The sequence below is a fragment of the Myripristis murdjan genome, chromosome 21 (assembly GCF_902150065.1).
Source record: "Myripristis murdjan chromosome 21, fMyrMur1.1, whole genome shotgun sequence".
Lineage (NCBI taxonomy): Eukaryota > Metazoa > Chordata > Actinopteri > Holocentriformes > Holocentridae > Myripristis > Myripristis murdjan.
Window position 1 is genome coordinate 13,545,019 of NC_044000.1, and position 132,482 is coordinate 13,677,500.

General features: G+C 40.4%; 8 protein-coding genes across 10 annotated transcripts in view; 4 read left to right on the plus strand and 4 right to left on the minus strand.

Annotated features, from left to right (window-relative positions):
- Positions 1-2,122: 2,122 nt before the first annotated feature.
- Positions 2,123-5,391, minus strand: mnx2a (motor neuron and pancreas homeobox 2a). Its single transcript, XM_030081295.1, has 3 exons — positions 4,938-5,391; positions 2,759-2,919; positions 2,123-2,467 (listed from the first exon to the last, which is right to left on the minus strand). Exons 1-3 carry the CDS (start codon positions 5,389-5,391, stop codon positions 2,123-2,125), a joined length of 960 nt encoding a protein of 319 aa, XP_029937155.1.
- A 14,048-nt stretch (positions 5,392-19,439) lies between these two features.
- LOC115379779 (tubulin alpha chain-like) lies at positions 19,440-26,816 on the minus strand. The gene is made up of 4 exons (XM_030080680.1): positions 26,654-26,816; positions 21,695-21,917; positions 20,954-21,102; positions 19,440-20,687 (listed from the first exon to the last, which is right to left on the minus strand). The coding sequence occupies exons 1-4, from the start codon at positions 26,654-26,656 to the stop codon at positions 19,713-19,715; spliced, it is 1,350 nt and encodes a 449-aa protein (XP_029936540.1). The 5' UTR covers positions 26,657-26,816; the 3' UTR covers positions 19,440-19,712.
- Positions 26,817-34,300: 7,484 nt separating this feature from the next.
- LOC115379776 (tubulin alpha chain-like) lies at positions 34,301-36,151 on the plus strand. The gene is made up of 3 exons (XM_030080674.1): positions 34,301-34,520; positions 34,861-35,009; positions 35,113-36,151. The coding sequence occupies exons 1-3, from the start codon at positions 34,340-34,342 to the stop codon at positions 36,085-36,087; spliced, it is 1,305 nt and encodes a 434-aa protein (XP_029936534.1). The 5' UTR covers positions 34,301-34,339; the 3' UTR covers positions 36,088-36,151.
- Positions 36,152-37,793: 1,642 nt separating this feature from the next.
- LOC115379774 (tubulin alpha chain) lies at positions 37,794-41,822 on the plus strand. Its single transcript, XM_030080671.1, has 4 exons — positions 37,794-37,864; positions 39,464-39,686; positions 40,084-40,232; positions 40,699-41,822. Exons 1-4 carry the CDS (start codon positions 37,862-37,864, stop codon positions 41,674-41,676), a joined length of 1,353 nt encoding a protein of 450 aa, XP_029936531.1. The 5' UTR covers positions 37,794-37,861; the 3' UTR covers positions 41,677-41,822.
- A 2,877-nt stretch (positions 41,823-44,699) lies between these two features.
- dnajb2 (DnaJ heat shock protein family (Hsp40) member B2) lies at positions 44,700-58,331 on the plus strand. Of its 2 annotated transcripts, none has more exons than XM_030080672.1 (11): positions 44,700-45,052; positions 46,398-46,494; positions 46,735-46,844; positions 47,184-47,237; positions 47,592-47,714; positions 48,654-48,761; positions 49,476-49,608; positions 49,757-49,827; positions 51,324-51,635; positions 57,357-57,430; positions 57,987-58,331. In XM_030080672.1, exons 2-10 carry the CDS (start codon positions 46,430-46,432, stop codon positions 57,383-57,385), a joined length of 1,005 nt encoding a protein of 334 aa, XP_029936532.1. In that variant the 5' UTR covers positions 44,700-45,052; positions 46,398-46,429; the 3' UTR covers positions 57,386-57,430; positions 57,987-58,331. The 2 variants fall into 2 exon arrangements, with proteins under 2 accessions (XP_029936532.1, XP_029936533.1); XM_030080673.1 differs by having other exon boundaries at positions 44,725-44,765.
- Positions 58,332-58,805: 474 nt separating this feature from the next.
- Positions 58,806-85,109, minus strand: ptprna (protein tyrosine phosphatase receptor type Na). Its single transcript, XM_030080670.1, has 24 exons — positions 84,825-85,109; positions 81,843-81,893; positions 76,603-76,713; positions 75,453-75,567; positions 75,067-75,211; positions 74,765-74,972; positions 74,314-74,466; positions 73,589-73,714; positions 71,900-71,934; positions 71,556-71,812; positions 71,013-71,099; positions 70,632-70,711; positions 70,288-70,352; positions 66,736-66,945; positions 65,742-66,005; positions 65,416-65,563; positions 64,982-65,055; positions 64,176-64,253; positions 63,807-63,926; positions 63,193-63,359; positions 61,941-61,994; positions 61,612-61,676; positions 60,559-60,632; positions 58,806-60,246 (listed from the first exon to the last, which is right to left on the minus strand). Exons 1-24 carry the CDS (start codon positions 84,898-84,900, stop codon positions 60,175-60,177), a joined length of 2,835 nt encoding a protein of 944 aa, XP_029936530.1. The 5' UTR covers positions 84,901-85,109; the 3' UTR covers positions 58,806-60,174.
- A 6,573-nt stretch (positions 85,110-91,682) lies between these two features.
- desma (desmin a) lies at positions 91,683-100,942 on the plus strand. Its single transcript, XM_030081517.1, has 10 exons — positions 91,683-92,328; positions 94,968-95,028; positions 95,417-95,512; positions 96,870-97,031; positions 97,258-97,383; positions 97,629-97,739; positions 98,250-98,359; positions 98,542-98,594; positions 99,274-99,365; positions 100,452-100,942. The coding sequence occupies exons 1-10, from the start codon at positions 91,748-91,750 to the stop codon at positions 100,491-100,493; spliced, it is 1,434 nt and encodes a 477-aa protein (XP_029937377.1). The 5' UTR covers positions 91,683-91,747; the 3' UTR covers positions 100,494-100,942.
- Positions 100,943-105,797: 4,855 nt separating this feature from the next.
- Positions 105,798-132,482, minus strand: part of tmem198aa (transmembrane protein 198aa) — a 37,021-nt gene continuing 10,336 nt past the window's right edge. Inside the window, exons 2-7 of one of the 2 annotated variants that reach the window (XM_030080392.1) lie at positions 120,070-120,350; positions 115,926-116,164; positions 114,789-115,001; positions 112,973-113,096; positions 108,859-109,160; positions 105,798-107,504 (exon numbers count right to left, since the gene is read on the minus strand). In XM_030080392.1, coding sequence (XP_029936252.1) covers positions 107,352-107,504; positions 108,859-109,160; positions 112,973-113,096; positions 114,789-115,001; positions 115,926-116,164; positions 120,070-120,241 — 1,203 coding nt within the window. In that variant the 5' untranslated portion in view covers positions 120,242-120,350 and the 3' untranslated portion in view covers positions 105,798-107,351. The remainder of the gene's footprint in view (positions 107,505-108,858; positions 109,161-112,972; positions 113,097-114,788; positions 115,002-115,925; positions 116,165-120,069; positions 120,351-132,482) is intronic. The other variant, XM_030080393.1, reaches the window with a different exon arrangement.

A 132,482-nucleotide genomic window follows, 5' to 3' on the forward strand; every position in this document is an offset into this window, starting at 1 on the left:
GAGCTTTTCACTGGAGAGTTTGGTTTGTGTAAGCTAGCAACATTATAGACTGACCGGAAGTCAGATGACAGGCAAAGTAACGAACTTCAACATAAAACTGGAGTCGAGCAGCTTTTTCGTACCTGAGGTAATACGTTAACGATGTGTGTGCCCAAATATCAGTATATCATGATACAATTTTGCATTTATATTCTCAAATAGATGTAGCATAATTAACCATTACTAACCTTGTAACCGTGACCGCTGAAAATGAAATTACAAAAACGACCGAAAGCTGCCAGAGCGTCCGTTTGGCCGGAATTAGGTACCGCTACCGCTCAGCTGTGTGATAAGCTAATGTTAACTATTGGTAGTAGAGTCTGAGCAAGTTAACTAAAGATAAATGGTTAGTATTTCAGTGTATGGAAAGTGGAAGTTCTCGTCCATGCCGTTTCCATGGCAGCGCAGAATTGTTTGTTTCCTTAGCAATGATGGCAACCGAAGAGGGACATTTTTTTCACAAAAGCACGTAAGTACTGAAGCTACTTTGTCCAGCCTACTCTAAAAACGTATTAACACAGATAACAAGTAAATCTCATAGTAAACGTGGGATTACTTGAGAATGATGTCAGGCAGCATTTTTTTTCTCATTTCTGGATTCATACACTGTCACCACCTGCTCTGACTAAAGAGTTAAACATGCAGAGGTCCAACTCCACATGTTTTCTCCTGTAGGCCTAGTGTAAAAATAATAGTTGAGGAATGTGCAAAAAATGACACCAAACAAATGCAAAGATAACCCTGGAGCTAAACCATATTACAATAGAGTTTGCAATCCACAGTCATGCATTCAACTTTATTTTTCAAGCATTTCCTTTCCACAAATAACAGTATTGACAAACCAAAAAGAAACACAAAAGTCACCTTAGAAGTGAAATATATTAACATCTAAAAGTCTTTAAATTAAACGAATCTGACAACAATACATATAATATGAGGATACACAACACAGGGGAATGTCATGTTCATTGTAATGTTACACCATAAGTGCAGTCAGTCTTAACTAAGCTTTTTTCTGTGGCCATAACTAATTAGAACATGAGTTGGTTTATGACAAAAACCAGTCGCTCACAGGATATCTGAAAAACATAGAGTAGATGACTGTATAGTAAAAATGCTACCACTTAATATGTTTCTCTGTTTTAACACTTATTTGGATAAGTTACAGTGCACACAAAGGTGGCACTTTGGGCCAAACCATTATAAGGTCTTCAAACTTTGGATAAATGTGTATGAAACAAAATGTTCCATGTTTGTGTTTCTGTGCATTTTGAGGATTTTCTTTTTTTGTTTGGATTTGTAAAAATCTCAATATTGTCAAAATCTGAATCTATGAACCAACTAAACATGAAGTGTTACATGTGAAAAATAATGTAATGAGCCACATTAGTGGTGGGACATTTTTCAAGTATTTGTAACAGATCTGGAAGCACTGGTAACAATGTAATACTGGCATTATATTGCCACACCTGAACTGGGGCATATCATATCATGTGAGAAAGTGTCAGCCTTTATCTTATGCATGATGGAAAAACGACCACAGCCAGTCTCCAAGTTCATTTTCTCTCTGTCTCCATCATCCACCAGCTTCCCTGCAAGTGCTATTACCCACAATCATAAAGTTTAAGTACATGTGGATTCATGGACAAATTAGTTTATGGCAGATGACAAGGACATAGTAATGCTCTTATACTCTAGAACAATCCATTGGTGTAAATCACCAATAAACCATGTGCATAAATGTCCATTATCAGTCAGTGTTATGTGTGGACTCAAAAGACACAATTCACATGGGGTAGCTGTCATTTAACCAAGGAATGGTTGAGGCTCATAAAGATGGCATTCACCTAGCTTGTTGTAATTCCATTTTGATGCCAAACCCAAAATGCATTGTGTCCAAATGTTAATATCCTCTCTTGATATTTTGGGAGAACCAGAGATGCACATATATCACTATGGGATGGTCTGCAACAACTAAATGATCTCACTCTTAATGCCACCATGTTTGTGCACCTGATTGTGCATTCTTGTATAGGGTAATGCACTTACAAAGAAATACAATAAAAGCATGCTGAACTTTCCCCTATAGATAAACCCCAGTCTGTTTTCTCGGGCCTCCCTCCTCCAGCTCCTCCTCAGAGTAGGAAGTGTAGCTCTCTGCTCCTCCTGTGTGCCTCAGGAAGCCCACCGAGGCTAAAGACCCTGCTCTCAACCCCCTGATCTCCTCTTCTTCTTCCTCATCATCTTCTCCTTCTAGCTCCTCTTCATCCTCCAGGCTTGAGCTGTGTGTGTCTCTCTGAGGTTTGGCACCGTGCACCCCAGGTCCGGGGCTCTCTGTGTCTCGCAGCGGGGAAGCTGAGGCCGCTTGCTCCTTGGCTTTGCGACTCCGCTTCCACTTCATACGTCTGTTCTGGAACCAGATCTTAACCTGGTGTAAAACAACAGGATTCATGACTGTGTGGGGTTCAGGCATAATTAAGGGGACTGTTTTGCTCAGAGCCCCCCTGAGCAAAACTCTAAAGCTGCCCTGTTTTAGGTAAAGACAATGGTAAGCAAAATGAACACATTAGCACAAAATTAGCAAGGACTTGCCATCTTTTGTACAAATAAGGTGAATTGGAATAATGTGAATTGGAAAAGAGAAGACTTACACACTGAAATAATATACTATTGGCTATTGATTGCCACACCAGAGCTTCCTCTGACCTCTGTGTCTCACCTGAGTCTCAGTCAGCATGAGTGAGGTGGCCACCTCAAAGCGTTTGGGCCTGGACAGGTACTTGTTGAGTTTGAACTGGTTTTCTAATTCCAGCAGCTGCTGGCTGGTGAAGGCTGTCCTGGGCCTCCGACACTTCCCCAACATACCTGGCTGGGCCGGTACTGAGGAGAGAGAGAGAGAGAGAGAGGGAGAGAGAGACAGAGAGAGTGTGTGTGTGTGTGTGTGTGTGTGCGAGAGAGAGAGAGAGAGAGAGAGAGAGAGAGAGAGAGAGATTATTCTGTGCAGTGTCTAAATTTATTTTTCACAATTAATGTTTTTATTTTATTATTCTTGTGAATGCATGCTGTGTTACTATAGCACAAGGAGCCTATAATGTAATAATAATAAATAATATAATAATAGTATACAGTAATAATACTATTAAGAAGAATATTGATAAGAGGGAGAGAAAGATTATTCCGTGGATTTTACTTAGTTTACTATTCACATTTTTATTCTTGTAACGTACTTCTTAACTCTACTTTGATAAATGCTCTATAAAGCAATAATAAGGATATGAAGAAGAAAAAAGAATGAGTAAGGCGAGAAAGCAAGCACGCACGCAAGAATGAATGAATGAATGAATGAAAGAAATTTCTTTTTTCAAAAAAGAAAGAAAGAAAGACAGAACTGGAGATGAATCTTTAAATAATCTTGGAACACAGCATAAAGTTTGGCTTCTAATGACATATTGTTTGTTGGGATACCATAACTCTGCACGTCTCTCACTCCCTGCCCGTATATTAGCGGTCTCCCTGTCTGGTGACATCAGGTTTATTGCTGTGAGTGGTTGAAGTGAGGACATGGTGATAGGATATTGCTTTAGCGGGGCAATAAAAATCGCAGAGGTCCATTACCTTAATGAAAACACTATAAATGTTATCTATTGATGAAGTAGTATGTCTATTTCAGGTGTTAATGTTGCGCGTTATTTTTAATAGACAAACTGTCTCTAAGCGGTGGCGGACCAGTTCGATGCCATTAAGGGTCTTTTCAAAACCAATATCAACACAGAAGTCTTTAGTCGACTATTACAGCAATATAGGCTCCTAAAAAAGGCACAATGGCCTGAACAATACCGTCTTGCGCTGTTTGAACTTATTGGCTTAGCATAATTTACAAGTTGGTTTACGTAAATAAAAGGGATTTGCTGAATGTAAATGTGAGCTACATAAAAGTAAAAAAGGATCAACTTTAAAAAAAAAAAAATCTATCCAATATGAATATTTTCAGTAGGCCTACAACACAATATCCTGACAAAGCGTTTTGTTTTGTTGTTTGCTGCTAAAACCTATTTTTTATGTAGGCCTAATATATAACAAAATATCATGGCATCAAAATAACTATGCATTCCTACTGTTTTTTTTTTTGTTTGTTTTTTTTTTTCAGTCAAAGCTTATAGGTCTATAAGTCTTATATGTTCAACAACATGCATTTCTGATTTCTAGACGTCGAAATTCGTATAATAACAATAATAATAATAATAACAACAGCATTGTTGTTCATAATAATTATTATTGTTGTTATTGTTATTATTATTATTATTATTATTATTGTTGTTGTTGTTGTTGTTGTTGTCGTTGCTGTTGCTGTTGTTGTTGTTGTTGTTGTTGTTGTTAATAATAGGAATATTATCAGTGTTGTTATTTTTATTGTTTCTCGATATAATCAAACCTGGTCAGTTTTACTTATTTTTTATTTATCAAACCCAACAAACTCTAATGCTGTGTTTTTATTTTATTTTATTTTATGTTAGGCCTATTGGCGTGGGTGGGGGATCTAGAAAACACTGAGGGAAAAAAAAATTTTTAAAAACTGAGAAACTGAGAGTCAAGACCAATGATATTTATAAAATATTAACTACAACTTCCTCTCGGTTATTAGGAGGCAAATAGCCACCATGCAATTGAGCAAGAATTAATTACATTTTAAGAATATCAGTATTTCGTGTTTTTCCTCTTAAACTAAGTGTAATATTTTCATTTGAATTGTATGAGTTTGATGCCACTTGCCTTAATATAGGCTAGTCGGCTGACATGAATTAAGGTCATAAAAATCTGTCAGCATAAAAGGTGTTTAAATTCTTATTCCTAACCAGAGCAAGTGTGATAAATTGAAGGACAGTGGACAAGTCGCTCACCACCGTACTCCCCGAGTCTGGGTATCATCATCCCGGCACGGATCCAGGGCTCCAGTGGCAGGGCTCCGGCCATGGCCGCCCCCTTCAGCTGCTCCGGGTACGGCTGTGCCAGCTGCGTGAAGCCAGGGTAAATGAAGGCGGGGTGCTGGCCCGCCAGGGCGGCAAGAGGGTACACAGTGCTCGGGTACATTCCTGAGAGACCCCCTTGGTGCAGAGCCGTGACTCCCGACTGGGAGAAGTTGAACAGCGGGGCTTTAGGAAGGACTCCTAGCTGGGCTTGAGAGCTGTTTTGGGGGGACGGCCGAGGGGAGGGGGTTTCTGAGCCGCGGCAAGACACCGGACTGTCGCAGGCGCTCCTGCTGTAGGACCCCGGGGACGCATCACCCTTGTCCGTCCGGTGCGCGACTTCGTGCGCTAGGAGTGCATCAATGCGAAAATTGTTGGATTTCTCCATAGTGGCGGTCATTTCCTCCAAAAATTTCCAATGAAGGTGTGAAAAATGGCTTGATGGTCTTGCTAAAATCTTGCACACCTTTCCTGTGACCCAGTTTAAACTACAGTTGCAGAGTAAAACAGTCCATGTCAAACAACCTGTGAATACGCGGGAAGTGTAGTCTACGCTATTTAGGTTGATAAAAATGTTTCGATAAAGAAATGTAACCTTCTTTCCGCCAACGCAATTTCTTCTGAGTCCGTCCTTCACTTCTGCGGTGTGCCTAAAAACTGCTTCTCCCACTCCAACAGCGAGTTGAAAACTTCCCCGCACCCAGCCACTGCTCTGCGTCCTGTGTACTGATTGGCCAGAGCCGGACAGCGTAAGGGCAGGGCGCTCCGATACTTTGCTAAATAGATCATAAAGCCCCAAAACCCGTTCACTCCTTCCTGTATCAGTATTAGGCTAGTTAAATCGCAGAGGATTAAAAAAGCTGACTGTAAACTCACTGTTGAATGCCATAGACACATTATAAGAAGATAGGAATATTTCAGTGATGTTTCATTGGAGATCATTCCTGGCTCCTCATGTGTCGAAGAAACAAAGGAGTTGTCTGTTGGTCTGTCTGCATTTGTGTTTGTTTATCAGTCTGGCAGTTTGACCTTTAGGTGCTGTTCACTTTCAGGTGAGACTGAGGTACAGCTTTCCCACACACTGTCTTACACATCTATATGCACACACACACACACACACACACACACACACACACACACACACATTTTCAAAGAACCTTATGTGAATTAATCTCACTTTACCGTGATGACGATATTCATCATCATTTTACAACTAACTCTTCATTAAATCTTTATTGCCACTGGGTCTGACAGAAACCCAGCAGGTCTTATCAACAATTGCTGGCATGATTGTTGGTCATCACCACACTATGAAGCAGATAAGGGGGCAGTAAACTGACAGCCTGCAAACTCATTTTCTCTCCCTGAAGCCAGAGGCATCCATAGACAAAGTATGACAAGGTTACACAAAGTTCAGAGATGGTTATCTGTGCAGTGCTTTCGGTTGTACCATGCATGGCAAGTTGTTTCCCCTTTTACTGGCACACTTGCCATTTTTAGCATAATAAGCAACTGACTCTTTAGCTTGCTTTAATGTGTCAGTTATCTCATATTGGTGATGTTATTGGGGACGTTAAAGGCTGCAGCAAAGACTTCTTACATATAGCTAGCTATATGTAAGAAGTCTATATATAGCTATATGTAAGCTAGCAGTTGCCAATATAAAATTTAGCCAGAGAGTATGTGGCTCTTATATTGGAATATATGCAGCAATATACCCCAAATCATCAAACTGAGATACAGACACATAGATTTAGGCCAGGATTCTGAACATCATTTGTCATGAAATCTTATTTTTTGAGCAATGATTGCATATAGGCCTATGCTGTAAACCTGTACCTGGATCTACATTTTTGTAAAGCATTCCTGTCAGATGTAGAGGAGTTCTGTCAAGCTCACAGTGGCCAAACTGAGGCCATCTATGGCTCTGCCAGTCTTAACTAGTGCTGATTTCCGGGAGTTTATTCAGAGCTGATAAGAGACTGTCAGAGGCCTGGGAAAGAACTGCTCTTACTTAAAAGACAAACACATCAACACCTGCTGAACTACCCAGCATATAAACTAAATGGCCCGTGTGTGTGTGTGTGTGTGTGACACACACACAGAGAGAGAGAGAGAGAGAGAGAGAGAGAGAGAGAGAGAGAGAGGGAGAGAGAGAGAGATCACCAAGGCCAATGACTAAGTATCAGAATGTGAATGTTTTCAGAAATTAGGGCTCTCCAAAATGTAGAGGCTTTTTTTTCTAACAGTTATGACATTATTGACATTAATCTAATGACCATATGATCAACGACTGTAGTATAGACTCCAGTCGGTATAATGAACTGATATCTGCTGATAAAGTCTGCTGTTCAATTGCACTGTCCCTCGCTCTCTCTCTCTCTCTCTCTCTCTCTCTCTCTCTCTCTCTCTCTCTCTCTCTCACACACACACACACACACACCACACCAATCAGTGGGTTCTGATGTGATTAAAATGATCTTGTTGAGGAGATAGAGGTTATTAATTTACAAGTTACACCATTCATCAATCATTACTAAGAATTGCAATAACCATCAACCTACAAGACATGACATGAAGTATGCAGTTTATAACTGTAGGAATATCAAAAAAATATATACAGAGTATATGCATATGTATTTGTTACATCATTAAGGCAATGTATTCTAAAGATATGTGCACATATCATATATACACACATATCACATATAAATATATATTTTTAAATTGAACATGAATCTCATGTTTATCCCGAAGGCCACAAAACAACTTACCAAACAGAGGATGAAGGCATTTTTTACTCTTTTTTTCTTTTCAGGATGCAGAAATCAAACAAATTTATGCATAGATTCCAGACTCAACTTTTTTGTTGGCTAAACATCTTAATATATTTTCTTTTCCTCTCAGTTTTGAGATCTTTATGTCTTCTTTATTTTTGATTATTGCCCTTGATAAATGGTGAGGCCACTGATGTGCAAAGTATCAGGATGGAACAGGAGGCTGTAAAAGCTGGCTATAAAATAATTAATACCATCTGATCTCTTTCCCAAAAGATTGAAATGAGAAAGGGCACATCACACCATTTAATAAAACCGATACTATATTTACTTTAATGTCAATATCTGAACACTAATATAACCTCATTTGAGATAAGGTCCACTTTGTAGATATGTTTTGTATCAGCGGTTTATGTAGTATCAATATTAAAGAGCAAATTTCACACCACTAAGGGATATTATCTTCAGCAACATAATGGTGGTGTGATTTATGATGACCAGATAATAACCCTTAACAAAGGAGTCATTGTTTTTAATTGCTCTACTCATACTCTGACATGCTGTACACACATACAGATTAGCTATCCACTGATAGATAAGTTGATACTTTGCACAGTAATATAGTGGGGTCTGACGATGTAATGATAAGGTCTATCTGATCCAGACCGGCTTTTTCTTGTCTGGAGTGGGGACATCACCAGGGCTCGACTGCATTCCTTCATCTTCAGCAGCAACGCAGGAGTCAGACCTGAAGTTGGACAAAAGGTCTGCTTTTAAGACCTAAACAGAAGGCTAAATTTTCTTGGTTCAGGCACAGGATGAAGGATTAATAGTAAATGAAAGGCACTTAACCCTCCTATTATCTATTATCTTGAGGTCAATTTGAGCAGGAGCATTTTTTAGCTGTATAAATCATATAAGACATATCACAAAACTTCCCTCTGCTTTAGGGACCTCACCTAACATAACCACACCTATAATAGCGCAACAAACATAAAGTTCTCGAGACATAAACTTGGGTAACAGTTTTTATTATTATCAATCTGGGGTCAAATTGACCACAACTGATAAAAAAAAAAATGTTAGTAAATTTGAAAGTTACAGGAGGGTTAATATCATTCACCAAACTGAACTGATAACATGGCCATAATATGTAATTGATCCATTGTTTATCCATCTATTTTTTGTTACTTTCTTATTCTATACACTTACAAACAAAAACATAGTATTGAAAATAATAATGTGTGATTTGATCTTTCTTTTGTTGCTTCTAGACAGTTACAAAAACCATGGAGAACAATTTTCAGCAGTAAATATATTTAAAATAGTCAGTAAATAACTTAGCATACACTTTAATAATTAGTAAATTGACAACAAATTTTCCTAGTGTTAATAAATGTTGACTTTTCAGTGATTATGATTTTGTGATGACAAGTGTTGACTGGAGAGCATTTGCTTACTTAAAGCTGATACAGAATGGCTCTGGGGCAAGTGTTCAAAACAATCCAAAAGTATTCAGCTAAGATAATATTCATATTTAAATTCATATGGAAAAGCTAAATCAACAGTGACAATTTGCTCTTTCATTTCTTCAGATATGAATTTTAATTTCCTTTAAAAGTTGGCCAAAGAGGTATTTTATCCTTACTTTTTTTCTTTGCATTTCTTGTCTCTTTCGCGGGTCTTATTTACTGTGAAGATGCACTTTGAACAGCAGAAGGCACAGATGCCTCTCCAATCACCATGACTTGGCTTAAGGATTATTGTGTTATGGATGGGAGTGTTTTTCAATTACCACTTTTGGATTAGAGCCACCTTAGATGCATATAGAGGAAAGCAGACACACACATATTTGCATTCATGCACAAGTGCACATACACACACACACACACACACACACACACACACACACACACACAGGTCCATATACATAGGAGCCACAATGTAGGCAGCAGAAATAAAATACACAAGAGCGAGCCTAGGAGACACAGAACAACTACTCAGCCCATCAGCTCTCCTCTGCCCCGGCTATAAAAGAGCCATTCACTTTAGTTCCATTCATACACAAATGAGACAGAGGTTAACCCGGTGGGCGAATCTGTCCAACCCCTAGTTAACAGGCAAGAGGTTACACCATACCAGCATGTCACACATATCGGGTACAGACTAAATAAAACAGGGCTTTTTTAAAACAGGGAAATTTTTGAAAAATTTGGGAATTAAAATAACTGTTTTTCAAAGACATTATTAATTAAGCAACAATAAAAAAATAATAACTGATTTTATTATCTTTGAAGTAAAGTGGCAAGGGAAAAAATGCCTTCACATGCTGCCTTCATGGTCATGGTTCAAACTTTGTCTTTTGATGCTAAATAGTAAAATTTTCATTGAAAACACAATTTGTTGTGCTAACACAAACCAGAAACATGACAAGGGCCAGAGGGAAATCTTGTCTACACTCCAAAAATGGACAATAACTATTACAAGACATTAACTGACACAGCTCTAAGATTTTTTTTTCAAGATTTATGCTGATGAATATTCACAAACCGACTTTCATACTAAAGTGAGAGATCTTCATGTTTTGATCCAGGTGGCATCTTTAGTGCTAAGCGCTCGTTGCTTCGGTGTTTTCACATTGCACTTACCAGATTTCACCTGTCAATCAAACAGTGCGTCCAGTAATGTCAGGTCGATTTCTTTATATTTCCTTAAGCTGACATTTTTTGAGCTGTTTTCTTTGTCTATTTCCTGTCGCAGCAGTTTTATTCATCCCACTTCATGTGCATATTTCTTTAAAAAAGACCCATCTTACATTAGATGTTTAGAACAGTATATGTAAACACTTTTATGAACTGACTATAGTTTGCCAATTGACAATAAAGTCGCAAAATGAAAATGTTGTTGAGTATTACATTATTTTTACTAGATACTGGATGGTTCACAAATGAGGAAGACTAGTTGACCCTCTTCAGCAAATGCAAGTCCTTGATTTTAAGAATAAGAGGGCTGGTGTGTCAGCCAAGTTAAATTTGACCGTGTATCCCTGGAGACATTAGGGTAAGTATAAAATCCCCCCAAATCCCCAACAGATACGGTATAATAAAGCCTGTTGTTCTCCTTATGTCTGCATCCTATTGTTAGATCTATTCTAATATCTGTTTTTTGGGTTCTATTGTTGTACCTATTGTAATGTCCTGGTCTTGCCCTGACTGGCCTAATGGACCGCAGGGGAATAGAATACTTCCTGGTTGAGCAGGGGTGGGTGTTCAGGGTTGCAAGGTTCAACCTCGTTCAAAATGAGTTGATTAATGACAGCCGTCACAACTGAGACGTCGACATAATAAGGAGGACAGGAGGGAGGAGAGGAGGAGGGAAAGGAGTGCAGGCAGGAGGAGGGGCACAGAGATTGGGCGATTATTATTTAGCACAGTAAACAGTGAGATGGCAGCACAATAAGACGAGGCTTCAGGGTAGAAGTGGAAGAGGGGAGGAGGAGAACAGGAGGGAGTGAGGAGAGGCGGCACATAGCTAATTAGGCCTAAGCGGAGGTCTGTGAATAAGAGGAGGAGGCAGACACACGTAGGGCTGGTGGAGACACAAAGGCAGGGGCAGGGACGGGACAGGAGAGGGGCGGCGGGAGAGGAGAGTTAAACATCTGTTGCTCTGTGGGAGACCAAGACTGGTCTTCAGGGTCGGGTTCCCAAAATGCTTATGGCCCAAAGTGAAGTTCTTCATCTAATCCAAAAATCTCATATTCGAGTCTGAAAAGGTTAACTCTTACAAAATTAAACTCTGATTTTGTCTTGCATTTCCCCCCTGGAAAAGTGAGAAAAACTTTTTTTTTTTTTTTTTCATATTATATGATAATGTCACATATATATTCTTTATCTGCTGGTCACAAGACTTCACTGAAGATACATCATGGTTAAATTGAGTGAAATATTCAAACCCAAGATGCTGCTGTTTTATTGCTGCAACATTAGATTAAACAGAAAATATCAAATGTCTTGTGCATCATTTTACATTTTTATTTTTACACAATTCCCTGTAATTCAGTAGGACAAAGTGTGCACAAAGCATGGCTACGCTAAACAGATTTTAATCATTTCTCTGTGTGAGAAGATTTGGATGAATGGGAAAACACTGATCCAAAACTGAAAACTTGACATTTACAAGGTTGCACGGTTGTTGCAGCAACCAATGGCAGCAACAAATTCAAAGCTTAAAAGCAGCATTGAAATATGGCAACTATTCATAGAAAGGCTTTAAAAATGAATGATTTGTACGCAGTATGGACAGGTATGGCAACATGAATATATATCTGATTTATTACATATCTACATATCTTCATCCCTTTTGTTTTAGATTCAGACACAAAGGTAAACCTGTGTTTTAGGACAGACAGCTGAGTGATAACAACTCCTCTCCTAATCAACTCCTCTCCCCCTCCTCCTCTTTATTCCCTTTCTATGACTTTTTTTAATCTAGTTCTCATCAGTCTCTCCGTATCCCTCCACCCTTCCCCAGTGGAGAGCGAAAAAGACATTAAATCTGACAGTTCAATTAGCCTTGTGGTGCACTGACACTCCCACCAATTCATGTTTGCAGGTTTTAATCAGGGCCTTGTGTGTGTCTGTTTGTGTGTGTGTGTGTGTGTGTGTAAAGGAAACACATAATTCTTTATCGCCGCCTCACCTGACCAGGACACTTCACCTCCCCTCTCCTCTTCTTGTGTGTGTTTTATTGCTCTAACACCTGACAATGCCAATTTGCAACACAACTCATATAAAACAGTGAGAAATGGTTGAGTCACATAAAATGGCTGGAAGGAGAACTTTGTAAAAGCTTATTGGTTGCAGTTCTCACTGCAAAAACAATCTCCATCTTAAGAAGTCATTTAGTCTCATATTCAGTGTTAAAATCTTGTTTTTCTTAGAGCAAGTAAAAATATCGTCCAGCAAGATGAGATAATCCCACTTTTTTTTTCAATGCAGCTTCACTTGTTTCAGGAATTTTTCTGGGAACAAGAATAAATATGTTGAAACAGGGCAGAGTAAGGTAGATCCATCTGCTAGTATCAAGAAAATGACACTTGACACCTGGTTCAAGAAAATTCTGGAAACAAGATGAAACATATTTTTTCCATTGATTTTCTCTTTGAGTTTCTGGATTGTTTTGTTTTTGTTTTTTGTTTTTTTCTGTTCAGTGTCTACTTCTGCTACTGCACATCTCTTTTTATATTTATCAAAAACATGCCACTGTTGCTGCCTCTGGTGATGTAAAGCGTTGCTTCTATGTACCGAGGGATTTTTCCCTGGAAAGAACCTACCTTACCCATGATGTTTGGGACGGAAATGTGAAAGTTTCATGAACTGGATATAGTTTGAAGCACTATTGTGTTCACTCAGTCAGTGATTAAGCGGAATGGAAATGTACTGATATGAAAAAATCTGAGCCCAGCACCCAATGTCTCACAAGGGTGGCCTTTTTGTTTTTAACCTGATAATAACATGCACATGAAGTACACAAATTGGGAGGACAAAAATAGCTTTTGCTATTTACCCTTGAGGTGTGGATTTTCCATACAGATTAGTGACTCCCACATTTAATGTGCACACTTGTGACTGTTTAATGAGTATTCTGTTAAGAGGCACAGTTTAAGGTAAAGAAAACAAATGCAAATAAATCAGTGCATTCTAATGTCCAACCTGTATGCTGAATATATATGACTGAATGTCATACGTATGTGTAATGCTTGTGTGTATGGTATGTGTATGTGTTCTTGCAATACACAAGAAAGAGTGAGTTTGACAGGTTATCTAGGGGTTAACAGGGGAATTAGCTTTTCTTTAATTGGTCGTTTTGACAGGGGAGGGGCTGACAGGCTGAGAGGAGGGGCTGTCACTGCTTGATTTATACATCGTCCCACGTCGAACATGAGGTTTCATTTCCCTAATTAGAATCTCCCCTGGCCTCATTTTCTTTTCTCTTCCCCTCTTCCTTTGCTCCACCTTCTGCCTCCACCTCCTCCCTCTCAACCCTGCCTCCACTTCTGTCTTTGCCTACCCTTGGATGTCTTCACTCTAATGTGAGTCATGACAAATTAAGTCTAGTGGTAGTCATAACAAATTAGTTAGTTACATCAATACATAGTGAATAACCAGCTGCCGTAGAGGTTAATGAGCTGCATTAGCAGTTATTTATTCATTGAAGAGAAACTGTTATCCTCATTGTCTCACTCTGAACTGTCTCAGGGGTTTCAGAAATAAGACATCATATTCACACCACTCTCAGCCTCTAAGGTAACTAAGGTTTCACTCACTGAAGAATTGAGGGTTGTTAGATCTGTTCTGAGTAAAGATTAACGCTGATTTTGCTGAGTTGGAACAGGAATTCTCAGGCTTTCTGGACTACTGTAGAAATCTCTGATGATTTAGTCTCTAGTCAGCTCAGGAGAAATGAAAAACATGACTCAAGAACAGTGTGAAAATCTATTATATCGTTCTAATATATTATCTATAATATATTGTTCTTGCCGTGGAACAGGTCTGAGCCTAGCGCACTAAAATGGTATGAGGAGGAGGAGCAGGGAGTGGCGAGTAGGTGTTAAGGAGGATAATTTATGGAAAAAAAGAAAACAGTCTGTCCAATATGGGATTGCAATCTCCCAAGGTCACAAGTCTGGGGTGTCACACAAATGCATGAACATGCATGCATATATGCACAAACATACATACACACACACACACACACACACACACACATACACACATGCCTGGTACGTTACTGAGCTGCTTATACACCTGCCCTAATATGTCTGTAAATGAGCACCTAATGATGTGTGTGCAGCTATTTGCTTATCTCTACCAGCCCTACAGCTGTTTATGTTCCCACACGCTTCATGTACACAGACACATGGAAACACACACCTCTGTTGACCTGATGTGGCATGAGCAACAAGATAGCATGGGATCAACCTTTTCCTTGTTCCAACTTACTAACTCAAATTATTACACAAAGTGGGAAGTCCACTTACCGTGAGTGTTTCTATTGGTTATTAGACAGGGAGACAGAGTGGGGGAGACACAGGAGGGAGAGCTTTGTCAGGATTTGATCTCAGGACAGTGAGGACACTTGTGATGATGGAGGTGCAGTTCACGTCTCATCAGCTTTACGTGTGGATATGAACAAGTAACATTAATTTCTCCCTCAATGTCCTGTCAGTGTTGCGACCCATCAGAGAAAGTCCTGGAACCCAAATTTGTAGGGTCCATTCATAAGCTGCTTTCCATCATTTTTCCATATTTACATGTATTCATAATCTTTGCATTATATTGGAAGGTATCGGTTCAGTACTGATTACTTCCAGTCAGTAATGTTGCGATGTCTGACAAGATAAACAAGTGTAATTGAAATCGTCCAAATATTTGAAATTATATTTTTTTTATGATGATGAGACTTTTTTCATGGCTTGTTCAATGGCTTGTTCAATGTGAACACTGTGGTAAAATTGACCTAAAATGGATTTCTGGACTTAAAACAGTAAAAAGGATTCATGTAAAATTATCTACAGGACAGGTCACCCTTGAAAAAGATTTTTTTTTTTAATTCAGTGGGATTTTTACATCATAAAATAAAGATTAAATAAAATAAATAAATTACTCGAACCATTACTAAGTCCAACAATAACAATAGCAACAACAACAACAACAACAACAACAACAATAATAATAATAATAATGATAAATAAAGACACCCCTGCCATGAAAAATGTATATTTTCAAAAATAATAAAACCGATAAAAGACATATGTTGGTAAGTTTTACATTTTAGTCACAAAGAACACAGTGCGCTTTTCAAAAGTATCAGGACACATCTCTTAATCACTGAATTCTGGTGTTTCATTCAGTCCCATTGCCACAGGTGTATAAAATCTAGCCATGCATTCTGCCTTTACAAACATTTGTGAAAGAATAGGATAATAGGATGCCACCATTGCAACGAATCAGTTTGAGAAATTTATTCCCTCCTAGATGCTCCATGATCAGCTGTGTAAGTGGTTTTATTGCAAAGTGAGAGTGTTTAGGAACCACAGCAACTCAGCCACCAAGTGGCCACGTAAAGTTACAGAGTGGGGTTGCCAAGTGCTGGGGTGCAGAGAATGTAAAAGTGGCCAGTGCTCTGCTGATGGCATGTGTTTACATGGCCAAACAGCTGCATGCAAGCCTTATATCATCAAGCACAATGCCAAGCATCAGCTGAGGCAGTGTAACGCACACCACCACTGGACTCTGGAGCGGTGGAAACATGTTCTGTGGAGTGACCAAGCACGCTTCTCTATCTGGCGGTCTGACAGACGAGTCTGGGTTTGGTGAATACCAGGAGAATGTTCCCTGCCTGACTGCATTGTGCCAACTGTAAAGTTTGGTGGAGGAGGGATAATGCTATGGGCTTGTTTTTCTGGGGTTGGCCTCGGCCTCTTAGTTCTAGTGAAGGGAAATCTTAATTCTTCAGCTGACCAAGACATTTTGGACAATTCTCTGCTTCCAAATTTATGGGAACAGTTTGGGGAAGGCCCTTTTCTGTCCCATGACTGTGCCCTAGTACACAAAGCAGCTCCATAAAGGCATGGTTGAGTGAGTTTGGTGTGGAAGAGCTTGACTGGCCTGCACAGAGCCCTGACCTCAACCCCATCCAACACCTTTGGGATGAACTAAAACAGAGATTGTGAGCCAGACCCTCTCATCCAACATCAGTGTCTGACCTCACAAATGCTCTTCTGGATGAATGTACAAAAATTCCCCAAAATCTTGTAGAAAGAGTGGAAGCTGTTATAGCTGCAAAGGGGGGACCTACTCCATATTAATGCTATGGATTTAGAATGGGATGTCATGAAAGCTCTTGTATGTATAATGGGTAGGTGGCCCAATACTTTTGTCCATAGTGTGCATCTTGGGTTATGTTAAGTGTCCACAGTCATCCACAGATGGTGCAGCAGAAGCCCATTTTCTCTTCTCTCCTTGTTTCCCCTCCTCCCTCCATCCTTGCCTATTGACGTGATAATGGCTACAAATTGATGAAGCCATTGAGTGTGCTGGTGACACGAGGGTAAGTGGGGACACAAACTCTCCGCCACCCAGTAACACTCATTAATCAGACCTCTTCAAACCCTTCAAACCCTTATCCTACCCTCCAGACTGCCTGACATGCTGCCAGGGGCAATAAGTTAATACTCTCTGTCTATCCCTGTCTGTCTCTGTCTCTGCTTCTGTCTTTTTCTTTTTCTGTCTTTCTGTTCATTGTTGTCAGTCACTGTCTTTTTGAGGAAAAACTGTGTCAGTCACCTTAGTGTATATTTGTCATATACAGCATGCACATGGAAATTAGTGACTGATGCATTCAGGAAAAATATACGCAGGTTAAAATTACATTATCATCCCTGTGAAAACTACAGTTTCAAAACTAAACTAAAACATGCTAACAAGACAGTGAGACTGCCCTGTGACATCTAAAATAAAAACAGATCTTTATAAATCCTAGGAGGATTCCAAATATTGATCCGACTAATGTGAAAGTGATACTGCTAATCAACTAATCAACTTACAGAATTTCTCATGACAAAACCTGCAAAATGAAGCATTTATCATTATCAGTGCTATGTTGGCTTTAAAAAAAAAAAGATTAAAATAAAGGTGAAAATAATATTGAAATACATGCTTATTGCAGAGGCCAGTTTAAAAACTTAATTTGCAGGGTTTAACATTATCTGGAAAAACAAAACAAAACTGTGAAGTAAAGAAAAGAGTGACCTTCAAAATGGGACATTCACCCCTATTAATCCAATATGGAAGTTTAAAAAAATTGATCTCCTCCAAATGACAGATTGTCTGTTTCCAGTCTGGAGGTATGCTTTCATTTAAATCACAGCACAGATTTATGCCGAAGTAAATCACCGGGCCCGTGGCCAATGTGTTGACATGCACGTCCTGAACTCCCCCACTCAATAATGAAATCAGCCTTGACACTGTGACAGCTCAATACAGTCAATGCAATCAGCTAACCGCTATAGCTCACACAGGACTTATGTGTAACATATTGCTGCTGGCTTGTGAAAATGTCATGATCATAATTTTGGTGGTTTTTACTTTTTTCTACATTGGAAAGCTACAAATGTTTAGTTGCCAAGTGAGAAAAATAGCACCAGAACCTGCGTAAACCTCTTTAGACTTTACAATGTTGCTAAAAAAAAAAAGCATAAATGAAAATACAAAAAAGGACAAATTTGGATTTACGCCACAGCTGTGGTACCAGCTCATTCTGTCACTCCTGTAGAGCTGGGTGATAGCAATCACTGCCATGCCAAGTGCTGACAAAACCAATATACCGGATGTTTGTCACTGACTACAAATGGCATCAGAGTGGCTTAGATGAGTATATGCGGAGAAACTGTTTTTGTTGTCATGTGTCCCTGGGGAATTATTTCCAAGAAGCAGACAATAGTGTTAATTAAATTGCGACAATAAGGCAAGGATATGACAATTGGCTCGTGGTCCACTTCCTCATGAGGAGAACAGGTCACTTAAAAAGATTTGGTCTTGATAATGTGCTACATTAAATCAAACGAGAGAGCGAGGGAGAGGGAGAGAGAGAGAGAGTGTGAGAGAGAGAGAGGGAGAGAGAGATGGGAGGGTATCTGCATATTGAATTTAAAGATTCATAAGTTCACACTGAACTTTGATCTTATTGACTTTAGATGGCAGTAAATCTGGGAACTAGAACAAGCTTTGGTGAAGCTCCAGGTGCATAAAGATGGCAGCCTCCTTTGATGTTTTTTGGTTTATTTTGTCCTCCTGGGTGATTTTACAGGGCAAAATGCAGACAGCGTCTCCTTCCGCTGACACATTTGTACAGGATCTTGAGGTTTTACACTATGATAGGCAATGATGTCCAGCCAGCAGTCATATTTAAATGCTGGTCCTTTGCTTTTGATTTGTTCTTCCAACTCAGTGAAAGAAAAAGTGAAGGAGCTTGCTGATTTCTCTTTCTTTTATCTCATGATACTAAGACTTGCAATTGACTAATAATTTCTCAGTATTTTCTCTTCCCCCTTGACTAGATATCATCTCTGAAACAGCTTTCAGTGAACTAGATCTTAAGAGTTTAATACACTACTTTGTCAGTTGAATGATAGTCAATGGATTTTTGAACTGAGAATTTCTTCACTTGGTAATAATCTCAGAAATCTGGTGTCCTTCTGAGGAGTTAGTAATTTCTGGCTCCATAAACTAGTTTTCACTGACCCCTAGTGGATATGCTGTAAAACTACACAGCAACTGCACTTGCCGAGCAGTTTAACATTCAAAAATCATAGTAGTAAAGATGTTTACTCAAGGGTGATCCAACTGTGATGGCACTTGCTGAATACTGTATGCAAATTGAAAGACTAGTAAGACTGGAGCTGGGCAGGTGTCAAGTGTTACCATACAAATATACTGATCTTGATTCATGACATACCTGCCACTTGTGAGCATGACATATGCAATACAGAAGAAATTAAAAGTCAAATTGCTATAGTAGACATAGAGAGATTGGGAAACAGAGAAAAAAGCTTCAGGTTGTGAGACATAAATAAAGAACCTAGAGAATGTGATAAATTTGAGTTTTTTTTTATTTAGCAACAACACAGAGGGGCTCAACATTTAAAAAAAAAAAATGTTTCAGCTTTTTGATAAAAACGGAAATTAGTTAGGTAAGGACACAAATGACAGTACTGTCAAAAATAAGATTTCAGTCATCAGTTACAAGCCTCTCCTTTCAGATGAAATTTAAAAATATAATGAAAAAGACAGTTTTTCTTAATGTGGAGCTAACAACTGAAACACTTTGCTATGAAACAAATCAAAATTTTCCAAATGAATGCTCAGCATATCTAATATTCTTCTCCTTCCTCATCCTCCTCAAATGAGTCGATGCCCACTTCTTCATAATCCTTCTCCAGGGCAGCCATGTCTTCCCTGGCCTCAGAGAACTCTCCTTCCTCCATGCCCTCCCCTACATACCAGTGGACAAAGGCCCTCTTGGCATACATGAGGTCAAACTTGTGGTCCAGACGGGCCCAGGCCTCAGCGATGGCTGTGGTGTTGCTCAGCATGCACACAGCCCTCTGCACCTTGGCCAGGTCTCCTCCAGGAACCACCGTAGGAGGCTGGTAGTTGATGCCCACCTTGAAGCCTGTGGGGCACCAGTCCACAAACTGGATGGTGCGCTTGGTCTTGATGGCAGCAATAGCCACATTGACGTCTTTGGGCACCACGTCACCACGGTACAGCAGACAGCAGGCCATGTATTTACCATGACGAGGATCACACTTCACCATCTGGTTTGCTGGTTCAAAACAGGCATTGGTGATCTCAGCCACTGACAGCTGCTCATGATAGGCTTTCTCAGCAGAGATGACCGGGGCATAGGTGGCCAGAGGGAAGTGGATACGGGGGTATGGCACCAAGTTGGTCTGGAACTCTGTCAGATCAACATTCAGGGCTCCATCAAAGCGAAGTGAGGCAGTGATAGAGGAGACAATCTGGCTGATGAGCCTGTTGAGGTTGGTGTAGGACGGACGCTCAATGTCAAGGTTCCTGCGGCAGATGTCATAGATGGCCTCGTTGTCCACCATGAAGGCACAGTCAGAGTGCTCCAGGGTGGTGTGGGTGGTCAGGATGGAGTTGTAGGGCTCCACTACAGCTGTGGATACCTGGGGAGCTGGGTAGATGGCAAACTCCAGCTTGGACTTCTTGCCAAAGTCGACAGAGAGTCTCTCCATCAGCAGAGATGTGAAACCAGAGCCAGTGCCACCACCGAAGGAGTGGAAGACCAGGAATCCTTGGAGACCAGTGCACTGGTCAGCCTATGAATACAGAGATACAAAAACTGTCAAAAAACACTATGTAGAAAGCAAAAGCATGGTGTTGTTTTATGTGACTCCAAACCAAAATCCAAATTTTGTTTCACTAATGTCTATTGATTATGACACAAAAGTAAAAAGGTGACAAATGACAGTGTTCAGTCACAATACGATCATGTTACAAACAAAAGTAGAACAATATTGGAGTATTGTGAAGATATTATATTGGTAAACCTTGGAACATTACCAGCCCTAGTAAGCTATCTCACCAGTTTGCGGATTCTGTCGAGGACAGAGTCAATGATCTCTTTGCCAATGGTGTAGTGTCCACGGGCATAGTTGTTGGCTGCATCCTCCTTCCCTGAGATCAGCTGTTCAGGATGGAAGAGCTGGCGGTAAGTTCCTGTACGCACCTCATCTAGGAAATTGAAAGACAAAAGGTTGAGGAAAGTCATTTGACTGTATTCAGTCATACATCTTGCCTCCTGTTTCCAAATACATTACTGTATTTACCATGTGCTATTTGCTTTCCTGTGTTTTAGCTTTATTGTGTAAAATAATCAATAAATCTACAATTAAGCACAAAATGAAACAAATTTCATCAACAGTAGGCCTAAAACAAGCCTTAAACAGTTATCATGCTAGTTATCAGGGCTAGTCAAATTCATGCAAAACCCAGCATAATTCTTCAAAAGTATTCTGGTGCATATCCAAATCAAGGACTTTCTTATAACAGTTCTTAGTTTCTTATAACAAGGATCAAGAATCTAATTTCCTGAAAAGGGTACAATACAAACTTTTCACCTCAAAATAGTTTAAAGTGTGAAATCTATTCTAAAGTCTTTAAGCTATTGACTGGTGGGCTGCTTCATTTGACAAAAGAGGATAACTGTGATATATTCTGTGTGGATATTCTGTGCCACTGAGGAAGATAGCATCACCTCCTTCAACTGATTTCTGATGAGACCTACAAACACTACAAGCTCCACTTATAGGGTACAACTACTGACCAATGACAGTGGGCTCCAGGTCAACGAAGATTGCTCTTGGGACATACTTCCCAGCTCCAGTCTCACTGAAGAAGGTGGTGAAGGAGTCATCGTGGCCTCCCACAGGCGTGTGGCAGGGCATCTGGCCATCCGGCTGAATGCCGTGCTCCAGACAGTACAGTTCCCAGCAGGTATTACCCATCTGGACGCCAGCCTGGCCCACATGGACGGAGATACATTCACGCTAGAAGAGAGGAGGGATAAAATTTAATGAAGAGAGGGGATGTGAAGAAAAGGATGTATGTCAAAAGGTCAAAGGGAGCTAAAGGAGAGAGGAAATGGGAGAAGTAATAGAAATGCAAAAGAATAGCACCAAGGCGAAAGTATTGAATTACCACATTAATGACAACATTCTAGTGTTGGCTTTTGTTTGTGTTGGATTTTGCTTTCCAGGCTGGTGAACAAATGGCAAAACCTCCTCAAAATGGATTCACTGACGAATTAGAAATTTATACATTCTGGCTTCAGTGGCATAATGGCACCCAAAAGCATAATTTATATAATTTAACATCCCTACCACTAGGTGGAAGCAGAGCCTTAGAAAGATGGGGAGAGAGAAAAATTTGCAGCAGCTGTCATCAGTTCTCATGTGACAGTGTGGTATGAAAACAGACTACAAAAACTAAAATGGAGGGGGAGTCCAGAGGGAGAAGTGCATTTCAAACTATAAAGATTACCAGTTATGTGCACTAACAGTGGTGTTCCCTGGCACTTAACACAACATTTTTTCAAGTTTGACAACTTTTGAAAGAAGGCTGTACTTATTATGATCATATGGTAAGGTTACAAACAAAGAAACAAAAAAATAAATGCATAACAGGCCTGGGGGACTGGAAGATTCAGGTTTTTGAAAGCTCAATGTTGTAAGAATATTTTACAAAATGAAAACCAATTACAAGAAAGGAAATATTTGGGTGAGGACATGAGTGAAAGGCCCTAAAAAAGATAATTGAATAGACGGGTTTAGAGAGATGGTGGCAGTGTAACATTGTCACAGTGCTTCAGTTTCCATAGGGCACTTGTCTTTGTTGTTTTGTTTGCTGCGGTTATACTCATGTGTAAACCTGAACAGATCTACCTGTTCATAAAACCTGTGCTCATCATTAAAAAATTAAAACATGGCACTGAATATAATAGTACACGCAAGCGTTCAGAAACAATTGTGTCTATTAATTTGTCTCAGTGAGTCCAGTCTTGCTATGGCCTGTTTGTGACCTTTAGTGACTATGCCAGCACTGAATGTTCTTTAGAATGTGTTTAGTAATGTATATATATATAAAACCTGCAAAACACTGCTTTGAAAAATGAATTCCAGAAAAGAAAAAACTTTTAATTTTTTTTCTTTTTTTTCCCCCTTTTACATATGCACACCTTATGCAGAGGCCATATTAGAGGGACCTATTATTTCAGTATAATGCAGAGATATGCAGCAGGAGAAACCTGAAAGACTCAGCCACTCTGCATACCAAAACAAGGTCACCGCTACTGTAGCTTAGGTCTGCAGTCCTTAATGTGAGTGTGTATGTGTGTATGTATGTGTGTGTGTGTGTGTGTGTGTGTGTGTGTGTGTGTGTGTGTGTGTCCAAGAGAACAGACAACTAGGACAGTTCCTGTCCCACTGGTGCCTCGCAGCATCAGCTGTTACAGCTCAAATAGGTTTTCAACCATCAACACCTTTCAGCTCAAATACAAATCAGAGAGAAGTTGTCTGCATCCATTCATCTGCAGGCCTACGGCCGGAGTTTTACTGCTGCATTGTTAGGAAACTGACTAAAGTGTTTGGATAAGTAAATGCTTATATTTAATGTGGGGGTGAAGAGGATCTTGCAGTGGTTTTCTGCCTATACTCAAGTTCTCTGTCTAGGACATTATATCTTGACAACAAGAGAGATAGCATCCTGTGTACAGGCTGTCTCACAATCTGTCAGTAGCTTCTGTGGGTTTCACAGTATGTACTAGCAATATGTTAAGGCGTGACTGCATTCCTTATACAAATGTTTCTTAAATTATGGGTCACAGGCCAAAACCAGCCACTGGCCTGAGTCTGCTGGAGAACTAAATTGCACATAAAACATTTTGTTTCACATAAACATGGGCCAAGGGCAAGGGACAAGAAATTTGGATCATATATTGAAATAACTTAAACTATGTTTCTAAATCTTAATCCCCCTGGGTACAACGAGGCTGACAAATTCTAGACCCCTCACCCCTATTTACGCCTCAGTTCACGTCAGGGAGTTATTTTTACTCTCTCGACACTTGATGGACAAGGGAAGGTGCTGGTGAGTCAGAGAGAGGTAAGGGAGAATGGGAGAGGGACCGGAGGAAAATATAGCAGGAGCTGGGATCGAGAGCCTCTATGTGCAGTAGTTCAGAGCCAGTAGTTGCTTCTAGAAAAAGCCATCATTAGATGTGAGAATCAGGCAGTGATAGACAATGCATACACTATGATTTTAACAGTTTGGTGCTCAGACCACCTGATGTCATTGTCCTCTCCTTGTTTTTTCCTCGATGGAAAAGGTGACCCCTGCATACTGTGTGCCTAAATTTGCCAGGGATGTGAGGTCAGCAAGACTTCTCTACAGTAGCTATTTTAGGGGGAGTCCTTCATGCTAACCTGCCACCTGCAGGGGTGAACAGTGACTAGCAATCACCACACAGCAGAATATTCAACGCATTAATTGTGTAGTGCAAACAGTGCTGCGTCCAAGTCCACAGACTTTCATGTTGAATTTGACAAATATATAGCTTGTGCAGCAGCATGAAAATGGTTTTGCTTCTTATTCTGAGACAACCTGCAATACTTGATCATTTTAACACTGATGGCATCAGTGGTATATTTATTAAAACTTTATGGTTCAACTCAAAGATGCAGTACTGTGAAACTGCAGGATACAACTCTCACTGCCCCCAAAATCTGCAAGGGCGTGCCTGCATATGAGGGGAGCCAGGGTGTGCCTGCAGGCTCCAACCACATGGATGTGGGATTTCAGTCTTGTGTGTGACTAAAACTATAATGAGTAAAAATACTGTACTTCCTGCCAGAGACAGAAAGCAATTTGTTAAAAGTTTTTTCACATCATGAGACATGGAGACACACAGCCCTTAATACCCCAGTGCATTCTGCCTCAGAGAAACAGACATTATGTACTGTAATGACGAGGTGATGACAGATGATTGGATGGATTCCAGTTCAGACGTTAACTGTCCAGTATTTAGAGAACTATGTGCAATAGGCCCATGATAAAAAACTCTTTACCCGGGGGCTGATCTCAGAGTGGTTTATGTTTACATGGTCATGAGATCTGACTTGTGATCCTGGGACAGTCTCATTCTTAAAGTCATTCTGCATAACCTCTGATTTTAGGCCCACTGGTCATGTCACACAGCCCAATGTACTTTAGCATGAGTATGAAACCTTAAACTGATAAAGCACTTAGGCACAGTGGCAATATAGGTCTTAATTTAAGAGGTGCTGACTGTTTGATCAGGGCGTGTATGCAGTATGATAGTGTACTCAACATGTACACACCTATAACAGCTGTTGTTGTTTTTTGCAGGGACAGTGCCAACAAGCTGTGTTTATATTATGTGCAGTGGACACAAAACAAACGGTGTGTATCTTGATGGAGTTCCTAGCATTGAAACATGACACTAAATATACAAGTAATGTGTAAAGTATAAATGGTTCTTTTATGCAGGCACTGAGAGAGATCTGCCTGTTGGCCTGTTGAACTACAACCCACTCATTTGTTCCATCTGTGAATGACAAACAATTTCTCAACTCAATCATGGCTGTTTTAGAGAATTTTTCTGGTGCCTCCACACATAAGATTAATATAGTTTGATGAGACATATTTTGATGAATCTGGGGCTCCACAGTCCACTTTCAAGGCCCTAATCACCCCTCTAAAATCTCTAGTCACCCTCTCAGAGGTACTGCAATCACTTCCACGGGTCATAATCCTAATCCATGACATTCACCTAACAAAGAAGCTGGGTTATTTTGTTTAGTCCTGTCTTACCCTGGAATAGATCATCTTTTCTGAGTAGTCATTCATAAAAGCCTCTTCCAGTTGTTGTTGAGCTAGCTCAACAACAACTGATTTTCTTAATGAGCTCATTAAGAAATCTACCTTTATTTTATCTGCAAATACCTGTGTGTCAGTAAATTCACAACTCTACCATGTCATTCCTGTCCAACAGCAATGCATGTCTGCTCTTGACTCAAACTAAACCAACTGACTGATTGACATAAATCAGACACACCTAAACTAGTTTTTGGCACATTACTGCACACTAGAGCAGGTTGCTGTACTATCATCACTTGACAAATGATTACAGTACAGTGAAGGATTTCAAAAGTATTAAATAAAAGTTCAAAAAGAGGGTTTTAACCAACTTGGCTATAAAACAAACAAACAAACAAACAAAAAAAAAAAACTTGGCTATTAATGTAAGAACCACACAGGGCCTATAACCCACATCAAACCACTTTTCAGGTAAATCTCCTCAGAATAATAGCAGCTGACATCTTTTCTCCCCTGATGTGGTGTAAATGTAGGTTAATCTTCAACACCTGCTCATTCAGGCCACCAGCCAAATATAGCTTAACTTCAATGCCAGTCAGAGAAAGATCTATTTTTTGATGCGTACGAGGTCCCACTACAGGGGCATGGATGGGGCAGCTTGAAGTTGCTGCATTGCACCTTTAATCTAGCCGAGTATTTTTAGAGAAAGCCTGCAACACATTCAGATAGGTTCACTGAAATATAAAATGTAACTACACTGAAAATGCAGTGCAATGCAGGCGTATACCTAATCACCATGAATGACAGATGATTGAGTGAAGCTTCTGAGCGGGAAACAATATGCGGGAAAAAATGAGAAATGGCATATGAAAGGATGAGTGAAACTTACCATGGTGTCTTAAATGTAGAAAATCCTCTAGAAATAAAACACGCTTGCTTGACAAATTGCTGGTTTGCGTAACTTGTTTGCAGCTTCTCACAGCGGCCGTTAATGTGGTCCGAGTGAGTAAGTAATGCCAGGTGGGAGCAGAGCTGTCATGCTATATTCAACTACAAACCACTCCCACGCTTCTCCCCCCGCGACGCGAACGCGCACTGCAAGCACGCGTGCCGCCCTTAAGCTTGTGCACAACTCGTGTCACTTGCAGATGCAGTCAAACAACGCGTGGGACTGTCCGAGTGGAGCCGGTGCGACAATAGACTTTGACAGCCCTGTCACTCACAGCACAACGTGTGTTGCCAGCAGAGTGAACCCGAGTGTCTAGATGAGCGAACATTATCAATCACGCTGAGAGAAAGAAAGAAGCTGCTCCTCACCCTGCTTCTTTTGTTTTTTTGTGTATCTCACAGTTCTGTTGTCTGTAGCTTCCTGTTTTCTGCGTTTTGTGCATTTTGCATAAGCTTACTTTTGGTGTTTTCATAATGGCTACACTATTTATTTGCATTTGTTTTACGCCTAATAGCCTTTTATGTTTACACAGCTGCAAAATAGTAGGCTACATATTTTGTATTTTGTAGTTCATATGTGAGTGCTATCTATCTATCTATCTATCTATCTATCTATCTATCTATCTATCTATCTATCTATCTATCCACGATTTTATTACTTATCCAATGCTCTGTTTTGTACTGTGTATGTCCTTCATTACCTGTTGAATCCTATTTACTTTTGCTTCTGTTGTGATATAAGTTGTGCATGGGGGTCAGTATTTTTTTTCTTTTTTTTCTTTTTTGTCTTTTCTTTCTTTCTTTCTTTCTTTCTTTCTTTTTACCATATTGCCAGGAATCCTGGGCTTCCGCACAAGATGTTTAACACTGGGCCTCCATCCAGACCAGTTTCTAAAAGGCCCCCCTTCTGGGGTCAGTGGGGAGGACAGTATACTATAATCACCACTAGATGGGGACTACCCCACTGCTAGGGCTGTAGGTGTTATGGGAATCAGTTACACTCATAGGAGAACAATAAGATGATAGTAAGATAACAATGATTCCCATACCGCTATTGGTCGTGTGTCATCTTGTAATCTTTGAAAATACTGGCCCTATCAGCCTTAAGGTTTTTTGCACACAGTTATGACTGTATGATGAAGAACCTCTAGTGGTTACGATAATTCAAAACCTTTGAAAAACATTTGTTCTCAATACTTACGTTTGCTCTCTTTCTTCACTGTCTAGCACCTTCAACTACTGCTGCTCTCTGTCTTCACATGCTAATTATAATGAGCAACATTTGGGTAGTAAAAATATCTGTTTCCTTTTCATGATTTGTGCTTCCCTGAAGCAAGATTATGATACACCCCTAATGGCTGTGTTTGCTCCTATTGCTGGTGGGGAAAATGTGCGTTAAAAAGGGGAAATATGGCTGTGTGTTAATATTTTAGGCCTCTCAGCAGTATTTCAGCATTTATGATTTATTAGATATTTATTGGTAATATTTCAATTTCTGCATGCATCAGTGAATTCAGTAGCACTGAGCTCACAGTAATAAGTACCACTTTTGAAAGCTAGAGGTCGCAGTTTCCATACCATGAGTTACTGAGTACATAACAGTGTAACAAGACATTTTACTGTAGTTGGTCAGCAAGAATGGGGAGTTTCCATGTGCTGTCTCCAGACGGTATTATTTTCTCACAGCAGCAGTGGGTCTTGCAAAGTATTTTTGTCACTCTACTACTATAACCCTCCACACCTCACCCCCCCTCCCTGTCCCCCTGAGACTGAAAATCATGATAATATAATCCTTTTGCAGCATTGCTCAATGACATCACATGTTTTGCAGGGTAGGCACAATCTAAATACATGTATTCATGTCAGCTGACCTGAAAATGTCACACACACACACACACACACACACACATACACTTTGTGACCCCCTAGAGGTGAAGCAAAACAAATTATGGGATGTTTGAGACCTTTGCACTTAAACAATGAAAGTGGGTCACAGCTTTATAACAGAGGCAACACCTTTGAGGGTAAAGCACATGAGATAAGGCAGCAGTTTGCCGCGTATTGTCGCAAAACCATTTCATAAAATGGAACACTAAAATGTAATATTATCACTGGCTTAAAAGAAAGTGTTTGAATGGCACACAGTTTCCTGCTTAGAAGCTCATCTTTAGTCAGTGGCCATGAAACTTTTCTGTTAAGAATTGTTTGAAAAACATTTTGTTTTATGGTCCTCAACTTACCACACAGAATATTGTTAGGTTAATCTATAGCAAAATTTTGTCTGTTTTTGCTGTCTGAACTAGCGTACAATGTTTTATTCAGTCACTTCAAGTCACATTGCAACTTTTGCATTGCACTGTTGAATTGCTGATTACCATGGTCTTCATCATTTGCAATGATAAAAGTAAAACATGAATCACCCATTAATTCACAAACACCTCCTGAAGCTGTATTTTGCATGTTTAGTGCAAACTTGCTCTGCAGCATCACCAGTCTCAAAGCTCGCAGTTCTTGTTTAATTGCACCAGATCTGGACACAGAGCTATTGATTCAAGTATAAGTCAAAGTGCATAATCTGAATCCATCTAGCATTAGCAATCACTTGAACACTCAAACCTGAGGAGAAAAACGTTTCAGCTTTGTTCTTCTGTGTTGTTACTCCATAGATTAATTTCTCAGCAGAAGCAGTCTATCTCAACTGAAAGAACATTCTGCACTCAAGGCCGAACTCCAAACTTGTTTTTCTGGTCTAGAAACGCATATGAATGTAGAATACGCTCAAAATGGAATATGGAATGTGCATGAATATGGAATAAAAGTGGTAACATGATTTTAGTGTGGCCCAATATTTTTGTCAATCAATCAATCAATCATACTTTATTTGTCCCCAGGGGGAAATTTGTCCAAATAGTGTGTATGATTTTCAAACATGAAACATAATACACTATATTACCAAAAGTATTCGCTCACCTGCCTTTACTCATACTATGAACTGAAGTGCCATCCCATTCCTAACCCATAGAGTTCAATATGATGTCGGTCCACCTTTTGCAGCTATTACAGCTTCAACTCTTCTGGGAAGACTGTCCACAAGGTTGAGGAGAGTGTTTATAGGAATTTTTGACCATTTTTCCAAAAGCGCATTGGTGAGGTCACACACTGATGTTGGTCGAGAAGGCCTGGCTCTCAGTCTCCGCTCTAATTCATCCCAAAGGTGTTCTATCGGGTTCAGGTCAGGACTCTGTGCAGGCCAGTCAAGTTCATCCACACCAGACTCTGTCATCCATGTCTTTATGGACCTTGCTTTGTGCACTGGTGCACAGTCATGTTGGAAGAGGAAGGGGCCCGCTCCAAACTGTTCCCACAAGGTTGGGAGCATGGAATTGTCCAAAATGTTTTGGTATCCTGAAGCATTCAAAGTTCCTTTCACTGGAACTAAGGGGCCAAGCCCAGCTCCTGAAAAACAACCCCACACCATAATTCCTCCTCCACCAAATTTCACAGTCGGCACAATGCAGTCTGAAATGTACCGTTCTCCTGGCAACCTCCAAACCCAGACTCGTCCATCAGATTGCCAGATGGAAAAGCGTGATTCATCACTCCAGAGAACGCGTCTCCACTGCTCTAGAGGCCAGTGGCGGCGTGCTTTACACCATTGCATCCGACGCTTTGCATTGCACTTGGTGATGTGTGGCTTGGCTGCAGCTGCTCGGCCATGGAAACCCATTCCATGAAGCTCTCTGCGTACTGTACTTGGGCTAATCTGAAGGTCACATGAAGTTTGTAGCTCTGTAGCAATTGACTGTGCAGAAAGTCGGCGACCTCTTTGCACTATGCGCTTCAGCATCCGCTGACCCCTCTCTGTCACTTTACGTGGCCTACCACTTCGTGGCTGAGTTGCTGTTGTTCCCAAACGCTTCCATTTTGTTATAATAGAGCTGACAGTTGACTGTGGAATATTTAGGAGCGAGGAAATTTCACAACTGGATTTGTTGCACAGGTGGCATCCTATGACAGTTCCACGCTGGAATTGCTTGATTTTATACACCTGTGGCCAGGCCAAGTGATTAGGATACCTGATTCTGATCATTTGAATGGGTGAGCGAATACTTTTGGTAATATAGTGTATATTTCACATTTCCCTGCAGCTCTCTTTTGCTGTGTCTCTGGTTTATTTTGGGTTTGTTAGAGATAAGCAAGATACACAGAGTCTTTCCCAACCATACAACGTGCATGAGTTCAATGAATAAGACAAGCACATACCATATAATGACTTGCAATGGTTAATAATGGATGTGTTTTATGGAGATCCTCCACAGTGTCCTAGAATGAAAATATATTTCAGTGGTGATCTCAATAGATAAAGAAAACCTTTAGAAGGATTAATCCATATCTGGGAAAATTGTTCTTTTTTGTTAGATTACTACACAGTGTCTCATATGGCTCTTTTTATAAATATCACTGAGTCATACCTCTCATGTCTGCTATCACAGTCGATGCAAACATTATCTCAGGCACCTTGGGGTAGATTTCTGCTCTGGAAAGTGATCTAACTTGTTCTTAAATTCACCCAGTTGAAAATGCACGCTTTTGAGCCAAGATATTATGACTATCACCAGTTTAACTGATTCTTGTCAATTAAAATGGGCATGTGTGTGCTTACCCTCCACCGGTTTTGGGGGAGGGTAAAAATGTAACTAAAATAGAAAATAAAGCAAACTTTTTTTTTTAAATGTATGATTTGCAGGGCTTAAAAATCTGAATGGGATAATGAGGCCACTGGAGTTGGGCTTTAGAAACCATGACTTTGAACTTTCCTGTTTTATGAATTCTCTCTGTGTTTGACTTTAATGTTAAATGTCATGAAACCACACTGGTAAGCAAATCAAAACTGCTATTGTATTTACACAATTTAGTCAGCTGACACCTATTGAGGTTATTCACCTGTATTCAGTTTCTGTAGTCTCCAAGGGGTTGAGGAACCAACAGGGAGGCAGGAACAGGTCCTATATACATTGTACTATTTTCAAAAGACTGTCAGCTCATTAGAAGCTCATTGAAGAGTGTGGGAAAGTAGATGGGTTCAATGGTTGGCAAACAATGCATTTCCTTTTGATGGAAATGGTAAGTATTTGATATTGTTCAAAATATCTTTTCAAAACAGTTCAGGATTCAGAACAAATAATATGTGTTTAGAAAATGTTTCTCTCTTTGAAGCCTCATCCAACATTTAAGCATAACTTCATTTGTGTATATGATTATATTTCCACCTTGAGAGGTGGAAATGCAATTGATCTTTCTTAAAATGCCACCATAACTTAAAATACAGGGTACTTTTGCTCAAAGTTTTCTATAATTACAAGTTCAAAATTTGCAGCGAACACATTTGAAGCTAATTTTTTCAACTGTTGCATATTATTAGTTCAGATTTATCAAGATTCAAAGTCACTGAGTATGTGAATAAAGTTAATGACAATGAAATCTTGGCCCCAATCTAGCTGGAACTTTTCTTCAGTTTTAAGTAGGAAATAAGTCACACATTTTGGATTGATTTCAGTTGGATTCCTTTCTTTGACTGGTGGTTGTTATCATTGCTGAAACAATTTAAAAAAATACATCCATCTGCAAGAAGCTGGAGCTTTATCCTGGACTTGGCTAAATAATGAAAGCACACCAAAGCTCTCAATCCTGCAGAATGACAACACATTGCCTTCTTCTCATTGACTTTGACCCTATCCTTTTTGAAATATGAGGAATACACACACACACACACACACACACACACACACACACACACACACACACACATATAAGTACAAAACATGCATGCACACAAAACCACACACTCACAATGAATAGGGTGGTGACCTCCTTTTGCTTTGTGTGTATGTTTGTGGAGCGGATGATGCTATCATGGTCTCATAATTGTATTCTCTGATTACAGCTCAGATCAGATCACTGTTCACGTCAAACTATATAAAAGCAGAGAACACAGCTGTCTCCAGCACTACATCTTCATTCCGATACCTGGACATTGGAGAAAGGAGATAAAATATGGTAAGATATATTTACTTAGAATGAAATGTATTTGTTTATTGTACTGAGTTGGCTTCAGACAAAAGCTTTATTCAGTGTTTCAATGTAGTGAGATATATATATTTTTTAATAAACAGAGTGTATTATTTTAAAGCAACTGATGTTACGACAAATTTACAAAAAGTTTTCACATAGCAAGAACACAGACATTACATTTATGATGTGGGCTGAAACTGAAAATCACAGCAACAAGGCCCTTTCATTCAGATCAAATCTGTATGTGTGTGTGTGTGTGTGTGTGTGTGTGTTTGTGTATATATATATATATATATATACATACATACATACATACATACATACATATATGTATAAAACTGAGTAAGCAATTTATTGCAAACAACCATTAAACTAAAATAGGCTGTTCATCAGTTGATCAAAAGTTTAAGACCACAGCCTTTGTTAATCACCTCAAAAATTCGTTTCTGCATGCTTGTTGCGAGTGTTTCCAGGAGGCTAGTGGGAATGTTGCTCCAAGTGGTGAAGATGGCTTCACAGAGGGCATCCACTGTCTGGAACTGGTGTCCATTTTTGTAAACTTCCTTTGCCCTCCAACCCCAAATGTTCTTAACTGGATTTAGATCAGGGGAACATGCAGGATGGTTCAAAAGAGTGATGTTATTTCTCTGGAAGAAGTCCTTTGTCAGGCGGGCATTGTGAACTGCAGCGTTGTCCTGTTGAAAAACCCAGTCATTACCACACAGACGATGGCCTTGAGTCATGAGCGATCCCCCCTGCAACATCTCCACATAGCCAGCTGCCGTTTGACGCCTCTGCACAACCTGAAGCTCCATTGTTCCATTGAAGGAAAAAGCCCCCCCAGATCATGATGGCGCCCCCTCCACTGTGCTGTGTAGAAAACATCTCAGGTGGGATTTCCTTGTCATGCCAGTAACGTTGGAAGCCATCAAGACCGTCAAGGTTAAATTTTTTCTCATCAGAGAATAAAACTTTCTTCCTCCTTTCAGTGTCCCATGTTTGGTGCTCTTGTGCAAACTCCAAACGGGCAATTTTGTGCCGTTGAAGGAGACGAGGCCTTTGAAGATGTTTTTTGTTCTTAAAACCCTTCTCTCGCAGATGCCGTCTGATGGTTATGGGACTGCAGCTGGCACCAGTGACAAGCTTAATTTGGGCCGAGGATCGTCCTGTTTCTTGACGGACAGCCAATTGGATCCTCCGGCTCAGGCCGGTGAAATTTTTTTGGGTCTACCACTTGACTTTTTTTCCATAACCCTCAGGATCTTTTAAGAAGTTTAAAATGACTGTCTTACTGTGTCCAACCTCAGCAGCAATGGCATGCTGCGAGAGGCCTTGCTTATGCACTCACTCCCATTTCTTCTTTTTGCATTTTGAAGCTCTACTTAGAACCTTCTTAAGATCCAACAGTGCAAAATGTAAATTCTTGCAATTTCTCAACTGGTCTAAAAATTTTGATCAGGAGTGTATATATATATCCATGTTGGAACTGAGCAATGCTTCTTTCTGTCTCCAGCGTGAGTGTATTTCCATTCATGTGGGCCAAGCTGGGGCTCAGATGGGCAATGCATGTTGGGAGTTGTACTGTCTGGAGCATGGGATCCAGCCAGATGGACAGATGCCCAGTGACAAGTCTACTGGAGGAGGAGATAACTCCTTTAACACTTTCTTTAGTGAGACAGGGGCAGGAAAACATGTTCCCAGAGCCATCTTCGTTGACCTTGAACCCACCGTCATTGGTCAGTACACAGTTAAATAACTGATAAAATATTATTCTTTTGAATGGAGTACATGTTAACTAGTTTTCTGACAACAATTCCAAGATGCAATTAATTTTGTTAAAAGGTAAAGCACATGGATTTCAATTATGACATTATAGCGCTTAATTTTTTTTTTTAATAAATACAAAAAAGTTAATATGTACACAGATGATGAACATCTATTTATTCAAAGAACAAAGTTTTGTCATAGCTGTAGGGAAGCACTGCAATATAGTGTTGCTAACATTGATTTGTCTTTGGCAACATTCTTACACAGTAAATTACTTTCACTTCTTGTTTCTGATATTTTGGTCTGCAGATGAGGTGCGTACAGGAACTTACCGCCAGCTCTTCCACCCTGAGCAGCTCATTACAGGAAAAGAGGATGCAGCCAACAACTATGCCCGTGGACACTACACCATTGGCAAAGAGATCATTGACATCGTACTGGACAGAACTCGCAAGATGGTGAGACTATCCAGGACATGTCTGTAGTATACTGCACCTGGTTCATGCCAGACTAAATGCAGTGGATTATCATTTTGTACATCTCATAACTTTCATCTTACAGGCTGACCAGTGCACTGGCCTCCAAGGATTCCTCATCTTCCATTCCTTTGGTGGTGGCACAGGCTCTGGCTTCACTTCATTGTTGATGGAACGTCTGTCTGTTGATTATGGCAAGAAGTCCAAGCTGGAGTTTGCCATCTACCCAGCACCCCAAGTGTCCACAGCTGTAGTGGAGCCCTACAACTCCATCCTGACCACCCACACCACCTTGGAGCACTCTGACTGTGCCTTTATGGTGGACAACGAGGCCATCTATGACATCTGCCGCAGGAACCTTGACATTGAGAGGCCCACTTATACCAACCTCAACAGGCTCATTGGCCAGATTGTCTCCTCTATCACTGCCTCACTTCGCTTCGATGGAGCCCTGAATGTTGATCTGACAGAGTTCCAGACCAACTTGGTGCCATACCCCCGTATCCACTTCCCTCTGGCCACCTATGCCCCGGTCATCTCTGCTGAGAAAGCCTATCATGAGCAGCTGTCAGTGGCTGACATCACCAACACCTGTTTTGAACCAGCAAATCAGATGGTGAAGTGTGATCCCCGTCATGGTAAATACATGGCCTGCTGTCTGCTGTATCGTGGTGATGTGGTGCCCAAAGATGTCAATGCGGCTATTGCTGCCATCAAGACCAAGCGCACCATCCAGTTTGTGGACTGGTGTCCCACAGGCTTCAAGGTGGGCATCAACTACCAGCCTCCAACAGTGGTTCCTGGAGGAGACCTGGCCAAGGTGCAGAGGGCTGTGTGCATGCTGAGCAACACCACAGCGATCGCTGAGGCCTGGGCCCGTCTGGACCACAAGTTTGACCTCATGTATGCCAAGAGGGCCTTTGTCCACTGGTATGTAGGGGAGGGCATGGAGGAAGGAGAGTTCTCTGAGGCCAGGGAAGACATGGCTGCCCTGGAGAAGGACTATGAAGAAGTGGGCACTGACAGCACAGCAGAGGAGGATGAGGGACAGGAATACTAACCTCACAAAGGCAAAAACATATTTGGCTTAAGTCAAATATTTATTGGTGGTAGAATTTATGGGGAACTCATTTAGGTTTTTGTAGTATGGCAGTCAGAATTATCAATAAACCAAGAAAATTACTCAGTCAGTTTACAAATTGACAAATGTAAAAAACCCTCTTATCATCATCCACAGAGATTAAATGTAGCATTGGGGAAACAAAAAAACAAATAAACCAGACTTTGTCTCATTACTCCATAGATTAATTTCTCAACACAAGCAGTTGATCTCAACTGAAAGTACTCTCTGCACCCAAGGATGCATGCCTTTTTTGGTATGTGTGGAATCTATAGTTAAGGCCCCATCCACAATCCAAGCAGAAACAAAAGGTAGCCCACCACTAGACTCACCATTTTAACAAATGTTAGTAACTTATTCTAATATGTAAGAATCATGTTTACAAAGCTTGAGAACACTGGGATAACACTAAACTGTATTTTAAATTCAAGTAAAATAAATAAATAATAATAATAAAAAAAAAAATCTTTCTACAATGTTTGCAATACTAAAGTGTATGTGGTTAAAAAACATCTTGCTTTGTGGCTTTGGAGACCATTTTCTTCTGCACTGTGAAAGACAGTAACTTAACACCAAACCCTCTCAGTTGTACCCCTCCCCCTTCTATCCTCTCCCTGGTGGAATGTAAGTTATGAAAGAGCTCCTATGTTGCTTTCTACATACCATTCAGCTGTGACTCTGAGCTCAGGAAAGAGAGAGAATAACTGACTGACTCACTGGCTGGTGTTGTTTGTGAGTGTCCTCATGCCCAGACAGTGGCCTGTGGCAACAATAGGACCCATGCTATCTATGACTCACAGCTCTGTGATCTTAAGGGGGTTATTGGAGCTGTAATGAGTTATAGCAGAACACTCTTAAAAGTTGTTTTAGTAATTATCTCTTCTGTGATATATTCATTGCCAATAATATTGTATATGATGAATTAATTAATTATAATGACCATTATCCCATGCTTTTTAATTTCATGCATTTTCTCTCATTAAAGTGATTGTAAAGACTGTAACTGATCACTCATTTATTTTAACTATGCTAAAAAATGTATATGATCTGATGAACATGAATAAAGGAATTAATAGACCTCTTTATAGTCTCTTTTGACAGGTCAAACTGTTTATTTAATGAATTAATTAAATACTGGGGCAGCTTTGTGCATGGTATTGAATGTGTGGGTGTGAGTGCATGCAAAAAGCAAGCATGATCAGTTTCCAAACAGTCCCACAGTCCTTGAAGAGTATGCTGAAAAATGCCTGCCTGCCTACAAAGGGGTGTGAACGTTGCACCGTTGGCAAATTCCACCACTTTATACCTACTTGGCTTATGCAATATATGCAATTAAACTAGTTCATAGTTTACAGATAATGCTTCATTGCAAATACTGAGATAGAGATGAGGGGGGACTGACACATGATAGACAGACAGGGAGGGCAAGAATGAAAATGAAAGAGACTCATATTTGCTCTTGAATTTAGAGCAGCAGAAGTTCATGTTGAAAGACAAGCAGAAACACGAAAGAGTGAAGCAGACAGTATCAGGGATTTCCCTCCTTTTTTTTAAACTGCTGTTCCCTCCCGCCAATGAGTTATGCAGCTGCTTGCTGTGGTTTCCTGCCTGGCCCCTCTGCTTCCTTGTCTATATAAGCCCTGACTCTCCCTCTCCTCCGCACTTCTGCCTTCTCTCTGAATCCTCAACGTCAGTCGAAGGACAAGCAGACAAAATGGTGAGTAACTGGCTGATGACGTATCTTAAAAAAAATCCCATTCTCTCTTTTTTTCAGTCAGGCTGTCTTTTTATCTCACTTTATTAGTTCAAGATGGATTACAGAAGCTAAGCCTCATTAATGCTCAAAAGATCTTAGGTGTAGGGATTAAAGGCTAGTACAAAAAGTACTTTATTCTTTATGATGATGATAATTATGATCTCAGTGTATATTGTGAAAGTTTGAGCGAATATCTGTTAAGAACTGAAGGAGTGAGATGTGGCGAGATGGTTATATGCAACTAAAAATATCTTTCCAAGTCATTTCTGTACAATCAGACAATCTGGGTCAGATGACAGACAGTTCTTGAACTAGACTGCTTTGTCATTTTAGTACATGTTGACCTTCTACAGTCATTTGAAAAGGTGGGAAACACAACTAACTCAAGGGAAAGTTATCAGAGTCTTAATCATGTTTTTGTTGAGGAATTATAATGATCTTAATACTAAGAAAGAGTGATTGTCGTAATCGTGGCAGTGGGGGGATGGATAGACAGAACAGAGAGAAGAGGAGTGGTCTGGGCCGGCCAGTATGGGTTGGTTGGCAGCCATTTTGCAGCTGTTAGGGGTTTTTGGTTCGAGAGAGAAAAGGAGAGAGACAGCTCTGAGTGTTACACAGCACCATGCAGCTGGACAGGATGGGGGAGGAGAAAGAGACAAAGGGGAGGAGGAAAGAGGAAAGAGGGGAGGTGCAGGATGGAGAAGAGAGGGAAGGTTTTCCCATCATGTTGAGGCAGGGCCTTCCTGTCTGTGACATACTGCCTCAGTTACAGTATGTTCCACTTCTTTTGGAAGCTGTCAAACTGGTGCCAAGGGTATTAGCAGGAGTGACTCTCACAACTGCGTTTCCTCTTTAGCAAGACTTCCTGCCTGCATACATTCTGCCCCACAGTGCCGGCATATTGAGCATGCTCTGTTTTAGCTAAGGAACTTCCTGTATGAACTGCATTTCACTACTGACTAAATACTGGCCTGCGTATAGGCATCACAGGCCAGTGTAGCTTAAACATTCTGTTTTGTTTGGAAGTCAGAGTATGTTTGCAAAGATATTTAGAGCTAAGCTATTTGCTCTCTAAATTCAGTGCAAAGACATCATACCAAAGATGGTAACTAGACATTAAGGCCAATCCAAACATAGACGAAGGCTGCTGTATTGTATCCTGAAGGGAAAAGGAAGTCTGTCTTGTATTTTGTAAATACTTGGACAAAGAACATCGGGAGCCTGCTGCTCTCACTGATGATGAAAGTCTCTAGGTATTTTTATATTCCTTTCCCTCCTTTTTTATAAACAACAAAAGGCAGAAAACTACTCACCTGAAAGCATCTTTAAGGGCATACTCATAATAATTCTGGAAATCAATAATTGTACATGTCCAATTCAAAATTGCTGTAAAAATTCTAAGCAGTCCCTTTTGGGAGTAAGGCAATACTTTTGCATCAGTCTGCTTAGTGAATGTGTGTCTGATATTAGGAACTGAGGCTCTGGTTTCCATGTATATCAGTTGTCAAACTCCTATGGTTTTACTTACCCTTTTATTGTTCTTCTATCTGTCCCATTCAGCGTGAGTGTATTTCTATGCATGTCGGCCAAGCCGGAGCCCAGATGGGCAATGCATGCTGGGAGCTGTACTGTCTGGAGCATGGGATCCAGCCAGACGGCCAGATGCCCAGTGACAAGACCATTGGAGGAGGAGACGACTCCTTCAACACCTTCTTCAGCGAGACAGGGGCAGGAAAGCATGTTCCCAGAGCCATCTTTGTTGACCTGGAACCCACTGTGATTGGTCAGTAGTAATTACTTACACATTAACCAGTCCTTTGCAGCCATTTAATGTCACAGCTTAACCATGGCCACTCTGAGATTAACCATTTTATAGCACACATATTTTGTTATTCAACTAGGAATACAAAAGGCAATGGTTAAAAAGTGCATAATCATTTGAATGTTTAATTTCATACTAATAATTGTTAAAAAAAATTGTAAATGGTTCATAAGAGTGGAGATTATTGAATTAACATGCACAAATGTATCCAAACCATACAGCATATGCAGATAACACCATCTTTCTTCTTAGGTCAAAGCGCCAAGTATAATAATACTTTTGTACAACTTTGCCTTGAGCAGTTTGAACCTCGGGAACTTTCTTCTCAACTTTTGCCTTCAATTGTTCCATTTCACAGATGAGGTGCGTACAGGAACATACCGCCAGCTGTTCCACCCTGAGCAGCTGATCACAGGAAAGGAGGATGCAGCCAACAACTACGCCCGTGGTCACTACACCATTGGCAAAGAGATCATTGATCTTGTTTTGGACAGGACTCGCAAACTGGTAAGGGTTCTATTGCCATAGTTAGCTAGTTTACCATAGCTAAATTTAAAGGGCACATGTAGCAGTTTTTAGAGGTCAACATTGTTCTGTAACCAGAGGGCTTCAAACTCTCTGAGTTCTATCGTCTAGGCAAAAGCAGTAGAAAAGGGCCCTCCCAATTCACACCAAGTGGTTTGGCAGACCACTAACTTGAGGAACTTCAGCTAACAAACACAATTGTAAACTGCCCTGCAGCCAATCCCCTTAAGTAATGTGCATGATGTTGTAATAGCTTGTTTTCTACCACTCCTAATTACTAAAGGAAAATGCTGAGCAACAGCTGAGTTAGATACAGAATGAAAACTGCTGTCAAAATAAGGATTGACATGAAATAACTTCCTACCTAGTTTAACAATTTTCTTAGCTGAAGTATGGTTTCAAATGACTAAAGTAATTGTATTGTGTTTTCTGTTGTTGTTTTTTGCAGGCTGACCAGTGCACTGGCCTCCAGGGGTTCCTCATCTTCCATTCCTTCGGTGGTGGCACTGGCTCAGGTTTCACCTCCCTGCTAATGGAGAGACTCTCTGTCGACTATGGGAAGAAATCCAAACTTGAATTCGCTGTCTACCCAGCCCCCCAGGTATCCACAGCTGTAGTGGAGCCCTACAACTCCATCCTGACCACCCACACCACCCTGGAGCACTCTGATTGTGCCTTCATGGTGGACAACGAGGCCATCTATGACATCTGCCGCAGGAACCTTGACATTGAGAGGCCCACTTACACCAACCTCAACAGGCTCATTGGCCAGATTGTCTCCTCTATCACTGCCTCACTTCGCTTCGATGGAGCCCTGAATGTTGATCTGACAGAGTTCCAGACCAACTTGGTGCCATACCCCCGTATCCACTTCCCTCTGGCCACCTATGCCCCGGTCATCTCTGCTGAGAAAGCCTATCATGAGCAGCTGTCAGTGGCCGATATCACCAATGCCTGTTTTGAACCAGCAAACCAGATGGTGAAGTGTGATCCTCGTCATGGTAAATACATGGCCTGCTGTCTGCTGTATCGTGGTGACGTGGTGCCCAAAGATGTCAACTCTGCTATTGCTGCCATCAAGACCAAGCGCACCATCCAGTTTGTGGACTGGTGCCCCACAGGCTTCAAGGTGGGCATCAACTACCAGCCTCCAACAGTGGTTCCTGGAGGAGACCTGGCCAAGGTGCAGAGGGCTGTGTGCATGCTGAGCAACACCACAGCCATCGCTGAGGCCTGGGCCCGTCTGGACCACAAGTTTGACCTCATGTATGCCAAGAGGGCCTTTGTCCACTGGTATGTGGGGGAGGGCATGGAGGAAGGCGAGTTCTCTGAGGCCAGAGAAGACATGGCTGCCCTGGAGAAGGATTATGAAGAAGTGGGCACTGACAGCATGGGAGAGGAAGATGAAGAAGGAGAAGAATATTAAAGGGCTCAACCTCATCAAGGCTTTGTCATCACACATTCCAAAAGTTATCATGAGCATAATACATTCCTAGCAATATTCTGTGATAACCTGTGATGGTGATATGACAGCATTATCAATAAAAAGTTGTCATCAACCTTTGTAATGAATGTGTGGTCATTGTTGTGCACTGCCAACATTATTTACATATTTGCATTTCATTTGACATGTAATCATTGTCATGTTTGCCATGAACTCACTATGAAAAAGACAAAACACAACTAATTAATAATAAATGAATGAATGGATTAATGACTAAATAAATAAACAAACAAAATGTAAACTTAGTGATAAACAATAGTGATCAGATATTAGTCATATCATCATCATCATCATCATCATCATCATCATCATCATCATCATTATTATATTAGTAGCAGTAGTGGTAGTAGTAGTAGAAGTAGTAGTGGTGGTGATGGTGGTATTGGTGGTGCAAGCCTTTTTTATTTATAATATTAGAATGATTATGATGATTGGTATGATTAGTACCATGATTAGTGCTTTTTTTGTTCCATAGAAAGAGGTGTATATTTAATCCCTAAATGTTTTTTGTTAATTTAAGGCTTTGTAACAATATACAGCAAACTACTTAATGAATGAATAATTTACTCCTTAATGCTTAAAGTCGTACTGTCATTAACCCCACAATGAATTTGAAATTGAGTTAAACTGACTCAAACCCCACAGCAAATTAACTGTAATTCAGTGTTCCCCATGAAAAATTACCTTGATGTTTCCCCTACACTCCTCAAGCTGTGGTGCAGTCCCACAAGGACATTTCATCACTTGTCCACAATAGACAGACAAAACAAACAATTACAGGGAAATTACAGTACAACTGCTCACATATCATACAACACATATCCAACTGAGACTAATAGTGAGACTGGGACTAAGAGCAAACCTGAGACCAAATCCTGTATGTACCCTGCCTCTTCATGTCAAAATGGCTGCTGTGGGGATCGTGTATTGAAATCACAAGAAAGTTCAATAACAAAGTCAGAACTGACTGACATTTGCTGAAAGACTTTCTTTTGATTTTCTCTCAACAGAGCAGTGGTTTGTTCCAAACAGCACTAACAAGCCAACTGTGTTTCACTGAACATAATTTACAATTTAATTTCATTTGAGCATTTTTGAGGTTGGCAATTCACTCCTCACTATATCTTGGCTCTTGTACTGAACTACTTGCACTAACCACCAGAGAATGATTTCTTTGACTTACAGCAACTATGTTTCACTTTGTTCACTTTTATTTTGTGGATTATTTAGTTTCAGTGTGTCGGTGTCCTCTTTTCTTTTTTGAATTCTAAACTATAACAAAGATCACGTGTAAATGCTTTTGTGAAACATAACAAACAAACAAACAAACAGAAACTCTAATGTTTATTTTAAATGCCCTTTTTATTTTTACTGAAGTAGTTTTTTTCCAACAGTATCTCTACCACAGTGGGATATTTTGGTCTATCAACTGCATGGGATCCTAACTGGTCACTTACACCCCCAAGCTCTGCTGTACTGCTCCCCCATGTGGCTGACAGCTGCACTTACAAATATGCTGGAGCGTAAACATGCTGTTTGTCTGTTAAAAAAAAAAAAAGAAAGAAAGAAAAAAAAGAAAAAGAGAAAAAAAAAGAACAACACACACGCTCAAACACACACACACACACACACACACACACACACTACCACAATGCATAGTCACGTATGCAGATAATTCCAGTTATTATCGTCATCATAATTGTAACATGTGTGTGTGTGTGCGCGCGCGCGCGTTTTCTAATGATACCCACTGCCTCATATGAGGAAACCACGGGAATCACACTGAGGCAGCCTATCTTCACACTGCAGATGTCTGTTGTTGTCCATGAAAATATCATGGCTCTTCTTTTTACAACTTTCTTACCCAAATGAAGCAAAACTTGTATAGAGGGCAAATAATTAGTTCCTAAATGCACACAATACAAATGGCGCAAACATGCCGATTTACGTTTGAGTGAAGAAAAAAGTCTCACTCCTGAAGATTCCGCCCCCCTCATTTTTGAAAAACTGGCTTTGCCTCTGCAGCCTCTTTCTCTTCTTCGTCTCTCAGTAAGAAAACGCAATCATCCTCAAGGGGGCGCCAGCAGTTCAGATAAAATCTTACACTAGTAGAGCACAAACATAAAACTGTTGAAACGATTCACGTTAATACAGAGTCAAAGCCAGAGGAGTTTTGGATTTTTGGAAATAATTTATTAATACTAGATCATACTCAGTTTTAAGCTTTAGACTAGGCCAACATAGGCCTACACATATGAGTGCCTTTATTGGCTTCATTGATGTTATTGGTGACAATCTCAACTGGAAAACCACTTGACCGGTGCAGCCTATTTTTACAGGGACTTTTACTTTGTTATTAGTAATGCGTATATCGTGAGGTAATGCTTTGTGGTGTTGTCATGCTGTCATCATCTGCTGCATCGGGTGTTGTCATTTACTATATTAATAATCCAAAGATGATTTCCATAACATGCTTTTGAACACCCTGCCCACAGTTTGTTTGTGGTATTTAATAGTGAATTTACAGTGATCTTGATGGTGTGTTTTCCTCTTCTATTGTATCACTATAATATCTTGCAGTTATTCTCTGGATACAGTTTATAACATTATTTTGTATGCTGGCCTGTATGTAGCCTATGTTGAATGCCATGTAGGGCTATTCTTTTTCAGTGAATTACCTTTATTGTAAATTAAATGATTTTGAATACAGTTCAGTTGAACAGAAGCGAATATTTCGTCTATTGTACACATGCTGATCCTAAATAGGCCATTCTAGCGTAATCCGTAATTTACACCCAGTCAGCAGAAGGTTGAAATGGTTAGTTTTACAGGATAAGCCATATTATCACAGAGCAACAGGCAGACATGAGGGGCGGGTGTGGTGACGTTTCCAAACACTGGCATGTTCTAGACTAGACCATGGACTAGACGCTCTATTTTTTTCTCTCAGCTGATGGTGACGTAGCGCGGCCAGCTTAAGCGAGGAGAAGGACGAAGGAGCTGACTGTCAGGTTAGATGATCCAGGGGGACAGGCCTCAGAGGCAAGACGGCAAACACCTCGCCGCGGTGTTTTGTTTTACCAGCCTATATATACATTTACAGCCTGTATATATATTTGTTTCGGGGCGGTGTAGTATGATTGTGTAGCAGAGGAGGGGGGCTTGTTTGTGCGACTGTCACGAAGAGCGGGGAGGCGCATTCCGGAGGCACTACTACAATAACACTAATTCATTCTCGCTCCAGTCTCTGGAACAGGCGATCACACCGCCCACTGCTTTCTGCCAAAAGCTTCAAACGGTAGGTTCATAATACATGTGAAGCGATAACTTGTCAGTGTAGTTCTTGAATGGCGTTACAGCTCCCAGTTGTGGACTGCAGAGCAATCTGTTTGTATTTTAGATGCGCGGCTTTACCATATTTGGAAATGTTGTTTTTCCACCAAACTATAAAATCTTAGTTGTTTAAAGAAAAGACATATAGGCTACACATTACACAATGGCCGCGGGCGCGCGTGTGCCCATCTGCGTGCATGTGCCTCTGTCTGTGTATAAGTTTGTCCATGTGTCACAGCAGCAGCTGTCAGATGCCATGACGGAGCGCCCAAGTTGGAAATAACATACACTAATACCGCATGTCCCCGCACAGTGCGAGTGGCCGGCTGCTCCTGGGTGGACAGAGCCTGGTTTGGTTGGGTTTAGTTTAGCACAGTTTGGAATTCCCCCCTGGCCCTGAAACTGTCGCAGTCCGCTAATGAGATTGGCATGAGGGTTTGAATGCTGACACAGGGCTACTCTGATTGTGGCCAGCTTACTGGAACAACTGGGACTATTTCTAGAAAGCTGGTTCCAGTTCTGACAGTTTTATAGTCCTGTCATAAGAATATCAGCCCAAATATGGCATGAATATATGTTTGATTCGTGGGTCTGCCTCTTGATGATGCACAGTATAGCTGCACAAAGAAGTATTTACTCATCCCTGACTTTGAATATTATATTTTGTTGACCAAGAAATGCCATAAAAATGTCTGAGATATCAGGTAGTTAGCCATTAGTGTATTTTGAAATATTTTTGAACAAAATAATTAGTAAAATGTCAATGAGAGTACATTTAAGCAAATCAAAGGATGAGGGCAATAAAATATTTAATTAGCTTATGATGGTGCCACACAACCACTGAATAGAGTGGGGTCTTTAATGCAGAGTGAGAAACACTAAACTCTCCACTTTTATTCAATACACAAAAAAGGGAAGGATGCAACCCATGTTCTTTATTTACTTTATTGGCTAGTCAGAATAAGCAACTTTGTTTAGATATGGCCTTGCTTGTAGTCAAGAGGGTTAGGTAGCCAACTATGTGACTACATTATTGTTGTTTATCATTTTTGTCTTAGGTAAATATCAAACATCCTGCAGTCCAGCTCCCTTTTAGAGGATTTTTGCAACATAGCATGGTTTATATATGAACCAGGACTTTCCAAACTTTCCCAGTATAATTAAAAAATAACAGAACTCAGAACACTTTTACTGTCCAATCAGAGGAGAGAACTCAACAGCGGTGTGTAAGAATTTGAAAGATAATTTTGTTGTATTTTCCCTCGAAATGCATTGATGTTTTTTGCTGTTGCTCTTGCTGTTGCTGTTAGAAGTGGTGCGGCGAGGAGAGGAGCCCAGCGACATGGTGGACTACTATGAAGTCCTGGCAGTGCCCAGAACAGCCACTCAGGATGACATCAAGAAGGCGTGCGTATACTAGGGGTCTCCTGGACTTTTACACCAGGCCATTGGCTGTCTATGTATTTATCCATATTTCCCTTTAGTGGGAAAAAAGCTGCTTTTAAAATATTTTTTTGCAATATTACTTTTGCACTTTTTTAGATTGTAATATATAATGTGTGTGTGTGTGTGTGTGTGTGTGTGTGTGTGTGTGTGTGTGTGTGTGTGTGTGTGTGTCAATTTTTATGTCTGTGTTTGTGTGTTCAGGTACAGGAAGCAGGCCCTGAGATGGCATCCAGACAAAAACCCAGACAATAAGGAGGAAGCAGAGAGAAAGTTCAAAGAAGTGGCCGAAGCCTATGAAGTCCTGTCTGACAGTAAGTTAGCACAGCGTGTATGTATATGTCTGTGTGTGTAACTGTGTGTGTGTGTGTGTCAGAGAGTTGTATTGATTCCTATAAGGCTAACAATATACAGTGCAACTTCCATGCAATTAGTTGCATGTTGTAACTTTTGCAAATGTCAAAACATTTTTACTTTTGCTGTGTTACCAAACCCACATGGATCATTCGAAGTGGTGATGCAAACACACTTGATCATTTTCATTGGATGGAAATATTTATTTGAGTGGAATGAAGTTGCATGAAAATTTGATATGTAACGTCGGTCCAAGATCTGATTCCATCACTGAGACATACTCTGTTCCTGTCCAACAGAGAGTAAACGTGAAGCATATGACAACTTTGGAAATGCCAGAAAGCGACACAGAGGTAAAAAAAAAAAAAAAGAAAGAAAGAAAGAAAGAAAAAAAAGACAGACACTGTCACTGTACAGCAATGACAGTACCTCATGACACATGAAAAACAGTGGCTTTTATCACATTGATAAATTAATTAATTGACTAAGCATGCTTGTGTTTTATCTCCTGTCACTTTTTTCCTGTCCATCACTCTTCCTTTGGCTGTTGTTGCTTCCCTTACATCTCTTCTTCTCTCATTCACTCTTTGCTCCCCTCCATTCTCTTTCTCCCCCTTTCCTGTATCCTGTGTCTTCCTGTGTCTTCCCTGTCCCCTCTTTTCACACCACGATGATCATCATCATCATCGGCACTATTCATCTCCCAGGTTCCCCCAGCTCTCCAACAGATTTTTCATCAGATTTCCCAGAGTTCACCTTCACATTCCGCAGCCCAGACGAAGTGTTCAGGGAATTCTTCGGGGGTCAGGATCCCTTCGCTAGCTTCTTTGGTAAGTGCGGCACAAGATGTATTTGGGACTTGACAGTGAATACTATTACAAAGGAATGACTCTTATACAGTATCACGTCAGTTAAATAAGACTGTTCTGAATTTGATAGGGCCTTTTTGGACAAACACTAAGGACCTCGAGGGGTCTAACGGGCCTATTTGGCAAATTAATGATGCATCAGGCCATTCATTCATTTATAGAGCAAGAGTTACAAATAGAGGTCTTCAAAATAGAAGATGCTCTTGCTTAACCTTTAGGCCTTGTTCAGACTGCAGGCAAATTCGATTTGTTTCTCAAATCAGACCTTTAAGACAGACCGTCAACACTGTTATTAGCAAGTGATCAGATGGGATTTGCTTGGTCCAGACATCACCAACCTATCTGCACAGGTTGCCATGGTAACAACGTAGGGATCATTCTCTACATGCTGGAGATGGAGATCCATCATCTCGCCCTCCAAACAAACAAGTCGTGGTGCTGAACATCTCCATCGCAGTAGACAAATTCAGCGATGGAGAAGGCTGATATTAATCAATGTATCCATGGTAACAGCAGCCGCTATCATGAACTTCTGTCACTTGGAACTGACATTGTTGTTGTGTGTCGCGTTGCAGGTGACATAACTATAAATCCTGTTTGAGTGTCCAGAGCGTCCAGACTGAGACGCATCTGTACAAATCTGATTGGAATCGCCATCTCCAGATGTGGTTTGGGCCTGATTTGTAAAAAGCACATTCTGTGTGTTTTTTCTGCTGTCCAGACTTTCTATAATCAATCTGGATACAATACAAAAAAAAAAAAAAAAACAGATTTGGGCTGAGTAAGGCCTAAGTTAACTTCATTAGTAGTTCTCATAACAACTCATTGTGACATTTTGCCTGTCAGTAAGATATGACTTATTATGCTCCCTATGATTATGTCTCTCTCCCACTCTTTCAGATGACTTCTCATCATTTGGGGGGATGCATGGTCATGGTTTCCACAGCCACCAGAGCTCCTCTTCTCGCCTGGGCCCCAGTCGGTTCTTCTCCTTCCCCTCAACAGGAGGTAAACAGTTGCATATCAATAATGTCACATGAAGAATATTGCTGTCTAATTAGGCTTGTTCTCATGGCACACTGTACTGTGAGTACCCTGTTAGATATAATACCTCTGAAAATCTGCATCATGCTTTCACGTGATATCAGTGTGGAAGTTGGGGCACAGGTTCAATTCCCTGTGAAAATCCCCTCCAGGAGACAGGCAAATTACACAACACAAGCAACAGGGAAATGTAAATAAAAAGTAATGGAGAGAAGCTTACAGGCTCTGTCTTATACAGTTCTGGTAAAGTTTGTTTACACAATGCTTTTAACAAAATGGATTGTCATGACGAGATTTTACAGAGAAAAGACACAAAAATAGACAAAAGGATAGTAAACACAGATACAGAACAAGCACATCTCAGACATCAAGATTTGGAGGCCGAGTGTTGTCTTGTATGTTTGTTTTCTAATCTCCCCCTACTGTTGTAACCCTCATATGAAGAAGACACATTTTAAAACCTACTACATCTAAGCTCTGCCCTTATTGAAACTGAACTGCAGTACATACACTATGCGGCAAAAACACATTAGTAATAACACAGCAGCAGTATCTTTGCAAAGAAGATAAAATCAAGTAATAATACACAAAGATAACACAATTCTCTCCTCTTTTCTCTTTTCTTCTCTTCTGTTCTCTTCTCTTCTGTTCTCTTCTCTTTTCTTCTCTTCTCTGTAGCTGAGTTTACCTCTTTCTCCTCCTCCCTGGGTGGTCTGGATGGGCTGAGCAGCATGGGAGGAGGGATGGGTAACTTCAAATCCATTTCCACCTCCACTCGCATTGTTAATGGCAAGCGTACCACCACCAAAAAGTATGTAATATCTTTCGTAGCAAAATCAGATAAGTTGGGAAACATAATATTTGCCTCTACATTTGATGACTTATTTTAGCTCAGATTTTATTATTATGTACTGTATATCTAATACTAATGTTTGTCTATGTATGTGTCTTGCTTATAGGATAAAGGAGAATGGACAGGAGAGAACAGAGATTGAGGAGGATGGGGTTCTAAAGACTGTCCTTATTAATGGTAAAAACGCTCACCCTAAATAGTGGAATAAAAAAGTGGATCGCAAATATGGATTTGTCTACAAATGTTTGCCAGCCTTTCTTCAAATTAGTGTTGTCACAATATCCTAAATTTCAATTCTAATGTTGCCATTTCAAAACACTGAATTCAGTAGTGGATATCTTGATAAATATTATCACTAAATGTAATTCTACTAGCTGAAATTACGCTTCAGTGTCACATCCTGAGGATGTTTACATGTAGACAGCATATGGATGGTGTAAGAAGAAGCACTGGAATAGCCACAGTAGGAGTCAAACTGCTGAAAACACGGCAATAATGTCAAACAATCCATCACTCAAACTGAATCCAGTTAAACTGGTTGATAAAACTGGTAGCATGAGAAAAATATGGGAAAAATGTGGAAACATTAAGCTTATAGAACCAATGAGGTTAACATTTTTTATGAAGCAGCAAATATAAGAATTATAACATGCATCAATGTAATGTAATTACTAAATCAGAGAGAGAGAGGGAGAGAGAGAGAGAGAGAGAGAGAGAGAGAGACTGCAAGTTTCACCTAGAGTAGAGACAGAGACATTGGAGTGTTGGGAGTACTGAGTAACAGGAGCTGCAACACCAGCATGTTCACTCACCTCCACACAGCAGCAACAGACACTTAAAGAGACATTTTCAAACCCCAGTTATTCATTCAGTTATATGGCTCCGATATTATTTTTGCATATGACATAATTACAGAAGTCCAGACCTCTGTGTCCTCATGGATGGCTACGGTCATGTCTGCATACATACAGATTTTTGATTACAGGCAAAATTGCAGCCGTCAATAAAATAACCATGGAGACTGTGTTTTTGGTGCAATGTATTTCATGGGCCAACAACAGCGATAGCATAGGTCCAAGACATCGAAAAAATGACACATCAAAACGACACGAATGTAGCACTGAATGACACTTCCTTTGCTCAATAATCTGTAGTGGTGAGGCATTTAAGGTGCCATAAGGACACTTTTTTGTGGACAAATTTGTACCGGTATTATCATGAACCATATCATATGGCACAGCCCTAAGCGGGGCAGCAATGTGATAATCTGGAGTCTCTTAAGAAAATTATGAGATTTGGCAGTTATTTACTACTGCTATGTTAAAATTCTAATCTGATAGGACATGCTTAGTAAATAATTTCTGAAATGATGTTCATGATAAGCTGCCTCTGAAGATTTTTAGCTATTCAAACACACTTTTTTAATTAACATGAATATTAACAAAGTTGATATTGTGGCATGAACAACAATTTACCGGTGAACTGATGGCACAGTGGTAAACCTGCTACACCTTCTGAACATCAATTCTAAAATCCAGTGTCTGGATTTGAACTTCAGAGTGAGAATTGTGGTATTTTGACAACACTTTTTCAAACTCTCTTGCCTGTGTATTTCTGCGTATGTGTGTATGTTTATGTACTTGGGCACACCTTCATCACTGTGTTTTCTCTAGGCGTGGAGGATGAGATGGCCCTCGCCCTGGAGCTAAGCCGACGAGAGCAACAGCCCCATCAATCACCTCCTAAAGCACGCCTCCAACAATCCAGATCGCCCGCTGAGCCCGACAGATCACGCCTCAATGCTCATTCTTCAGCCACACAACGGTCATTTAGCTCTGCCCCTTACTTCCACTACGGAGGGGTGGGGGGAGGCAGTGAGGATGATGAAGACGATGAAGATCTACAGATGGCATTGGCATGCAGCCTGTCAGAAATGGAGGCCCAGCAGAGAGCAGCTGCAACCACGGCAACCGACTTCATCTCAGGTGCTGGGGGTGGGATCAGAGTCTTGATTGACAGAACTGGGGACCGTAGAGGAGTTGGGGTTATCAAGGCTAAAAACCAAAGTGGGGCTGATAGCACAAAAGTTGGAAAACAGGAGAGAGGTGATCAGGCGCAGTTTGAGAGTGAGATTAAGGGGAAAAAAGGCTCAAGGCCTGGAGGTAAGTTGGGGGAGCAGGGGGAGGTAGTTGTCAGTCAATCTGGGGAGCGTGCTGAGGGTAGCTCCTCATTTCTAGGGTCATCCACCACTGCCAATACTATGCCTTTAAACCAGTACAATGACGAAAGTGAACCTGCTGTAAAAAACGATGATGATCGTGTGAAAAAGAAAAAGAAGTGTGGCTGTATTGTGTGCTGAGAGAGAGAGAGAGAGAGAGTGTGTGTGTGTGTGTGTGTGTGTGTGTGTGTGTGTGTGTATGGGAGGGTGGCTGGATGATATGCATTCTCCATCATTATACTTACCTCAGTTTTTCTGCCTGCAGCCTTGTAATTTGCTTGTCTGACTCGTAATATGGGGCAGTGCCTCAAGTAATCACAAGGCCTTCATATAATCATCACATCTCTAACCTATGGAAGGAAATAGTGAGTCAGCTTTGACAGCGAAGGTCTTAACAGTGTGGTGACTTTGCTGGTTTTCCTTGTTGCATTGCCAAATCCACATATTTCCACACGCTGCCTAAATACCCAGAAGCTGAGATTGTTTTGTTTTTGTGCATGCTAGACAATATGGAGCATTGTCTCTGAATGTATATTTGCCAAAAATAGAGTTTGTTGAGACTGCAGAGTGGGACGTGATTTTAGAGGGATTTAAATGTAGCAAACCTGAGTGTATTTGATATAAGTGAGTCAAATCCAGTGCAGAGGGGTGATTCCCTTGGTCCAAAGGTTTGTATGCATGTGTGTGTCCATGTCAGTATGTGTGCTTTTGGGTCAGTTCAGACCTTGCTGTGGAATTTTCTCGTACAGACTCGGTCCTTGTTCTCCCTGGCAAAGGGAATGTGTCAGACTTATGTAATAGTAGAGTTGTTCAGTTGCCCAGCTCAGTGTTGGCAAAACAATAGATGAAAATCCAAATTAGGTCACAGGTCTTTGTCTAGTGAATCACATCATGGCAAGAATATTAATTTTATTTAATAATCCTCATTCCCTGGTCGAGACTAAACTTTTCATTATAGATATAGAGCAGAGTCTCTGTGGAGCACATACTGGCAGAATACTGTAAAGTGAGAACATGTCTTAAACCTATACCTTCATAATATTTCACATATCACTGCTAATGTCAATTTACCTGTACTATATTGGCTCTTATGCTGTATTTTTACAATATCTTAATGCAAAATGAGCTATGACCCCCAGATTTGAGTGCCTTTGAGAGAGGAAACCCCGCCAAGTGCAAACTGCTAATTTGGCAGTAGTTTGCTTTGGTTAAGGGTCTACCAATTTTTGACCTAGAATTTAGATGAAAGTGTTTGGCGAAAGCACTTTATAGAGTTAGAACAAGAGGCTTTGTGCAAGCAAAGCTCACTATAGAGCAATCCTTAGCAGGGTATTATGATTGTTGGGAAAGCACAGTGACATAGAAATTATGATTCAAACCTTTTATATTTCTGATCCTTTTGGTGCCTTTGTGGGTCTGTTTACACTGCTTTACAATGCTTAACAGTGCCACTGCGAATGTGCCAACTCAGAAAAAGAAAGTCTGTATTAGTGAGGCCATGTATTTTTGTCAACATTCAGTGCCAAATGAGCTTAGTAGAGTTTGGGAGTTTCCTTTGGTTTTCCTGGAGGTTTAATGCACCTATCGGTGGCAGTTTGTGGGCAGCCATTTTGCATCCCACACTGTGTGTATCGAGTTAAATAATCATATGGATGCAAAATAGGGCCACATGCCAAAAAGCTCAGTCCATTAAAGTATTAGATGTATTTGTTGAAGGTGCCCTTGTTTACTAAAGAGGGACCAGTTTCTCTGCTTGTTGCAGCTATAAGCAGAGGGAAAATTGCAGAGTGTTAGGGAATGAACCTGTTGGTTCAGATGGGTGTTGCCCCCTAAGAAGCTCCACACACTTTACTGATTGTTGTAGAATTAAGTTCCCAAGTGTGATTGTGCACAGTAACCATCAGTGGGTGGAAATTATTTTCAGATTAAATAAGAGTTAAAAACTGAAAACAAGCCTCAATCAATGCTTATGATCAATGTTTCAAGGTACAGTTCACCCGAATATACAAAAGCTCTATCCATCCAGATAATTTCTGTGTGATTTGGTGAGGTTTCCATTCTGCCACACAGAACGCTGGAAAACAAGGAGAATACAAGGTGAATAGTTTGTCGGCATTCTTCGGCAGGAAATAGTTGCCAACAAATCTCTTTGCCCCCGAGGAATCTCGATTATGTCGAATGTTTTGATAATGATAATGGGAAGAGCAGTTGCTATTGAGTTTTGGGTGAACTGTTCCTTTAAGTCCCCGCGACCCTTACGGATAAGCGGTGTGGAAAATGAATGAATGGATGAATGTTCCTTTAAGTGCACTGAAAGCACCTGGATGCGAAAAGATTTTGTACTTGATACAAAGCAGTGATGTTAAATTTTTATAAGCTGTCATCCAGTTACAAGTAGTGGTTTCAAATGACCAGGTCGGATTTCTGGACAGTGTCTCCGTGAATCTGCAGCTACATGGGCTTGTGTTGGCTTTTAGCCATGAAGCAGTGGAGACCCCATCAACAAATAGCACCCCATCTTCCATTAAATGGTTACAGGTGCAAAAATACATTTATTTACAGTATATATTGAAGGCCTGCAGCCAAAATACCTGTGCACAGCCTGGTAATGTGAATAAAAAAAAAACCTTTTGTGCCCCAGTGCTGTTGTGGAAAGCTGCTCAGCTCATCTCGGTAATGTGAGAAAGGTGAATGTGTGTGTTTGTGTTATGTAGAGACAGAGGGAGAGAGCATGTGCATGAGTAATTGTGTGTGTGTGTGTGTGTGTGTGTGTGTGAGAGAGAGAGAGAGAGAGAGGGTTAGACAAACCCTTCGACCCCACTGAATGTTGAGTAAAGGTTACCATGGCATTGCTGGATAGAACCCAAACTGTCAGCCGCGCTACACACGTAAACACACACGCATACGCACACACACACACACACACACACACACACACACACACACACGCAAACAATGGAACACTAACAACTGTCTGAATGAATGACTGTTTTCAATGGAATAGATGATATAATGTGAGTTTATGATATCACTGGGAGTACATCTTACACAGGACAGTGAAACGAATGACACCAATTAAAGCTTTGATGATAGTGGATGTGGAAACACATGTCTCCTGACAACGAGATACAGGAGGAGTTAACTGAAATATAGAAAAAATCACTCTCTTCATAGCAAAGCTGTGAAAGGATTTGTTTTTGAATACTGCTGAGAACAGCAGGAGGACATGCCAAGATGTAAAACTGTTAAAAAAAAAATACTGCAAGTAATATGTTTTAAACTTTTGCTCTGACAAAGTTACTTATACTCTTTATTTTTTGTTTTCCTTCTGTGGCTGTATAAGGACTCGAGGAAGTTAAGGAATCCAAATGAGCATCTTACAGGCAGCGTCCCTTTTCTGTGCTGTTACTATACCATTTACAGACCCAGCTAAATTATCATTTGAAATGGTTTTCATACATCTTTTCACAGGGGCTTGATTTAGCTGGCATGGCATGCACATTTTTTTTTTTTTTTTTTGCAGTCACTTCGATAGATAACCATCATCACTGGCCAAAAAAAAAAAAAAAAAAAATCAAGCACTCCTGAAGTTACAGAGCGCACAGATATTTTAAATCACTTCAAATGAATTTGGCTTTGGTCTGCCTATTCAAGAGACATTTATCAGTTTGTCTTTCCAAACTTTCATGGCTGTGTTGCGATAGAGCAAGGGAGTGTGTGTGTGTGTGTGTGTGAGAGTGTGTGTGACAGAGAGAGAGAGAGAGAGACAGAGAGAAAGAGAGAAAGAGAGAGAGACAGAGAGAGAGAGGTTCTGTGAGAAGTATATTTCAGCGTGTTATAAATGTACTACATTGACTTGCCTTGTGTTATTGTCTTTTTTTCTCTCAGATTGTTAAAAGGGAAATAACAAATAAAATTTCACCCAAAAGAGGAGTTGGGATATTTGATTTTTTTATGTGGCAGAAAAATGTGTTATTTTTATGCATTTCCCATAATTGATAGCATTTTCTGTTAATTTCGTGTAACAATAATAATAATATTAATAATGATAGGGGAAAAGAATAACAGGGGAAAACAGACTTCTACTGCCATGCTGCCTGTCCTGTTTCATCCTAAACGAACTCTGCAGGGTCTCTGTTCTCTCTGGATCTCTAACAGCTCTAGACGCTGTTTTGAGGCAATGTAGATGAGTTATTGAAATAACAATAATGGCAAACAGAACTCATTCCCTCTTCTTCATTCACTGATAATACTTTTGTTTCCCCCACTGTCCACACTCACTTATTTCCATTTGTTCATCACCAGCCTCGCTAGAGCCATATGGAGCGTTTACATTGCCTCAAAAATGTGCCCATCAGTTGCTGCCAGTTGATCATTTGAAGCCTGTCTGTCTCTTGTCTCCACCTCTCTGTCTGCAGGCCTCTCCTCTCAGCTCCTCTGTACAGTTGTAGGCCAAACCAGTTTGAGTTGATCAGCTTGTGAGATCATCTAGCTCACAAGTCAACTTTAGCAGTACTAGAACTGCATTTTCAACATATTTTTCTCGTGAGCAAAACTTTATCAGGTAGTCAAAGCTATTTGTTTTTAGTATTTTGAGCCTACCTTACATCAAAAGGCTTTTGTAATATTTTTGCTCCAGGATAATCTCTGCAACAAAGACTGAATCATGACCCAACAGTGGAGGTCCATGCTTTGAAAAACATCGCTCTCAACAGCAGGCTGGTCACCCGTCAGTCATGCTTTTGTGAGAATAATTTCCTAAAATTATTTTGGAACTAACAAAAAGCAGGAGTTTTTTTTTCTCAAAAAATCAGCAGTGAAGAGATCAAATCTGGGCTAAAACCAGCTTCTCTTTTCCTGAGTTCATCCAGCTGAAGATCTTCAAACAGTGATGTGGAGCACAAAATTAATTCTACCTGTTTCCAATTCAAACTCTCGTTTCAAGAAGCTGTGACACCAATGTGCTATGTAGAGATAAACCTTATTTGAAAATATTGTCACTAGGAGAATTCTTAAAATCAAACTGAAAAGACCTAAAAGTGAAGGGAAAATGTGAGCACCACAACTTGTGAGACCAGAGACTAACACAGAATATTATTTTGGCACACAGATTTCATAATGTTTTTGAACATTCCTCATTTTCACATGCTCATTGCTGCTTTAGTTCACATTTTTTTCATCTTTTTATCCCTTGTCGGTATCACCTTTTACCACCTTAACAGTTCGTCACACCCATGGAGCCAGTCTATGGCCACACCTTGAGCACTGTCATGCTATGGTCTTTTTTTCTTTTCTTTTCTTTTTTTTTTTTTTTTTTTTTTTTTTTTTTACCTCAGAAAGACTAGAAAAGGCCTTTATCACAGAAAGACAATGTAACAACTGCACAGGTGAAAAACACCATATTAATGGAATTTAAGCTGCAAAATGTTTTCTTTTTTTTTTTCTTCAGTGGTGTTGTCTGTCTTACACTTCCTGCTTCCTGTTTCAGACTCAGACTTCCAGGCCTTCACAGGCTAACCTGATTGCCTCATGCTGCTCTGTGCCCTAACCGCTGCCCCCGAGGTAAAGACCCAGTCTGAGCTGCCAGCACCAACCAGTCTGTCAGTCACTCTTCTCCTCAAGCTCCTTCTAGATCAGAGGATGTCCAAAGGCTCAAAGCAACACCTCATTTTGGAATTTGGAGTAACATTTGTAGTATCGTGGTGTGTCGCTGCCCCTTTTAACTATCCCACTCTCCCCTGAAGTGATGCTGACTTGTTTTAATATTATTTCTATTAATTTGATGGCACATGCACCAACCAAGATGGCAAAAAGACCAGTACATATCAAACCAATGTACACCATATTTGTTATAATAACAACCAAGAGCAGAGCTGTGTAATTTCAGTCATTGTTAACATTTATTTTTAAAGTAATATGTCAGCATCCAATACTTTGTACCTGGAAAGAGTAAAAATATGTGTGTGTCTACTTGTGAAACCCCATATGTTGTTTATTTTTGTTTGCCATCGATTTCTAGAAGAGGTTCATTATTTACAGGCAGCTGTTTGTGATGTGCTTCATTGCAGCTCTTGCTGTGGTCATGCTGATGCTTATACTTGTATATCTGCCCCTACAGGTCAAAGGTCAAATCCTCCATGATGCACTTGTCTCTCTGCCCACCTGGCTTCTACCTGCTGAATGACACTTTAAAAAGTTTTATTTGAAAATGAAAAAAAAGAAGAAGAAGAAAAAACAATTCGCAGATACATGATGTATTTTTTATGTGTGTGTGTGTGTGTGCGCGCGCGCGCGCGTGCATGTGTGTGTGCGTGTGTGCATGTGTGTGTGCGTGTGTGTGCGTGTGTGTGTGTGTGTGTGTGTAGGTCATACTGGAAAGAGAGACTGGAATCTTTTCTTTTGCAAACTCATGAAAGCAACAGTTTTGATCATCTCTGCATTAAATGATGATGTTTCAACTACATTTTAACTAGTTTTGTTCTGGAGAAACAGGTCACACACAGGATCAATACCATAGAATTGTGTGAGAAATCATTTTGTACAGAAACTACCTGGTGAAGAGAATAAATGTGCCTAAAAGTGGAAACTGGTGCAGAAAGCAAAAATAAAATGTTCTTGAAACATATAAAGCAGAAGAGGAAAAACGTTTTTGCTGACCAGTTGTATCAGACTTCAACTATTAGGATTAAAGCCAAGGAAAAAAATAGAGTATTAGTTGTTGGCTACCACAATAGTGTTGCAGGAGGTTGAAAACACTTTATTGTCAAAAGTTAAACCTGACATTATTGCTAAAATTTAGCTTCATTGTTGCTGACACATCTCGAGTGATCGATTTCAAATCAAAACATGGAAAAAAGTAAAAACGGTAAATTCTAAGCATTTATTGTTGACCTTGAAAATAATGCTCAGAAACAGGACTAGCCTTGCTCTCCCTGTGAAATGCAAAACATCTCTTCAGCAGTCCAATGGCATCAAAAGGCCAAATTCTGCTGTTGGGAAATTAAGAAAAAAACACTCAAAGCTTTTCTATGCTGCATCACATCACAAATTTATTCAGATTAAGTCAAAAATACATTTTTATAGTTATTTTCTATCTGTCTGCTACATGAAATAAACACACAATCATCGAGGTGAGTTATTTACATTAATCACAATGTTTTACACTGAAGGACTAAAGGACAGAACCAAAACAACGTGTGTGACTGTGTGAGAGAGAGAGAGCGAGACAAAAGAGAAAGCCAGAGAGAGCGACCTGGGCTTGGTCGTCAGTGTAGGTCCATTACAAAATGATCACTGCTAAAGCAAACAATCATATTGTCAAGGCAAAGACGAGCCTCATGAATAGAAACCTGCTAAAAATCAATGCAAACACTAGAGGACAGTAGCACACAGTATCTGAGTGGTCACATAACACTGCGCTTGCAGAATTAGAACGGATAGAAACTTCCCTGTGCATCAACAAGATGGCTGTTTCAGAAGTTTGACAAACCCGTTACAGCATTAAACATTAATTTGCGCAAAAGTTGTTGATTACATCGGCCAAATGATTTGTCTGCCTTGGTGGAAAATGTGCCAACTCTTGTTTCAGTGCCACTATCATACATATCTAAGCCATCTTAGCTGGACTAGCCAAGCAGTGACCATAGGAGGATGTCACGTTAAATACGCACATGCACAGATGCAACCCATTGCACTAACAAAACTTTCAGTTTAGAATAGACATTCCTCAATGCTAAGAAAGATCTTAGTATGTAGGAGGGTCTATTCTATCCTCTCTAGCTCTATGACCACACAGCTTCCTGTGATAATGACAATCAGGCAAAAGCTGATGTGGACGTTACAGCCAGATTCATACAGGCACAACATGTGAGATTTATTTTCATTTCATTCTTTATATCAGAACAGATCTGATTGCCTCACCTTGTTATTGTCCAAACGGGGAGAAATTCAGGGCTTAAATTAAGGGATCAGATCTGTCCCACAAAGGGTTAAAGGTCATACTCTGTTCTTATTTACATAGTGCCAAAAATCATTTAATGACTCAGAAAAATTAATAAGTTGCAAAACTCCTAAAATCATGAGGACCAGGTTGATGGGAAACTGCTGTGTGCTGAAACCAAGAGCAGTGAGTGCTGAGCTTGTTCTGCTGTGCGGGGCAGAGCAAATTCATATTTACAGTGATGGCCTAGCATACATGACTTCAGGTGTATGTATGTATGGGAGTATATGCATGCATGTCTCTATGTGTGTGTGTGTGTGTGTGTGTGTGTGTGGGTGGGTGGGTGGGTGTCCTCAGGTGTTGTAGCTCACTGTGGCAGGGCCTTCAGGATGGCATTCACCTCCTCAGCCACTGCTGTCAAGGCAAACTCAAACTGGTCCTGATCAGAAAGAGGGAGAGGAAAGAAAGAAAGAAAGAAAGAAAGAAAGAAAGAAAGAAAGAAAGAAAGAAAGGGGGTATTTGGACGAGAGGAAATGACACGAGTGAAAGAGACAGGGATGAAAAGAGGATAAAGTGAGAGATTTATGATGGTTATCAGGGAAGTGCTCAAACAGCACATTCACAGACACACAGATGGCTTACAGTGCATAATCTCATTCATTAATAGGCTCTTCTAAAGTCTTCACACACACACACACACACACACACACACACACACACACACACACACACACACACACTGAGGTGTTACCTTCGAGCGGACCAGGCCAGGTCTCTGGTCTCTGATGTGCTCCAGTGTGGCTGCGATGTCAATCTCCTTCACTCCTAACAGCAACGACAACAGGATCACAGCAACATAAGCACAGGAGCTGATGAAGCTAGTAGCTACTGGGTATAAGAGCCTTGTGTCTTCATAAAGTGAACCTAAATGTTCCCTCAATCCAAAGCACACAGCTTCTAATTTAAATGAAAAGCAAAGCAACTAAATCAAGGTCATTAGGTTTCTCTCAAACATCAGTGATTTGATACAGATATCATTACTCAAAGAGCTGTTTCTCATTCAACAGTTAATAAAAAAAAAAAAAAAAAAAAATCTGCATCACTGACACACTATGTAAAGCACTTTGGGACGCACTGCCTCTGAGAAAACATGTAAATGTGTTTTTTGAAAGATTACATTGTACAGTTATGTAGGATGATGTGTAATGTGCTATGATAATCAAAGGATACAGCGTTAAGTCCAGAAGTTCTACCACCAAACATGACTACAGCACCCCCTGCTGTCCGCAGCTGATAAGTCATCACATACACAAGCATGTGCTCAAAGTAAGGACCTTTGGCTACATTTCACCCTCACCCCAAAAACGTTGGTCCTCCAAAGTGTAATTTAGTGTATTCTACTACAATTACTATTACATGGTAGATTAAATAAAATAGTACTGTTTTCCCTATTTTATTTAATCTAATATCTTTAATCTAATGTTTCAGCTCTCTGAAACCCAGAAGCCCAGAGACTGACTATATTTAAAATAGCCTTAACATAAAAATATTTTGAAAAAAAAAAAAAATGTAGAGCAATGTTTACAGGACAAAAGTATGAAAACTAAAAAAAAAAAAAAAATAGAAAATTAAAAAAATAAACAAACTGATATGAGAATACAAGGACAAAGTAGCAATTTTTGAAAGAATTAATTGAAATTTGATTTATGTTCCAGGGGGGTTACATTGTATTGTGGTGATCTAAAATGTTAGAAACTAGTTAAATCAAGATTTGTGTGTGTGTGTGTGTGTGTGTAACCCTCACCCTTAGCCATACGGTTCAGCACCATGTCAATGAGGATGTAGGTCCCAGTCCTGCCTGTGCCGTCACTATGGGAGAGAGAGAAATGAGAGAGGACACCGTCAGAACACAGATTTTTAAAGTGCTATATTTTTAAATGGGAAGTTCATTCATCAGTCCATGTAAATTTGTGATAATAGAGGTATTATAATGCAAAAAATCTTAAATATGGCAGGCTTAAAAAATGAACATTTGTTAGAAGAGGAAATATTCTGCATTTGAAAACTGATAAAATTCAGAAATCTCCAAAATGGATATTTAGAGTGAAACATGTTAGACATAGTAGGTTTTACCTGCAGTGAACGATGATTGGGCAGGAGCGACCTCTGTAGCATTTGTTTACTTTCCTGAAAATCAGAAACAAGGGACGGCAGAGGAGGACAGAACAGAGGGGAGGAGGCAAAAGGAGAAGAAGAGAAAAAAATAATAATCACAACTGCAATTATGAGCACTGATCAATGTTATGAATCCAACTAAAGGCATACAACAACACAGAACAAAGGTCTCCTGTGCAGCTTAATGTGCTTGTAGGTTGTGATGCAGGAAAAATGACACGGGGAGGGTCAAAGTAAGATCAAGACTGGGGGTGAGGAAGGGGAAATTTGAAAAAATGGAATATGAGAGAAGACAGTAAGAAATGGGGGAGGAAAATCAGAAGAAACAAGAAGAGGGAGGACAGAAGAGGGAACCAGACAGGAGAGCAGGAGGAGAAACCAGAGACTCACTGTCCCTCTTGCAGCAGCCAGTCACACCTGCCAATGCTCATTTTTGTGACTATGCAACTGGAGCCAGAGTACTAGCTGCAAACCACAAAAATGACACTGGGAGATGTTAAAAAACAAACCCATCAACCTGCACACTAAGAGAGAGGGAGAAAGAGAGCAGGGGAGACAGATGGAGGGTGAAATGTACAGCAGTTGTGCAATGTTGGATCATGACGGGTGATCAGTGGATTATGACGGGATCGACGGGAAACAGAGGGAAGACGATGTGACAATGATCATCAGGAGGATTTTTCTGCTCACTAATGCATCAATACCCTCCATCAGGATCTTTTATTTTACTGTATGTGTGTTTTGTTTCTATGTGCACATAACTTAATATGCCAGCTAATGCTTACATTATAAATACTTGAGAATTTGTAGGGCTTGCAGATAGGACTCACTGAAAAAAAAAAAGAAAGAAATCCCCAACTTAACAAGTCATTAAGTCTCAGTGTTACAATTTTGTTTTTCTTGAAACAAGTGAAAAAAAAATCTGTTTCCAAGGCTGATAAACTCATACATCTCATTTTCCTGACACTAATGGGATGATGTGTTTTATTTTGCCTTTAATTCCACATAGTTGTTCCTAGAAAACTCTCTGAAACAGGCACAACTGCATTAGAAATGAGAGGGAGTAGCAACAAGAGGGATTTCTTTCACTTGTTTTAAGAAAAACAGGATTTTAACACTGAATATCAGCCTAAATTGCTTGTTAAGATGGAGAGTTTTTTTTTTTTTTTTTTTCACCATGTGTCTGTGGTGAGTGTGTGTGGCAACGTACCTGCGGAAGTCGAGCAGCGGCCGTGTGGAAGTGGGGATGCCGTCGGCCGGCCAGCTTAGCAGGTGAAACTGTGTCAAGGTTCTGGTCTCCTGGGTCTGGATGTTTTTCAGGTAGAAACTACGCACCAGAAAGTCTTTACACCAGATGTGCTCTGACACCAAGTTGACCTGACAAAGTGGTGATGGAGGACACGAAAGAAGGAGAGAGAGAAAGGGAGTAACAAGTGGAAGACAGCAGATAAAGGAAGAGGAAAACAATTTTTACTTTGTCGCTAAGCAATATTGGCCAATACTGACTCATCACAGATATTTTGGTACTGGATGGCCAATATGAAAAAAAAGGCAGCACAAATTGCACAAAAAGCACTTGAGATCAAAACACAATAGTGCTACTGCTTTTAGGAAAAGTAATGTGGGCGACTTCATTATAATGATGGATTACTGAAGTGAAGAAAGTTTGAAGTCTCTGGTAGTTCATTTACACATTATATGGAAACCAATGGCTGGATAAAAGGTAGGAAAAATGATATCAAAAACCTAAAATATGACTGCTTGCTTTGGGAGAAGAATAGCTGAAATATTATGTATCTGGTAAAAATTATGGGAGGAAGTTACCTCATAGATATGGTAGAGAGAGGAGCCCTCATCAGGCCAGTACCGCTCACACTGTTTCTCTCCATCTTCCACGAGAGCTGTCATCATCACTATCACTGTGCAGCCATTCTCCCACACCATCTGGGGGTTGACAAAATAAGTATGCACACACGTAAGGATGTATGCGCACACAAACACACGCATCAGAGCGTCGTATTGAGACAAATCTGTGAAATCTGACACTAAACGGGCAGATTTTGTTCAGATGGAATAAGCCTCAGCTGTTTTAATGTAGAACTAAAAGGAAAGACAATTCAGTGAACTCAGAGGAGGATTACGAGGAGGAGAGAATGAGAGGAAAAAAGAAAGCAAAGGGGAAGGCGTACTGACCTGCCAGAAATCCGCGACAGTATGAGGCAGTGGTCCCTGTGTAGCGATATAAGCTGGCAGGCGAGGGTCATGGTCAATCTAGGGATTAAAGAGAGCAAAGAGACTCATTTGTAATGTTTTCCTGCTTAAGCTTCCAAGATAGATAAATTAGACCCAGGGGCCCCAAGATAAATAGACTGAGAAAGAGATAAATAGGTAATGATAGATAACATATCTTAATATGCCAAAAAGTAAATTAGTTCTTATTGAAATATTAATGCATTGCTTGGGTCCCCAACACTGATAAGAACATTAAAAATATTTTTTCTTATATCACTTTTTAGATATGCAGTCCAAATGAAAATGTAAACAAACTGCTCCTGTGTACAGTATATGGATTTCACTGGACAGGTCAGAGCTGAGACAGACAAAGGTTTAAAATTCATATTATGTCACAAATAAAGAGTTTTGCATCTGCCTGTTTATTCTGTATTTGGTCAGAAGTTGAATACAGGCCAAAACAGTATGTAACAAAACTGACCTAAAATGATAGATAAATAATATTACTCCTTGCACGCTGCTCTGTGGCACAAAACATTAAGAGTTAATTTCTTTATGATTTATAATGGCCTATCTGTGAAACTCATTACAATAATATTATAAAAAAGCTATTTCAAACTGATTTCTAGTGCAGTAGAGCTGAAGGCAAACCAAAAACTAATGGCAGTTTATTTGAATTTTCATTTTATATTAATGAAGAAAACATAACGTAAGACTCATCAAATATCACCATGTGTGTCCTTTGAATTGTTTGCATATTTTCTTACAATGGTGCTGGCGTTAATGTAATCTTGCTTATTGGGATTTAGCTCTGTCTTCAGCTTCACCCGAGAGTGATCATCTGGAAAACAAAATAGATGTCGGGAGAGAATGAGAGCATGAACGGATAATCAAATACGTGAATGTTTCAATGATGGCAAGATAGAACCAAATTAAAATATTTTCCTAATTCTTCTGCAGTCAATGGCTTGCAAAATGCTTTGAAATTGGTACTGTCCTGTACATGCATGCATCACTGTGTGTTGACTGAATGATGATACTTCAACATGCTGATGCAGTTGAATGAATAGACACACTGACCAACCATCATATCATCTCCCTGACAGACAGACAGTCAGGTGGACAGGTGGAGATATTGTTTCTCTGGGTCAAAGCTCAAACCAATAGACATATAGACAGTAAAACGGACAGGTGGACTAACATGGTAGGGACTCAGCATGTCTGTTTTTATCCATGTTGCTCGGTTCTTGAGCCACAGCGACTGAACTGGGCTCAGCCTGGTAGGAACACAACGCCTCCCATTCCTTCTGCAGGCGGTCCTTATTACGCAGGTGGTCCTCCATATACGCCTGAGGGAGAGACAGCGCATGAAAATGTACTGTGGGAAATGAGTGTGCTCACTTATTTCAATCAAGGTTGCTTTTAAATGAACTTGCTGCTAATTAATTCTGTAGGTGTACAGTAGAGGATAACCACAGTACCCCAGGGAATGCCTTTTCTGTCCATTCTGGCTCTGTGTGTGCTCACCAGTATCATGTGACCAGTAGAAATGTCCATATTTGACTGGGCTGGCTCTTCGCTCCAGGATGGGGTGGAGCTGTGGGTGGAGGAGGGGCTGTGCTGGGGACCATCACTGAACTGGGAGGAAACGCTGCTGACTCGGGACGTGTCCGTGCCCCTTCGACCGCCAGCACCTCCAGCTATGGCAGACCCCACCATGCTGCCACCCGCACCCACACAGTCCTGGCGGGACAGGGAGGATTTGGATGCCATGTGCTGTCGACATAGCTCCTTGATGGAAGTGGATAGGGTGGGAACAGTGGGTTTGAACAAACAAACAGGGTGCATAAAATATTTAAAAAAATATAATATCCATGTTGCACCAAGCATTATATATATAAATTGCACATACTGATCAAGACGGGTAGGCTCAACGGATTGAAATGTGGAATAAGCATGTGATATGATGGATGAGTCTATATGGGTCCCACCATTCATCCAACCTAGTAATTTTGCATAAAACACCACTTCAGCTGCAAAATCTGATTGTCCTCGATTGGTTGAAACCCAAGCTCAAGCTACTTTTGGGAGATTCAAGGTTTCCACTCCATAGTGCCAATATACTGTACATGGGTGCTGTGGAAGACTTTGAGCTTTCATCATTTGGTTCCTTACACTTTTTCAGCCCTGCATGACCCTGGGGGCCATGTTAACACAACATGTTAGGAACCTACAGGAATCTCTTTCAATCTAATATTCAATGTTATAATCTTATTTTTCTTACAACAAGTGAAAAAAAAAATCTGCCAGTGGGATGATAGTCCCACTTGTTTCTAATACAGTTTCACATGTCTTGGGATTTTCTCTGGGAAATAAATATCAAATAAATATGTTGAGGGCGAAATAAGGCAGATCAACCCACTAGCATCAAGAAAATGATACTTGATACAAGAAATTTTGGAAGCAAGTGAATGAACCTCTGACTTATTGAAAATACAGACTTGAATCTCTGTCTCCTCACCTGGTAGTCAAAGTGTGTCTCTGCTCCTCCCTCCGGCCCCAGGCCAAGCTTGCCATTGGCCAGTTGGTGAGCATGGTGCCGGAGGCATGCAATTGCCATGGCTAATACAAGCACTCCCCCTACAACTGCCATGGAAACAAGGGTGATGACTGTCCCAGTGGAGCCCTGGGAAACCCGGGTGACCTGCGGGAGACCTCGTGCATCTGTCCTCTGTAAAGAAGACGTTGATAAAGAGTGGAGATGACAGAGACATGAGAAGGGGATGGAGGGATAGGTGAGAGAAGAGGAAAACAACACATACAATAGTTATCGTAAACATATCGGCTCCTTAAAGGACTATCATAGTTTGGTTGAACATTTTTTGACCAGCATACTGTCAGTTCAAGAGAGGTAAGCTTCCAACTTCCTTCATCTGCTGGAGCCTCTGAATTCAGATTTTTCCTCCTTCTCCCTCCCAAAGTAAAGAGGGATGAGAAAGTCTGCTGCTCATTAATTTTAACAGCAAATTTGCTTTCTGTGACTGCACCTGTCTCCACTGCACACTGTCTAGTTCCAGTCTATTTAGTGAAGGCTTGCAGGTGTGGTTTAAAAGCAGACTAACACCCAAAAGACAAGGTTGCATCCTCCACGGACATGATGAAAAATAACATATAACAGCAGCAACAACAACAACAACAATAATAAAATAACATCAGATGCACCATAGGGATCAGTGGACTATGGTAAGGCCCACACACTGATATTGTAGTTTTCAATCCATCTCTTGTGCAATGCTATCCCCAATTCTAAATCTATTTCCCCTCTATCATTAGGTCTCTGTCTATACTTTGATCTATCCCTCTATCTTTGATTTTGATCTCAAATCTGAGATGAATTGTGAAAGCACACAATTTGTTTGAATTGTGTAATTAAAGAAGGCTGCGAACATTTGCTGGTAGAAACTTGTTCCAGGGATACTGGAACCGGGGGTTTGGTTAACATGTCCACAGTAGCAAATAAGATGAATTAATTGTTACTGTTATTAATGATCTCAGAGAAATATATCATCACTTAGTATGTTTCAATTCTAGACTGCAAATAACAAATCTCTCTTTAGAGAGTTCATGGTGAATCTGGAGACTTGATTTATTTAATTTCCCTCCCTTTTCCGGGCCTTTACTGAATCAGCATGTTTCTCCATGGTCTTTTGCTTAATAGGTATCAGTGTAACCTTTAATACTTGCAATAATATCAATACATTTGTAATTTTATAACTGAAGTTACCACATCAGTATGATTTGAAATTGGGAGAGATTTTCTTTTTTTAATGAGGCATAACAAATCTAAAAGAAAGCCAAACAAGTAATACTGAGGAAAACAATATGGGTGTCCTTATTCTAACCCAATATGCAAAACTATCCATGAAGCACTGCCAGAACGCCTCAGTAAGCTCCAAAGGTATGCACTGCTGTGAGCGTAATTAGGGAGCAAGCACTACACAAACACACACACACACACACACACACACACACACACACACACACACACACACACACACACACACACACTCACGCACACACACAGTGTAGTGCCTCTCATCTAATAATGTTATCAGTATCTCTGGGCCAAATGCCACATGTTATTTGTAATTGCATGAAAATAGCAATTATTCACACTGAATTCATTTTTTAAAGAAAAACTATGGTGAAAAGAGCCTTTAAATTGTTCTCTTTTCATTAGATTGTCTTCCTTTTCTTTCCTTAGATTTGTACCATTTAATATTTTAACCATGTCCTGTATTAAAAATTTCTATTTGAATTAACATGAATGTAAGAGGTTAATGAATTTCAGGGTTTAACATAATTTACAAGCACAGTTTATAAGCAATTTTTGCAAGTAAATTTGCAACCATATGTACACAGGCGACACACACACACATTTCACTATTATCCATGGCAAGACAATTACAATAGAGAGCACCTTGCTCCCTCGTTGGTTTGAGGAAGAGAATGTTGACGTGTGTGTGTGTGTGTGTGTGTGTGTGTGTGTGTGTGCATGTTCATGTATGCACGTGCAGAAACTGAAAACGATAACTGTAGTAATGACGTCTGTGACTGTTGCCATAGCACCTGGGAGCCACAGTGGGGGTGGAGAAGACCAGGCGCCATGGCAACAAGTGGAATGCTCGTTGTTATGGGATGTTGCCTTGGTGACAAGTTCTGGCCATTTGCCCTCCAGGTGGTACACACACACAAAGACACACACATACACTCATACACACATACAGCAAGCACACATGAATAGTACAGGACAAATCGTGGTGGACAGAAAATAAGCTGTGGGTGAGAAAAATGTCATGTCAGTTTACGTCTTTCACTGGGACTGTCTGTGCTCTGTTGAATACAGCACCCCTAAAAGTCAGAAGTCTTGAGTTTTAATGTCAACATGCTCTTTTTCATCCACATCTGCGGTCACCTTTTATCATCCAAGTCAGCAAAATCCGAGAAGAAGTAGAAACACTGGACCTTTTCCCTATTTAGTAGTGTAGCTTTGATAAATAGTAGTAATAAAAATTACTCCACTTCCAAATAGCTTATAATCACACCAACTTATCCTTTGCATTTCTGCACATTTTAGCACATTTTTATCTTACTGCTCTGCATTAAGTTTCCCAACATGTACATTTAACAACATGCAATTAGCACTTGTATATTAGCTTATCGCATGGGTTCTTAATGTACTGCATTTATTATTTTGTGTCACTCTATATTATACTGTTTTCATTGTGCACTGCTGCAAAATAAATTTCCCCTCATGGGACAATATAGATCTAATCTGAGCTGAACTGCAGGTGCATGATCCCATATGATATTTTTAAGCATTTCACCAAAATTGTGCGTAAGGATTGAGCTCACCAAATTATCCCCAGTAAAAATCCGTGGGTTTGACTGATTGATCAACCTACTGACCAGCTCATCACAAACAAGCCTTGCATAAGCTCACCACATCTGAGCCAGCGCTTCATCCTTTGCTCCTTGTGTTCATCTGAGCCAGGCCACCCACTCCAGCTCACGGTGCTAATGAAATGGACTAAAGCAAAACACTTCACATCCTTATATCTGTACCGAACAGAAATAATCCATACTGTGACTTCAGAGGACCAAAGTGGTTGACGCGACCAAAGGAATCCCATATGAGGTCGATACAACTGCCTGCTGCTGAATGCTACCAGTGTGCAGTGGCCGCAGAGTTGAAACTAATGTGACATGTGGGACTGGCTGCTTTGAGTATCCATCAAGCTGAAGCCCAACAGGGAACAAGTCAACAGGGAAAAGAGAAATGAAGAGGAGAGTGAAAAGAGGAATGATTTATCTCTCTGTTGCCTTGACAACTGCTCCACATGTTACCAACGGGAGGAAGAGGGGATACCAGAACAAAATTCTTTGTTTGTTTGTGTGTGTGTGTGTGTGTGTGTGTGTGTGTGTGTGTGTGTGAGTGTGTGTGTGTGTGTGTGTGTGTGTGTGTGTGTGTGTGTGTGTGTGTGTGCATGTGTGTGTGTAGACATGCATGTACCTCTCCAACGCCAGTCTGTACAATCTTCAGGCCTGTTTCAGATTCCAGGAAGTTCTTTTCAGATACTGTTGTGGTGATGAAACAAACATAAAAAGGGAAAGGGAAGAAAAAAGGGAAAAGAAAAAAAACAAATTTTGATGTAATTGTTATCACATGAGTCAAATGAGAGAAAGTTGCAAAAGCCGTGATCTTAAGAGACAGAGAATACAGTAGCACACCCACATTCTGCTGAGTCAAATGTATGTGTGTGTGTGTGTGTGTGCACGTGTGTATGTATGCGTGTCTGTGTGTGTGCATGCTGTGGAGTGGGAGGGGGTACATGTCAGTATGTGTATGAGCCTCACCAGCTTTCGCAGCCACCTCTGCTGCAGTCATGTTCTGTTCATTCTGGCGGATACGAAAGGTCAGTGCAGGGCCCACAACACTGGGAACACACACATACATGCACACACGCACACACACACACACACACACACACACACATACAAGTTCAGATTAAGAATTTGAACTTGGTGAATTTTAAATTACCTTGAGATGTCTGAATAAGTCAAACCAAACAAAAAAATAAATCATATAGAACACATGTTTGGACACTCTCTGCATCTCTTTCTGTCTCTTTCAAATACATACATTCACAAATGCATTTATAAATACTACAAATACAAATACAAATACAAATACTTACATACACATAAACACATGTGCATGCAAGGTGGTGGTGTTACCTGATGTTGATGAAGCTGCTGGTGGTCAGGTGTATTTTGTCAGCCAAAAGCTCCAGCAGCTTCACTCCATCGTACAAGCTAAGAGGACTAAGAAGGAAAAAGAGTCTTCAACATCATCATACTCCACAACATTATCAACAATAATACATCAATAATAATGAATACAAATAACACCTTCATTTTTTCTTTCTTTGTTGTTGTTATTTAGCACATTATTTTATGTTTTATATTTACCTATTTATGTTTGGTGTATTCATTTTTAACTGTCATGGATTATTTTAATGTAATTCACAACATTTGATCATATAAATAAACAACTATTTTAGTGTCTTTATGTATAAGTCTGATTATATGTCCTAATTTGCATATATAAACTAAGTACCCAGCTACCTTTTCTACTCTTATACACCACAATAGTGATTAAACCTGTATGCAGTTTATTTAAGTTTTTACATTTGCTCTTTTAAACACCCAAATCACAAAAGCAAGTATGTGGAGGATTACTACTTTGACAGACTGACAGAGTTGAATTAGAGTGCTGACCTCTGGTTGGTAACAATGTATCCATACTCCTCTTTGCCTCCTGTCCCCTCCACCAGCGGTAGTTCCTGGTCTTTGGGGCCATGTCCAGCCTCTGCAGGGGCGGCCTGGGGAGTCTGGGAGGCAGGAGGGGCGAGGTTGGGGGTCTTGGCAGGAGCTGGGACCGGGGCGGGGGCAGAGGAGGGGACGGCGGGGGTATTAGCAGTAGAGGCAGGCTTCTCCGGCTTACTGGAGACTCTGTCTGTTTTTAACAGCTGGGTCTACAAAGGGGAAGGATAGGAGAATCTTCTCTGAAAATGATCATGATTGCATCTGGCAAACGCTGCTTAAGATTAATGCTGCCATACCTCCTTGAGGGTGATGAGGTCTTTCTCATATGGATCTGAAATATGAATAAATAACTGGAGTCATTCACCCTTAATGTTAAACACTCTCAGAAAATACATCACTTAATTGTATTTTTTTTTTTTTTTGTACCCTTGAGACTGGGTACTTACTTACTTGCTTACCTTACTTACGTACCCTGGTGGTTTGAACCTTACATCAATTCAGTTCCTATATTATAACCACAATATTGACTGGACAATTGTATTAGCTATTTTTCATCACCACAAATCTGTAAAACCTATTTCACCTCCAGGCTACTCAACCATAGCTTACAAGTTAAAATCTATCTTAAATGAATTTTAATTTTAATTAAAATGTCCTTATTTATTTATTTATGGTTTGTTTGTGTGTTTGTTTGTTGTATTTGGCCTAACAAAGGCTGTCTGCAGATATTGCAATTTAACAAAAAGTCAACTCACTTTTGGTGTTTTTCAGCACTAGTGAAGAACTTGACTATCTCTGGACAAGAAACGCCTTCATTATGTACACTATATGGACAAAAGTATTAGGCCACCTACACATTACACCTACAGGAGTTTTTAGGATATCCCATTTTAAATCCATAGGCATTAATATGGAGTTGGTCCCCCCTTTAAAGCTAGAACAGCTTCCACTCTCCTGGGAGGGCTTGTCTGTGGAAATTTTTGTCCGTTCATCCAGAAGAGCATTTGTGGGGTCAGACACTGATGTTGGACTAATTTCTGTTTTAGTCCACCCCAAAGGTGTTAGATGGGGTTGAGGTCAGGGCTCTGTGCAGGCCAGTCAAGTTCTTCCACACCAAACTCACCCAAGCTTGCTTTGTGCACTGGGGCACAGTCATGCTGGAAGAGAAAGGGCCTTCCCCAAATGATTCCCATAAAGTTGGAAGCAGAGAATTGTCCAAAATGTCTTGGTCAGCTGAAGCATTAAGATTTCCCTTCACTGGAACTAAGGGGCCAAGGCCAACCCCAGAAAAACAAGCCCATAGCATTATCCCTCCTCCACCAAACTTTACAGATGGCACAGTGCAGTCAGGCATTGTGCCAAATGACGGACTCTGCAGTTATTGAGTTATTGAGATCCGGCTGTGTAACTTTACATGGTCTGCCACTTGGTGGCTGGGTTGCTGTGGTTCCTAAATGCTTCCACTTTGCAATAATACCACTTACAGTTGCTCAAGAAATTTTTCATTTCATATTTCATTACTATTATATTACTATTATAGTATAATGCTTGAATTCAGTGAGCTCTTTAGAGCAAGCCATTCTTTCACAAAAGTTTGTAAAGGCAGACTGCATGGGTGCTTAATTTTATACACCTGTGTTAATGGGACTGAATGAAACACATGAATTCAATGATTAAGAGGTGTGGCCCAATATTTTTGTCCATATATTGTATAAAAAAAAAAAAAAAAAAAAAAAAAAAAGATTCACTGCCACCAATGGAACAATATATAATAGAAGTACCTTTTGTCACAGCAGCTATTTTGGCATGAAACAGCAGAGTTAACACAGGTGTTACTAATTAACATTAACCACATTTCATTCCAGTGAGCCATCATGCACATAATGGCTCTGTTAGATGGAACAAAACCTTAATTGATATCATTAGTAACACCTGTGCTTGCACTGCTATCGAGGTCAAAAAGGGTCCATAGATGGGGGCTGTACCTGTGTTGTCTTCAGTCTGCATCAGCTGCAGTATGAGGGCCAGCCTGTAGAGCTGCTGTGGACTCAGCTCTCTGGGGTCAACTCCGTACCTCTGCAACACGCCTGACATCCTCTGAAGCAAGCCATCTGAAACAGGATAATACTATTATCAGATTCTCTGCAGCCTTCACACTGTCAGGATTTAAAAATGTGTAAAAGTAGAGTTTACACTTTGTAGATGCTCCCACTGTGAGGCTATTGCTGTTGTGCTGTGATTACAAATTGGAAGATGGGATCTTGGGGCTTGGCATATGACAAGTTATCCCTCCCTTTAAGACATTGTAAGTCCACAGCTCAACCCAGCACAACAGAGAGAATCTATAACAAGGAGTACTGAAGTTGCTCAGGGGGTCTTACTAAGATACTTTTATGGGTTTTTTTCTTTAATTTTTCACCTGTCTGTATCTCCCCTTTCACAACATACTGAGCGACCTTTTCTGGTTAACTGGTAGATTTTTACTCTGCATCTGTGGATCTTATTTTTTTTCCCCACAACACCTCAACTGTATCTAAAATCAAATCAAATCACTTGAAGCTAAAGCAAATTGCAATTTGAAAACACCAGTAGCCAGCATGGTATTCTCATGTGTGAGCAACACTAACCATGGCATTAAACTATGAGTGAAAATGTTACAATGTGGTGTTTATCTCATGCAGCAGGTACAGTACAGGCTCGTTTTCCTAACCATTGAGTCCAGTCAGTGTGCTGTAGTCCTGAGGAACCTTCTTATTCTGCTGCGGCTGCTGTATGGCTGCAGTACCATGTCTCTCCTCCAGGGTGTAGTCTTCCACATAGTCCACTGGCAGCTCCAGCTCTAAGTCTTCATAATAAGGCAGACCTGCTCACAGCACAATGGATTATAACAACGAGTATGGTTTGGACACACATGAAATAGAATTAGAAAACATTCAGATCAGCTTTTAAAAACCCATGGCATTTGGTTATTGTGTACATTTTCAAATTTGTAATGTTTAAGTGTACTGTTCTTTTTTTGTTGTTGTGATGTTGCTTTTGCTGTTTTGTGTTTTTGATAAGCTTTCATTTGTCCACTTACTTTATTTTAGCAGTTTTTAACTGTTGGCAATATGCTACACAAATAGAGTAATCATTAATTGACATGGAAAATGCCATTCTACCTGCAGGTGCCATGGGAGCTGCCCCTCGGTGGCGATAAGAGGGCTGTACAGACGCCAGGTAGAGAGACATGGCTTCCTGCAGTAGCTGCCTGTCGCGCTCTCGCTCTCGCTCTCGCTGATTGGTCTGGGATCGCGAAGGGGGGCGGGGATAGCCAACAGCACCTCCAATAGGATGGAGGGATCTCTCCACCTCATCTTGGTACCTGTGCTGTGATTGGGAGAGGCATTCAGTTTTTTAAACTGTGCATACACGTGTGTGTGAGTAAAAGCGCATGACCGAGTATATGCATGTGTATGTATACCTGGTGGTATGTGTATGGGTCCATAGGGGCCGTCTGCATGCGTAGTGGCGACTGAGGGGGCTCAACAATCATGTAGTCCAGATAGTTGTCAGCAGCAGACATGGACCCTGATTTAGAACTGTGATGGTGGTTATGCTGTTTGGACCTGGCAACCCCAAAGAGAAAAGATTAAGGAAGAATGTAAGTGGAGTTGAGGGATGGGAATTAGAAATGAATGGATCCAGAGAGAAATGTAGCATAGCTCAGGGTGGTTCCGCCTCAGTTAGGCAATAATGGAAATCTTAGAAGGATGGAGGTTGGAGAGATGAATGGATTGGTTCTATTCAATGTTATTTTGTAAAGCATGTACCTTTTAATAAATGTCACTGCAGCTGGAGAATACTCACTGGGAAGAGGAGGGGGGAGAGGGCGAGCTAGGCTTAGAGGGGCGGGTGGTGTGGGGAACTCTCTTCAGCTCCTTGGATAAAATATACTGGGTGATGTCATCCTGCCAGGAAAGCCCTACACACACAAACACACACACACACATGCACATAAGCAAACAAACCAAGGCAGTGAGCAGTAGTGAAAGTGACAGAGAGTGAGAGAGAATGTATGAGAACAAGCGAGGGAGAGAGAGAGAGAGAGAGAGAGAGAGAGAGAGACAGAGAGAGAGAGAGTCAAGTCTCTGAAATCAGTGCTCTTCAACTGTTTCATGCCAGAGGAATTTGAGAGCTCAGAGCTTGTGTTCTGAGCAAATCTCGGCCTCCAGGGACTGGAGAACTGAGCTGAGATCACTGGGCAGATCACATGACCATATGAACTTCACTATGACTGAACAGGTAAATTGACCCCAGCCCAATAGGCTGAATTACACATACAGGCACTGTTTAGTTTAGTATTCTGTTTCTATATTGTATTATTAACATATCACATCTGTGTGCAGGCTCATTATCTATCTGCTGTACTGATGTGTGCAACACTGGCATCAGACTGAAATGTACATGATAAATATGGAAATATACAAATACAATACAAGAGAAAGTGAACACAGTAATACTGTAAACTAAATGCAGGACTAAAAATGAATGTAATTAATGCTATAACAAGCATGCAATTCATGAAACGCTGCTACCAGCCTGCAGGTAAATTGACTTTCCTGGGATCCCCGGCACACGAAGCCCATGCTTTACCAACCAAGCTAAGCTCAGTGTGATACAGGGCACTCAGCCTTTACAGTCTTTACAGCTGTGATCTGTAACAGCACATGCACAGTAAATGCTTTTTCTAATTGGATCAAGCGACCAATGAGTACAGTGTCTTCTTCTAGCTACTGGTCACAGGAAAAAATCAAATGCAGTTAAAGCATTGAGGCATGCAAGAAAGAGAGAAAACACTCTGGAAAAAATACTCAAACTTCCTGTTTGAGCTCATATACTGCAGCATCAGTGCATTAGCATTAATATATTTAGTTATCTACTGTTTGATGGGAGTACTAGCATCAGAATATGGACAGTCTTTAAAAAAAATTGTGATGATTTTCATGTTTTCTCTCACCTTGTAACATGAGCTGTTTGAGGACTTCCTGCATCCTCTTCAGAACAGGAATTGACACCTGGTACTGGACCTGGTCCTGCTTGGAGCCACGGCACTGACCAAACAGCCCATCTGGAACACACACATATGCACTAACGCATATTAGCATTGATAATTACATCTTTATTCAAATCTGAGCTCAAATCCATCATTAAACAAGACATTCAAATTTAGTTGTCTGTTGTAGTAGAGCCTGTAAAATATTCATAGCAGAAGTGTTAATGAATCAGCACTACTGCCTAATGCCCACAACTTGGATAGATGAAATGACATCCAATAATTTCTAACATATTGCAGACTTGTTTAAAGGGATGGCAAGTAAAAGTGTAACTTTTTAATTACTGTATTATCATCACTGGGTGTTGTATTATCATCACTGTGTATAGAAATCATCATTAAACTCATTATGAAAAGTTCTTCTGGGAATTTAACGCTACTTTCAAACATAATAGTGGGGAAATCCAGGGTTTAGTCCTCCCGTGCCCAGTTGATTGACTTTTTAACTGCACCCTCTATCCTCCCCAAGCCTCAGTGAGGTAGCTGTTGGCTCATTACCATGGCACACTAAGGATTATTTCATCAGTCTTACATTACATCAGAAAGCTAGCAAAGCACTTCAGTGTAATATGGAGCTTTAGTTAGTGAAGCTGTTTTAGTGGTGTAGTGATGTACAGAAATGTTAGCTATGAAAACATTTGCTATATCATGGTGTTGCAGTACTAGTCCCTAAGACTCATAGCTATTTCAGTTCCAACAAGTGGGATATTTTCACTTTGCTGGACAGCTGGTTGGTCCAGATAATATTGTTACCCCACATGGGGAACTAAAGCCCAACCAACCCTGCTACAATGTATTGCTTTAGGAAATGAAGCTCCAAAAACTCTGTTTTATTATAGCTGACTAACATTTAGGAACTCTCAAATCTTGCTGGATAATACAGATAGTACTCAAGAATAATCCTAAATATGAAAATCTATGTTTTAACTGGGTTTACCATCTCTTTAATAGTTACCTGCAAAGAGCTACAGTATAGTATGACTAGCTCTTTCCAGTGAGTCATAGATTAGAAGTGCAGCCCACACTCATTATACCGCTTGTCAGTTCTTTTGACAGTGTTCTGGCACTGCGCTTTGAGAGTTTCAACTGTTTTCAGTGAGATGAGAAAGCCTTCAGGCAGCACAGTGGTAATCAACAATAATCATTTTTGGAATGTGATCTGTTGTGTTGTTCTTTTTACTGAAGTGAAATTACATCCTAAACTTGCTTGCATCCCATCTGTGTATGTGGTAAAACATCAGTATACAGATGGGAGTTCAATAGTTCCTACACAATATCATGCAACTATTTTGAATCCAAAAGAAAGTTTTTCCTTCCCCAAAGTCATTGAAATGGAACATTGTTCAGGCCTCTGGTACCTGTAGGCATGATGTAACACCAAGAGTACTGAGACATTACTGTGTTGAGAATATGGAAATGTAATTTGAGAAGAAAATTGTCGCTGCCCCCGGCTAGAGATAGGTGGATCCATCAACGCAAGGATAACTATCCTGCTCAATTTCAAATTGTACTTTGCACAGCCAGCTGTGGGACTAAAACTGCACTCATTTTTTGTCATTATTCCACTTTTTCACAACCTCTTTCTTGTCCCTTTATATTTAATTTTATATATTTACCCTTTATCCCATATATATATTTAATATTTCGATGTGCATGCTATAGTGTTGATTGGTTATATGTGGTAGTTTATGTAGCCATATTCCACTTTATCAGGACATACATTGTTCAAAATTAAGTAGGCTTATGGTGCTAAGTTTGAGTATCAGTTCATGCTTAATGTACCAGATCTCTGACTCTGTTCCTGTCCAACACTTTTACAGCTCTGAGGGCTTGAGTCTGAGCTGGCACAGAAAGTGCTTCCAACTGATAAGGCTCCTGACCTCCTGGGACTTTTGGTTCAATATCAGATGGGGCGATTCTGGAAGAAAGACGTCCTTTGCCTCAAATGACCCATTAGTGGCAACATTGTTGTGGGAGTCAGTGGCAGGTATTGAGAATGAAAGGATTCCAGCCATGGTTGTATTAAGAAAAAACAAAACAAAATGCATGTGTTTGCTGTTTTTATTGGGGACATTTCAGTATCACAAGGAGGTAGATGAAGGGACAGGGGGTTTATTCAGCCACTGACAGAGCACCCACAACACCACGACTTCTCACAATGACTTCTCAATGGATTAACATCAAAACATTTCTAAAAATATTGTTTCTCAGCGAGGGACGCTTTCTGAGGCTGCTGTGGGTTTGGGAATAAAGACAGAGCAGAGCAGAAGACACATTTGTTGGTGCATAGATGAATCACCACAAGGCATCATCCTCCAGAAGCTCACAGCCTAATCTGCCACAGTGAACTGTGATGTTGACAAGATTAGTGAGATTGCTCATGTGTTTATATAGTAACCAATTTAACATGAAAAAGCTATGGAACTGATTTTTTTCATTCAGTACATTCCTGTGTGTGTTTAGGATTGTGGGGTAAGGCACCATCTGAAGCTTATAACTATAACCCCCCAACATCCCTCAAAGTAGACACACACACTCACACACACACACACACACACACACACACACACACACACACACACACACACACACACACACACACACACATACACAAAGAGATCAGCTCCTAATAAAATACATCATGGTGACTTCCTGTGAGTGTACAGAGTGGTAAATTTAGTAATATGGTAATACATGTTGACTCTTGTTTTCTGGGATATTTGGGTTGTTGTCTTTTGTCCTCAATCAGGTGTGAAAACCGTTCCCCCGTTTTAATTAAGATTAATTTAGCCACGGCGAAAAAATAATTACGACACAAGACATTCGTTTAGAGCGTTGTTTGACAATGCATTGCTCTAGTAAAGCAGGACTTCTATTTATACTAGCTGTTTGTCAGTATTTTTGATGGTGGGCTGGCTCAGGGCTAAGAATAGCAAGATGTGGGGGAGAAAGCAGTGGAATGGAAGATGAATGGAGAGGAGACAGCACACTGAATGTCTTAATTGAATTGGGGCTATTTCAGTCTGGGATGGTATTTCCTTACATTCAGTTTTAGTGCCAGAAGCACTGCATTTTGCCTGGAGAGATGTGGAATAGCGAAGAAATGCACAAAGTTACTAGAATTACTATATATTTAACCCATTTAAGATTTTTTCTTGACGTAAATTATTGTCCACTGAGTTGTGATGACAGTGTACTGTATACCATGAATGTAGCTCCCATGAGCATATTTCATTATGTCCTTTCTCAGCAGCTGCATAAAATATAAGTTTACCATATACTAATGCAGCAGGGAGGGTTTCATAGTAAACAGTTTACAAATACTGGGCAGAAAATCAACTGTTTATATAATGGCAACAATGTAAAAATCCTACAGGCACCATTAATATATGAAATAGAGGCACAGTTCATACAGTTCAGATCTTTCTTTCTTTTTTTTTAACAGTCTATGATTCAGATTCATCGTGGGAAGCTTGAGTCAAGGCCATCACACACACACACACACACACACACACACACCTCCTCGACATATTAAATTCTACAGCTGCTTATTCCTTCCAAGATGTTAATCACTGCAAGACCTGGATCTATGTCAATAATGATAAAAATAAATAAATGTACATCATTAAACACTGTGCTCGTTAGACTTTTTCTCTGCCGTGACTCACCTTTTCATATTAATTCCTCCTACAGGACAAAACGGATTTTGGAGGCAATTAGGCTGATCAAACAAAACCAGCAACTCTAACAAACAAGCCAGCGGTTTTCTTTCTCAGTTTATTTTGCATTAAAGATTCTTGGAAAAGCTTTGCAATGTAATGTGTTTGATATCTATAATGTTCCTCTATGGCACCTTGGCATTTTGACTCAATGTTGAGAAAACCCAGTATAAATGGACAATTTTGGAAAAGATGCTGTAATGCTGCCTTATTGCAATTACTCCTTCTTCTTCTTTGGATGTTTATGTGTCTTATAAGACATATCAGACCCACCATGTAAATGATTCAGAGCAATATGTGCAGTATACACAAGCATGTAAACACACACACACACACACACATGCAGACACACATATGCACAACATGACCTGACTTGGCCTGGGAGTGATGCTTCAATAGGAGACGCTGGTTTATACAAGCCAGTGAAGTATGGGACAATGATATGGAATATTAATACTGTTATCATCCAGCAGACCATTATTAAATGACAGAAACTCAGAGAAAAAAGAGTGTGTGTGTGTGTGTGTGTGTGTGTGTGAGAGAGAGAGAGAGAGAGAACAAGAGGACACTTTCATTATTAAAATTAACCAGTTTAAAAGCCTTTGTACTGTCATTATACCAACTATTGTACTTCCATGTGTTACCCTACATATACCTGGGTATTTCAGTATCTGCACTTTTTTCACTTGAACCACCTCCAGCTGTATCAAATCTACATCTACGTCTGTGTTTGCCTCTGAACTGTAAGTACGCTGATCTATTTTGTATTCTCACCGATAGCTGTGAATGCGTAAGTGCATTCAGCAGGGAGAAGTGCGTAAGAGTGTGTCAGTGACTCATCACTGTATTAGCACAACCGACTGTGGGGGTGTCGACCTCACTGTGATGTCAGTGTTGCCATAGAGACAGTGGAGGAGGGGCTTAGGTAAAATGATGAGGGAGAGGGGCAGGTGACAGAGAAAGAAAGACAGATTGGATAGGGAGAGAAATCTTTGACCTGTGTGTGTGTGTGTGTGTGTGTGTGTGTGTGTGTGTGTGTGTGTGTGTGTGTTTGGTATATGGCCGTCTTTGTTAGCATCCTCCCAGTGACATATAAAGTGTGGGTGAGTGTGTGTGTGTGTGTGTGTGTGTGTGTGTGTGTGTGTGTGTGTGTGTATGTGTGTCCATCCAGCTGTGGGGTAAATAATTTAATATGTTGTTGTGGGTCTAGAAAGGATTAAAGAAAAAGTAAATCTTAAAAGTTTAATGTTTGTGAGAGAGAGAGAGAGAGAGTGAGAGAGAGAGAGAGAGAGAGAGAGAGAGAGAGAGAGAGAGAGAGAGAGAGAGAGAGAGAGATGGAGGGGTCAAATGTGGCTCTAGTCTTTTACACAACAACAGTAAACAGTGTGTGTGTGTGTGTGTGTGTGTGTGTGTGTGCATACTCACCATCAGAGCAGAACTGCTCCCTCGTGCACAGTCTTCTCTCAAATAGGCAACCTGACATGGAGAGAGAAACACAGGACTGAATGACATGTGATGTAAGTCATCTAGTGATACAAAGGGCATAATTTTCATTGCAATTTCCATGGCAACAGTTATTATCTCTTTATCATTGAAATCGGAACATAAAAACAGGCAAGCAATAACAAGTCTTTAAAAAACAAAGAACTACTGCAATTTGTCCTTGTAAGCAAACAGCAAAATACTCATTTAACTCTGCAGCCCTGGCGGTCCCACAGGTACATGCATCATTACAAATGTATGCTGCATGACCAAGCTTTGTTAAAACCAATTTTAAATGATATTCAAGAACCTAAGGTTTCCAAAAAAAAAAAAAAAAAAAAAAAATCTAATATATCATGATGATTCACTATTAGATCTCTCTCCTATTCTTTCCAATACTTCACTCAATACAAGCATGCAATCAGTTGAATGAGTGGAATGAGCATTTACAGTGTAAGTGACCTTGTTATACAGTGAGTTTTTTTCTTATGTTGTAGGTATTTAAGAGGGGAAAATCAGAGTTCATGGGGTGAACCGCTTTCTTCCATCTGATTGTACCATTAGAAACACACAAACAACTTGTTGTAATAATTTGTCCTACTAAGTCCTACTAAATTAGCATTTTTAACTATTCCACTTCTTTTGATTTTGTTTCTCATTGGTGTGTAGGACCTTGGAGGCTTTGTGGGAATCAGCAGCTGCTTGTCCCTAGATAGGACCTCTGCCAGGCATAACACAGCAGAACGCATACTGATAACTCTCTCTCTCTCTCTCTCTCTCTCTCTCTCTCTCTCTCTCTCTCTCTCTCTCTCTCTCTCTCTCACTGTCTCCAGCCATCTCTCCTATCAGTTCCTTTCTTGTTCAGGCAAACATATAATATCTGTCACATGGTGCTCAGTTTCAGTTCTAGGAATGGATGGATTGTGCAACATTATTTGATACCCATACATCCACCCATACATCTATCCATCATTCCATTTGTGAACCCTCTATCACCCTGTAACCTCTCTTGGAAAACTAGAATGAGAAACAGAGAGAGAGAGAGAGAGAGAGAGATTGTCTCTTATAATTTGCCTTTCTACCTGTGAAAATAGTATTCAACAGCAATTTCAGTGATTCACCTCTTGACATACACGCACACACACACACAAAGAAAAAAGAAAAAAATTAACTGTATTGACTAGTTGTAGTTGTTTACTTGATTCCAATACTAACAATAACAGCAACATTTCCTGCTGCTCTTCCTGTCAGTTACAGTCTCCGCTAAGTGTTTGAATTGTAAATTGTAACAAGGCTCCAATGAACCTTGTGGATCTGAAGACTGAACTGCAGGTTCCTCTGGTGTGTGAATTATCTGGGGGAACATGCCCTCTGACCTTCTATGGACAGTTGTCATAGCAACTGGACATCAGCCTTTATTGTCGGTTTGAAAGGAAGATGAACGATTGGCCGCAGAGATTTCAGTTGTTATTGTCAGTGTGTGTGTGTGTGTGTGTGTGTGTGTGTGTGTGTGTGCGCGTGCACATGTGGTCGTGTGTGTGTGTGTGTGTGTGTGTGTGTGTGTGTGGGTGTGGGTTTGTGCGTGTGTGTGTGTGAATGGATGAATAACAGGAATGGAAGAAAAGGGGTGATTAGAAGATTAGATGAAATGAAATAGGTGTTTGTCGCTGGTCCCTGTCCATGGTGCTGAAATGTCAGCCTCTTCTGCAAAGACTTTTACTTTATTACTGCCCATTCAACATTGTTATGACTTAAGTATTTTACTTTATAAGTGCATTTCCTCATAGCAATAGTATTTGATTTCATTAATTAATTGTAGCCCATACAAACACATGATTAATAGAACAACAAAACTTTACTTTAAGCAGTTAATTCCCAGTTTCTATATCATTTTATGTGTTTAATATAAATTATATGATTCAGTTTGCAAAATAATGTATGCAGTGCTTGAACTATGATTTGAAATACTGAATTCAAGATTCAGTATTCAGGGGGGTGTAGGGGTATGCAACTTCCCTGGTTTTATTTGATCCATCATTCACTGACCTTACTTCTTTTCCATGAAATGAAATTCCCACCCACACATGTGGAAGAAACAAAATTTTAAAATGCTTTCATGTGGACAATAAACTAAAATAAGATCAATGAAAATTACCTTTCGGGAGGGATTTGAAAAGAATCAATCTTCCTCAGTATTCACGTATTTTAGAGAATGAAAGTTATAGGAACAAAATTCACCCAGAATTTCCCCTTATTCAGTGTATAAATTGGACATATTTTGTCACACACACACACACACAAAAAAATGATGCACACAATAATCTGGTCATGAATGAGTTATCCACCAAAAGAAAAACAGAAAGGGCAAAATGGCTTTCAAACAGGAAGACCTTTATTATGAGCTTAATGAGAGTGGTGACATCATATGGCCCATCACCCCTCACAGTGAACCTTGCTCAAACTGACAGAAGTAAACAAACCGAGGCAGGGGAACATCATGATCTACCCCTCACCCTTAAAGACTTATTTTTTCTCGTCCCTGTCACTGTTCATTTCCTCCTAATCTCTCCTCCGCCTCTGTTTTCCTTGCACTTCATTTCCTTATATGCCTCTTCAGCCATTTAACAATACAAAAATACATGTCATAGATAACGCATCATAAACTATGCATTACATCCTATTATATGGGGAATATGATGAAAACCATGCTGAGTATACCACAGTGGCACTGCAAATCCCAAAAGGAATATCATTCAAACATTAGCCCATAGATAAAGTCGATAAAGTCGATCGACTCACTATAAACTCCCGACTGAGGACCAAGGAAATAACAAGTCCCCGTTGGAATATTATAGAGATTTGTCGCCAAGCCCTGCCACCACCATCATCATCACCACCACCATCATCATCATCATCTCTCCTTACCGTATTTGTCTGAGATTCCCGGTTGGCACAACACCGTTATAAGGAGCAGAGCTCGCCATGGCTTAAGGTGTTGCATGATCCTCTCAGAGCAGCTGAGGAGATGCAGAGAGAAAGACACCAAGTCCGTTTTCCTCTGTTTTTCTTCTGTCCCTCTTTAAATCCCCATCATGATCCAACGAGATGCAACCGGTCTCGACACCTCACATTGGATCCAAGAAGTCCATGTGACGGAAAAATATAAATAAATGCCCGGAATAAAGTAATTTCTCACACGAGAAAGGCGGGGCGTGGGGAGGGGGAGGGGGGGATAAACGTATAGACGTAGTATCGACTCACGACATGGAAAAAAAAATATTGCAGAACTACAATCTGTGGAGTGGATCCGCGGAGCAGGGATCAGAGAGAGAGAGAGAGAGAGAGAGAGAGAGAGAGAGAGAGAGAGATAAGACAAGGGACCTGCAGTTGCGTCATGAAAGCTGTTGAAGCATACAGAGATAAGAGAAGAGATGATAGGAAGCTTGAGGTAAATGGAAAAGTTACTGATATATATTTTATAATATATCAATATATCCAAGAAATAATAATAATTAAAAAAAAAAAAAAATCTTACACAGATGCATTCATTCGGTCTGCACACTTAATAATATTTACAGATTGTCAGAAACAACAAGTCGATTGCACAATAATATTTCTATACACATCTTAAAAACAAGCATTAAATATGAGTCTGTTAAACTGTTTTGCACTGATGGAAGGAGAGGAGGAAGGAAGGAAGGAAGGAAGGAAGGAAGGAAGGAAGGAAGGAAGGATCGAGGGAAGGAAGGAAGGAAACTGTCATCTTGTTGACTTCAAGAGTGAAATCCAAACAAACAAGATAGATAGATAGATAGATAGATAGATAGATAGATAGATAGATAAAATACAGAAAGAAAGAAAGAAAGAAAGAAAGATGGCAGCAAACAGGGCCTATGAGGTCAGACTCATCTTGCTGATTGACCAGTGATGCTCTTGCTCCCTCTTGTGTCTGTACAAAGGCAGTTGTAGAAAATGTAACAGACAAATTTGTCTTCATGGACTGTTTGAGCTCTTATGAGATGAAAATAATTAAAATTATTTAGACAAACTGGATTAAAAAAAAAAAGGTTTATTCCCAAGTTTATACAGTGTAGCCTGTTGTACACTCTTGCATTTTTCCTACAGTGCTGACGATGCACAAAGACAACATTGAGTATCAGAAAAGAAGGAAGCTAAAGGCTCCTACCATTCAGACAATGTCATATTAATGCTAAAGGCAACTTCCCATGTGTGCTTGATAATGTCACAGGACTTAGAATTGTACTCTATTTTCTATTAAACCCTAAGTAGTGCACTTATACTGAGTAATATTAAGCTGAAAGTAATGTTCTGCCCATTCATGAAACAATGTTCATTTTACCAACTCTGTGGCAGCCATACAGTGACACAGCAGGAAGTGCCCTTTCTAGTCAGTGTGGCTCTATGTACAAATCACACAGTTTGATGTCCTCGGCTCTATTCCCAGCACATTGTGCCATCGTTTGCTTTTGATAGCATATCACATCTCTCCTATGATACACATAAAAATAGATCTGGAACAGCTTTCCTTTTAAAAGATGACTACAAAGTTGCTCATGTTTCCAAATTTCCAAGTGTTACATGCAGTCACCTATTTGCACCCAAAATACACTCATATGTGCTACACACACATACACACACCCCTTTGTGAAACCACTGATCTCTCTCTGTCTCTCTCTTGCTCTCTCTGTCTTTGCCCTCATCCCTCCATTCTGATGTCAAACACACACTTGTCTGGCAACTCACCTCACCGGCATGTGTGTATGCATGTTTGCTTGGTTGCTGGGCAACATGCATTTAGCGTTAATGAAAGATGACCCCAGCAGTGCCACCCACGTTGCCCACCATAGCCTCCACCTATACACACACCCATGTGCACATGTACAGATTCAAATGTCATGGCATTTAACCTTCTTTTGCTCTGTCTCTCCCTCTCTCTTTCCCTTTGTCTCAGTCTCTTTCTCCTTTTCTGTCTTTATATGTCTTTCACCAAACCGTCATCTCTTTTGCACTTTCTGCTCTGTTCTGGTGTTAAGATGTAAAATAACACCTGTGACCATAAATCCTTGACCACTTTAAGATTAATCCACATTTAAATGTCTTGGTAAATGTCACATACACTAAAATAAACAAATTCCTTCCATATCATCTGTTCACCTCTAGGCCTAATCTCTATTCTCTTGCTTTTACACCAAGGTCGCAGCTGCTTTCCCATCATGCTTTTCTGTCAACAGCAATGCCTGGCTCCTGACTTACATGTGTTTTTCACCGATGTCACATAAATCTTACTTTATATCTTTCAAAACTGGGAAGAACTCATTCTTTGTGGGTTTACAAAGTTTTACAGAGTTTAAATTTTCATATGATTATCAAATAGGTGGGAAAATAATCTGATTTATGTTTTTAGACTAAATCTAGTCAGGAGAATCCTAGAAACAGGAGAAGCCTAATTTATAAAAAATGTTCATCTTTATTTCAAATTCTATGGTCAAAATAATGAAAATTATATTAATAACTTCAATTGTTTTTAGTAAAGATCTATATTTTTTTAATGCAAGGAAAGTTGGAGAAAGCACTATCAGCCATTCATTTTAAGGGACCAAGCCAGTTTCAGTCAGATTGATCCAGATTTGAATGATATTTTTATACTGTTACATTGCATTCTGTACCTATAATAGAAGCATGACATTGCTGAGTATCATTTGGCCTCTATTTGCTGTTGATATTCTCAGACTTTGTGCATGCATGTGCGTGTCTATGTGTTAACTGTTTTCCCAGCCATGCTGGGATCTTGTTACTAAATTAAGATTAATTTTTCTAGGCTAGAGGTCAGGTGTTGCTTGTGTCTGTGGTTGTTAGGCAACCCCCTGCTGGAACTTTTTCTGCCCTGCAGTGATGATGCCGCCTCCAACGGGAAGTTTCCCTGGGAAACTCCAGGATGACTCCCCCTGTCATATCAGCAGATACCTCTGTCAGAACACACCATACCGTTACCTGCATTACCCGACATCTGCCATAGTGAAAAATCCCCTCTATATTTTCTGGTCCGTGACCCCAGTGCTCAATATGCCATGACCCACAAAAAAAAATAAATAAATAAATAAAAAAATCAAATAGATTTTCAAATAGAAATAGAATTCAAATAGACTGCTGATTGACTTTTTTTTTTTTTTTTTAAACTCACTATTGATGGCTTTTCTCATACCCATTCAAAAGTGGAGTAGAATGGTTTATGTGGAGCACCACAGGGCAAATGAGGGGTCTTGCAGGAATGAAAAAAATAGAAATTGTAAAATTCATACAATAGCTTGTGGCACAATAACTTGTGTTTGATGTAAACATCAACTTGAATTGTGTCAAGTGTCATTCTCAAATTCAATTTTGATGTTTGATATCTGGTAATGGAGTTTGATGGTCAATAGCTATATTTATCTTAAAAGCATGACAGTAAAAGCAACACCCTCATTCTTATTTTTTATTGGGGCTGTCAGATCTGTCTTCAATCCCATGATCCTTTGGGACAGTGGCTTGACAACAGGGTCCAAACGGGGGAAGCTAAAAATAGAGCTGACACCAGCAGCAGCTGACACAAACTGCTCTGTGGCACACAAATACACACGCATACACACACACACACACGTACCAGAAGTGTGTTTCTAATTTTGAGCCTTCCACTCTGGCTTGATAACACACAAACACAATACAACTCAAGCTGGCTGTTTCTGATAAAGTGACAAATAACCATTCAGTACTATTCAAATATAATATAATTTCTCATGTGGGTCACTGGCTAAAGGGTTTAACAATCCCCTCAATGACACCACCCAACAAGACAGAATAAATAACCCAAACCCAGCTACTGTCTCACCAGCCATGTTGCAGAAGTGAGTGGGACCTTTATCTTTTCTATAGCTTACTGTTCATCATTATAATAGCCTAAAATATATCTAAGCTTGAATGAATGAATGATTGAGTCAGTCAATCAACCAACCAACCAATCAGTTTATTCAATTTTATTTATTTTAGTTATTTATTTATTTTATTTATTTTCATGTCACCCCTCCATGGTGGCCCACATGGAGTCACTAATCGACATAAACATTATCCTTTTTATTTACAAAAAATAATCTGCTATAAACCAAATATCTTATGTTTAGACAGATGTCAAATGGTTTTCCAAGCCTCCCACACATACGAAAAAAGGTGGCTGTGGTTTCTTCAGTTGTCCCACACAGGCACTGATAGTGCCCTCATAAACCATAGAGCGAGTACTCATAGATAGAACATGTGCTTTCATCAGGTCCAGCTGGGCAAATAATTAGCCAAAGACAGGTGTGCACTGATGAGCTGGTCACTCTGTGAAACAACCCTCCTCACCTCTCAGAGGACTTTACAGCATCATGCAGCATTAAAGCCAAGAGGGAGAAATCGGAGCATGAAAACCGAGCAAGTGTCATAGGAAAGTGATTAGTCACTAGTAATGCGGTCATCAGCTCTTCCATTTTGGATCAAGCAATAGCTTGTTTTCCGCTCTGTTCATCATCATCACCACCTCCATATGCACACATTGGATCACAGGACACAGGGCAGTAGCGTGACAGACTGATGTCCAGCTTGGCATCCCAGAGATGACTCACCACTTTGGGCTTACTATTATCTGCAGCTCTGGGTGTCTGGATGTCTGGCTGGAGTGCGGCCCATCTGTTCTGCATAGATAAAATAGCATGCATTATAGCACTAACTTGCACGCACACACAAATACAGAAACACACAAACTGCTATTCACAAAATGTTTGAACCATGCATGCAACCACACAAATCACACATGATCACACAAGCATTCTGGAGGGTATGTGTGCGAGCTGAGTGGAAAAGAGCTGTCAGCCATGTAAGTGGTTGAGTTGTGATAAAGTGGAGAGTGTATGACCTTCCCAGCAGCAGCTCTATCATTCCAAGCTCACTGCTCCTTATGTAACTAAGGGCAAATACATAATTCTGCTGTAACTCAATAGCTAGTGGAACGACAGCAACTCAAAACACTGCAACTTTAAAAATCCATGTGTTGTGTCATATCAGGAGACAAGTGCGGGTAACCTTTAGAGATTAAATTAATAGAGTTGTTGTCTCGGGTTATGAACTCAGTGAACCAACAGTCACAGGTAGACGATGTGTTTATGAAAATTAGGCTTTATATCTCCAAAGACAGAATAATATTATAATAAAATATTTGTGAGTGCTTATTGCCACTTCAACCATGGCCTCCAGCTGTAGATGCTGTAGAGGTCTGATTAATTCTGTTCAGAAATTCCTAGTTTCTTTGGCTTCATTTAACTGGCAGTTTATTTTGAACATGCATTTGCTATTTCAGACATACATTTATAGAGCAATATGGGATGCGATCTATTTTCGGCTAGTGACATAGATTCCCGTAGCCTAGCTGGCACGCTTCCCTACCTGTCAGCCAGTGCTATATAGTTCCATCAATATGTTTTATGAATCAAGCATATCCTGTCTCTAAAGACTTCCCAAACACTTTGACCCTCTTCCCATCTGAAGACATTTAAGTAATAAACACACACACAAATACAGGAACTGCCTGATTGACTGATTCACTTACTCACTCACTCACGTGCATCCATATATCCAAGAACATTCATTCATTCTCTCATAAACAGCACACACCCACACACACACATACGTGTACACACACACACACACACACACACACACATACGTGTACACACACACACACACCCACACACACACATACGTGTACACACACACACACACACACACACACACACACACACACACACACACACACCGCCACCGCCCTTTCCAGCAGTTAAAACTAGATCCCCTCGACAGCTGAATCAAGGGGCTGTGGCATGAGAAGAGAGGAGGAGTGGGAAGAAAGATGACTGGTTGGAGAGGGGGAGGAGATATAGAAGATGTTGTTGGTGAATGTTGGATGACTTGTAAGGGGATTGCAGTAATCTGATTACCAGAAATGTTATCTATTAAAATTGCTGCTGCACTTACAAACAGGTAAACAGATGGGAAAGCATATTCATGAGATAATGGATGAAATAAACATGTATATTTAATAAACTGGGGAAAAATTGTTTACTTAATTTCATGTTATGGAGTCAAAGAATCATGAGCTGAAAAGAGTGACTTGACAGGAGAATCTGATTAGGGGCATCCTGATGAAAACTGTCTTTCCACAAAACACTGGCTCATTTTCACCCCCAAAGAGGCAATAGCCAACTGAGTAAAGCCCTTTTAATTTGCCCTGTTTTTCCAAAGGGCTCATTTTGCTTTCACTTAATTTCAGCACTGTTTGTTCTCTGAGCAGAAGCACTGCTTCTTTTCTTACACTATTTTTGTAACACATTACGTCTTGAAAATAAGCTTCCAGCAGCTCGTTGGTGGGCTGTGGGAGGAGAGAGAGATTTTTGACTTGGTATAAGCTTCTCCACCACCTTTTTTCCCCAAACATAACCATTGGTGGAGTTTTTACAAAACGGACCCCCAAGCAAACTTTCTTTATTTTGGAGGCTGGTCTGATGGCCTTATCTTTGATAGAGGAAGAATGACAGTAAGAGGGAGTGAAGGTGGGGGAATAGGGAGGAGTGGGAAATAGAGGGAGAGGGGGAGACTGGAAAGAGAGGAGGCGGTGGAGTGGGTGTGGTTAAGCCACAAATAGCTGCATCTGGTGCAAGGCGTCTCTTCATTTAGTCTCTCCTAGTTGCCCAGTGGGACAGTCGGCTCTCAGCACCTAAAGCAGCCACATCAAACCCACACACCAACCAGCCAGTCTTCCAGCCATGAGCAAGTCCTACTCCTCTTCAGCCCAGTCAGCCTCCTCGTACCGTCGTACCTTCGGCTCTGGTGTTGGTTCTTCTCCAATGTCCTCCCTCTTCTCCTCTGGAGGTGGCCGCAGCTCCTCCTCATCCCACATGTCCTCCCGTGTCTACGAGGTCAAGAGCTCCGGCGCTCCCTCCTTTTCCAGCTTCAGGATGTCCTCTGGAGGTTTTGGTGGAGCAGCCATTGGCTCCTCCTCAGCCATGCGCACCTACGCCGGTGAGAAACTCGACTTCAACCTTGCCGATGCCATGAACCAGGACTTCCTCAACACAAGGACCAATGAGAAGGCCGAGCTTCAACATCTCAATGATCGCTTTGCCAGCTACATTGAGAAGGTGCGCTTCCTGGAGCAGCAGAATGCAGCTCTCACAGTAGAGATTGAGAGGCTGAGGGGCCGCGAGGGGCCCGGACGTGTCGCCGAGCTGTATGAGGAGGAAATGAGGGAGCTGAGGAGGCAGATCGAGGCCCTCACCAACCAGCGAGCCCGTGTGGAAGTGGAGAGGGACAACCTGGCCGACGACCTGCAAAAACTGAAGCTGAGGTAAGAGAGGGTGGATGCATGGATGGGTCACTGAGGAGATACAAGAGGTAAAGTGAGGGATGGAGAGATGACAAATAAAATCTATAGAAGCTGAAGCTGAAGTAGGACAAGAGACTATAGACAGACATGTCAGTGGAAGGGTCTGTGTACAATGAGTGGATGGATGGAAAGGAGAAACTAATGGCAGTGGCAAATACCATAACAAAACAGCTTTGAATTTGAAATTTTGAATATTACTCACGTTAATCAGAGAGAGAGAGAGAGAGAGAGAGAGAGAGAGCAAAAGATAGCCTCTTACTCCTGGCACTTGTGTAATTGGCTGGTACCACAGTCTACATAACTTCACTGTCACATTCCTGAAAGACCGATTTCTAGAAAGGGGAGAGAGGAGAAGGAAATCTATCGAGTTGAATTAAAGAATTGTCATGGTTTTTAAAGACAAGAAAAGTCCATCGAGGAAAAGTCATCAAACCATTTAGCAAAACTGATGATGATTTAGCAAAACAATGTTACTGTGCAGTTTTTGAAGAAAAGGAAACATAATCAGTGAGCAGATGTTTGAGGGAAAAAAAAGAGAAGAAAAAAGAAAAGGACAAAGAAAAGACAACTATACCACTTCTTAAACTTAAATGAGTGTTGTGGTCCACCAACTTTTTACAGAGATGTATTATAATTAACCCACAGGAGACTTTGCTGAGGAAGACAGAGAGAGAGAGGGAGGGAGGGAGAGAGAGGGGGATAGCGAAACGGGCAAAAAGACAGTCAACAAATCAATTAAACAAACACAACATCATATATGGGCAGATTCATTTATACATCTACGACACATACCTACATACAAACATACAATATGTGTGTGTATGTGTATTATTTTGTAGTATAGTGGGTTAGCCAAATTATTATGATTCTGCCATGACAGCTGCAATGGGAGTGTCTAATGTGTGTGTGTGTGTGTGTGTGTGTATGTGTCTGTGGGCGTGTGTGTGTCTATGGATGTATGTGTGTGTGTGTGTGTGTGCATGTGAGATAAAAATGAGTAAAAAGCAAAATCAGTGACTGTGTGAAAGTGTCAGGAAAATCATTGCTCAGTTATTCACGTTCAGCCACACCAAAACACACACACCACATACAGATGCAGGGAAACACACACACACACCCAAATCCTGCAAAGCGCTTCTGATCAGCTCTCTTCTTCAGATTATTGCCTGCGGCAACATGACACACATGGCAAAGCACCTGCCGCCCCCTCTGAGATCAGAATACACACAGAGACCTCCTGCCTGCCAACTGTTACAACACACACACACACACACACACACACACACACACACACACACACACACACACACAAACACACATACACACACAGAATGACTGCAGGATACAGCAAGCATCAGATTATACACTGCTAAAACAAATTTTCTGTGCAAGCATAAGTTTCCCAAGGGCATTTTCTTGTACCTGCAAATACCAGAAAGTGAGTATACAGAAAAACAAGATATGCACCAAAAATCCAATAACAACAATATAAAAATGACAAGGGGGTAAACAGGAAAATGAAAAGGTGTCTTACAAGAAAGGCGCAGATGAACATGTCTATGATGAGTGTTTGGTTGGGCCAGTGCTCTGAGGAGGATATACTCACACTAATTTTACTGTATACTGTTAACACATTAACACACAATATCCCCAAAAATATGATCACACCACATAAGCATATTCACACACATTGTGCCAGGCCTTATGTTGATGCGTGGGCTCCTGTGGTATGAGTCAGCTTTTTATTAAATAACAGTCTGGATATTACATCTGTTTACAGTTTAATGTAACCTATACCATCTGCTATTAAAAAAAAAAAAAAAAAAAAAAAAAAAAAAAAACTCCAAAGAAGCAGGTGCTACCAACATACATCACATGCAGCTTGTTGAATTGTTCACTTGGCAAATTTCGCCGTGATTCAGGGAGTGTAGTGGAATGCTAATTCTGGAAACAGTATCAGCCAAGGACAGACGTCCATTCCTCTCTTAGCGTGACCCATCTCACTCTGACAGTGTGACAGCAGCTGCACTGCCGCTCAGGGACTCAAAGAGCAAGTGTGAGTGTGAGTGTGTGTGTCTGCACAACAGAGAGAAAGTGTAGATATACATGAGAGAGAAAGCTTATATTGTGCTAAGTCTTTGTATAGTCATTTCCAGACCACAGGGCTGCCCACATGATAGGTGACAACGGGCCACTCAGTTCACTGGCTGGTCTTTGAGGAGGAGGCGATGCTCTCAAGCACGTTTTTGTGTTTGAAATGTATGCAGCTATAATTCTGTATAAAGTGGCTTTTGAGACTACAGTTATATTGATGATGAGGAAACCCTAGAGAGGGAAAGCCTACATATTATGCATTGTGTGTGCATTTTAGTTCCATATATGCTATATACAATGTGGCAAACATACTTAAATGTATAGACATATACATCATGTATTATATATACACGTAAATGATGCTGAAATAAATGATTCTTTGTTTTATTGTTGTGTTTATAAGAGATTCTATGGTTCATTGTTATTGTGAACCATTTCCCCCTGTTTTTCCTTCCTGTCACATTTCTTATTTTTATCTTTGTCTCCCTCTCTGTCACTTTCTCCAGACTGCAGGAGGAGATTCACCAGAAGGAGGAGGCTGAGAACAACCTGTCTGCCTTCAGAGCCGTATGTCTTCTGTTTTCCTACAATCGTTTCTTTATATCTCCAATTTTCTTCTTCCTCACTCTGCAGTGCCTGAAGTGAAAAGTGAAGCTTAGGTCTTCCCTCCTCCCTCCTTGTTCCTCTGTTGTCTTACTTCTTATTCTGCCACTGTACAGCCACTTCCTACCCTCTCAGTCTCACTTTGATTTCAGCTTTCTCCTCCTCCCCTCTTTCAACTGCAATGACATTGTTGTGCAAGAGTGCTTTCTTTCTTTCTTTCTTTCTTTCTTTCTTTCTTTCTTTCTTTCTTTCTTTCTCTTTCTTCAATAGACATTCATTTAATTATGTAACCTTTCATCTATTCATATCCCTGTTCACTAATGCATTGATTTGTTTGTGTATTTATCCCCAGGATGTTGACAATGCCACTCTTGCCAGGCTGGACCTGGAGAGACGCATTGAGAGTCTGCAGGAGGAGATTGCCTTCCTCAAGAAGATCCATGAAGAGGTCAGTCTACTTACCTGTCTGTGTGCCTGCTCTGCTTGTCCATCTGTCTGTCTGCCTGCCTGTCTTATCTGATCTCATCTTTAGTGGTGGGCATGCTGCAACATAAAATAGTTTAGAAGAGAATAAAATCTGTCCAGTCCAATCAGTGTTTAAAAAAAAAAAAAAAAAAAAAACACTGGCAAAAAAATGGCAAGTTAGAACAAATCCAAGAATTCATATATTAATGAAATGGATGTAATACATCTGCTATCCTTGATTTCTGTACATAGATACAGTAGCATGTATATTTGTGGTATATTAGCAGGGTGGGGTGAATGATGTAACAGTTTTGTGCAAAGGCACTGTATCCTGTAATGCCAGATATATCCAAGCCTCTGCAGGTATGCAGCTATGCAGCTATGCAGTGGATCGGATGTTTCACACTCATTCACACCCACTGATGTACAACTTAAAACAGATATCACACACATTCTTGCTCTCTCTCTCTCTCTCTCTCTCTCTCTCTCTGACTGTATTTCTTCTTTCTCTCACAAAAAGCACACAGGCACACAAACTAAATTTGCCTTACATATACACTGGTAGAATATCACAAATTGGGCTTTTACTTCAGAAAATGTGCACTGGGAAGCAAGTGCACTAAGAAGATCAAACAACTGTGTACATTCTCTCACAGACGTGAAAGAGCACACATGCAGACACTCTTAAGGTCCCTTCATGTCGCGTCCTCTGCCCTGTGTTAACTTTGACCTCCCAGAAATGCCGAGCTGCTGTTTGGCAGACAGATGTACAGCTATTTATATCTTCGGGGCAGTCAGACAGACAGCTGAGCGGGACCAAAGCTTACCAGTTTTAAACTTCCAGTATGGAGAGAGTTTCACAGTGCTACATCAGCCCAATGTAACTCCTCCTCCTCCAAATATGCCATTAGAGGTTTTGCTGTTAAGCCTCGGGCGCAAATTGACAATGTAGCTGTCATATTTCATATTGCTTTGGTCACATTTAGAACCCCCTGACCTGATTTTAACTTTTAACTTTTTTTTTTTTAACCTTTTAACACAATGCAAAATTACCGATGATTGGATTGGAGTCAGGACCAAAAATGTGGAATATGCATAAAATTTGATAGTTAAGGGTACATCACTGATACCCACAGTTTTGCATAGTGCAGCTTTACTGTTCTTGGAAAATGTAGCCCACATTAAATGTTAGGAGCATTAAATGTTGCTCCTGCATAATTTTTTTTCAATTCGGTTAGAAAATTACCTCCTTGTTTCCCTCCCTGCTTCCTACTACTTTCACTTCCTTCATTCAGTCTTTTTTCTTTTGTTAATTCTCTCATTGTGCGGTCACCTCGCAGGAGATCCGTGAGCTGCAGAACCAGATGCAGGAAACTCAGGTGCAGGTCCAGATGGACATGTCCAAGCCCGACCTGACTGCCGCTCTGAGGGACATCCGCATGCAGTACGAGGGCATCGCTGCCAAGAACATCGCAGAGGCTGAGGAGTGGTACAAGTCCAAGGTAGACATACACACGCAGCCTAACACACAAGGCCAACATACACTTATGCACACAAAAATGCTTCACTGATTATTCTTCACCTTCCCACTTCTGCCTACCTTTCTTTCGTTGTCCTCACCTTCACACTGTCTCTGATTTTGCTTTCAGTCACTCATTTTCTAGACACACTCACACACAGTCTCCTTCAGCAGTGGCCCTGCTAAGACCCTATTCCCTGTCTCCTCAGGTGTCTGATCTCAACCAGGCTGTGAACAAGAACAACGATGCTCTGCGACAGGCCAAGCAGGAGTCCATGGAGTTCAGGCACCAGATCCAGTCCTACACCTGCGAGATCGACTCCCTCAAGGGCACCGTGAGTGGACACAATTTCTCTTTTTGTTCATTTGTGCTTATCTCTCTTCTTTTTGCTTATTTATTCACTTCATTGTATTTCCTCTTTCCGCTGGTTTCTTTCATTATTCTCCTAATAAATGGCACACCTTCCTCACATGATGCCCAAACAGCTCTTACCTCTCTCCCCCTCTCTCTTTCTGTCTTGTTCTCTTTTTTTGACTCACTCTGTCACACTCCTAACTTCATCTCTCTGTTCCCCTGCAGAACGAGTCTCTGCTGCGTCAGATGAGAGATATGGAGGATCGTATGGGCCGTGAGTCTTCTGGTTACCAGGATACCATTGCAAGGCTGGAGGGAGACATTGCCAAGATGAAGGTGATTTACTTGTGTTGAAAATGGATTCAGCTGATTTTAACCAGAGGCATTTATTGGCTTTGGCTCTGCATTTTAAAGAGGGATTTAGAGGGAGATAAACTCAGCTTACCCATATGGAGAATAGAGTGTACACACATTTTTAGGCTGACATAAATCCTTATGCCATACATTTTAGCTAGAAACATCAAGCTCATTCAAACTGTAGTGTCTTTTTCAAGGTTTTTATTTTTTATTTACCACTACATCACTGCTAATAAGGATCAGCAGGCATTAAATCTCAAGCTACTTGGCAGAGGTGATGGTTCTGGATTAAGAAACTCACTTGAGTGCAACTGAAACCTGCTGCCTGTTCCACGCTCTCAATTTTAGCTACTGCAGCTGTTTGACAGGTTTATATCACCCTAATGTCATATGGTTGATTTACTATTGTTCTCTGAGTAGAATTTATGATCTGTAGGTCTATGCATTTTCACTGTGAGAAGGTCATTTAGACAATATGCTGATTTACAGGATGAAATGGCTCGCCACCTGAGGGAGTACCAGGACCTCCTCAATGTGAAGATGGCCTTGGATATTGAGATCGCTACCTACCGCAAGCTGCTGGAGGGAGAGGAGAGCAGGTGTGTGTGTGTTTGTATGTTGCATGCATTTAGATGTGGCTAATGTGAGACAACTTTCTGCTTGCAGAGATATGAGACTACCTGAACTACATTGGATGTAGATCAGGTAGTAAGTGTTTGATCTTATGTACAGTACTAGTCGTATGGACTGAACTGCATGTGTATGTTTCCTCTTTTTGTAGGATCACCACCACTGTGCCTGTTCAGTCCGCCTTCTCCTCCATTGGATTCCGAGGTAGGAAAAATGTAAAAATACTTTAAGTCACTCACCATGAAAGCCATGGAAGAACAAATGGACAGAGGAGAAATTCCTTGTGCGTGCAGATGACACACACAGATGAGTTAACAGGGCAAAAAAGACTAACTAACTATAGCCCCTCTGACCCAACACTTGTGACTGTATAAGGCAGGGGCTATTTTGAGACCTTGACATGATGTTTGGCTGCAGGGACACATTGTGACCATTAGGTGGAGATATTTGACATGCAACGACTCCCCCCCTAGAAGTTTGATCCACAGAGATAATCATCAGTAAGCCACATATCAATAATCCCATAACTCAGTCTATCCACTTGATGTATTAACAATCCCAACATGACATTCATCTACATCAATATGTCCCCTTGCTCCACTTTGCGGCTGGTTAGATGAAAACAATGAGCAAGATGATGTATGGGGCACAGCAAAGACACATCAGAGCTATTGATTAAATGAATCTGAACACAGTTTTCAGTGGCAGCCATATTAGCTCCACAATTACAGAATAATTTAGCCACACTCCTGGTTCAAGGGAAGGGAGAGTAACATGAGACACATTGGTCAAGCCCTCGTCTCTGCACTGATTCAGTTTTGTCTAACTTTAATCTAGCAGTTGATGTAAGAGCTGTAGGTAAGTAATTCATGTGTTTCTGCAGAGACCAGCCCTGAGTCTCAGCATCAGCGCTCATCAGAGGTTCACTCTAAGAAGACTGTTCTCATCAAGACCATCGAAACCCGCGACGGAGAGGTCAGACACACACACACACAGGCACAAAATCACATGCAAACACGTATACAACCTGTATCTCTCCTTGCCTTTCTCTGCCTCATTCTCTCCATCATGCACATACATGGACGTGCATGGATGCACACACATCACACAACCACATACAACACACACATAGCCTTGTTTTAAACTGCTGCACCTTTTCATAATAATCAAATTATTAATATTTCAACTGAAATTCTCTGATTTATTATATGTTTGATCCAGATGAAGTATGCTATGAGCGAGGGCGCTAGTGCCCAGTGTGTAAGTCTGGTTCCAATATCCCATCCACTTTTAATCATCTGTAATTCACTATGGGTGAATGCACATTACCAGATTCAGAAAGAAAATGCCCCAGTTAAGTCTGATTTGCTCGCTTCTTTTGCATTTTCCATGTCAAAAACAGTCTGTGTGGGGCTGTAAATTAAACTGATGTCACATGCAATGCACAGACATTAAGATTTCACTGCAGCAGTCTCTATAAACTACATAATCTAGCTGCATTTTTTCATGACAGTATGGAACTTCTGTTAGTGCAAATTTAAGATACTGAGGTACAAATCTCACACAAAAAATCCTTATATTGAAATTTTAAGCTGCAGTGGTGATTTTGCTTTTTACTTTTAGATCAATACAAATATATATATATATATATATATATATATATATATATATATATATATATATATATATATATATATATATATATATATATATATATATATATATATATATATATTTAGATGAGTGTATCTGGTAGTGTGCATTGACTCAGAACTGACACCTATCAGTGAACAGCTAGGACACGCCACACTGGCCGCTGTGAACAAGCAGCTTTGTCACCGTCAGCAACTACTGAGCTCCTGTACACTTCACTCTAAACAATATCTGCACTTATGACCACGGCAATAAATGATTATACTCACTTTTAATGGGACATAGATATGTACTTGTTAAATAGCACACTTATGCAAGAGCTGTCCTTATTAACATTAATTGATCCCTTTGTATTTTTCTTCCTTGCATTCCTGCCTCCTAATCATTTCTCTTTACTCTCCTCCTCAGGTGGTCAGTGAGTCCACACAGCACCAGCAAGACATCATGTAAACAACATGAAGTAACAGTGTAAAACACTACATAAAACAGATACATAGAGACTGTAAAAACTGAAATTTTCCTACCACCATTATGGCCTTTTATAAGCTGAGCCTTTATTTTCAGAGCCTTCCTATACACAGAGAAATTGTATCCTCTCACTTGACATCACAGATGGCCTTATGGCATTATATGCTGCCCATTTGGCGTCCCTTTAAGTAAACACTTGGGTGAATTCAAATGGGGAAACCAAATGGCACTAGTGAATACCAGCAGTATCCATCATTTGACATTGTAATAGTAAAACATGACAGATGCAGCGTGGAGGCACATGTTTGTTACTGGCTGTGGCCTGATTTTACAAAAAGGGCATTCCAGGGCTTAATTGTATCGCCTCACCCTCCCTTCCAGATTTGTCTGTGGCTTGTCTGCAAACATAATTAATCAGTAAATGAATAAAAGAAAGATTTTGATCATGTGTTACAAACATGTTAAACTGGTCTTGGTGCCCTTCCTGGCCCTGGTGTGGAGAAGTGGCTATCGACCACCACAATCAGGGAAAAATAAAAACCACTGGCACTGTGAGGTGGAAGACAGATTGAAGGGTCTGAAATGGTTTTTGACTGTTATTTCCATACAAATAATATATTCCTTGATGAACGAGGCCTAATTTTGGTATGACTGATTTAAGGAAAGTGAGACGTTGGTTTTAGGTTTCAAAAATGTCAGAAACATGGATTTCTATTAAATAAGGATCTCAGTTATGTTGCATGTGCTGGGTTTGTGTTTGTGTATGTATGGCCGACCCGGTAACACTGTTCCACTGTGGCAAACATCTCAAATAAAGATATTTGATATCCCTCTGCCTCACTTTTAAGTCCTTCTGAACCAATGTCATGTGTTATTTTGCAAAGAATCATTCATTCATATCATAGTGTTGTAGTCTTACCCTTCATCATTATTATTCCTCAGATGTCTTCTGTGCCTATTCCTCAGTTTCTTCTGAACTGTTTCTACAAATTCCATTCATCATCTGATGTGGTTTGCATTAGCTTTCTTAAATAGCACGAGCTTGTCCAGCCAAGCAGAGCATTCTACTGTTAACATTCAATTCGCTCCCATAAAGAAGCAAATAGGAGATGTGGCCCTGTTGAAATTATCAGTAGCAGGGCTGCCCTTGGTGCAGGGAAAAGTGAACAATGGCTTGTTAATGAGTTGGCCCCAGCCGTGTTGTTTCCAGCAGAAAGCAGATTAGCGCTGCAACAAGAATTATAGTCTACTGGGTCTGTGTCTGAAGTCACTGGACTGAAAATGTCAACAGAGATAAAACAGAGAGGGGGGTGGGATAGACAGGATTGGAGGGGGGGGTAGAGAGAGAGAGAGGGAGAGAGAGAGAGAGAGCCAAGGAGAGAAATATAAAGGGAACAGACAAAGAAGTATGTGAGCAAAGGGAGTGAGACAAAGGGGTGATACAGGAAGGAAAAAATAAAGCCAGAGACTCAGTAAGAGCCAGAGAAATAATAAGAAAGGCAGAGAGAAAGAAAGAAAGAGAGTCATTTCACTGCTTATCCAGTAATTAGAGCAGCGGTGTTGGTCGTGACTTTTTGCATCCATCACTATTTCTTGGCAACAGCAGCCAATGGCAACAGCTTCCCAGTATTAAGGGTCAATTTAAAAGGGCAACGTGTTCTTCTGTGCCATTTCCATGAAACGAAGCAGAGCTCATCTCTGTAACCTTTTCTCTATCAGCTGGGCTGCAGACAGCGAGTAGCTGAAGTATGTTATTACTGTCAACTCATGTCAGGATTCAGGCATAAAAAATCCCCAAATTGTTACATGTTGGTGGCTTTTCCATATAAAGGTCTTCTAAAAGCAATCAGAGTTAAGGCTTAGGAAAACAGCTTTTGTAGATTCAGTTTAAAAAAAAAAAAGTTATTGGAAATATTATTTATTGCTGAGTGACTCTAGCAGTTGAATTTGATGATGCGCTGCAGTGCAAACACATCCTCAGTTATAACCCGGTGATTCTCATCCACTGATACAGCACTCCGCAGCCACCGCTGGGTTCATTATTATCTTGATGAACTCGGCTGGTAAACTACCAGATGCTTTGTCTTTCCACGCTTTGTGTTTTCAGATCCTTGTGTGGTTCTCTGTTATTGTTGCGACCTGCAGAGCTGGTTAAGACAATATCAGAACAGAACAAGGAATAAGTGTTATTACCTGGCTGGAAAATCCAATATTGTATGTACTGTACTGTATGTATTGTATTTGTTTCAGGGATTTTCTTCTCTCCAAACAAGACAATACAGAAACCCACATTGAGATAGCATGTGTGTAAAGTATGCAAACATAACAGACACCTCATGTGTGTGCATGCTTCTTAATACAGTATGTGTGCTCACAGACTGTGCTTACTGCCTGTATGTGACTCTTTTGCACATAAATGGCTGTGTGCATGTGTGTGTGTGTGTGCATGTATGTAAGCCATTCTTTTACTCTGTTTTTTGTACTTTACATACAAACCTCAGACAAAAGTTTCTGTGTATGCATTGTACCACACTACCTCTGGTGTTACTATCGTTCTACACACTGACTGACCATTTGAGGGCCTTTCCGTTAAAATCGTTCATATACCACGTGTGTGCATCCAACTGAATTAAAGAAAAACAGATAATAGAAACCAAAGAGACAACCAAGCTGTCAGAGATTGTAGAATCACAATGTTTATCATACTCAGGTCCATATAAATACATGCTCAATAATAATAATAATAATAATAATAATAATAATAACCAATAATCAAAAGAGTGGTTTGCACAGATTTGCACATGGGTTGGTGGGAGTGTGAATTGATGTCTCCTCCCAAACTTTCCTCCAAAATTGTATGCCTTTGTTCAAAGCAATTATTGAATTACTGCATCTTTTTTTTGTGCCAAAGAGGGAGACGCCATCATAAAGTCAATAATCATAAACTATATATAAGGTCAACAAAAGGCTCAGTTTCCCTGTTGCTTTTCAGCATCATGTTTTGAAACTCCAGCATGACTCCGAGAACCAACAGTTTACAGGCAGAAGTGCAAATCACCAAATTAAAATCAGTCTGACATACAGCCATAACACAATATAAAACAATCATACAGTATGTAGGTCTATGCCATTAGAAAATAATGAACCAGATAAATTACATAAGTCATGATGTAAACAAGGAGATAGAACCAAACATATGTACATTTGGAAACTATTTACAATACCATATATACAATGTAACAGTGTTTCCCCTACTTTTATTCAGTAGTGGTGGGCTACCACAGCAAGAAAATCATAGGAAAATTGACCATTTAAAATATTTATGTAATTTATCCCAGTTAGTCCCCAGAATGCAAATAAGTATAAAGCCAATGCTCTGATTTGTTCCCAGATAAGAACAACATTCATGCTAAAACTGCACTAAAAGCACAAAAGGGGGCAAAACATGGATCGAAAATAACCCTAGTCGCTACTACTGCAAAAAAATTAAAAAAAAAAAAAAAAAAAAAATTAAAAGATAAAATAAAAGAGTAACACTACCACAGCAGGGTAGACGGAGTTTTAGCAGTCATGTGACAAGAGGAGAGAAATGATTCACATCCCTTTTCAAAGCCCTTTTTTTCCAGGACAGCAGAAATGGAGAGAGAAGGAAGAGTAGGAGGTGTGAAGGAGAGAGAAAACAGGAGGAAAAGAGGTGAGAAGATGCAAGAGCACGAGAGAAGAGAAGAGAGGAGGTGAGAAGAAAACAGGCACAAAGAGGGAGAGGAGAGGAGTAGAAGAGAGGAGAGGAGAGGAGAGGAAAGGAGAGGTTGTGTCTCTGCCTGAATCTCAGCTAATAAGAGCCTGTCACTTCGACCTATTCCCTGTGGCTGAATAAATAGTTTGGTCCATTCTCTGGCTCAAAGGAGAGCACTGGATTCACATACATTATGATGATTCATGATGAGTACATTTCAGAATAACGACAAAAGCGTCCACTGTGAGATAACTGTGAGTGTTCCCTTTGCATGTCAGACACAAGCTGCTGCACTTTTGAATCCATTCGATGGATCTGGAATGCGTTTCTGGCACCCAGGGGGGACCATGAAACTAAATGAAGAGTTATGAGGGTTATCACGTGACAGCGATGACACACCGGATACAGACACAGAGAAACACAGTAAAGGGTTAATGCAAATCGATTAGTCCCACTGCTCAGTCCAGCACACAAAGGGCTACAGCTGCTGCTAAATCAAGCACCATTCAAGTGTTTGAAAGTACAGTAGCACCATTGTCTTCATCTAAGCCACACAAAGTCTAAAGAAAAACACATACACAGCAAAAGAAGAAAAAAAAACACACACACACACACACACACACACACATGTTCCATATAGGCATACTTAGCAAAATTTCCCAAACATTATGCATGATCCATTGATGTATTATTTGGAACATCCTTGCTAGGACATGCAGCAATAGGTATTTATACTGCAATCAAGACTTAAAGAGGAATTCAAATGCTTCTGCAGTTTTGTCTGGGTTTGGTCTTCATTTCATTTCCCTGTTGAAGATCTCACTATTGCACCACTGGGTCTTTTATCCAAAGCACTTAACAGTACCATTTGGTGTCAGTGGGAACTGCAGTATTGGCAGAGTTAGTGTCATATAACACTTACTATCTCAAGCCGCATTATTTAATATTGATGAATTACCTCAATCCCACAGGGGTTCATATTAAAAACAAAAGGTTCTACTGTACTGACAATATTTTCTGTGCACATCAGACCTCCTCGCCTCTCCGGATGCACGAAACATCTATATCACATATTTGTTATGAGCACAAATGAATTTAACAGGTAAAACAAAACACACACACGCACACACACACACACACACACACACACACACACACACACACACACACACACACAGAGAGAGTACGCAGCAGTCACTCAGCACAGGAAAAGGTCCGACAGTAAACAGCAGAGGGCGCTATTTGCAAGCGCTTCCACATTGTCCCATTGTGAACAGAGAGAACACAATTTTTTCTTCCTCTTCCTTTTTCAACATCCTCATTTTTATCATTAGACACTTCATTCAAAGATTCACATTTTAAAGTAGATCAGCAAAATGGATAAAAAAAAAAAAAAAAAAAAAGGTAGTATCTTCTGCACACACTAGAACGAACTCCCCTCTCCTTGGCCAGTATTTGGTATAGTCCATTACTTGCCATAGGGATGATCATGTGTCCACATGCACACACACGCGCGCGCGCACACACACACACACACACACACACACACACACACACACACACACACACACATTTTGACTGTCACTTGTTGTCCACATCAAACTCTCAAACGGTCTTCATGGCAAGCAGTCAAATGCTTGAGTGACCAGAGTTTCACAGCAGTGACTTTTTGCTTGCTGTAAAAGCATCTTTAAAAGGCTGATGTATTCTCTAAAACAGAATTATTTTGGAGATGAGAAAAGAAAGGAGTCATTGAAGTACTTTTTAGAAATTAGTCAGGACATTCAAATGCATTGCCTCCAAAAAAAAAAAAAACAAAAAAAAAACAAAAACATTTTAAATGGAATGGAATGAACAAAGAAGAGGGAAGGAGCATGTGTATTATAGTTATGGGTACTTTTTTGTCACTTTCTTCCAGTCAGATGTGCAGTTGTACAGTTGCCAAGGGCACAGAGAAAGAGATGAGCTCCTGTCAAGTGAGGCAGCTCAATGTGAAGCACAACCCCCCTGGACAATGGATGCACCAACATTGTTCAATCATCTTTTTTTTCCTGCAACAACAGCAGAACTTTACACTTAAAATTGCTTGTGATCCAGCGCCTGGATTCACTGGCTGTCAGTGAAGGCAACGGAAACAAGCTGACTTCACAAACACTTCACTTCACTTCACAGAGTGACCTTTTGAGAGAAACTGAGGAAGGGCTGTCTTTCCGTTTCTGCATGAACAGTGTTTTATACAGCGTCACCATCACTTTATGCTGTTGCATGAATTCCTTTGTGCATTCAAGAGGAATCCTTGAAGCAAATTCTCACTCAAATCCTCCTTCAATTAGCTTCCAGTAAAGAAAGTGTTCAAGGTTTATTGAAAGTAGACCTTGACTTCATGAATGTTATTCTTTGTAATTTGTTACAATCTTAAAGAACAGCTAATTTTTAAGGACAAGTTAAAAGCAGTGGTCCTTTTTACCTCAACTTGTGCAGCCCTCCTGTGGAGACATGAGTCCTTAAATTATTTCCTCATTGGAATATTCAGCTACTTTGAGTATCCCCTCTGATTCAAGTGCACTGAGACTCATGCTGAGTAGTCATATGACCATAAAAGCCAATTTAAAAAAAAAAGAAAACACACAGCTTTTCATCAAAACATCAAAGTGACACGTCAGTCTCTTGATTAAATAGTTGCAAAATTCCAGTGTCTTCCATGCCAGCTACAAGGGGTGTTTGGACCCAAATGTGTAATAATGAGTGGTGATGTCTGAGATTTGACCACATCGCCTTCCGACTGCAGTCAATTCCTGCTCTATCCAAAAGCAGAGGCACAGCAGTCTGTGTCTTTTTCAAAACAGTTTTGACATTCCAAAAAGAAAAAAAAAACTGTAATCAAAACAAATAACTGCAATCCAAACAGTTCAACAATGGGACTCAACCACAGTGGGAGACAGTGAGTTCCTGTTGGGCTCATAGGCAGTTAGATTAGGTTGGCACAGCGAGATTGTGACACAGCAGTTTGAAAGAGCCTGCAGTGAGTGTGAGTGTGTGTGTGTGTGTGTGTGTGCATGTGTGCATGCATGTGTGTGCGTGCGTGTGTATCATAAATCGCAGTTTCAGACGCGTACTGGGGGTCCGCTGGGGGCCGTGAGGGGCACTTGGGAGCCGCAGTCATAGTCAAGCTCGGCCATACGAGAGCGGCTCATCATCCGGCTGTGGGAGTACGACCGTCTGTCCGTCTGTCTGTCCCTGAAACTCCTGATGTAGCTCTGTGGACAGGCAGACAGGCAAGGGTAGGGACATGAATCTATAATATACTGGTGGATACCAAATAATGACAGTGAAACCACAAAAGCAGCTTTAATTTCATGCTGTGCTTGAAAGCATGTGATCCATGTCACGCTGAAAAGCAAAAACATTTATTTCAGGTTTAAAAGACAGGAAAAAGTGCTGTGATTGATTATCTGGCTTCAAAAATGACAGCCACTGAAATAACTGTAAACAGAGATGAAAAAATATAAACAAGCAAATATATTTCAAGTAGGAGAATTATGCATTTTGTGAATTGAGAGTGAATTTTTCTTTGGCTGGTCGAATTAATGCTAAAGTTTTTATGGAAGCCTTAAAAGTCAAGTTGTTTTCTTTTATGTACTGGAAGACATTTTTCCAGCTCAGATTTTATGGCTCTGAAAGGTTTTGTTTACATTTGCATTATTTGTAAACACTACAGCACAGCACAGACGTGCAATTTAAAATATAATTCTGATAAGAGCTGAAAAAGAGATTATTTCACATTTACAAGCCAACCTCTTCATTTATATATGTGAATATATAACATGATAATAGGCTGAATAAATGACTCACTGCAGCTTCAAATCTCTATCCTGTCCAAATATTGAGTTATCCCACTATTTTATTAAGTTATGTTGAAAGCCGTTCATCTATCCTCATAACAACTACAAAGGCCATGGGAGCACATGTACAGCCAGAAGCATCGAAAAACCAAACTGGAACAGAATACTTCTGCATCCAAATCATTTTGTTACCATGAGCCTTAACACCCTCAGACAGCTTCAAAGAGAGCAACATTTTATTTTTCCAGTGAATTCCACTTGAGGACGGCACACACATTTAAAATGAACCTTATAATGGCAACATTTGTGTCTGTAGAAGAGAGTAACATGGCTTTGGGGAATATCCCCTGAGAGCAAAGTCAGCCTTTGACTGATCTGATGGGATAAGAGCAAATCTCCATCAGATGTGGTCGAGTATGGTGAACTGATTATGCCACTTGACTATACTACACAAGCACTGATCTGAGACCACTGTGACTGTCATGCCGTCCTATTTCAGAAGGCCTTAAAGTCATAATGAAATGAAAGATGACTTGTTCAACTTGTTAGCGAATTAGTCATGCCAGAATATTGATCTATTTAACACTAAATGCCAAAGAATTACTTTTACATCCTGAAAATGATATCAGTCTTCAATGGTGTTGTTACACTGATTCATTCTGAATTGCTGAATTTCAGTTGATGAAAAATGAGAAAAATCTAGATCCCATTTCAGGAAGCTTCATTGTGACTTTAGGACGCCGGGCTGCAGAGCTCAGCAGGGTCTTACCGGTGACAGCACGTCTCCATCAAAGCGGCGTATGGGGTTGGTCTTGCGGTGGTAGCCTGGCTCTGTCTGGGGAGGGGGGGCTTTGGGCGGCTGGGAGCTCTGGGTTTGGTGATGAGGGTGGGACACCCCCGGGTGATGGTACTGCTGGCGGTGGTGGTGATGGGAGTGGGTCTTCTGCTTGTGGCTGGTCTTCTGGTTCTGTCGCTTTTTCTTCTTCTTGTTCTCCTTCTCCTTTTTCAATCTCTCTTCCCGCTGGCGGATGCGCATGAGCTGGACCCTCCGCTGCTGCCGACTCAAAACCACTGGAGACCCAGAGAGGAGGGAGATCACCGTCAGAGAGCTTTCAAATAATTACAAAGGAAGGGGCAGCAAAAGGTGAGAGGATGAATGAGACAGTGAAAAAGATTACGCTGAATGGGCGGACATAAAGGAAGTATTCACCCAAAAAAGAGATGAGAAAAAAAAGAGAAAGATCAGATCAGAGGGAGAAAGAAAGAGATAAAGACCAAAGAGAGAGGGACATGGAGAGAGTGAGAATAGGAGAGAAACAAAGATATCACGAGGAGATAGAGACACAAAGAGCAAGAGAATAAAAACAATGTAGATATACTGATAAGAGAGAGTAAATGAGAAAAAACTGTTAAAAATGAGTAAATGTGTGAGGGAATAGGGTCACAATAATATGAGTGAAAATAATGAAGCGAATAAAATGAAGAAAGAAATGAAATAATCGTTTATGTAAAAGAGAAAAAAGAGACAATGCAGAGGGGAGAACGAAGACGAAAAAACAACAACAGACTAATGAGGAAAATTCCATTCACATTAAATTTTTTCAAAATATTTTTTATGCATCTTTTGGTGAACTTGAACATGTGCAAGCTCATTGATTTATGTCCGTTTCCTTCTTTCTATTCAGCCATTTGACAGACAGATACATTTCCTTGTACTGGCCTGTTGAGACTGCTGACATATTGTGAGTAGGAGAGCGTGTTTGTGTTATTTTCACACCCTCCCGGGCAACAGATGACGAAAAAATCCTTCTGTCTCACTGTCCATCGATTACCCATCTGAATACTTTCTGTCTGTGCATGTTTGTATGTGATATGTGCTTGTGTGTGTGCTTGAGAGTCTCGGTTCATGTACAGTATGTGTGTGAAAGATGTGTTTTAGCTCCATTTTGTGGGGTCCAAGTGTCGCCACAAGTATAATGACCTTGCTGTACCTCACGAAGAAAAGATGTGCAGTCTGCTATTTCTGTATGTGCATGAGTGTGCGCGTGCGTGTGTGTGTGTGTGTGTTTGTTATGAGGTCCATTGTTGTCTCAGAGGGGGCGATAGCTAACGAGGCACCATCTGTCAGGGAAACTGCTTAATGATACTCCCCCCTTCTCCTCCTCTACTCACCCAAGCTCAGTCCCCTCCAGCCACATGCTATCGTGTCTGTGTGTGTGTGTGTGTGTGTGTGTGTGTGTGTGTGTGTGTGTGAGTGTCAGGGTGTTTCTATTATTGGCAGCGGGGGCAGCACATGGGGCACCTTTTTTTTGTTATATATTCTTGAATCCAAACAGATAGCAAATGGAGGCAGATCTCATTAAATTTACTTAGATTTCACGGTTCCAGTGAATCATTATTGCTTATAGAAATTTACATATATATATATGTATACTGTATGTAAATAAATACATGTGAAAAAAAAAACATGTCTTTATTGTGTGAACAGATGATAACTGGAGTGCACAAACACAGGCTTACAACACCTTGCTGGTGGTGCCGTCTTTCGCAGCGCCAATCTAAATGTAAATGTAAGTGAATGTGTTTGCGTGTTGGTGTGCAAGCAATTGTGCCTCTCTCACCCACTTTGACCCATTTCTTCTCCACCCCCCACCCCCACCCCCCCGCTGCCCTTCCCTCCCAGAACACCTGCCCTCTCTTTTCTCTGCCACATCATCACTTAGCCTCCTTTCTCTTACAAACCATTCCCGTCGCTTAATTTATTCCAATGTAACAAGGGGAGTGTTGACAGGGGCCAATTGTATTTATATTCCCTTTTAAAAGAATGATGGACCCTTTAAAAATGGTGAGAGCACTGCATGGCAGTGTTTGGCTTTATAAAGAAATTGCAACTCACAATTACACTGTAACTCAGATGAGAACCTGTGAAATTATTACTCATTGATCTGATATTGACAGGCAGTGGCTAAAGTGAACCGGACGCTACCAGTTGTAAAGACTAAGTGCACAACCTTTACTTAGGCTCAGCTGCTAACAAGATTGATTTACTTACCTTAACGGATACTAATCAGGGCTGTGTGCTAATTTAAAGGGGAATTACAAGTGATCTGTGTCCTTTCATCGATCATCTGTTGGTGAATAGCGACAACTCTGATGGAACTTAAGCTCTCCTGATACGCACATGTCTCTACTACATAATTGTTCAACAACCCTATCACAGGATTATGATCATTTTATGCTCTGGGGCAGTAAAACTCTCACTTATTGCTTCTTTAAGGGGAATTAAGCTCATCTAGCTCTCTCCTGTCTGCATTTAACCTCTTCCTCCTGCTCATCTCCCCACTCTTCCCTCCCATTTCCTCCTTTTTCTCCCTGGTCAAAAACTTTTAACCCAAACCACAGTGTGTATCTATGGCAACAAGCAGACCTTGCGCGTGCACGCACACACACACACACACACACACACACACACACACACACAGAGAGAGAGAACCACACACGTGTCATTCTCTCTCTCTCTCTCTCTCTCTCTCTCTCTCTCCACACACACACACGCACGCATACACACACATACACACAACTGAGCACTCTTTATAATGTTGCCAAAAAAGCCTCCTCTGTCTCTTTGCCCACACACCCATTAGAAGGGGCCATGTGTGACTTTTTCTAGGGCATTGTGTAACACCCCATGTACATACCCTACAGGAGATATCAACTCTGTGTGTGTGTGTGTGTGTGTGTGTGTGTGTGTGTGTGTGTGTGTGTGTGTGTGTGTGCGTGTGTGTGCGTGTGCGTGTGCGTGAGTGATTTGTTTATTGATGACATGTTTCACATTTTCTGCAGTTACTATACCATATTACAAGAATGAGTGTTTCATTGAGAAATATTATTATCTCTCTTGCTGTGTGTGTGCATGCCAATGTATTGTCTTAGTGTGTGTAGGTGTGTGTGTGTGTGTGTGTGTGTGTGCTGATGCCATCTGTGTTGTGGTTGCTTTCGGACTAGGCTAAGCCTGTTTCTGCAAATAACACATTCTGCTGACAAGGCTAGTGTTTGTGGGAGCAATGTGTATCTTCAGGTTCAAAAGCACACACACACACACACACACACACACACACACGCACACACACACACACACACTCTGTATTACAGAAGCACACATTATGCCCCAGTTCTTTGACTTCATGGAGTGCTGGGCTTATGATTTCTGGAGCAATGAAGCTGCCTATTTAATAAAATCTCCTCAGGAGGAATTTGTCAGACTTGATAAAACAGCAGCAGCTTTAAACAGAGGGCTGTGTGGGATAGATACTGAAAGAAGGTTCACTGTCATTTTATAAAGTAAACATGGTTATTTTATAACTACACATGGTTTTTGAGAACCCGAGTGTGATATTTAAACCCAGTTCAAATACCAATTTTACACAGAAATAGGTAGCTGTTCATTTAAAATTAGGTTGCACATTCACTTGATGGGCAAAAATGCACACATACAAACAATGAGTCACTACTGAATGGGCATGGCAGCAGCATCCACTGATACATTATGATGTCGCACCAAGACTGAATTCAGTAACTGAAACCAGTGATTGACACAATAATTATGCAGAAATAATTATGCAGAAAATGTCCTTTATGTGTTCCTTGGTTTCTTCCTTGTTTCTTCCACTCCTTACTCTCAGTGAAGGATTGAGTCACTCACTGATTGAGTCACTTCTGTCTCACTTTCTCATTCACACAATTATTTACTCTTTTGACTGTTTACTGTATGATTCAAAAGCACAGTGCTCCACACACACAGCAGTATCAGCCTCCTGACTCTAACCTCCCAGACTCATGAAGAAAAAAACAAAAGCCAGTGGCAGAAAAACAGCATCACTCACCTTCTGTGTGGGAATATCCCTCAGCAGTGACTTTCCACTGAATCAGCACTCCGAGGAACGCCAGGACCGGCCAAACCCCCAGGATGACCCAAGTGAACCAGCACACTGGTCTCTTTGGCGCAACCTGCAGAGATTACAATTACAGGTTAAAATAAATACATAAAAATGACTAAAATTACTAATTTCCAGCTGTAATAAAAACAGTTGAATTCTGTGAGTTTCTCAGAAGGTAAAACGTGTTATAAATATTTGACGAGCTTCATTGCTAATTAAAATAATCACCATGTGGGAAAAATGACCACTTTCCGACTATAAAAGCATAATCATTATGGAATGCTAATGATGATATTAAACATCTAACATCTTAGCTCATAAAAATAACCATTTTAATTTTATACAATAGTGAGTAATGAACTTAAGGTACCAATTATTTCTCAAATTAGATGTGTAGTATTTTGGAATTAAAGCTTTCATTTGGAAAGATCGAGAGTCATTAAAGGTTGCTTTTGTTTTCGAAATTAATAAGGGTCCTTTGTGCAGATATTTCTTGATCATAACAAATTGTTGGATCTGTCAAGAGGGATAGTAAAATTGCAATCAGTATTAATTAGTTGATTTTTCCACTGCTGTAACATGTCATATTCTCTATGTTTTATTGTATTTATCATGTACTTTTTTGTCGTCTTTTCTACACTTTCATCATTATAAGTGCACTACACAAAATGTTTGAGGGTTGATTAAGTGAGGACCATTTATGCTCAACTGATACAAACACATACAATAAGCACATAATTATGATGGTTGAGCCTACATAGTTCTCATAACTGGACCAACTCATTGATAGATTACGGGCTTATTCCTCAATTTTTTAGTCAGGTGAGTCTAAAACAGACCCTCAGCAATTTTTTTTCATGATGCACCTTTAAGTCTTTTTATAGTACTGAGACATTGTGGTATTGCACTATAAATAAACTTTGACTTGATTTTAAAAAGTTTCCATTCACAGGTAAAAGCCAAGCGCTGTGGCTAAGGTTGAATAAAAGGCAAATTAATGCATGAATGTGAATTGGGATGCTGTTGAATGCTCAACCACTGTCCACTAAAAAAAAAAAAAAAAAAAAAAGGCATGTATACTGAAAATTAGATGTCAGCTAAGAATAAGATTAACTTGGTGTATCACTGAGTAGCCTGATTGAACATTCAGTCCAACAAGTATACCTCGGGTCTCTCATTGGCATAGATAATGCAACGGCGCTGTAAAGTCGATGGTAATTCACATATTCTCTATTACTCATTCTGTCCCTACCTCATTTCCACACACTGCACACACACCAAACACACAAAACTGCCCAGCTCTCTCATAAACATGAAATGCACCAATGCCAAAGGCTCCATAATGCAGGCAACAGCAGCTCATATCTACCTTCTTCCTCTCAACCCCACAACCCTCACACACACTCATTTTTTAGACAGAACATCAAGGTGAACACCTCCATAAAGTAGTCAGTTAGTCAATGATGATCCCTCTCTCCTTCACTTTCACTATCTTTCTCTCTCCCTATCTCTCTCGCTCTCTCTCTCTCTCACACACACACACACACCTACTCTGAGTCTTTAAAAGATATAGTCGACTAAGGCAAACAGCTCAATAATGTAATCCAAAGAGAGTGCAATGATGTGTGAGCTGCAGGTGCACACACATGCCCTAAAACACACAGTTCTTCTGAAAACATCATGCATCAAGGTGAGCCTTAACTCTCTCTTTCTGTCTGTCTCACGCACACACACACGCACACACACACACACACACGCCTACCTTGAGTCTCTCATAGACATAGTGCACCAAGGCGAAGAGCTCTATGAAGTAATCCACGGTGACGGTGATGATGGCAGAGCCGAACGTGGCAGTGGAGAGGGTGACAAAGCAGCGCTGCCACTGGAGGGTGAGAACAGCGAATAGCGTGCCAGAACCCAGGAGAACACCCAAAGGAACCCACACTGTTCTGGGGTGGTAGAACTCCTCCATTACCTTGGAGACAGGTCAGGCGGGGCAGAGAACAGTCTTAATTTTGCTTTTTAAAATCAGTAGTTATTGCTGACTCTGTATTTCTGAAATGCTGGCTTTTCAGAAACTAAGAACAATAGCCTTGGTTTTATCGTGAACATCATGCATTTTGATGTTAACCAATGGGGCTTTGAAAGGATTTCCTGAGTATCAAGGATCACAGAATGGAGGAGCATGTAATCCCTCAGCTAAAGATAAAGGAACAGTACATCCAAAAGACAAAAAAAAAAAAAAAAAAATACATATATTCTCATTTACCACTTCAGATTTGTCCTTGTGGAAGAGATAGATACGTTTGGCAGATGTTCTTCAGCAGGAAATTGTTTTACATTGGATATTTTGGATATTTATTTGATGGTCTCATACTGGATAATTTGGGCGAACTCTTCCTTTAAAAAATGTAACTGACCAGAATTTGAACCATTAGATTCACATGCATATGGCCAGCAGCCTTATGCATTCTGTGTCCATAGAGCTCATTCGCAGTGAAGTGAAATGAGAGAGGGACCAAGGGAGATTACATTGATTTACATTGAACTTGTGAGCTGTGTAATGACATCGACATTACGTGATTGCTATGTTAATCTTAATAGGCCTAACCTTTCTTATTCATACTTCTCACTATTGCCTTTGGGAATGAGCTTTGGTAATATTGTACTGGACACAGCAGTAAAGCCTAACTGAATTGAACTGATGAGGGTCAGGTGGTAAAATATCTAGCAAAAGACATGTTTTAACTCATAACCAGAGATACAGTTGATAATGTAATAGATTATGCAAAAGTTACACACCTGGCCATTCATTTTAAGCAGTCTATGTGGTATTTTCTTTGGGATAAGTTGTGAAAATGAACATGAATCTATAAAGTGAACAACCAAATCTCCTCACCACCAGTGAAGCCACTCCAACCAAAAGACCCAGCAGCAGGCCAACCATGAACAGTCCCACACTGCGAACCAGCATGGTGACCAGCCCACACAGGGTCCCGATGCCCAGGCCGATGCCGACTGAGGCCTCCACACTCAGCTGAGTGTCCATCACCCTCTCCTTGTAGCACAGCATGAAGATGACCACTGAGCCAAACATGAGGCCTGTCAGGAACATCACTGCCTTGAAGCAGCGGTAGCCTGAAGGAGAGATGGGACACAAACATCTGTAAATCTATCACACTAGCATGTATACATGTATGTGCACACATGAACAGGAATAAACAGGATTAGAGATCAGACAGACATGTTGAATCAAAAGAAAGCTAAATACAACACTTGAAGGTGCAGGGTGAAGCTGAAAAAGAAGTTTACTTTCAAAGGTAAACTGAAAGAGAGAGCTATGGCAACATAAGAACACACACACACGCGGGCGTGTACACACAATGAGAGCGGTGATTGTGTTGAATATATGAGGATCAATATAGCTTAACAAAGGAAAAGAGTTAAGGCCAGGTTCAATCCATCAGCCTTCGCCAACACCATTTTTCTGATTCCTTGCTATTGTTTAATTCAGAGTAGATTGACTTGTGGTGTTGATTTGCAAAAGTGCTTTGCAAATAAAGGTTATTATCAACTCGCAGTAGGAAAAAAAAAGGAAAAGAGAAAAGTGTTAGAAAGAAAATGGGGACACAGAGGCCCAGGAGAAATTAACAGCTATCTTCCTGTCATGGGTATGGGAGAGGAAAGAGACAAGAAAGGACAAAAGAGATGGATATGCTGAGAGAAGGAGCTTGAATTTGCACACATAGACACCTACACTTATGCACACACACACGCACACATTTTTTTTGATGGAGGATGATGGGAGGAGAGGACAACCTGTGCCTATAGTTCTATAAACCTTTATGAAATTGCTTTGTAAAATAGTAATCATCCTCTATTATACAGAGGATTCTCCAATTTCCTAAGCGAACAGGTATGATGAATAGGAGACGGGCCATTCTCCTTGTCTCTCTCTTTTCTTCATTTGTCCTTCCTATGGCGATGAAGGCCGAGGAATGAAACAAGTACAGTACAATTTGTCTGCTGCTGTGTGGATTAAAACATTCGACACTGACTGGTGAGCGCTGACGGCTTTTGCGAATTGTAGATTGCTTTTTGGGTCAGAACCTAGTTAAAAAGAATTTGTTGAGTTGAGGCACACCGGTTCTCCTTCTTCCTATGGCCCTGCCTTTCCTTATTAAGTTGCCCTCTTCTCCTCCCACTCTCATCAATTTATTTCCACTTGAGTGTGCTTTGTCAGCATGTAGACTGAATGAAAAAATTCATCCTGGAGCATCAGAGCTCAGATTATCAACAGTTTTTTATCCAGTAAATCTCATCACCCTTTGCATCTGTCTTTATTAAAGTTTGTGTCTCTCTTTCCTTACTTCTCTTTCTTTCTCTGTCTCACTCTCTGTCTGTACCCTTGGCCCCTTGGGGGTTAAATATCTGAATGTTACCTGTACATCCCAACCACCTAACTTATTCTATACCTATATCCTTTTCTCCAATTACCTCTTTTTTCCTTAGATCATACCTCTCATTTGCACCTGTACCTCCATCACCTTCCTGCTTCTTCAGTCCTTCCACTCCTCTCTCACCTGTTTCTTTTTCTATAATCACTTCTCTGTCTTTCGATTCCACACAATTTCCTCTTATCACTTCTTTTGTTCCTTATCGTTTCCCCTCCTATTCCTCTAGCTATCTAACAATCTATCCCCATTGTTCACTCGGACATATTCACCTCCTGTCTCCCTTCCCCTCTCTCTCTGCTGCCTTTTCTCTCCCATCTCTGCAACAACCTTATATTTCTTATTCTAGTATCCTATCATTTAAATAAATGACAGCTGACCTTGTCTTCTCTCATGTGTAGAGAATGTTGAAGATCTTGGGCCGAAGCCAAGGCATGGCTATAATGCTTAAGTACCAGCATGAAAATCAACCTCTTATTTTTTTGACTGAGGGGTTTCTGAGGAACATCACGCCTTGCAGCTCATTTGTCAAACAGCTCCTCTGTTGCGGTCACAGAAAGCAAAATCTGCCACTGAGAGCAGAAGTGCATCTCATTGTCTCTGAGTTGAGACACACATTTTGTCTTTCTCTCTCAGAACACACAGTCAAACAAACGGTGAGAGACACACACTTTAGTGGCTGAGAGTGATTCTCATTTACTGACAAAATGTTTTCATCACGAAACAAAAGAGCTAACAAAATTGGAGCAAAGCAAAGCATCATCAATAGAAAAAAGCAGAGGTAACAGATCCCTTTCATTTGATTTCAGTGGACATTTTATATTCATGTGAGTATTTCCTGGGCTCTGGGTCCATACACATACAGTATCTGTTGCAAGTTCCAAGTGTTGTTATTTGTAATTTATAAGATAAATGTTATAAATATTGTTAACATGTGTTGCCCTGGTGTATATATCCCTGCTGGTTATGTGCATTTTTCAATTAAGCAAACTGTTTGCAGTAGGCCTACAGCATAAATCCTGTCGAACCAGCTCTCTCCAGCTGTTTGTGTGCATTTGGCCTTGCTGAATAATGCACTGCTCCTATAGAAAATAACTGCTAGTAAATAATTGCACATGCCTCAGAGCAGACCTAAGGCGATACATAGAAATGAATTATACAAAGAAAAGCATAAAACACTGTGAATACAATCTAAATATTTATGTTCCTCTATAAACTTTTGTTACTTGGGTGGAGATAAAATTTGTTATCCATAATTTTACTAGAAAAAACAACAATTATGATGCAAGGCAGCTTGTGGCAGCAATTAACAGCCAATGCTTCTCTTTAATTATTTATTGGGCACTCTTCCTAATGACTTTACATCTGAACTCATTAGGCTAAGCCCTAACAGTTTGTAATGCAATTAAATGTATTTACTCACCAGGTACAAAACTAATTATATTTTCTGAGCCTCAACTGAGGTCTCGGCATCCTTACATTTGAAAGACCTCATAAATATGCAGCACAACAGAGGGCACGAATTTGGAAGATGACAAGGATATATGTTGTAAAAACACCACAGGGGACCGCTGCCAGTCCTGGTTCTTATTTGTGGTTAGTTTTAAAATGTCTGTGCATCTTTGTGTCCCCAAAGCATCTCTGCAACCATTTAGTTGAAAGTGAGACTTTGTGCAGACTTTGTGCTCCACATGCCCGTGTCTCAGCAGAGAAGCAGCAGAAAATTAGATGTTTTCTCCTTTAAAAGACAGCAGGCAGTCCACTCTCCGTAATATTTTTTTAGACTCCGAAGGATGATGACAAAGATTTTTGTTGTAGGGAGGGAGAGAGAGAGCGAGAGAGAGAGAGAGAAAGAGAGAGAGAGAGAGAGAGAGAGAAAGAGGGAGAGGGAGAGAGTGTGTATGTGAATGAGCATTCATTATTGAAAAAGAGAACAATTTGTCGCACTCCTTAATCAATAATACCACAGTATATGTGGTTTTGTAAGACTGCGTCTCTCAGGACAATAAACTGCATTTGTCATTTTTTGTACTCCCAAAGCAAAGCAGAACCACACCTCCTGTTATATCTGTATATTATGTATCCACATGGTAGGTGGAATTTTTGCTTTAAAGCAGCTGTATATGATTGGTAGCTTTCAGGGATGATGACACTTTTAGAAAATGTTGTCCATGCTGTCCATGCTATCCCCCATATCCACCAAGCAAATAGATCTGGCTAAATGGTGTATTAAAATGAATATCTGGTTTCCCTAACAGCTTTTGATAGCACAGAAAAGCACAAAAAATAGAGCAGTTACAAAAAAATAACAACAGTATACATAACTGATAATGATTAGCTCCCTTTCCCTCAGCCCACGAGACAAGCAGGATATGGAGAACACAGACTTCAAGCTGTGTTTTTGATGTCTGACCTAAACACCAGATTTTGAAGTTACTGCAGCAGCGAAAAGTGTTTTATGATGACAGGCTTTTCATGAAAGAGCATGCCTCATTGAGCCCGTTTAATGCATGCTAACCTTTTAGATACATTATGAGCACACAGTTCACAGCATTTTCTCAGTCCAACTTTGACCACACTGTGCCTTACCAAAGAAGCAGTAGATGATTCCAAAGAGGCAGCACATGGAGCAGACCACGGAGGGCACGATCTCATATCGCCTCTCGATCTCCTGGTCGCACCTCAGCCTCCCCTCAGCCCCGCCCAGCAGCCCCGCGGGAGGGGAGAGCTGATAAAGCAACAGCTGGCTGGTGGACGTCATGGCGACTGAAGTGGAGGGGGGGGGCTGGGGTTTTTGGGAGGGGGAGGTGGGGAGGAGAGATGGAGTGGTGCCGCCTCTATCAGTGGGACTCACCCATGGAAAGGTCTACCTGAGAACAGAGGGATAGAGAGAGAGAGGAAGAAGGAGAGTGAGAGAGAGGGTAGAAGAAGGAAGGATGAGAGTGAAGTGGAAAGAGAGAGAGAGAACAGAGTGATTATTGATTGCTCATTTTAAGCACTCATCTGTAACTGCTGACTTTGCATTAAGCAAGGTCTGTAATTTTGGAAAATAATACCTCAACACAACCACTCTCACCACATTGCTGCTAATGCAGATGATTAGAGTGCATCATAAAAACTGCAACAGAACCGCTCTCATCCACCGCTGGATATAAATAGGTTTCTACAAATTGTTGCCTTTAGTTTGCAAGTGTTTGACCAGTAGTGGCAGCAGGTCTACAGCACAGATAATGGTTACCATGGAAAGTTCAACAGAACGCATTTGCATAAATTTGCATATTGTGGGAAATTTGTGGTGCAACTGCAGGAGTGTTTGCAAGAAGCTAGAGGTTTTGTAATGCTGGGTAAAGACAGCGACCCGGTATACATTTGCACATCAGTGGAGCTCCGGTCCTGCTTGAGGCGATACAACAGCAAATACTAACTGCTGTTGTGTTGCTTAGCCATGCAACGGCACTGCTGTTGTATTGCCTTGCAGCAGCTTAAAAAGAGGATGTCATAACATTATACAGAACAAATTACTACTGCATTATTGACCATAGAGTTTCACTACATCTTCTGAGTACTTGGCCTGCCAGGACAAACATTATACACTCTCATCAGGAAGGGAAACAGAAGTGATTATTGATTGTTTAGTCTCTAAGTACTGGATATATTTGCTGATGCAAAATATGCATTAGATTAGAGCAGCAAAGTCATTTTGCATAAATAAGACTACATCTCGAAGAAGAAACCTTTAATGACGTGAATTGCAAGGTTATAAAGATAAAAATAAATAAATTAATAAATAACATAGAGTTACACAAGGCTTATAAGTTGTGTAAGATGCCTGGCCTTGGCAAGAAATTAGATGGTGAAAATACCAGTGAAGTGGGTCTGGCACTGGCAATGTGGAGTTTCTCTATGATTATATCGTTAGACAGTATTTATGGACAAAGGTAATGCTACAGGAATTTATTCTAGAGATAAAAAAAACAAAGCAACAGGATCACAAAGGCATAAGCAAAGAACAGAACAAAATATTTTGCTAAAAATCCTGGGGCTTTAATTACTTTAGGCAGTCAGGAGGCCAGACTTAGTGCGCCTATGAATCTGATATGCTAGGGGGAATGCTGCAGATGATGTACAACAGAATATTTTCCTCTGACTGGTATGGAAAGGGAAAACTTATAAGAGACTCAGAGCAGAGCCACTGCACCAGAAACACATTATATCAACCTGCCGCAGAGAAGATGAAAGATATAAAGCAACACAGACTCATGACCATGGACATTCCAGGAGATGGTAATAGGCGATATAGCCTGAAACAAAGACTGGAGATCCACAATGTGAAAAATGAAAACGTGAAACGCAGAGTGTTATATAAGGACTAAATTTCCCAGAAATATTTTTTTTTAAATGATCAAATATGACTGTTGATGAAATGGTACATCTTATAACACCTAATAATAAGATAATGACGTTGCATTGGAAATTTAAAGTGTGATTGCTTTTGTATATGATTATACTAGACTGACCAAATGCTGTTATATTATAATTTGTTAATTGTCATAGATTATTATGGAAATCACTGATATTACAGTTCCCTTTTCAGGCCCGCAATAATCTTATAACCTTTCTGTGTAATGATCTACCATGTCATAATGCTCTTTCTGGTTGCCCCTCTCTCTTTTTGGTTGCCTCCCTCCCACATGAAGGTGAATGTGCAGGGTCAGCAGGTAAAATAGTTGCTGGCATGAGGCTGAATGGCAGTTTCCCAACTCGCTACACCACCCTGCTGACCAGATTGCATCAGTATCCTAATCAAAGCCATCCAAAGTGCTGGCAGTGTTAAGGTAGACTGGCACCTTTGCAGCACATATCCCTGTCAACTGTGACAGATGGTGGAACAGGCTATCATAGTGGTACAATGTTTATTGAGGACAGGGCTGGGACCCAGGAGGTTGGCATAAAATAGTAACAGTCATTTGTATCATAGGTCTCGCTATTTTGTGTTGCCAAGTCATTATAAAGCTCTGGAACATAAAAAAATGAATGAAATACAGCTGCTAATTTTAATAGTAGCTACTAAATGGGGAAATCTGTTTGTGTTTTCTTGCTTTTTCATTTAGATAATAGCCAACAGTAGAAGCTTTGAGCCCTGGGGGAAAAAAAATGAAGGTGCCCTGAGAAATAAGGGGCTACTTTCTTGTCAACTAAGAATCTTTTTACTTTGATAGCCTTTATCACTGTCGACTTTCACAATTTCCACTTTGGATAAGCTCACATTATTGGATAAGAGAGTTTTGACCAAACATTGTGGCATTTTGTCATCCCACACTAGACTGAAATTTCAGTCTCTAAACCTTTTTAGAGAGATTTCTGAAGGGCTCTGAAGACTTCTGAAGGATGAGTTTGCCCAGGGCAGCCACTTTGGTCCTCCTTGTTGTAGTATTTGCGCTATCAGCTAATGGGCGCAATCAAAGTTGGTTGTGCTTCACATTTTTTGTCTGAAGATAGCTGGAGGCAAATTTCATCAATCACCAAATCACTTTGAACCGTGACATAATAGCAGATTAGACAAGGATATGACAGGATTAGCAAGAGCAGCCCAGCGTTAAAATAAATTTATGTTCAAAGGGCAAGGATTACAATGTAATATACTGTACATGACCTAAAGATCATAGACCAGTTAACCACACACACACACACACACACACACACACACATTCACACACGCACATTTAACACAAATCTACATACAAACACACTGTCACACACTCATTTAGATGCAAAACGGCACCAAATCCTATTGCATCAATTTCCATTTATGACTTAAATGATGAGCTCCTAAGCCCATACTGTAGGCTCACTTCGTTAACTGACATATATGGCAGCATCCAGTAAGTGGCCAGTATAGCAATATTTATGGGACAGGTGATGTATGTTTCACGTCGTCTACAGGGTTGCCCTTCCCTTCATTCCAATCTATCTTTTACACATCCATGTAGTGGCACATGCACACGCTTCCTCAGTCTATTCCCTGTCTACACATAAATATTTTCTCCTCCATCCTTTCCATAAGCCATATGTTGCTTCAGGCTCTGTCTCCCCGGGCCTGTCCTGATTCATTACTCCTGTCTGCATGTATTACTTCTGTCTGTCTACTAAAGCCCCAAAATGGGAGTTTGTTCTTTCAAGATCAAGGATGGGTAAACGTAAAACCTTCAGTCTTGATGAGGCAAACCTTGAACAGTTAATCTTGGGGCAAAGTGAGGAGATTCATCAAGCATTCAATAAAACTGTGACCTTTCCATGGCTTGATCTGTCTGTTTTCATGAGATTTGCATTTTGAAGCTTTACTCAGACATCATACAGGTGTATTTTATTCTCTTCCATTTTATTCTACATATGCAGTATCTCCAATGTAAATGGTATTGTTCTACACTTTTATTTTAATGTTTTTACCTGGAGATACAAAGTCAACTTAAGCTCCAAATTATCAGCCTTACATTTTCTGTATATTTGTGAATTAATTTTAACATGGCTATCATTTTCCTTTTGGCTTACATATCAAAGTATATAAAACTGGATGAATCTAGTTTAGTCACTCTGGATACATTACTTTAGTCTGGTTTTCTCCTTCAGGTCACCGCACCTGCCATGTTAGGATACAGATGACATACTGCTCTCACTCTATCTCTCTCTCTCTCTCTCCCACACACACACACACACACACACACACAGAAAGACCTGCCTGACTGCACAGGGGAGTTAAGCCTTTGCTACTCTGTATTGACTTGGCTGCTGACCCAACTAATACAGCATGTAATACACACATGCAGACACACACACATACACACACAAAACAAAACACTGGTCATGGTATTGTTAGCAATACAGCACCTTTGTGGCACTGAACAGTAACACTCAGAAATGGATTTCTCCGGTGTTACAGTCTGACTGACAGAATACAGAGACGTGAGAATGTACGATTCACATAGAAATCATGACTCCATACCTTTAAGTTTGATATTAGCTTTTGAAGTCCAAAAATCAATTCGCTAAGCTCTTATTTGATATAATTAATGAAAGGAAGATTCACTGTATAATCTATCCCTTGAGCCCATTTGTGTTTTATCAGATAAATGGTCAGTGGAGCTGATAAATGACATTCCACCAGACACTCAATGATTTTGCCCATGTGTTCTAAGTGGAAAAGGTCTTTAAAGGCTGCTGCAAACACTAGGAATGCCACAGGAAAAAAAAAAAAAAAAATCTAACCATAAGGATATAATAGCACCCTTTTATGTCCCTTTTATGTTGTATTTAAAGTCACTTTGCTTGCATTCACCTTCTGATCCCTGTTGTTCAATCATATTACTAGGATTACTACAACAGTACATCTATCTATCTATGTATATATAGAGAGAAAGAGAGAGACAGACTTGTTGAAATGGCGGCATCCTATTACATTACTATTACAGTCCCATACGGCACAGTATCAAATTCAGTGAGCTCTTTGGAGTGGCCCATTCTTTCCCTCAGTTCAATGATTAAGAGGTTTTGGCCCAATACTTTTCTCTTGGTTTTAAAGGGAGTATTGCAGCCAACGGAGACCATTTTCTGAACTTATTAGACCGCTGAGGCTGTTATTATTTGCCTCCACCTGCTTGGTTGTCATTTTTATATTAGTCGTGATTGTTTATCAAAAATCTTGTGTGTAAATATTTTTTCTGACTTCTTATTATTTTATGAAATCACAGATAGTCATCCTTACACTGTTGTCACAATATCGAGACATTCGGTCAAAAGTATCACCCCAGCCATATCACCCAGCCCTATCCCGACCTGCTCCTGAGGTGCTGCTGTAACAAGTTGACCCTGCACCCAAACTAAAGGGCAAGAAAATTGAATGGTGGAATTTTAAATGGGCATGTGCTGGTATTAGTGAGTCCTGATAAGACTGAGGTTGTAGCAAGGCATCTAAATGTTATCTTCTGTCAACACTGCTCAGTATACATCTCATTGTCAGGTCCATTCCAATGTCCTCTCCACCTGTGCCTCTATGCTCCCTTCCACACACACACACACACACTCACACTCTCTCTGTCTCTCACTCTGTCTCTACTAATGTGGGATTAGAAGCATTAAAACAGCTTAGATTGAACTATGAGGCTAGAGCTAATAACTATAAGAGTTGTTATGGTGTTAATGATCCATTGAGATTTCCCCTCTGGGAGATGTCAGGAAGGGATGACTCTGAGCTAAATGGAAAGTGATAAGCACTAATAGACAGTGTTCAGCCTTTTCACTTTCCCGCGGCAGCCTTGTTAGCTCCATAAAATTGCTCTATGGCCAGAGCAGCACTCCTAGAGCTGTCAGGATTCAGAGTCTTGCCCAGGGACACCTCAGCAGGATGGACACCGACAGGAAGGCTTTAACTCCACTTGTCCAATTAAAAGTGACCTCCCTTTTCACTACACTGCTGCCCCGTGGACATGTGGTTCTCTGACAACTAGTGATTTATTGGTCCCAATAATTTGATTGGGTCGAACTCTCTTTCACAATGGCTGTGGCTGGTAAAGTTCAAGGAGAGAGTTTGGACAACTTCAACTTTTAAATCTCCATGTCCATCTCCTCCACAATGTTACGAAATAACATGAATACACACATTTTATTTTTAGCTTATGTCAAGGGCAACTTCTTTATCTATATGAATGTGAGACACAATGTGAATTTGAAGCAAACAAAAAAAAGCTCTGACTCATTTTGCATTCTAGGCAGAGTCGGCCTCGAAAGCACAAACATAATTGCAGGGCTTCAATTCAATGTTTTGATTTGAACAGTCTGCTCTTTATACAGTATGCACTCTGCTGTTTGCTTTCCATTTATCCAAAATTTCACTGAGACTTTCCGATGCCCTTTAGCTTTTCAGGACTCAGGCTTTTCAGCAAGGTTCCTATAGACAAAAAAAAAAAAAAAAAAAAAAAAAAAAAAAGGCTCATGCTCTACACCAAAATGTATTTATACGACAGCATGATCAAATATTCTATGGCAGCTGCAGTGTATACCATGTTACTGTTCAAGATGAATGCTGATGTCAATGTGCAGAGGTGTTCTGTCAATTCAAATTCTGTAGTGGCCATAAACTACCCTTACCGACGGCTACACTCGCCAACAGATGAAGTGATTAGAAAACAGTGCCAACCAATAAGGTCCGACCAAGGAGGGAGGGGGGACAACATGTTATGCAACTATGTCACGTCCTGTCTGTTGCCATAACAACGAGGAGCGGCGCAAGGGCCTAGCGAATAGGACTAGGGCTCGTCTCCATGGGAATGTGCTTTTTCGAGCAAATCCGTGTTGGTTTCTTTGAGCTTCCTGGCAGCCAACGACTCTGACCTCTCACCTTATTAAATTAGTGCCTCTTTATAACCCACTAGCATACCATGGTGCACACCAAAGAGGCATTTATACAGGGTTTGATCAGGATAAATACAATTGGGAAGCCTAGACTGGTATCTCCATCTGAGAGGAATGTGTTGTGGTCAAAAGACTGAAATACTACATCATTGAAAAACCTCGTCCCTGATTTACAGACACTTTATTTGTAAGTGTAAGGGTGTGACTGGTGTGGTTTTGGGAAACTCCATTATGCCATGATACGAAACCGACAGAGGCAATTCAGCTGGAATGGAGTTTGACTAGAAGCACAAACTTGGCTTAGTTTATGATTTATTAACATTTCCAGATGTATTGCTGTCCACAAACTTGGATATGTGGGTTTCGAGTGATCTGCATTTATTTTTCTTCAAAATACCAAGTCTGTTTGACTTTGTGGCTTTCAAGTAAAAAACAGAAAACCTCCTTGTTGGGCGATATGAGGTTTCCCTGCAATAACAGCCAAATGGAAAATGGAAAACAACAACGGTTTTTACAACCTTGTTCCGGTCTACAATCACTAATTTGCAGTTTAAATGTTTTATCTGCATGCCATCAACAATACCCCTAGTATAATTAACTCTTGACAAATGAGGCCAAATGTCTTCACACAAAAAGCTACTTCACAGTAGCTTTTACTATTACTACATAATTATACCAGTGTGCTTGAGCTCAAAGACAAAGGAAGACTTCACACCATAGCATAAAGTCAGCATCCCTCCAGGCTGGTACTGTAAGAATTACAAATACATTACACTACATTACATTGTATACCCTCATGTATCTCTGCATGCATATTAAACAAATATACAGCATGGAGTGAGAAAAAAAGAATATAATTGACAGTTGGGTTTACTGGAGAGTTTTGTTCTTGTATAGTCCAAATTCCATTTCAGAGGCTTTTCTTCGCTGCTGACAAGCGTTTCTGGGGGGAAAAAAACACTGAATCACACTGCAGCACCACTGACAGAAATCACAGCTCACATTACAATTTGCTCAGCTGTACCCTCGCTTGCATCCCTCTGTCAACTCGACAGACCAATAATGTTAGGTTGCATAGTAAAACCACTTGTGGTGTAATAACCTTTCAGGGTGTTGATATGTTCTGTGTTGGATTCTTGCTTCCATTCGTCTCTCCTCTGCTTGAGTAGATAATGTGAGGTCATAGATCAAATCTGAATACTGCTGGCACAGTAATAACCACTCAGGGTCCTGTGATTTGTTCTGCTGTATGCCAGTTTGTATTTCTGGCCTCGTCTGTTGCTCTGAAGGAAGGATTATCTAAAGTCATGTATCCTGCCATTACCCCAGTGAAATTGTCATAGCCTTTCACTGTGTGGTGACAGGTTGGCACTCACAGTGTGTTTACAGTACAGCAAGTCCTACGCTTGAGTTGATGCTTGTGAGTACATTTAAAAGATACTACACTTAAAATACCAACACATTTTTATGGCACGTGAAAAAATGTTGTTTTTCTGCATGGAATATGTGTAAATACTTGTGGCAAGCAGAAATGGAAGAAGCCAAAATGTGAAAGAATGTCAGTTTTTAACCATTTACTGAAGTCATTAACCGTTCCCCAACAATCTGCACTATTACACCGCAGATGCTGTGTCGTTTCAAATAAAAATGAAAAAAAGTAAACATCAAATAGTGCAGAAACCTGTAGAATAGTCAAACCTTCACTGCCTTTACCGTGGTGTGTGTGTGTGTGTGTGTGTGTGTGTGTGTGTGTGTGTGTGTGTGTGTGTGTGTGTGTGTGTGTGACATTTTTCTTCCCCAAACCTGCTGAGAGATAAATTTTATTTTCTAATCTAATAATATGGGCAAACTGAGAGACAGAGAAAAAAACATGATGGGTTTGAAAGTGTGGTTTATTTGAATGAGTGTGTGTGTGTGTGTGTCAGCATGAATATTTCAGAGGTCACACGCTGAGTAGAAGCGACAGAGCATCAACAGAACGAGGACACACTGCTCTCCAGGGTCAGCATGGGGAGGGTTAGACAGAGACAGAGGGAGAGATGGAGAGAGAGACTGAAAGAGAGAAAAAGAGAGAGAGAGAGAGATGGATAAGCAGTGATCAGCAATGTTAGGACACAGTTACAGTCTGTTAGACACAGTCAGAAACTGAAAAACAGAGAAAAGAATGAAAGCACATGCTTTTTTTTGGATTCCACAGTTCTCTCACTTAATTAGAACGTCTCGGCAGGTTAGCAGAAGGAAACTGTGAACCTATTCTCTACCTGAAAAATATTTTCTGCAGGGACACAGCCTCTCTATTCCCCCAGAGACAGTGAGTCTGTCTGACAGAAAGCATCCAAAACCATAAAATTCCCCTTCTGGCAACTTGTGGTCAACTTGTTCCTTTTGAGTGGATGTCATCCTCTCAACATGGCACAGTTTCATCCTCAATATCTCCCAAAACCAGGGCTTGGGTCAGTTCAAACTTCCCAGTTCCAGTGCTAAGGAAATAAGAAAAGGACTGATTCTAAGTTAAGGCCCAGGGACCTCATTACAGAAACTAGCGCGGGTTTCACGCCCCACCGGTGTGGTGTATGATGGGGGGAGAACAGTTGTGGGAGGATGGGGTATTTGGTTGTGGATGGTGCTAAAAAGGCCATGGTGACACCAAAATTGGCTTGATAACATTCTCTTGATAGCATAAATGAGTTCATCAAATTTAAGATATCAGCTATGACATTTTGACCAAACAGTAGCGCTACAGGAAAGGTCATAGGGTCAACAAAATCATGACAAATCTTCCTTTGGGGGGTATGAATGCGCTCACCAAATATCCAGGCTAATCCGCTGATTAGATTTTGTGATTTAATATACGCAACCTGACATTTTGGTGCAAGGAAAGGTCATGGGGGTCACAAAAATAAACAGGGTGCATGCTCGGGGGATCATGAATGTGCTCAACAAACCTAATGAACATCTTTCCAATAGATTTTGAGATGGGAAATATGAAATTTGACATTTTGGTCACAGGGTAGCACTAGATGAAATGTCACTGGGTCACTTAAATTGTCAGGGTTCGCTCTCTGAGGAGCATGGAAGTGCTTACCACATTTCATGGTAATCTGCTCAATAGATGATGCGATAGTGTGTACAAGACAAAATTGTGCCTGGCGGAAGAGACATGAGGTCACAAAAACTGACAGGGTTCATCAAACTGTGCTTCCTGAATATTACCATTTTTTTCCAGTTCTTCTACATCTTCTGTATTTAGTAATTTACTCAATGTGGCACTTCCTACAAAAAAAAAAAAAAAAAAACATACACAAAATGTGTACAAATGTGGTAAACAGCTATGTGAACCTCTCTGCATGACACCTGAGCATGTTTGCTATCATGCAGAGATGCATTTTCCAGCTACCGAGGCAAAAAATCCTCAGTTTCAGAGATAAGAAAAATTTTATTTTGCTATTACATAAGTAAATCATAACTTCATGGCTATGTCCCATTTTATCTCATGCTTCCTGTTTAACCTTATTTAGGAAATCGTGACTATTGTCATTTCTAAAGGTCAACTGTCAGTTATTTGTTTTTGCCTACACCTGTGGTTAGAGTGTACACGTAAACAGCAGCTCATCTCCAACTGATCCGATTGCCAAATGTATCACTATACAGCAGGATTTCAGACTAAGCCTGAGATTAAAGGTACAGTTCACTTCTAGAAAGTGTACATCATACCTTTTGTCGCTTGGGACCACACACTCAGAATAAAACTGCTTTTTCAAAGTGTGTATTATTTTATTTGTATCAACACTGCAATAACATCCTGGAAGCAAGTATTGGATTTCCTTCTCCTTGGTTTCACAATAAACATTAAAAACCTCAATAATTCCAAAACTCAAACTAGCAGGCAAAGATGAGTGACTTGTTCCTTGTTCTATGAGCGGTTGAACAGATAAGGAGGACTGCCTCCTCTCACTGTAGCAGGAAGCTGTGATAAACACCAGAGCAGACTGACTATGTAACTGTCATAATACTTTTGCACCTTGACATTTGCTGTAACTTTTTATCATGATTTATGTGAAGATATAGTACAGTTCACTAAAGAGAGAGAATTTATTGGGTTTAGGCCAGTAGCCTAAACCACTGAGACTTAGTGTGGTTATACTAAAGTGAAGTGGTTTAGGGGGTAAACCTTTGTAATCCCACTAACACTATTACAGAGATAGCAAAACCCTTTCCTCTGGCATGGAAGACAGACTGCTTTTGACAGAGAGTGTTATGGATCACTAGATAGGCTACTAGAGAGAGACAGAGTTTATGTGTGGTTGGTAAACTCATACAATATGCAAAACAGAGACTGGAGTCATTGTTTAACTTTTCATGTGATTGTTTTGGTTTTGGTATGTTTCTGACAGGCCATCCGTGTGTTTCTCTATTGGTTTGCCTACATCTGACCACCCATCTGTCTCGGTCTGCCTTACTGTCTGTACAACAATGTATTTGTATAGCTGTTCCATATCACACTATCTTCCTGTCTGTGGCTTTATCTGAAGAGTGCAATTTCAAAAACAGATGGATGTCATTCCTGACTGTTGAATGTAACACTACTGAATCCAAAATTTTGTCAAAAAAGCAAATATCACGTATACACTAGTGTGCTAGAATGATTTTTTTTTTAACAAAAAACATGACTTAAAGAAATGCTAAAGATATATTTTTTTGTGAACAAACTCCTTTTTCTGTCTTTGTGACAATCCATTTGTCCACCCTTCTGTGGCAGTGTACAGTAGTATCCAAATAACATTTAACACTGCGATGCACAACAGAGAGAGCCTAAGTTACTCATGTCCCCTGTCTACCTTCTGGCTATTCAGCCCTTTTCCCCGTTTACAGTGGTGCTGTACGGCGAGTCTGTGTGTGTGTGTCTCTCTACATCTGTGTGTAAGCGCACATGCACTAGGGATCTGTAGCCACTGGCCTACAGTGAACCCGTGACGAACAGACATACATTTCATCTATGATGGTGCTAACACAGGACTGGAAGCTGTGAGAGAGAGAGAAAGAGAGACAGAGAGCACATTCATGTTCATGAGACAGTGAGTAACAGTGTTGCCGATGTCATGGTTACTAACAGGATGACTGTGTTCCCATCTAGTCCATCTGTCACTGGGGAGACTACCACTGTGTGTGTATGTGTGTGTGTATGAGATAGAGAAAGGGGGGGAGGGGTGGCAAAGAACAAGATTTACAGAGAGATGAATCTCCTTGGGATGCAAGAGGAATCCAACAAGAAAGAAGCATGACAAAGTCCCATCTAACATTTGTTCTTATAAAGTTTGCACAGCAATATTAGATGCACCGTGATTCATACACAATGGGATTGCTGCGTTATTCCATAGGCCACAAGGATATAACATTAAAATGACCTCATTGCTGCAATAATGTCCAAGAGGATGTTCTTTTACATTAGTAATGGGCTTGGCAGGGATGCAGCCAATGTACTCTTTTCTGTGTATACTAAAAAACAAGACATCAGACAGTCAATATACATTGGTAACCACCGCAATACTTAAGAGGATGTTCTGTGCTGGGAATATGGGCACAATAGTGATGCAGCA

Excerpts from the sequence above, each read along its gene's own strand:
- LOC115379776 (XM_030080674.1), top strand. The coding sequence starts at position 34,340 with ATGGGCAATGCATGTTGGGAGTTGTACTGTCTGGAGCATGGGATCCAG. Across the intron at positions 34,521-34,860 it reads CCTTGAACCCACCGTCATTG|ATGAGGTGCGTACAGGAACT; the intron begins GTCAGTACACAG and ends TTTGGTCTGCAG. Across the intron at positions 35,010-35,112 it reads TGGACAGAACTCGCAAGATG|GCTGACCAGTGCACTGGCCT; the intron begins GTGAGACTATCC and ends TTCATCTTACAG.
- LOC115379774 (XM_030080671.1), top strand. Across the intron at positions 39,687-40,083 it reads CCTGGAACCCACTGTGATTG|ATGAGGTGCGTACAGGAACA; the intron begins GTCAGTAGTAAT and ends TCCATTTCACAG. Across the intron at positions 40,233-40,698 it reads TGGACAGGACTCGCAAACTG|GCTGACCAGTGCACTGGCCT; the intron begins GTAAGGGTTCTA and ends TGTTTTTTGCAG.
- desma (XM_030081517.1), top strand. The coding sequence starts at position 91,748 with ATGAGCAAGTCCTACTCCTCTTCAGCCCAGTCAGCCTCCTCGTACCGT. Across the intron at positions 95,029-95,416 it reads ACCTGTCTGCCTTCAGAGCC|GATGTTGACAATGCCACTCT; the intron begins GTATGTCTTCTG and ends ATTTATCCCCAG. Across the intron at positions 97,384-97,628 it reads TCGACTCCCTCAAGGGCACC|AACGAGTCTCTGCTGCGTCA; the intron begins GTGAGTGGACAC and ends GTTCCCCTGCAG.
- ptprna (XM_030080670.1), bottom strand. The coding sequence starts at position 84,900 with ATGCAACACCTTAAGCCATGGCGAGCTCTGCTCCTTATAACGGTGTTG. Across the intron at positions 71,100-71,555 it reads TACATTGTTACCAACCAGAG|TCCTCTTAGCTTGTACGATG; the intron begins GTCAGCACTCTA and ends TTTCCTTCTTAG. Across the intron at positions 63,927-64,175 it reads CTGTCGCGGATTTCTGGCAG|ATGGTGTGGGAGAATGGCTG; the intron begins GTCAGTACGCCT and ends GTCAACCCCCAG.
- LOC115379779 (XM_030080680.1), bottom strand. Across the intron at positions 21,103-21,694 it reads CCTGGAGCCCACTGTCATTG|ATGAGGTGCGTACAGGAACT; the intron begins GTCAGTAGTTGT and ends TCAATTTCCTAG. Across the intron at positions 20,688-20,953 it reads TCGACAGAATCCGCAAACTG|GCTGACCAGTGCACTGGTCT; the intron begins GTGAGATAGCTT and ends CTGTATTCATAG.
- dnajb2 (XM_030080672.1), top strand. The coding sequence starts at position 46,430 with ATGGTGGACTACTATGAAGTCCTGGCAGTGCCCAGAACAGCCACTCAG. Across the intron at positions 47,238-47,591 it reads TGCCAGAAAGCGACACAGAG|GTTCCCCCAGCTCTCCAACA; the intron begins GTAAAAAAAAAA and ends TTCATCTCCCAG. Across the intron at positions 51,636-57,356 it reads GGCAACCGACTTCATCTCAG|ACTCAGACTTCCAGGCCTTC; the intron begins GTGCTGGGGGTG and ends TTCCTGTTTCAG.
- mnx2a (XM_030081295.1), bottom strand. The coding sequence starts at position 5,391 with ATGGAGAAATCCAACAATTTTCGCATTGATGCACTCCTAGCGCACGAA. Across the intron at positions 2,920-4,937 it reads CAGACTCGGGGAGTACGGTG|TACCGGCCCAGCCAGGTATG; the intron begins GTGAGCGACTTG and ends CTCTCTCCTCAG. Across the intron at positions 2,468-2,758 it reads TCATGCTGACTGAGACTCAG|GTTAAGATCTGGTTCCAGAA; the intron begins GTGAGACACAGA and ends GTTTTACACCAG.